Source organism: Pelodiscus sinensis, chromosome 3, assembly GCF_049634645.1.
Source record: "Pelodiscus sinensis isolate JC-2024 chromosome 3, ASM4963464v1, whole genome shotgun sequence".
NCBI lineage: Eukaryota > Metazoa > Chordata > Testudines > Trionychidae > Pelodiscus > Pelodiscus sinensis.
In genome coordinates this window covers 146,255,802-146,361,663 of record NC_134713.1, presented here as the reverse complement: position 1 = coordinate 146,361,663, position 105,862 = coordinate 146,255,802, and the positions used below count along the sequence as shown (strand labels likewise).

General features: G+C 49.7%; 1 protein-coding gene, 1 long non-coding RNA gene and 1 other non-coding gene across 7 annotated transcripts; 2 read left to right on the top strand and 1 right to left on the bottom strand.

Annotated features, from left to right (window-relative positions):
- Positions 1-700: 700 nt before the first annotated feature.
- On the top strand, positions 701-853 carry LOC142828110 (5.8S ribosomal RNA). The gene has a single exon (XR_012903102.1). It is a non-coding gene; the product is annotated as a 5.8S ribosomal RNA (ribosomal RNA).
- A 37,208-nt stretch (positions 854-38,061) lies between these two features.
- Positions 38,062-95,158, top strand: RD3 (RD3 regulator of GUCY2D). Of its 3 annotated transcripts, none has more exons than XM_075925136.1 (4): positions 38,062-38,285; positions 77,200-77,258; positions 78,681-78,995; positions 92,747-95,157. In XM_075925136.1, the coding sequence occupies exons 3-4, from the start codon at positions 78,700-78,702 to the stop codon at positions 93,042-93,044; spliced, it is 594 nt and encodes a 197-aa protein (XP_075781251.1). In that variant the 5' UTR covers positions 38,062-38,285; positions 77,200-77,258; positions 78,681-78,699; the 3' UTR covers positions 93,045-95,157. The 3 variants fall into 3 exon arrangements, with proteins under 3 accessions (XP_075781251.1, XP_075781250.1, XP_075781252.1); XM_075925135.1 differs by lacking the exon at positions 38,062-38,285 and adding an exon at positions 55,952-56,132; XM_075925137.1 differs by lacking the exons at positions 38,062-38,285; positions 77,200-77,258 and having other exon boundaries at positions 78,685-78,995; positions 92,747-95,158.
- Positions 67,889-100,744, bottom strand: LOC102458787 (uncharacterized). Of its 3 annotated transcripts, XR_012902904.1 has the most exons (4): positions 100,379-100,744; positions 97,483-97,566; positions 76,247-76,376; positions 67,889-68,644 (listed from the first exon to the last, which is right to left on the bottom strand). It is a non-coding gene; the product is annotated as an uncharacterized LOC102458787 (long non-coding RNA). The 3 variants fall into 3 exon arrangements; XR_012902902.1 differs by lacking the exon at positions 67,889-68,644 and having other exon boundaries at positions 75,927-76,376; positions 100,379-100,740; XR_012902903.1 differs by lacking the exon at positions 67,889-68,644 and having other exon boundaries at positions 75,927-76,376; positions 100,389-100,739.
- Between the last annotated feature and the right edge of the window lie 5,118 nt (positions 100,745-105,862).

The following is a 105,862-nucleotide window of genomic DNA, read 5'->3' as shown; positions in this document are numbered from 1 at the left end:
GGCGCTGGGGAGGGGGGCGGCCAGGGCAGTCTGAGGATGCCCATCCCCGCCCCCTCTCCCCGGCGCTGCCCACTGTACCGCACTCCGCTCCTCGGGAAGCCTGGGAGGGAGAGGGGCTACCCTGCCACCCTCTCTGCGGTGGGGGATAAAAGGCCGTTTCCCGTCTGCCCTCCCGACCTACGCTCTGCCCGGAACCCTTGCACCCCCCCGTGCGCTGGCGTCGGGGGGGGAGGAGGCGAAAGGGACGGGTTCGGTGTGCGGCGTGCGGGCTCAGCCGATTGGCCCCTTCCGAGCCAAGTGCCTGGCGTTTTGTGTGCGAGTGTGTTTTTTCCCCCAAGAAAAGCGCTCGCATGCCACCTTTTTCCGGTGACCGTAAAGTGAGGAAGGGCGGGCACCGTGGAGGGCTGTCCGGGCCGTGCAGGACGTCCTGGGGTGGGGGCAAGAACGGGCGGTTGGGCGCCCTAGGCCGCGAGAGAAGGAAGGGACCTGCGGAGGGCCCTCCTCTCGCGGTGAGACCCGCCACCGTCTGCGTTTCCCTCTCGGGGACAGCAGGCCGGCACCCGACCGGTGCGGACAAGGTCCCCCCCGCCTCCCCCTGCTGCCACCGCCACCGGTGCTGTGCGTGGAGGGGGGGGGGGGCGCGGCCACAGAAGGGCGTAACACGGAGGGCGGGAGAAAGAATCCCCGAAAACCTCGCAACAACTCTTAGCGGTGGATCACTCGGCTCGTGCGTCGATGAAGAACGCAGCTAGCTGTGAGAATTAATGTGAATTGCAGGACACATTGATCATCGACACTTCGAACGCATTTGCGGCCCCGGGTTCCTCCCGGGGCTACGCCTGTCTGAGCGTCGCTTGAAAGTCAATCATCTCCGCGGGTGCGGTGGCGGCGGGAGGCTGCCCTCCTCCTCCTCCTCTGGTGCTGGAGGGCAGTGAGGCAACCTGCCGCCGAAGCTCTGCCGGAGATGTGGCTGGGGTGTCGCAGGCACCGGGCCGGTCCTTCGTGGCTGTCCCCAACGCCTACGTCCCCCTAAATTCAGACCCGATGCCCCGGAGCGTCCGCTTCGGGGAGCTCGTCCCGTGTGCGGAGGAGCGGTGCCGCAGGGAGAGTCAGACATCCCTTTGTGCATCCCCCAGACATGGCCTCTGTGCAAGTATGTCGGCTCTGACGGTGCAGGGCACAGTCATCTGCACCTCGCAGGGGGTGCTGGGCATCATCCACTGCGTCCCTGGGGAGAAATGACCACTCCCCTTCTTTCTCCACAGCCACACCAGCTGCACGTGCAGGGTGCACCACCCTGCCTGGGACATGCTCTCACACCCGAGGGCTCCTCCAGACCACCAGCACATGGCAGGAGTACCGGGACCAGCACTTGGGGACCCTGTGAACCCTGCACTGCACCATCCAGGCCTGGGTGCAGGAGGACCTGCAGCTCCGCTGGGAGTAGCTTGCCCAGGACTGTGCCTTGTGCTCCCACCTGCAGGCCCTGCTGCAGAACATGCATATAAGGGCAGTAAGATATTCTTCGTCTTATTTTCTATCCCTTTTTTAATAATTCCTGTCATCCAATTTGCTTTTTTGACTTCTGCCACACACTGCATAGATGTTTTCAGAGAATTATCCACGATAACTCCAAGATCTCTTTCCTGATTAGTTGTAGCTAAATTAGCCCCCATCATATGGTATATATAGTTGGGGTTATTTTTTCCAATGTACATTACTTTACATTTATGCACATTAGATTTCATTTGCCTTTTTGTTGCCCAATCACTCAGTTTGGTGAGAGTTTTCTGAAGTTCTTGACAGTCTGCTTTTGTCTTGACTATCTTGAACAGTTTAGTATTGTCCGCAAACTTTGCCACCTCACTGCTTACCCCCTTCTCTAGATAAGTTGAATAGAATTTGTCCTAGGACTGACCCTTGGGGAACACCACTAATTACCCCCCTCCATTCTGAAAATTTACCATTTATTCCTACCCTTTGTTTCCTGTCTTTTAACCGGCTTTCAGTCCATGAAAGGCTCTTCCCTCTTATGCCATGACAACCTAATTTACACAAGAGCCTTTGGTGAGGGATCTTGTCAAAGGCTTTCTGGAAATCTAAGTATATTATATCTACTGGATCCCCCTTGTCCGCATTTTTGTATCTCAATTGTCCAGGGACCCCACTGGTTTTTTAGCAGGCTTCCTGCTTCTAATGTACTTTAAAAATGTTGCTATTACTTTGAGTTTTTGGCTAGCTGTTCCTCAAAAATCTTTTTTGTTTTTTCTTTGTTTTGTTTTTACATTTAGAGCATGGAATTACTATCCATAGTGATTCTATGGAACATTTTGATTGATTTAAGATTTTTACTTCATTTGATTCTACATTATCTTTCACATATAGTGCCATTCCGCCATCTGCACAACCTATTCTGTCCTTCCGTATATATTTTATATCCCGGTATGATTGTGTTCCACTGATTGTCTTCATTCTGTCTATTATGTCAATCTTCTCCTTTAATATGAGGCACTCTTGTTCACCCATCTTATTAGTTAGACTTCTAGCATTTTTGTACAAGCACTTTAAAAAATTGCCCCTGTTTATTTGTCTGCCCTTCCTTGATGTATTAGATTCTTTTATAGGTGATTGTTTCTTGTCTTTATAACTGTTGTTCTTTGAGATGTGTTGCTCATGTCCATTCCAAATCCCACTTGCCTCCCCTTCCTCGGAGTAGTCTGGTAAGAAGGAACTGAGGGCAAGGAGGACCAGCAGGGGCATATATTGGTCAATAAACCAGCGCCACTCCAGGGGGCTCCCCTGCTGGTCTTACAGATATTGCTAAGGGAAAAATTTCCGATGATGCGTGCACACTGCACACACACACTTATATGGAATGGACATGAGCAACACATCTCAAAGAACAATAGTTACAAGGTAAGTAACCATTCTTTCTATATATTCGGTGTTGAGGACAACTTTTCTGTGTGCTGTGACTGGCAGGTGGAAGCTGTGAGCTTCTAATCAAGGTTTGAAATCTAGAAGCCTCTGCTTATTGGTTGAGCCTTAATCAGGAGGAGGGGCTATCAGGCAATCCAGAACTTTATAAAGCAGTGAGTCAGAGACCAGGAAGCTTTATGAACAGGGGATGCTAACAGGGAGTTTTGAGAGGGAGTTGGGAAGGGGGCAAGATACACTCGCCATTCTTTAAAATCTTTTCACTAACCTATTATTAAAACTTCCTGAGCTCTGGTGGGCCTTCAGAGATTGATAGCATCAGAGACAAGGCTTTGAGACAGGCCTAGCCTCAGCCTTATAAAAAAAGCAGCCAGAGTGAATCCTAAGAGCAGTGAACAGGGCAGCAGATGACATGGGAGTTTGCCTGGGAGTTCACCCTGGGAGACCCCCATAGTTTTGGTGCTCTTTTCCTTAAAAAAATGTATTTTTTTTTATCCTGCTCTTCAAGGAGGCATTTAATAACATCTGAGGAATCTCTCAGAAGGAAAGCAGATATGGATAGTGATAGGTCTGCTGTTATTACCTGCTCTTCCTCCCAGAACAAAAAAGGGATTTCATCTGCAAGCTGGTCGCCATTTTGGAAGAAAAAATTGGCAGACTTGAGGCCCAAGTATCAACCTTACATTCCATCAGAGAGGATGAAGACTTCCTCAATAGAAAGCAGCATTTAATCCTGCAGGCACAGCAAGCTGAGCAGTCAGTGAGGGCAGTACAGGACAAGGAAGAAAATTGGCAGCATGTAACCTCTAAAAGAAGAAGAAAGCCAACCCAGGTATCCCCCATTCTTGTAGAGGTAAGTAACTGCTTTCAGGCTCTGTCCACAGGCACTGCCTTGGAGAATGCTTTGGCAGGGATCTCTCAGGGAAGAAATCAGATGGGAATACCATCTACCAGAAGGAATGGGATGTGTAGTCCTAGGGATGTGGGTTCCACAACCACCACCCCCAAAAGAAGACGACAGATGGTGGTGGTCGGGGACTCCCTCCTAAGAGGGACTGAATCATCCATCTGCCGTCCACACCTGGAATCTCAAGAAGTGTGCTGCTTAGCAGGAGCTTGCATTCAGGATGTGACTGAGAGTCTTCCAAAATGGATCAAACCTTCAGATCACTACCCCTTCCTGCTTCTCCATGTAGGAACTAAGAATATGGCAAAGAATGACCTTGATCAGGTCACAGCAGATTATGTAGCACTAGGAAGAAGGATCAAGGAATTTGAAGTGCAAGTGGTATTCTCATCCATTTTTCTAGTTGAAGGAAAAGGTACAGGAATTGTCGAATTGATGAAGTAAATGTGTGGTTATGCAGGTGGTGTCGGAGAGAGGGCTTTGGTTTCTTCAACCATGGGAAACAAGGTTTACAGGAGCGGTCGACAAAGGCTTCACCTGTCGACCAATCCATGTCTTGACTGCCATGCTGTGCCAATGATCAGTTGAGCCGGCACAGCATGGCAGCAATGTTTATTTTAATGAAGCCAGGGATATTTAAATCCCGGCTTCTTTGACTATGTCGGGTAGCCTAGTTTACATGCCTCTGTCGGTAGAGGCACGTAGTCTAGACATACCTCAAGAGAGGAAAGAGCACCTTCACGGGCAGGCTTGCAAACCTAGTAAGGAGGGCTTTAAATTAGGTTTGTTGGGGGACAGTGACCAAAGTCCTGAGGTAAGTAAGGAAGTCGGATACTAGGAAGAAACACAAGGAAGAACGAGCAACAAAGGAGGGCCGCTGATTCGATTGGAGAAGGTAGGGCAATCACATTGTTATCTAAGGTGTTTGTACATAAATGCAAGAAGCCTAGGAAACAAACAGGAAGAATTAGAAGCCCTGGCGCACAGTCAAAGAACTATGATTTGATTGGAATAATGGAGACTTGGTGGGATGACTTGCATGACTGGAGCACTGTCATGGAAGGGTATAAACTGTTCAGGAAGAACAGGCGGGGGAGAAAAGGAGGAGAAGTTGCATTATATGTAAGAGCAATATGATTGCTCAGAGCTCCGGTATCTAGAGGGAGAAAAGCCTGTTGAGACTCTATGGGTTAAGTTTAGAGGTGAAAGCAACAGCACTGATGTTTTGGTTGATGTCTGCTTTAGACCACCGGATCAGGTGGATGAGGTAGACGAGTCTTTCTTCAGACAACTGAGAAGGTTTCAGATCGCAGGCCCTGGTTCTCATGGGGGACTTTAATCACCATGACATCTATTGGAAGACCAATACACCAGTACACAGACAATCCAGGAAGTTTTTGGAGAATGTTGGGGATAACTTCTTGGTACACGTGCTGAAGGAACCAACCAGGGGCCATGCGCAGCTTGACCTGCTGATCACAAACAGGGATGAACTAGTAGGGGATGTAGAGGTGGGTGCCAACCTGGGAAGCAATGATCATGAGATGGTAGATTTCAGGATCCTGACCAAAGAAAGAAAGGAGAGTAGCAAAATACTCACCCTGGACTTCAGAAAAGCGGACTTTGACTCCCTCAGAGAACTGATGGGCAGGATTTCCTGGGATGCTTACATGAAGGGGAAATGAGTCCAGGAGAGCTGGCAGTATTTTAAAGAAGTCTTATTGAAGGCCCAGAAAGAAACCATCCCAATGTGCAGCAAGAAAAGCAAATATGGTAGGTGACCAGATTGGCTTACCGGGGAAATCCTTGGTAAGCTTAAACACAAAAAGGAAGCTTACAAGAAGTGGAAACTTGGACAGATGACTAGGGAGGAGTATAAATATATTACTTGAGAGTGCAGGGGAGCTATCAGGAAGGCGAAAGCACAACTGGAATTGCAGCTAGCAAGGGACATGAACGGTAACAGGAAAGGTTTCTACAGGCATTTTACCAATAAGAGGGTGATCAGAGAAGGTGTGGGGCCCTTACTGGATGAGGAAGGTAACCTAGGGTATGTCTACACTACCCCCCTAGTTCGAACTAGGGGGGTAATGTAGTCATTCGGAGTTGCAAATGAAGCCAGGGATTTGAATTTCCCGGGCTTCATTTGCATGATGCCGGCCAGCGCCATTTTTAAATGCCAGCTAGTTCGGACCCCGTGCCGCGCGGCTACACGCGGCACGGACTAGCTAGTTCGGATTAGGCTTCCTATTCCGAACTAGCTGTACGCCTTGTGACTAGCCGGCATTTAAAAATGGCGCCAGCCGGCATCATGCAAATGAAGCCCGGGAAATTCAAATCCCGGGCTTCATTTGCAACTCTGAATGACTACATTACCCCCCTAGTTCGAACTAGGGGGGGTAGTGTAGACATACCCCTAGTGACAGATGATGTGGGGAAAGCTGAAGTACTCAATGCTTTCTTTGCTTCTGTCTTCAAGGTCAAGATCAGCTCCCAGACTAATGCACTAGGCAACGCAATATGGGAAAGAGGTGCACAGACCTTGGTGGTGAAAGAACAAGTTAGGAACTATTTAGAAAAGCTGTACATACACAAATCCATGGGTCCAGATTTATTGCATCCAAGGGTATTGAGGGAGTTGGCAAATGTCATTGCAGAGCCTTTGGCCATTATCTTTGAAAACTTGTGGAGATCAGGAGAGATCCCTGATGATTGGAAAAAGGGAAATGTAGTGCCCATCTTTCAAAAAAACCAAAGAAGGACAATCCAGGGGACTACAGACTGGTCAGCCTTACCTCAGTCCCCGGAAAAATCATGGAGTGGAGCCTCAAGGAATCCATTTTGAAGCACTTCGAAGAGGGAAAAGTGATCAGGAATAGTCAACATGGATTCACGAAGGTCAAGTCATGCCTAGCCAATCTGATTAGCGTCTATAATGAGGTAGCTGGCTCTGCGCATATGGGAAAGTGAGTGGATGTGATATACCTTGACTTTAGCAAAGCTTTTTATACGGTCTCCCACAATATTCTTGCCAGCAAGTTAAGTGAGTATGGACTGGATAAATGGACTGTCAGGCCCAACAGGTAGTGATCAATGCCTCGATTTCAGATTGGCAGATGGTTTCTAGTGGCATACCCAAAGGATCTGTTCTAAGACTGGTTTTGTTCAACATCTTTATTAATGATCTGGATGAGGGGATGCATTGCACCCTCAGCAAGTTTGCAGATGACACTAAGCTAGGGGGAAAAGGTAGATATGCTGGAGAGCAGGGATAGGTTCCAGAGTGACCTAGACAAATTAGAGGATTGGGCCAAAAGAAATCTGATAAGGTTCAACAAGCATAAGTGTAGAGTCCTGCTCTTGGGACGGAAGAATCCCAAGCATTGTTAGAGGCTGGGGACCAACTGGCTAAGTAGCAGTTCTGCAGAAAAGGACCTGGGGATTACAGTAGATGAGAAGCTGGATATGATTCAACAGTGTGCCCTTGTAGCCAAGAAGGCTAATGTCATATTAGGTTGCATTAGGAGGAGCATTGCCAGCAGATCTAAAGAAGTGATTATTCCACTTTATTCAGCTCTGGAGTACTGTGTCCAGTTCTGGGCCCCCCACCATAGAAAGGATATGGACACATTGGAGAGGGTCTAGCGGAGGGTGACCAAAATGATTAGCTGGAGCACATGACCTATGAGGAGAGACTAAGGGTTTGGGGTTTGTTTAGTCTACAGAAGAGAAGAGTGAGGGGAGGGATTTGATAGCAGCTTTCAACTTCCTAAAGGGAGGTTCCAAAGAGGATGGAAAGAGGCTGTTCACAGTATTGATGGATGGCAGAACAAGGAGAATGGTCTCAAGTTACAGTGGGGGAGGTCTAGGTTGGAGATTAGGAAAAACTATTTCCCAACAAGGGTGCTGAAGTACTGGAATGGGTTACCTAGAGAGGTGGTGGAATCTCCATCCCTAGAGGTTTTTAAGTCTCGGCCTGAGAAAGCCATGGTTGGATGATTTAGTTGGGATTGGTCCTCCCTTGGGCAGGGGGCTGGACTTGCTGACCTCCAGAGGGGTCTCTTCCAGCCCTAGGATTCTATGATTTCCTCCTCAGTATCAAAAAGTGAGCCATCCATAATTATTAGTTATGGTTGAAAATCTTGGCATTACTTTAGCAGGAGATGAATGAAAGTTTATTTGCATTGAAACAACTCTACAGCTGCACTGCACTATAAGCAGAGTCACACTATGTCAGATTGTGTTATAAACAGGTCCCACGTTGAGATTACATTGCAGTAGCCAATCTTTGCCCATAATACCATACCAAAAAAGGGGGCCATGTGGGGTGTTGAATAGAAGCTCACTGTCTGCTAATCCTGTGTACGCTGTTCATGTGTTTGTATAATGTCTGTGTGTGCAATTATAAGCATGTACTTGTATGGATACTGAATATTTCCCTGCATGTGGTTGAGCATTGGGCAGGGCCTGGCCTATGGACATGCTAATTAGCGAGGCCCTGTGGGACAATGGCACTCAGTGGGCCAAGGACACACCTAAAGAATGAGGGCTGACACCTGAGAGCTAACAGCAGGGAACACAGAGATTGGCCGCTGGCCAGGTGACCTGCTGCAGCCAAGAAGAGACCAGGAAGGTATAAAGAGGTCCTGTGGTCGACGCCATCTTGGTCTTCAGCTCAACACTTCATCCCAGAGACAGCAATGCAGGGATCGAAGAGCCAGAAAGACCTGTGGACCCATCCTGATCCTAGGATGCGCAACAAGGACTTTTAAACCATCAGCTGTAACATCTCTGCTAGAGCCTGCATCGAAGACTGGGAGATTCGATGCATGTAATGTATGATTCTTTAGCAACCTCACTCTCATGCTTTTCTTTCTTGTGGTAATAAACCTTTAGTTGTTAGATGCTAAAGGATTGGCTCAGCGTGATTTGTGGGTAAGGTCCAGAGGGTAAATTGACCAGGGATTTGTGGCTGGTTTCTTGGAACCGGACAGAACTTGTTCGGGGTAGATGGGATTGGGTGCTAGGACCCCCCAATCTGTGTATGATGCCCGGGGCCATCTGGGGCACGGATTGCTGGGGTGTCGGAGGGGTTTTGCTCGTGAGGCTTCAGGCAGGCAGCTGAAGCACTCTGTGGGACTGGTTTGTGGCCAGTTTGGAGAGGTCACCAGTCTGAGGGCTGTAAGGAGCCCTGGATTTGAGCAATTCGCCCTAAGCGGACGCCCTCAGCTGTGCCCAGACATGGCCCGGTCAGTCACAGCAGCCTGTCTTGATTTGAAGATTTTAAGAGATGAAGAACCCAGCCGCTTCCCTTGGCAGTTTCTTCCATTGGTCAGTCCCTCTCATTTCTGTTCCTTGCTTCTAATATTAATTTGTGTGACCTTAGCTGAAATTAAGCCTACTTAAAAGGTTAATATGCAAACACAGCAAAATGCACGCTCACTATACCATATACTGTTTTAGCAGTACTTCCTTTTATTATCATGGTCACCAACAAGCAAGAAAAGTTTAAAAATCTAAATTAAAATATGAATATTGCCTATGATTAAAACATACATATGCATGTACGGACATGCGTAGACACACACAATGTAATTTTCTCTTTCTTCTACCTTTACTCCCACTACCTGAAATGAGAACAGAGCCAATCCGTTAACTAAGTATTATCCTACAATTCAGAATAAATGCTGCTAAAAATGAAACATAAAATTAGGCTGTCATTTTTCTGTCACTCACTCGAGATATTAAATGCCCTTCTGTAATGCTCTTAATTTCCATTAGAATACCTTGCTGACAAATGCATATCACTTCAGAAGTAACCAGAACTCCGCTGCAGTTTGGGTTCTGACTGCAGTATTCTCTCTTATGCACCACACAGATATATGGTAACTCTACTCACTGTTCCTTTGAAGGAAAACTCTGCTTCATCCACCACAGGTGCAGAAGCCCTTCTTGGAGCAGAACAAGTGTAGTTGTCCTGATGAGGCGCACAGGATTTCAGAAGGCTGTATATGAGTTGCTTATACCCAGTGAGAGGGGGTCACTCACCACCGTAGCGGGGGTCCGTCGTCTGTCCCCGGAATCAGTCCATTCCGCCCGCACAGGCCTCCGCTCACGTGGCGTTTCCCCTCTGGAATCTTCCGGTCGCGTTGCTCTCTTCGCCACACTGCCCTCCGGCAGTGCCCAAGTCACTTGCTCTGAGCCCCCCTTCCGGGGGTTTGGTGTCTCTCCAGCAGGCCTGTCCGCGGGCCTAGCAGGCTGGCCGGTTGGCTGTCCAAGCGTCCTGGCCCCGCCTGACTCTCTAGCCCTGCCCTAGCTCCAGAGAGCGTCCTGCTCCCTCGGCAGCCAGGCTCACACTGCCTTTTCTGAAGCAGCCCTTCCCTTTTATAGCTCCCAGCTGGGCCTTAATGGGCCAACGCCGCCCAGCTGGGCTGAACTCCCCGGGCCTGCTCCAGGCTGGGGTTTGGCTCTTAAAGGGCCAGTACAGGGCAGCTGCCCTGCTACACACCCTCCCCCTTAAATTTCTCCCGGGGGGGGGGGGGGGGAGTCCCCTGCTGCCTGCCCTGTTCCACAAGTCCCAGCCGCGTCCCGCTACGAGGCGGGGCCGCAGTTCCATGCATCCATATCAAGTCCTCCTCCCGGAGTGGACCCGGGACGGCCTGGCCGGGGGGGGGGGGGGCGCAGGCCCACCCGTCTCACTGCGCCCCGGCCCAGGGACCCTGAGTGCAGCCGCGTCACTGCGATTGACTCAGTCCGGACGTTGCTGGCCGTGGCGGCTCTCCCGCCTGAGCGATCCCTGGGCCCCTTCTTCCCCCCTTTCCCGGGTACCTGTAACTTCTGAGGGCTCGTCGGCTGTCGAGCTGTCCCCGTCGTTCTAGTAGGGTCTGGGCGGCCAGCTCCAGGGGTCAAGGGTTGGGTCCCGCGAGGTCCCGCCGGCGGTTCGGCCACGGCGTTCCAGCACCCACCGGGGATCTAGCTGGTCCAGCACGTCGGGCTCGTCCTCGGGGTCCTGGGGTGCTCCTGCCGCTGGTCTGCGCCCGGCCTCCGTACCCCATTCTGGGAAGTTTCGGCCGGCCTCCAGGAACTCAGCTGGGGGCAGCCCAGCCCAGGCCTCAGCCTCCCCAGGCAGGAGTTCAGGGTCTGCCTCCCACTCCTCCAGTGGCTGGGCCCTGACTGCCCTCTCCCGCCGTCTTCTTAACCTCCCTGCCCCGCCCTCTGGGTTCCGGTCAGGTGACGGAGTGGGGTCCGCCTCCGCCCACCCGGGCGTCCTGAGGGGTTCCTCCTCTTCTGGTTCTGTGGGCGGCCAGTCCGCCCTGCTACCTGCCTTCCCCCATAAGTCCCGGTCCCCCACCTCGGGGTTGGATTCTTGTTCCTCATCCAGGTGGGACAATGCGTCCGCATTGGTGTTGGCCTTGCCCGCCCTGTGGTGTATAGAAAACACATAGGGTTGAAGGGCTAAATACCACCTCATAAGGCGGCTATTGGTGTCCTGCATAGTTTGTAGCCACTTTAGCGGGGCATGGTCTGTCAATAGGGTAAACTCACCCCCTAACAGGTAGTACCTTAGGGCTTCAACCGCCCATTTGATCGCCAGGGCCTCTCTTTCTATTACGGAGTACTGGCGTTCTCGGGGAAACAGCTTATGGCTGATAAAGACCACCGGATGCTCTTCTCCACCGACCTCCTGGGAGAGTACGGCGCCCAGCCCAGTGGCGGAGGCATCTGTCTGTAGACAAAAAGGTTTATCGAAGTCTGGGCTAAGCAAAACGGGCTCGCTACACAGGGCTTCTTTAAGTTGTTGAAAGGCAGAGTCACACTCTGTGTCCCACCTCACTCTCTGAGGTTTGTCCTTCATGAGCAGAGAGGTGAGCGGCGCCGCTATGCTAGCAAATTGGGGGACAAATCGGCGGTAATACCCCGCCAGTCCCAGAAATTGTCGGACCTTCCTTTTCGTGGTCGGTGTGGGGTAATTTCATATGGCCTCTACCTTCCCCACCAGGGGCCGGACTAGCCCGCGCCCCAAACGATAACCCAGATAGGTGGTCTCTTGCGCGCCGATTTTACACTTTTTGGGGTTAGCCGTGAGACCCGCGTCACGGAGCGTCCGTAACACGGCCGCCACTTGGTTTATGTGGTCCTCCCAGTCGCGACCATAGATGACCCCATCATCCAGGTAAGCTGTGGCATATTCCAGATGAGGGGCGAGCAGGCGATCCATCATCCGCTGAAAGGTGGCGAGCGCCCCATGGAGGCCGAATGGCATGCGCACGAAGTGGAAGAGCCCGGACGGGGTGGTGAAAGCTGTCTTCTCCTGGGACTCCCGATCCAGCGGGATCTGCCAATAGCCCTTGGTCAGGTCGAGGGTTGTTATGAACTTGGCCTTTCCCAGGCGCTCCAGCAGTTCATCCGTCCGGGGCATCGGATAGGCGTCAAACTTCGATATCGCGTTCACCTTTCGAAAGTCGATGCAAAACCTAATGCTTCCATCTGGCTTAGGGACCAACACGACTGGGCTCCTCCACTCACTTCTGGATCGCTCGATCACTCCCAGCTCCAAAATGGTGCGAACCTCATTTTCCATGACGTCGCGCATCCGTCAGGGAAGAGGTCGGTTTCCCTCGCGAACGACCTGTCCGGGTAGGGTTCGGATGGTGTGCGTTATCACCGAGGTTCGGCCCGGACGCGAAGTAAAGGTCCTGGTGAACGTTTCGATGAGCACCTGGGCCACACGCCGTTGGTCCTTAGACAGGGTGTCCGCGAGCTGGGGTATCTCCTCCTCCTTGGCGTCAGGGACCCTAGGACTTAACATGGGCTCCGACGGGTAGGGCGCAATCAACATGCCTTCTCGCCCTCGCCAAGATTTGAGGAGGTTCACATGGTATATTTGTTTTTTTCTTCGCCGGTCCGGATGATGAATTTCATAGGTGACCGGGCCCACTCGTCGGGAGACCTCATACGGCCCCTGCCAGCGGGCCAGCAATTTTGACTCCTCTGAGGGGAGTAACAGCAACACCCGATCCCCGGGTTCAAACACTCTTTCCTGGGCCCCCCGGTTATACCCTCGCTCCTGCGCTCCCTGGGCCGCCTGTATGTTTTCTTGAGCCAAGGCCCTCACCTGCATGAGTCTCTCCTGAAGCCGGAGTACGTACTGCAGAAGCCTGACCGAGGAGGAGGGGGTCCGTTCCCAGGTCTCTCTGACCAGATCGAGGACGCCACGAGGTCGTCTGCCGTACAGGAGCTCGAAGGGGGAAAAAAATCGAGTGGAGGCCTGTGGCACCTCCCGCACCGCCATCAAGAGCAGAGGGATGAGCTGGTCCCAGTGCTTCATGTCTGGTGGAGGAAACCTTCTCAGCATCCCCTTCAGGGTGCGGTTGAACCGCTCTACCAGCCCGTCGGTTTGGGGGTGGTAGACAGAGGTCTGTAGCTTGTGAATACCCAGGAGGTCGCAGACCTGACGCAGCAACCGGGATGTAAAGTTCGTTCCTTGGTCCGTCAGTAGTTCCCGAGGTAGCCCGACCCAGGCAAAAATCCGCACCAACTCGTTCGCGATTGTGCGGTCACGGGTGTTTCGAAGGGGGATGGCCTCGGGGAACCGGGTTGCATAGTCCATGATCGTTAAGATATAACGAAACCCAGCCGCGCTCCGCGGAAAGGGCCCCACTATGTCCAAGGCAATCCTTTCGAAGGGGGTCCCTACCACGGGCAAAGGGACAAGGGAAGCCTTCGGCACCCCGGGGGCTGCGGCGAGCTGGCAGGCTGGACATGACTGGCAATAGTCTTTGACCTTTTTGTACACCCCGGGCCAGAAGAAGCGGGCCAGGACTCGGGCCAGGGTCTTCTCATGCCCGAGGTGCCTGGCGGCGGGAATGTCGTGCGCCAACCTCAGCACGGCTCGTCGATGGGCCCGGGGTACCAACAACTGGGCCTCTTCTTCCTGTGTCTGCGGGTTCCGCCCGACCCGGTAGAGCCGGTCAGCTTGTAGCTCAAACCGGGGCCAGTGTGCCGCCCTCTGAGGATCCACCACCGTCCCATCGACACAGGCGAGCTGGGCGTAGGCCTCCCGCAGGGTGGGAGCCTCCCGCTGGTCGCTGGGAAAATCCGCCGAGTCCAGCGCAATCAGCACATCCTCCGGGTCTGAGCGCACTGGGTCGGCTGGGACAGGGGCGTCGCGCTCGGCGGGGTCCTCCCTGTCGAGCGACCCCTGCGGCCGGACTGCCTGGAGTTCCTCCCCCAGGAGTTCCACGCGGGGCTCGGTCGGCGCAGGTAAGTCTTTAACGAGAGCAGTAAGACCTGGCCAGTCGCGTCCTAGCACCATAGGGTATGGCAGGTGCGGCACCACCCCCACTCGCATCATTCGGGTGACTCCACGCACCATCAAGGGGAGCCGGACCTGGGGATAGGTCTTCACGTCCCCATGGACGCACCGCAGCTGCAGCTCCCCCGCAGGCGCCGCGGTGTCAGGCAGTACATCGGGGCGGATAAGCGTCTGGCTGCATCCCGAGTCGAGGAGGGCAAACACTGCGGGGTCCCCTGCGGGTTCCCGCGTGGTCAGGGATAGGGAGCTAGCCAGTGGAGTCGGGGCGGCCCCCATACCGGCCTGGTCCTGCTCCGCCACCTCCTGTAGAGCCTGGCAGTACTGCGCATCCAGCTGCTGTACCAGCCTCTGCTGTTGTAGGAGCTGCGCCGCCAACCGTTGGGCTCGAAGCTTCAATGGCGGCTGTCGCCCCTTAGTCAGTCCGTCGGGCATTGCCTCTCCCTCCATGGCCCTCCCGCTTGAGCTCGCCGAGAGGGGAGGAGGGAACCCCGCAAACTTCTCTCTTTGCGTGGGGTGTTTTTTTTTTTTTTTTTTTTTTTTTTTGGGTCCACTGTGGCACACGCGGAGCCCTTACGTCAGGGCCGGGATCGCGTATCTTCAGGTACCCACATTCTCTACCATCTGTGAGGGGGTCACTCACCACCGTAGCGGGGGTCCGTCGTCTGTCCCCGGAATCAGTCCATTCCGCCCGCACAGGCCTCCGCTCACGTGGCGTTTCCCCTCTGGAATCTTCCGGTCGTGTTGCTCTCTTCGCCACACTGCCCTCCGGCAGTGCCCAAGTCACTCGCTCTGAGCCCCCCTTCCGGGGGTTTGGTGTCTCTCCAGCAGGCCTGTCCGCGGGCCTAGCAGGCTGGCCGGTTGGCTGTCTAAGCGTCCTGGCCCCGCCTGACTCTCTAGCCCTGCCCTAGCTCCAGAGAGCATCCTGCTCCCTCGGCAGCCAGGCTCACACTGCCTTTTCTGAAGCAGCCCTTCCCTTTTATAGCTCCCAGCTGGGCCTTAATGGGCCAACGCCGCCCAGCTGGGCTGAACTCCCCGGGCCTGCTCCAGGCTGGGGTTTGGCTCTTAAAGGGCCAGTACAGGGCAGCTGCCCTGCTACACCCAGTATGGCTAGAGTCTGGTTGTACAGAATTTCCCTGAGTGGCTACAGGCAGGAGATTTGGGTTCAGGCAGAGAGAGTTGCTTTGTGGATCATCCAGTCCATCTTGCCCATGGAAGGCAGTGTTAGGGTACCGAGGCTACCCAAACTATTCTATTATGTTGCAATAGACTCCAGTGTGGCAGGGGGCTGAGAGTGTCTTCCCCGTTGCACCCCTCAGAACTCTACAGTACTTGGGCTGCAGCGGGAGGAAGGTTCCCATGGAGGAAAGTGCTTTAGCAGTTTGCTTATTATGCTGCCAAAGTTTGTTCTCCAGCACTGAATTCAAGTGGGGTCCAATTTTAAAACTCTGGGAGCAGAGTCTCCACTGTGGGCAAGATCTTGGTCAAGGAAGGGGCTCATTACAGAGCTGGTTATTATCTCCCAGTTCTTAGCACTGTTTCTGCCCTGGGAAGGCAGTGGTGCGTCATCTACACTCCCTTCTCATTCTTGGCAAGATCTTGGTAGAGCAATGCAGTGGGTCCCAGTAACTAGGGGTGTGACGTAGTGGGGGTACCTGGCTGGTTTCTATGCTGCTGGCTCTGGGGTAACCCCCACTGGCTGTCGTGGGGGCCATGACCCAGCAAAACAGGATGAGTCACTATGCAAACCAGTGACCAGACACCCCCTATGGAGAGGAACAAAGGAAGGTGGAATGCTGCCCTGGCTGGGGGGCAGGGCTGGAAGTGAGAGAGTTGGTGGCTGGCTGGCTGGGAGGATGGAGGAGACAGCCTAGGGAGAGGAGCTGGAGGTTAGGGGCCCAGTCTACCCCCAACTCAAGGGGGCCTGAGGCATCCTAGCCCAGCTCTGTGACCAGATTACATCTGTGCTGTGCTGTATCCTGGAGAGGCAATAAACTTCCTCTATTCCACCGGCTGGTGCGGTCTGTTTGTGCCATTTCAGGGTGCAGGAGACAGGGGACCCCCAACGCGCCGTCACACTGGTGTCAGGAGTGGGATCCACTGCACCCCGTGGATGAAGCTCCCAGCGGCAAGCGACAAGGCGCCGTAGAAGCAAGAGCCCTGGAGGCAGAGTGAAGCGGTTCCGGGGAATCGTGGGGCGCTGCAGCACTAGACTGGTGAGTCTGCACCGAGGGACCCAGCAGGCAGATGGCCTACGCCCGACTCTTGAAGGCAGAGCTGGTGGGGCTGTGCAGAGAGAGGGGCTTGCCTGTGCGGAAAGCAACCAAGGCCCAGCTGATTGCCCAGCTGGAGGAGAATGATCAGCCACAGGGCCAGGATCTTGTCCCCAGGGGAAGCAGCCAGACCCCCCCCTGAGAGTGTGTCAGGCTCAGAGAGGGGGAGGAGCGCTGGAACCCACTGGAGATATGAGACAGCGTCTCCTGGGAGGCCTGCAAGTAATAGCCCATCTAGGGCAGGGGCCAGCCCAGCGGAGCTGCGGCGGCTGGAGATCCAGCTGCGGATCAAGGAATTGGAAGTAGAGGACCGAGAGAAGGAGCGCCAAGATCGAGAGAGGGACCGCCAGGACCGAGAGAGGCAGCGACAGCATGAGCTGGCCATGGCAGAGCGGAGAACCGGCGGGGCACCGGCTGCGCCAAGTGCGGATGGGCCCCAAGGTCCCAGAACTGCCAGACGCTTGGAGAGGCTCGTGGTGGCCCAATTGAAGGACGTGGGCGACATAGACGGGTTCCTCAGTGCCTTTGAGAGGGCCTGTGGACTGCAACGGGTTCCCCCAGCTGACTGGCTGCAGGAGCACATCCCCGCACTGAACCAGGAGGCGGCCGGAGTGCTCAGCCAGCTGGAGGACCTACAGCCAGGGGATTACAACCGAGTCAAGGAGGCCCTGCTGCATAAGTTCGGGCTGACCCCCGAGATGTACAGGAAGAAGTTCCGGGGGGTACAGAAAGAGCCACGGGAGACCTATGTGGACCTGGCCTTCCGCCTGGCGCAATACTGCCGCAAGTGGGTGTCTGGAGTCGGAGCCCAGACTGCAGAGGAGCTGCTCAAGCTGGTCATGATGGAGCAGTTCTATGAAGCGTGCCCACCCAAACTGAGGCTGTGGCTCAAGGACCGGAGACCAGAGAACCCCCAGGAGGCTGGGAGGCTGGCGGATGAGTTCACGGAGAGCCGGTCCGGGTGTGAACCGGAGTCCCGGAGAGAGAGGGAACTGCGCAGAGACCGGATCTTGGCTGAGCAACGGAGAGAGACACCTCCGAGGCGAGCCCCAGGGACCAGGACCAGTCATCGATACCCCAGAGAACCAGCCAGGCCCTGGACAGAGACAGCCCAAAGCCTAACTTGCCAGCGCTGTGGGCAAAAAGGCCACAAGAGGGCTCAGTGCACCAGGTCCCAGGACCGGGGACTTTCCAGGGTTAACTGGCTGGGGCGGGAGGAAGGGCAGGCTGCCCCAGAGGCAGGGGCTGGCAAGCAAACCTCAGCTCAGAGAGAGGGGAAGGATGCTCAGTGCACCTCCCCTGGGAGGTCTGATTCTCAGGAGGCGGATTTCTCTGTCTACCATGTGGGGGCAGGACGGCCCCTGCGGAGCGAGTGCCTCATACCCCTGGAGGTGGATGGTAGGAAGGTGACGGGCTTCTGGGATACGGGGGCGGAGGTGACTCTGGCCCGATCCGACATAGTGGCCCCAGAGCGGATACTACCCCACACCCAGCTGACCCTGAAGGGCATAGACGGGTCCCCGTTTAAGGTGCCTATAGCCAGGGTGCATCTGAAATGGGGGGCGAAGGAAGGCCTCAAGGAAGTGGGCGTGCACCCGCACTTGCCCACCGAGGTGCTGATGGGGAATGACCTAGAGGAGTGGCCCCATGAATCCCAGCGGGCTCTAGTCACCACCCAGAGCCAGCGGGGGGCTGACAACGTGGGTCCAGGGAAGGACTCCTGGCAGCAGCCTCAGGGTCCCATCCCAGTGGACACGGGGTCCAGCCAGGCTGGGACTCCGGATCTAGGCAGAGGTGGGGGACAGGTCCTGATCCCTGCCTCAGCAGCTGAATTCCAGGCTGAGGTACAGGCAGACCCCTCCTTGCAGAGGCTGAGGGACCAGGCTGGCCTCCGTGCAGCTCAGCCCCGGGGGAGAGGTGGCCAGGAGAGATTCCTGCGGGAGCATGTGCTCCTGTTCCGTGAATGGCTTCCCCCCAGGAAGGTGAGGGCATGGAGGGTCCAGCGGCAGCTGGTCGTCCCCCGAAAGTATCGCCTCAAGCTGCTGTATTTGGCCCACGATGTCCCCGTTGGGGGCCACCGGGGAATCCGGAGCACCCAGCTGAGGCTGCTCCAGCACTTCTATTGGCCGGGAATCTTTACAGCCGTGCAGCGGTCCTGCCGGTCCTGTGACTCCTGCCAGAGGGGTGGGAAGGCCCAAGACAGTAGGAAAGCGGCTTGGGGGTCTCTACCCCAGATAGAGGACCCTCTGGGCTTGCTGAGAGAGTTATGGGAGGGGAAGACCTCCCTGGATGGAGCATCGGGAATGGAAGCCGCCCTGGCTGTCCAGAGAAGGCTCGCTGGGCTCATGGCCCCGGCCCGAGAGACCCCAGCCAGAGATCAAGGCCAGCGGAAGGGTGGGTGTGACCCCCGAGGACAGGCCCGTGCCAGTCGCCCTGGAGCGGGGCGGCGAGTGGACAGAGGGAAGCCAGCTCATGTGGGGCCTCATCAGGCCCAAGTCAAGGGGAGCACCCATGTCCCCAGGGCGGGTTCCCACGCAGAGGACCCGAACTTCCCTAGGTCACGAGTGGAGTGACCCTGCTCAGTTCGCTCTCAGACGGGGGAGAACTGTGACGTAGTGGGGGTACCTGGCTGGTTTCTATGCTGCTGGCTCTGGGGTAACCCCCACTGGCTGTCGTGGGGGCCATGACCCAGCAAAACAGGATGAGTCACTATGCAAACCAGTGACCAGACACCCCCTATGGAGAGGAACAAAGGAAGGTGGAATGCTGCCCTGGCTGGGGGGCAGGGCTGGAAGTGAGAGAGTTGGTGGCTGGCTGTCTGGGAGGATGGAGGAGACAGCCTAGGGAGAGGAGCTGGAGTTTAGGGGCCCAGTCTCCCCCCAACTCAAGGGGGCCTGAGGCATCCTAGCCCAGCTCTGTGACCAGATTACATCTGTGCTGTGCTGTATCCTGGAGAGGCAATAAACTTCTTCTATTCCACCGGCTGGTGCGGTCTGTTTGTGCCATTTCGGGGTGCAGGAGACAGGGGACCCCCAACGCGCCGTCACAAGGGGTATGTCTACATGACAAACAAATGTTAGTTCGAATTAACTTTGATAGGCGCTACACATGCGAACCGCTAGTTCGAACTTAATTTGAACTAGCGGAGCGCTTAATTCGAACTAGGTAAACCTCATTCTACGAGGACTAATGTCTAGTTTGAATTAACTAGTTCGAATTAAGTTAGTTCGAATTAGTGCTGTAGTGTGGGCATACCCTTAATGGCTAAAGTATCAGCTTCTTGTGTCTGGGATTATGAGTTTGAGTCCCACCAAGACTAAAGCTGGTATCAGCTGAAGGTTAGAAAAATGAAGCATCACCTGGGGTCAGTCAAAGTTGCTTAATGGATAAGGCATCAGTTTCCAGAGCTTGGGATGGGTTGGTCCTGTAAGGAGTTGGACTCAATGATCCTCTGAGGGCTCTTCTAGCCTTATGATTCTCCTGAAAGCTGTCCCTTGATTTCAGTTTGTGCAATCTGGATGTATCTATCATTGTCAAAATCTTATGTACAATACAGCACCACCTGTGGTCAGGGGCACCATTTCAGATTGGGGAGGGGAAGGAAGGGGAGAGAAACTGTGTATGCCATGATGGGGAGGAGGGAGAAGACAGTTAGAACATGATGGGGCAGATGAAGACTGAAGACAGAGGCTTCAGCAATGTTACTGAGCATGCTCTATACAAGCCAATTCACCCTCTCCCCACACACATATCACCTCTTTCTAGGGCTACTAAGACACTGGAAATTATAGGGTGTTTTTGGCAGATAAATTGGTGATTAGCTGACAGGAGCCCTGTATCTTCTCTCTCTCTCTCTCTCTCTCTCTCTCTCTCTCTCTCTCTCTCTCTCTCTATATCTATATCTATATCTATATCTAACAACATTTCCTGTGGGACTACAGAGTGACGACATCAAATCACTCTGTGTCCTGCAGGAAACATCTTCATCCTGCCACCCCTCCATCTGCAGCTCTACGGCCTCCTACCTCTTGGGTGCCCCGGAGGGGTGGGTGTCATGCAGCCTCTCCCCTCCCACTTTCCCTGATGCTTGGGGGGAGCAGGGGCTGGCATGGCTTTGGCCCCAGCCCTCCCTGATGGCTGACAGGGCTGGCACGGCCTCAGTCCTAGCCCTCTCTGGAGGTTGGGGAGGAGGGTGTAGAGAGACTAGGGCTGGCGCAGCCTTGACCCCAGCCCTCCCTGGCAGTTAAAGGGGGGTGGAGAGCCAGGGCTTCCATGGCCTGTTACCCACCAGCTCTGTGATTCTTGGGAAACCAGAACATGGTCACCTGTCAGCCTTGTGCTCTTGGGGAGCCAGGGAGTGACACTCATGGAAAACCATTCCCCTCCATCAGGCCTCTGCTAGAATCAAAGACAAAGCAATGAAAAGGCCGGGGAAGACACACCCCAACTGCTTCAGACAAGGGTGATATAATTAAGGAAACACCCCAGCCTCATTTGCATTAAAGATGGAACAGAGGGACATCTCATTAGCATACAGAATGGAGAGCAGCTCTTCCAAGGCAGGAACCGCAGTGAACTATGGGACACTGAAAGCAGAGAAGCACTGCCTGATGGGAAATCCCTGCTCCAGATGCTAATGAACCTAGGCCTGCTCACACCCAAATTAGTCATTATCAGACCAATTCCGAACTACCGGTACACCTCGTGGAATAGGAAGCCTAGTCCGAACTACCTAGTTCGAGCCCCGTGTAGCCGCGCTGCACATGGTTCGAACCAGCGGGGTTTTAAAAATGGTGGCTCCCCGCTTATGCAAATGAAGCCCGGGAAATTCAAATCCCGGGCTTCATTTGCAAGTCGGTATGCCTACATTACCCCACTAGTTCGAACTAGCGGGGTAGTGTAGATATACCCTAAGTTAGTTCAAATTAGTGCTGTAGTGTAGACATACCCTTAGTTCCCCCAGCTCCCAGATTAAAATTCACACAAAGAAGAAAAAGCAAGCAGGATTTCTTGCATTTCAAAGATCATACTCTCTTCTTATTGGTTCCCCCAGCTTCCTGCCAACACTTTCTAGCTATCTAGGTTTAACCCTTTGGTTACTAAATGCTGGAATGTTCAGAAAAGGCCAGCACTCCTATCCATCCCATAGGCAAAGCAGGGTTTGGGGCATTTCTGCCATTGATTAATAACATTAACATGTTCCTAGGACACACAAAGTCATTTTGACATTGTCAGTAGTATTTTAAGGGAGAAACTTTCCAGTAATTTAGGCCCGATATTGACTAGCTTGTGATTTGTACTTTATGTACAATACAGCACAAAGTTGCAAAGAGGAAAAGGGAATTAAGAGCCAGCAATATACCCCTCTAGAGGGGCAGTTCTGTACTTGATGCAGGCTACAACATACCTGCAGGAGAGGAGGTTCTGGGCTATGGGTGATATCATTCAGAGGCTCAGGAAGTTTCCCAGCACCACAGCACAAAATTGCCTAAGTCCTTAGGGCCACATTGCCACGTGCAGCTAAGGAGGCAACGGAACCTCCCTTTCAGACAGCTGAACGCGCATTCCACCTGGATGCGAGCCTAGCCAAGATGCGTAATGAAAAGCTCCTTGCTCGCATCCAGATTGCCGGTGTAGGGCTTCATGAGCCATGGCATCAGGGGTAGGCCGCGTCAGCCACTATGCACACCGGCATCTGCACGTCCCCAAGTGTGAGGTGCCGCTGGGAGAAAAATGTTCCTGACTGCAGTACAGGTAAGAATTGCGGAATATGCGGGCATCATGTGCCCGCCCCAACCACCCGACACAAATGTCCATAAAATGTCCCCAGTGGTGGACCAGGACCTGCAGCACTTTATAGTAGCCCTTCTGGTATATAAATTGGATTGCTCGATGGGGCAGTGCGTGGATTGGGATGTGTGTCCCATCAAGGGCTCCTCCACAGTTCGAGAAGCCAAGGGCAGCAAACCCGGCAAGGATGTTGTCCAGATCCCCAAGACAGACGAGACTCTTCAGCAGCTCCACATTGATGGCCCTCACCACCTGCAGCAAGAGACAAATAGAAACCAGGGAGTTAGACAGGTTACCTAAGAGCTTGGGAGGAGAACCCCCCCCATCCACTCCTCCCCTTGTCAGGATACCCCCTCCCCCGCATCAGCGCAGGGTTGGCCAAGGAGCAGCCTCTCAGTGCCACTCCATCCCCCACTCCCTCTTGCCCTTGCCTGACAGTCCCCCTTTCTCAACCCCCACACTCAGCAGGTCCTCCCTAAAGTTACTTACCTCCATCTAAATGGCCCTGGCAGTAGACCTCCCCATGCCAAACTGGTGTCCCATGGAGCGGTAGCTTTCGTGGGTGGCCAGCTTCCACAGGGCGATTGCAACGTGCTTCTGCAGGGAGATGGTGGACCTCAGGTGGGTGTCCTGGTCTTCCAGAGCAGGGGTGAGCCAGGCACACTGCTCCAGGAATGTGGCCTTCCACATCTGGAAGTTGCGGAGCCACTGGTTGTTGTCCCAGAACTCCATGATGAGCCAGTCCCACCAGTCCGAACTCGTCTCATGCCTCCAAATCCGCCTGTCCCCCAAAAAGTTTGAGGGCAAGGCCAGAGCTCCTGCATTCTGGACAAAGGTCTCGAAGGTCTGGTCCGGGTCCACATGGGGCAGGAGATTCATGACAGAGTCATGAAGATGCAGCAGAAGCTGCACTATGGCAGCATGGGGCCATCGCCTGCCCAGGAGCAGCTCAGGCTCCATGGCCAAAAACACAGTGAAAAGCAGAAAAAAAAACCCCATCAAAGAAACTGCTGTGGTGTCAGCAGAGCAACCAGAGCAAGCACTGTAGCAGCTTTGCTTTCCCTCTAGGAGGTAGACAAGCCAGAAGCAGGAGTAGAGCAACAGCTGTCCAGGGGGATCCCTTTAAGCAAAGGGCATACAGCAGCACCGGGAAATAAAGGCTGCCCCCATGTTCTGCCAGAAGCAGTTCTGGGTGCCTTTATTGTCGAAAGCGCATCCAGCAGTCTGGACACTCTTTTTCAAAAAAGTGGATCAATTTTTCAATCCATGTAATGCAATCTAGAGGCTCTTTTTCAAAAGAGGCTTTTTTGAAAGTATCTTTTGAAAAAGGCGTATAGTCTAGACGTAGCCTCAGAGACCAGTGCACCATGGCAGGAAAATAAAATGCTATTCTGTGAGCTCAGTGAAATCTTCTGCTTAATGAAACTTCATGAATTCTTCAAATTGCCGCTGCTGCCCTTCATGTTTTAATTTTGAACCTTGGATTTTAAACCAGTGATTCTCATTTTTTTTCATGGACCACTTGAAAATTACTGAGGCTCTTGGTGGACCACTTCATGATCTTTCCAAATGTTGTTTGTACCATTAGCTAACTATGGAAAAGCACTTTGGATAAAAACGCTATATAAAAAGCCCCCTTATCTGGACAAGTGATTTCTATTGCATTTAGTAATAGTTTTGGGAGCACTGTTACTCCCCCTTCACAGCAGCTACAGACCTGGGACTGAAAAGGGCAGAGGGGCGATCTTCCCACCACAGCAGCCATGGAGCTGGGAAGGAGGGGAGTCTCTCTTTCTCTCACCTGCCACAGAAGTCCCTGGACTGGGGCTGGGAGGGAAGAGGTGTGCTGCTTACCGGGAGCTCGCATTCAGGATGTGACTGAGAGTCTTACAAAACTGTTCAAACCTTCGGATCGCTACCCCTTCCTGCTTCTCTGTGTGGAAACTAACAATACGGCCAAGAATGACTTTGAGTGGGTTACTGCAGATTATGTAGCACTGGAAAGAGCGATCAAAGAATTTGGAGCACAAGTGGTGTTCTCGTCCATCCTCCCTTTTGAAGGGAAAGGACTGGGTAGGGATCGTCGGATTGAGGAAGTAAATGCGTGGTTGCGCAGGTGGTGTCGCAGAGAGATCTTTGGTTTATTCGACCATGGGACTCTGTCCTGGGCACAAGGATTGTTAGGAAGAGATGGGATCCACCTAACAAAGAGAGGAAGGAGAATCTTTGCGGGCAGGCTTGCAAACCTAGTGAGAAGGGCTTTAAACTAGGTTCTTTGGGGGACGGTGACCAAAACCCTGAGGGGAGTGGAAAAAATGCAAAGAGGAACGAGCAAGAAAGGAGGTCCCCTGATTCGAATGGAGAAGATAGGGCGATCAACTGGTTATCTGAGGTGTTTGTACATCAATGCAAGAAGCCTGAGTAACGAACAGGAAGAATTGGAGGCCCTGGCCCAGTCCAGGAAATATGATTTAATTGGGATAACAGAGACTTGGTGGGATGACTCGCATGACTGGAGCGCTGTCATGGAAGGGTATAAACTGTTAAGGAAGAACAGGCAGGGGAGAAAAGGAGGAGGAGTTGCACTATACATAAGAGAGCACAACGACTGCTCAGAATTCCAGTATATAGAGGGAGAAAAAGCTGTTGAGAGTCTATGGGTTAAGTTTAGAGATGAAAACAACATCAGTGATGTTGTGGTTGGTGTCTACTACAGGCCAGCCACTGAATCAGGTGGATGAGGTAGATGAGGCTTTCTTCAGACAACTGAGAGAAGCTTCCAGATCACAGGCCCTGGTTCTCGTGAGGGACTTTAATCACCCTGACATCTGTTGGTAGACCAATACGGCAGTACATAGGCAATCCAGGAAGTTTTTGGAGAATGTTGGGGATAAATTCTTGACACAGGTGCTGAAGGATCTGACCAGGGGCCGTGCGCAGCTTGACCTGCTGCTCACAAACAGGGAAGAACTAATAGAGGAAGTAGAGGTGGGTGACAACCTGGGAAGCAGTGATCATGAGATGGTAGATTTCAGGATCCTGACCAAAGGAAGAAAAGAGTAGTAAAATACACACCTTGGACTTCAGAAAAGCAGACTTTGACTCCCTCAGAGACCTGATGGGCAGAATCCCCTGGGATGCTAACATGAAGGGGAAATGAGTCCAGGACAGCTGGCAGTATTTTAAAGAAGCCTTATTGAAGGCACAGAAAGAAACTATCCCGATGCGTAGCAAGAGAAGCAAACATGGTAGGAGACCGGATTGGCTCACCGGGGAAATCCTTGGTGAACTAAAGCACAAAAAGGGAGCTTACAAAAAGTGGAAAATTGGACAAATGACCAGGGAGAGCTATAAACGTATAGCTCAAGAATGTTGGGGGGTTATCAGGAAGGCAACAGCGCAATTGGAATTGCAACTGGCAAAGGATGTGAAGGATAACAAGAAAGGTTTCTACAGGCATGTTAGAAAGAAGAAGGTGATCAGAGAAGGTGTGGGGCCCCTAATAGATGAAGGAAGTAACCTAGTGACAGCATGGGCAGAGAGTTATATGGGCTCGTGGTGCCCATGCTCCAGCAATATTCAGAGCCGGGGGCCCTGCTCCAGCAATATTTGGAGCCGGGTCTCTCCCCCTGCTCTGCCTAGAGTGGTCCCTGGCCCCCACCTGCTGGCTCCCCCCCAAGCATCCTCTCACCCCAGCCTCAGAGCGTCTCCCCTGGCCCCAGATCCAGCCCCAGAGCGTCCCCCCAAGCCCCGTCCCATCCCTGCTGTTCGCAGCTTTCAGTCTGACTCCCCCTTGTCGGCTGCTGCTGCCATCATGGTGTTTACAGGCAAGAGGGGAGACGCCCCAGTGTGACATGATGTCACTGCCTAGGACTTTAAAACTGCTCAGTGTGGCGTTGCGCCGCACGGCCTAGCTCTGGGTTCGGAGTCCATGGACTTCTGAGGCCTGAGTGCAGACTCCGGCCCCACAAAGTGGAAGGCAGAAGGTAAGGTAAGCATAAGAAAGGCAATGGAGCAAGTAATGAGTGAGGGCACAGAGGGGCATGACGGGAATGGGGGCAGAGAGTGGTGAGGGGGTGGGCATAAGGGGAAAAGAGGGCAAAGGGGGTAGGGGCAGTAAGGGAAAGGGCAGGCACCAGGATGGTGCAGGTCTAAGGGAAGGTGCAGGTGCCAGGCGATTCTGGGGGTGAAGCAGAAGGGCAGACACCTGCAGGGGAGGGACCAGCACCAGAGAAAAGAGGCAGGGCAAGTGTGTAGAGGGAGGTGTTAGAAGAGGGGATGAGGAAGGGTAGCTCACATGATCAGAGTGGGGCTACTGGAGGAGTGGGCACAGGGGGCAGAGAAAGGCTGGTGGAGGGGCAAGTTGCAGAAGGGCTGAGGGCAGTGAGAAGGGCAGGAGTCAGGACAGCAGAGGAAGGTGAGGAGTTGGGGGGCAACAGGCATCAGGGGAGCTGATGAAGCAAGGGGAGGAGACAGGGCAGCAGAGAGAAAAGGTAAAGGTTTATAAAATATTTTTTAATAACTTGGGTGCTACAGTGGCACATCCAAACAAGCCACATGAACTCAGTACTGGTGCACAACATGAAATTCATTCTGCTCATGGGAGGAAACTCTAGGATATGTCTACACTGGCGGCTTCTTGCTCAAGAATATCTTGCACAAGGGTTCTTGTGCAAGAAGTCTTGCTCACGAACATGTCCACACTGACGTGTGTGAGCTGTGCTTTTGTGCAAGAGCATCCATGGCAGTGTGGACGTTTTCTTGCACAAGAAAGCTCCGATGGCCATTTTAGCCATAGGGGTTTCTTGTGCAAGAAATCCCTGCTGAGCTTCCACACTGCCCTCTTGTGCAAGAGAGCTTACACCTGTTAGAAAAGAGCGTAGCTCTTGTGCAAGATGCCCTCTCTTACTATGCCGTACTGTAAATTTCCTTGCACAAAAAAAGGCAGGCAGTGTGGATACTCTATGGGTTCTTGCTCAAGAATGGCTGTACTTCCACAAGTAGCCGCGAGTGTAGACTTAGAGGGAACACTTCCCCCAGCCTTTCTGCCCCCAAGTTAATGTCACACACATTGGCTTAATGCAATTGCAGGATAGTTGCATGAGGGGGCTTTGGTGGGGGCCAAACTAATCCCTGTTGGTAGAAGGACGGTGGGGAAAGTCCTTCGAGAGGGATGACATGCCATCCTTTACTTCTGGTCCTGTGTCCATCTTGCCCCGAGCGTGTTACCTCCAGAGGCCTGGTTAATGAGGGTCAGAGAGAGTGGCTAATGGGGTTGGGCATGGTTAACATGGTTAATAGGGCACCACCAAAATTTATACAAACCTGCCGCCCCTGAGTGACAGATGATGTGGGGAATGCTGAAGTACTCAATACTTTCTTTGCCTCTGTTTTCACAGACAAGGTCAGCTCCCAGACTAATGTGCTAAGTGACGCAAGATGGGATGAAGATGGACAGCCCATGGTGGGTAAAGAACAGGTTAGGAACCATTTAGAAAAGCTGAACATACACAAATCCATGGGTCCAAACTTAATGCATCTGAGGGTACTGAGGGAGTTGGCAAATGTCATTGAGGAGCCTTTGGCCATTAGCTTTGAAAAGTTGTGGAGATCGGGAGAGATCCCAGATGATTGGAAAAAGGCAAATGTAGTGCCCATCTCCAAAAAAAGGGAAGAAGGATGATCAAGGGAAATATAGGCCAGTCAGTCTTACCTCGGTCCCTGGAAAAATCATGGAAGGGATCCTTAAGGAATCCATTTTGAGGCACTTGAAGGAGGGGAAAGTGATCAAGAATAGTCAGCATTGATTCACAAAGGGGAAGTCATGCCTGACCAATATGATTAGCTTCTATGATGAGGTAACTGGCTTTGTAGACATGGGAAAGTCAGTGGATGTGATATACCTTGGCTACGTCTACACTGGCCCCTTTTCCGAAAGGGGCATGGTAATTTCAGAGATCGTAATAGGGAAATCCGCGGGGGATTTAAATATCCCCCGCGGCATTTAAATAAAAATGTCCGCCGCTTTTTTCCGGCTTTTAGAAAAGCCGGAAAAGAGCGTCTACACTGGCCCCGATCCTCCGGAAAAAGCGCCCTTTTCCGGAGGATCTTATTCCTACTTTCCCCTGGGAAAACAAGGCATTTCAGTAGAGATAATGAACTGTGGTCCTGCAAACCAGTGTAAGGGTTTGCCTTTTTTTTGAAAAAACTTCCCCTGCATCTAGACTACTGCTGCGTTCTTTTGAAAGTAAATCAAAAGAACGTGGCAGGTTTTTTGACTGCAGAAAACCCCATTTTACAAGGAAGAAAGCCTTTTTTTCAAAAGTGCTCTTTTGAAAAAAGGTGCTATGTAATGCAAACTGTGCTTTTTCGAAAGAGAGAATCCTTACTGCCTGGGTGCTCTCTTTTGAAAAAGCGGCTTGCTTTTTTGAAAGTACTGATTGTAGTCTCCACGCTCTTTTTCGAAAGAGGCTTTTTCGAAAGTATCTTTCAAAAAAGCCTCTTTTGAAAGAGGCATGCAGTCTAGACGTAGTCGTAGTAAGACTGGCATTACCACCCTCTACCGTTCACACTGCCTTCTTGCACAAGAGCACTTGCACAAGAAAGTTTATTCCTCATACAAAGAGTCAAAGGTCTTACGCAAGAAGCCTTCTCTTCTGACGCTATACTGTAAGGGTACGTCTAAACTACATGGCTCTATCAACGGAGCCATGTAGATTTGTTTGTTCGGCAAAGGGAAATGAAGCCGCAATTTAAATAATCATGGCTTCATTTAAATTTAAATGGCTGCCGCACTGAGCTGACAAACAGCTGATCAGCTGTTTGTCGGCTCAGCGTGCTAGTCTGGATGCTCCTGCACTGACCTGAAAGCCCTTTATCGACCTCCCCATTATGCCTCATAGGATGAGGTTTACCAGGGAGGTCGATAAAGGGCTTTCATGTCAGCAGGGGAGTGTCCAGACTAGCGTGCTGAGCCATTCCTCTTTGTACAAGGAATAAACTTTCTTGTGCAAGTGCTCTTGTGCAAGAAGGCAGTGTGAACGGGCAGCAGGGAGTTTTTGTGAAAGAACTGGCCTCTGGGAAAAACCGCAGGTGACCGCTTGGATGCTCTGTACTGGCAATCACAGCTCACTACTTTCTGCTTGCCAGAGCCCCCTTTAAAGCCGCAGGCACCCTGCTGAAGCTGTGTGGCAACAGTAGCACATCCAGCAGCTCCACCACACAGCTCTTAAAATAAGGGATAAGGGATCTTTTGGAAAAGTCTTCATTTTCTGAAAGATCTGCATCTAGACTGGCACTTTTTTCCGGCAAAGCTCCATGCCAAAAAAAAGCGGCAGCCATTTTTATGCTAATGAAGTGGGGGAGATTTAAGTCCCCACTTCATTAGCAATTGCAATACATCTAATTTGCATCCCTTTTACAAAAAAGGGATGCAATCTAGATGTAGCCCAGGATTTTTAACTAGTCCTTGAGCCCAAGCCACAGTTGGCACGTTACATCGTGACTGCCCCGGCGTTGGATCTACTGCCCCACCTTCCTCCCGTGCACTGCTCTGACCCCTCTCACCTCTCCTGCTTCTTCCCTGTTGACCAGTGGTGGATCCCTTTTGGAGACCGTGCTGCAACATCACCCCAGCTATATGGAGCGCAACACTGGCCCATCGCATGCTCTCCTTCCCCTTACATGAGGTAGGGGCCGTCTTGTGGCTGATTGCCTCGGTGGCTTATGTGCGGGCGTCTTGCAGTAGTGCCATCACCCCTGCCTCTTCCGGCATGATCTCAGGCCCCAGCATATGGAGCACGGTGGCTCTGCCACAAGCAGTGCCTGTGCTGGCTCCCAGTAGCCGTGCTGCCACGTGGGTCTCCTCCCATGCAGCCCCTGCCCCAGGAGTGAGGAGCCTGCCAGCTCTACCACAGATGGCACCCACTGTGGACCTGCCCACCCCGAACTGGTGTGCCACCCATGGTAGCTGTCCGGAGTGGCCAGCTTCCACAGGACGATGGTGACCCTCTTGTTCACAGGGATGGCAGGTCACAGCTGCGTGTCGAGTCTGAGAAGCACAGGGGCGAGCCAGGCACACAGCTTCAGGAACATCTGCTTCCACATCCTAAAGTTCTGAAGCCACACCTGGTCGTCCCATTGCTCCAGGACCAGCTGGTCCCACCAGTTGGAATTGGTGTTGAGTCTCCAGTAACGCCTCTCCACAGTGAAGCCACCACATCCAGGGAGAGGGACTCCACATTGAGCTCGGTGTCAAGCTACTGCAGGAGTAGCATGGCAGCATGAAGCAGCAGCTGCACGCACTCCAAAATGGCCGTCTGGGGCCAGAGCAGGCACAGGGCCATCTCTGGCACCATGGCACAACAGCAAAAACGCAAAAATACCCAAAGGCACTAGGGCAAAAGCTGTGTTGTCCAACCACAACAAGCACTGCTACAGCTTTCAGTCCCTACCAGAGGTCTCAAAGCATGCAGAAGCACATCACCATCATCTGTACTGAGACCTTTCGGTGTTGACTCAGAGATTAGAGCTAAGCTTCAAGCACATTGTCTCCTGGGATGACTGCCCTTCTCTCTGTTCTCCACACCTGCACCAGCTTCAAGCACAGTGTGTCCACCACCTCTCACACCATCCTTCCAACCTTATGAGAACTGTCACCACACACGACCCTGCAAGGACCTGGAGCAGGAACACATCACTTGCCTGCATGCTCTGCAGTGGTGTCTTGAGCAGCAGGAGCAGAGGTGGGATGCCAACTTGGAGAAGAGCCGTGCCAACAGGGAGCTGTACTGCACCATTTGGCAGAATTGGAGCATGTGTGTGGCATACATCACTGCTGTCGACTGCCTGGTTGCCACCATTGAGCAGTTCAGAACCTGCCCCCCCCCACACCCACTCCTTTCCAAGTCCTCTCCGCATCCACACCTGCCTCTGGCCCCACCCCTACCCCTGCTCCTCCAGCTTCTCTCTCTACTCCCCCCCCCCATGGTCACCAAGGGCCCTGCACATGAGGCAGTGGGACCACTCGAGGCAGGTGCCAGTCCCAGCCCCACCCCTGAGCCCCTCTTCCCTCTCTTCCTCCTTCAACTTTCCCCCTCCCCCTTCCAGGTTCTTTCCCCAGTCCCTCCCTGGTTATATTTACCCCCAAATAAAAAAGCAGTTGATTGTTTCAACCCAAAAAGTCTGGTTTATTTTTTCTGCATGGAGAAGGTGGGAAGGGAAGGCAGGGGAAGGCGGGGAGGAAAGGCGCAGAGGTCACTTGTGCGGAGGCCTAGGGTAGTATGTCACACCTGGCCTTGACTAAAACTCTCCCTCTGGGCCTCCCGGATGTGCAGACCCCTGATAAGCCTTTTGGATGGCAGTGGTGCACATCTGCTTGAAGACCCTAGCCAGCTGCTCGGCCTCTGTCCCCCACCCTGTCAGGAACATCTCCCCTTTGTTTTCACAAAGGTTGTGCAGGAAACAGCAGGCTGCTACCACTTGGGGGATGTTCCATTCTCTGAGGTCTAGATGGGTGAGGGGACACAAGAACCGCCCCTTCAAATGGCTTAAGGTGCCCTCCACGACAATACGGCACCTGCTCAGGCTGGCATTGAACTTCTACATGCAGAAGTTCTAGAGCCACTGCTAGTGGTCCCACTACTCCATGATGATCCGGTGGTGCATGGTGTGCAGGGGAAGGTGGGAGGGGCTGTCCTGCATGAGAAGCTGCATGAGAAGCGCTAGAAGTGGTGTGAGGATGTGCCCCAGGGTGAGCTGCTAGTCCTGGTCTTGCAGTGCCACGAGGACAGCCTTCATTAACTGCACCAGCAGCTGTAGCAGGAGGTCTAAGAGCCGGTGACTGCTATACAGCAGATCTGACTCCATGGCAGAAGTGCTGTGGTGTCTGCAAGGGCAAGACTTTCCTCTCCCTCAAGGAGGTAGACAATGGAGAGGAGTCAGACACACGGCTGTAGAGGGGAGCCCCTTTAAGCACCAGCCTCAGATAGCCTCAGGCAGCAACTACAGGAAGTGGCTGCTGTCCTGATGCCCTACCTGAAGTGCTTCCAGGTGGCTTTAAATGTGATTCAGGCTCCAGTCAGTGTGGACACACTATTTTGACATAATTCTGCACTATTTCAATGGACATTTGTAGTGTGGAAGCTCTATTTCAAAATAGTTATTTCAGGAGTTATTATTCGAAATAATGGCAAGCTGGAGGACCTCTCACTCCAATTCCTGTAACCCTCATTCAATGAGGAGTAAGGGAAGTCAAAGGAAGAGTGTTCTTCCTTTGACTTCCTACTGTGTAGACAGTGCAAAAAGCTGAATTAAACTATTTCAACTTAAGCTATGCACTTGACGTAGCTCAAGTTGCGTAGCTTAATTCGACTTTTGCCCTGCTGTGTAGACATGCCCTTAGTATCCAATCAGGAGTAAAGGTTCCAGGGATAGGTCCTTTACTCAGCACAGTTTGTCTTATAAAGTATATACATCTGCTGAATCTTTCCAAGAAAAGGGTGGTTTAAGAAGACACTTTGCCTACAATGGGATCTGCAGAGTAACTATGATGCTTTTCGCAGACAAGCAGGGAAGTGACATTCTTTTTGACATATGGCAATAAGAGACACTGGAACACTGAACAGAATTGAAGGAAATAATTTAAGAGGATTGTATTTGTACACTTTGAACAGCTACATCTCTGCTCAGAACAAGAGCATTTTAGAAAGTTGCCAAGCAACACAAAAGCCATACTTATAAGCATTGTATAACAGACGCTTGTGTCTTAAAAAAAAAAAAATCCTGGGCAAACCTGGAAAAAATAACTCTTTTGTGAGCCTTTGTTATAGGTTCCGCTCTCCCACTTTCCCCATTCCCACTTTCATTTCCTGAGTTAAATATACAGAAAATCATTATTCAAAGAAGAGCGGCAAAGAGAATGGGATGGACAATGTGCAAGCAATACTATTATATAGCAGCTTGATAATAAGGAAATTTCAACAACGTTAGCTGCTGGTAATCTAGTATGGCTACATCTACACTGGCAGCTACTTGTGCAAGAACTATTTTGCGGAAGAGTTCTTGAGCAAAAAGTCTTCCACAAGAGCACATCTACACTGGCATGTGCTTTTGCAAAAGAGATGTGCTTTTGTGCAAGAGCATCTATGACAGTGTGGACGCTCTCTTGTGCAAGAAAGCTCTGATGGCCATTTTAGCCATAGGGGTTTCTTGAGCAAGAAGTTCATGTGGCCTGCCTACACTGGCCTCTTGTGGAAGAGCTCTTATGCAAGAGGGCTTATTCCTCGTGGGGAGAGGAATAACTCTTCCAGAAGAAGCCCTGTTTTCCGATGCTGTTCTGTAAATTTACTTGTGCAAGAACGCACATGCAGTGTAGACACCCAGAAAGTTTTTGCGCAAGAACAGTGTAGATGAAGCCTGTGTTTCTAAATAAGTCTTAATATGTACCCAGTGAATGAATTTCTCCCCTTTTCAGAGGGACTACACAGGGCCCACATGCCATTTATGTCCCCCCGAGCCAAGGAGGAGCTAAGGAGAATTGTAGCTATCAGAGATGGGCATTACTGGAGTTGATGAGGGGAGCACCATACTATGGGGGCATGACAGGAGGATATTGTGGGATGCGGCAAGGAGTATACTGTAGTCTGAGCATGCATGTTACAACTGGATTGCCAGCTGAGGAAATACAGTTCAGGAGCATTTCCCAGAGGTATGGGAACATGACTAGAGGGGAATTAATGGGGAGGGAGGAGTCTAAGGAGGACATTGCTGAAAGTGGGTGTTTAGTGCTGCCTTTGCATCTCCTGCTGCTTCTGGTCCTACTTAGTTGGTTGAATGGGGGCACTATCAAAGATGACAGTTGCCAGAACCACACATTCAATTGAGGCTTTACTCCTACAAACTCTAACTTCAATAAGGGTATGTCGACATAATGGTATAGGATAATGTCCTTTATCCCAAAATAGCATTCTGCACTGTCTACACAAGAAGCCCGTTATTTCAAAATACATTTGAAATAATGAGCTTCTTATTACAGTTTACTGTAAACCTCATGCATGAGGATTAAGGAAGATGCCAGAATAGCAATTTATTTTGAAATTTAGCACTGTGTAGACAGCGCCAAATTTCTAAATAAGCTATTTCAAAATAAGCTATGCAATTTGCATAGCTCAAATTGTGTAGCTTATTTTGAGTTATGTGCTACTGTGTAGACATACCCTAAGTTATGTGGCCTACAAACAACTGAGGTACTTTTGCATGTGGACACAAGGTGAATTTCAATCTGTCAGAGGCCATTATAATTGATTGCTCTCTCTGAGGTAGCCAAGGCATACTTCAAATGAATAAACACAGTGTAAGTACATCCAAGAAGTGCTGGAAATGTGGAAGGGGGGGATTCAGGCTCATCCTCTGCCTCTAAAATCCTTTATGAAAGAAAGTGTCAGAGAACTCAAATAGAGGCTAGATACCAGTTCCTATATATTATGACACAGTGGTTCTCAATCTTTCCTGGATACTGTACCCCTTTCAGGAACCTGATTTGTCTTGTGTACCCCCAAGTTTCACCTCATTTAAAAACTATAGTACTTGCTTACAAAATCAGAAGTAAAAATACACTAGTGCCATAGAACACTGGTATGGAACAATTGCTGACTTTCTCATTTTTAACCACATAATTATAAAATCAATAAACTGGACTATAATTATTGTACTGACATTTCTGTGTGATACTTGAGCCTGTTTTTCACTTGTGAGTCTTGTCTGAAACCCACCTGGGGCTGAAGCATATAAATTAGCTTTTTGTGACCCCCCAAGGCACTGCCTTGCTTGCCACTTGCTAATGCCCACCCTGCACTTGCAGCCTCCCTAAATTTGTCCCATGGCACTCCTCCTCAGGGGCTATAACTCCCAGGTTGTGAAACAATGATCTAGATGAGTTGAGTTCTTCCTGGAAGATCTCTGAGTACCCTAAGGGCTGCACATACCTCTGGTTAAGAACAACGGGTATAACCTATCCAGAAGAGATTGCAGAGGGCAGTGGTGTAAAGTATGCTGGACAGTTCATTACTGGAGAGTACTTCAGCTTTTCTCACATCTTCTGTCACTAGGTTACCTCCCTCGTCCAGCAAGGGCCCCACATCCTCTATGATCACCCTCTTCTTGCTAACATGCCTGTAGAAACTTTTCTTGTTATCTTTCACATCCCTTGCTAGCTGCAATTCCAATTGTGCTTTCGCCTTCCTGATCACTCCCCTGCATTCTCGAGCAATAGATTTATACTCCTCCCTAGTCATCTGTCCAAGTTTCCACTTCTTATAACTTCCATTTTGTGTTTAAGCTCACCAAGGATGTCCCCGGTAAGCCAGTCTGGTCGCCTACCATATTGGCTTTTCTTGCTGTGCATCAGGATGGTTTCTTCCTGTGCCTTTAATAAGGCTTCTTTAGCTGTGAAGTGCCCACTTTAAAGCAAACATTTGGCCTTGCATGGAACACATATCCTTAGTCTTTACAGAGCCCTTCGGTGTAGGCTAAGAGATTAGGGTTGGGTTTAACACAATGTATCAGCTGTAAAGTCTGCCTTTGTAACTTTTCTTTGCACCGGTGACAGCAGGCAGGTTGGTGCATTCTCCTCCTCTTTCAGCATCTGTCCGTCTGAGTCAGATCTGCAGGCAAAAACACATGAAAGAGAACATGTGAGCAGATGGACTGCTTGCTCTCCCTTGCGGTGGAGCTCCAGGCAAAATGCCTGGACTGATTCACAAAGTGGCAGGAGAGGAGAGCAGCCAGGGAGCAGCTGGTGAGACAGCATGAGACCATGCTTGCCTCCCTGACTGATGTTATGGAGTATATGGCATCATGTTGCCAAAGGGCCTCCTCCCAGAACCCTGTCCTTCCTCCTGATGACACCTCTGGTCCCTTCTCCACCAACCCTGTGTCTTCCATTCCTCAGGGGCCACCAGGGCCCAGAACATGGCAGAGGTGGGGACTCAAGGGGAGCCATACCCTCCAGGAGCTCAGCAGGCAGAAGGCAGTCCCACTCACATGGCTGAGCCCCCCTTCCTCTTTGGTTTTCCCTCTTCTTTCTTTTCCCTGCTGTTTTCTCCTAATAAACACTAATGTTCTTTAGACAATGGCCTCTTTATTGCTTGAACTTCAGGGGTGAGGTGGGGGATTAAAGGGAAACATGGGAATGTAGGGGCAACTTTTGGAGAGCCACATGGCAGAGTCTCAAAACTGACCATGCATAAAACTGTCCTTCAAGGCCTCTCTAATGAGCACGACCCCTTGCTTTGCTCTCATGATCATGCTGGTGTCCAGCTGCTCATACTCTCTGGCTAGGTGCTCTGCCTCATCCCCTCACCCCACCCTAAGTTTCCCCTTTGTTCTTGCACTGACTTTGAAGTAACACACAACAGGCTGCTACTACAAAGAGAATGTTGTGTTCACTAAGGTCCTACCAGGTCCTCCTGAACCTCTTCTTTAAATGTCCAAAGGAACATTCCACAATCATTCTGCACTTTCTCAGCCTATGGTTGAACTCCTCCTTTCTGGGGTCCAGGCTGCCCATATAGGGTTTCATGAGCCATGGGAACAAGGAGTAGACTGGGTTGCCAAGGCTCACAATAGGCGTTTTCACTTCTCTGATTCTGATTTCCACTCTGTATCTTTCAGAAGAGGTGGGAGTTCTGAAAGATGCATGTGTCATTGTATCATGCACCTTTCCTGACCATCCCATGTTGATGTCGATGAAACGGCCCTTGTGATCTACCAGCACCTGCAGCACCATGCAGAAGTACCCCTTGTGGGTGATGTGCTCCATGGAAAGGTGGTCAGGGGCCAAGTTGGGGATGTGTGTTCCATCTATGGCACCATCACAGTTAGGGAACCCCATTGCAGCAAAGTGATCCACTATGGGCTCCACATTTCCTAGAGTCACAGACCTCCATAGCAGAATGTTATTGATGGCACTGGCTACTTGTATGACAATAGCCCTCACTGTAGATTTCCTCACTTTGAACTGATTCCCAACTGACTGGTATCTGTCTGGCATGGCAAGCTTCCATAAGGCTATTGCCACATGCTTCTCTAGCAGAAGCAGGTCTCAGTTGGGTATTCTGGTGCCTCAGGGCAAGGGAAAGCCATTTGCACAGTTCCAAGAACATGGCCTTGTGTATTCAGAAGTTTCGCAGCCACTGCTGATCATCCCATCTTTGCATCACAATGAGGCCTCACGAGTCTGAGGTTATCTCATAGTGCCAGATCTGACATTGCAGTGTGTCAAGAGGATTGACTGGTGGGTGCACTAGTATGAGTGCAAGACCTTTCCTGAACAGCACCTCCATGCCATGCTGAGCTTTGTACTCATCCTCTTCCTGGCAGAGCAACATGTTCACACTCGGTGGGTACATCTAGACTACACTGTATTTTCGAAAGATCTCACTTTCGAAAGTGGGTCTTTTGAAAATGAAAATAGTCTGGACACAGTTTTTTTTTAATCCCCCCTTTTTCGAAAAACAGCATAAACCTCATTTTTTAAGGAAGTGCAGTTTTTTGAAAAAGGGGGAGGGGGAGATTCCAAAATAAATGTGTCCAGACTACTTTCACTTTTGAAAGACCCACTTTCAAAAGTGAGATTGGAAGAAGAATTTGCCAATCCTCTTTCGAAACTATAGTGTAGTCTAGACATAGCCTCAAAGTACAGTGTCATCAGTACAACACACATGAGCATGACAATGCTTTCATGCCAACTGTGCTCCATGCTCACACTGCTATAGTGTTCACATGGGCAACTAGGGCACACACAAGCAGACTGCCTCTCGCTGATGTCACACAAGGAAGGAGGGACTTGACTAGAGCCTTCTGGGATGATGGTGACATGAGCTCCTAACCACCCACTACAAAGTTTTGGACCCACAGAGCACCATGAGTATAGCCCAGAATGCAAAGCTGCCCATGGTGCCTCACTCTCTGAGTTGATGGTAGGCTCCATAATGGAGATGTGTTACTTTGGACTTCATTTGATTCTTCTCTGCAGTGAGGACATGAACTTTTGACTTTGCAAAATCAGGTGGTAAGAAATTGACCATATTAGATTAGACCTTATCTCGTAGTGTAGACATGCCCTCATATATTACATTACACTGGATTTACAAGTCAGAGCAGAATTTGGACCATTGCAGGGTTTTTTGGGCTAAGTTACTAATGGGTGCACTGCTTAGTCCCTGCTAAGGGAAGAATTAGGACTGGGACAACATTACTCTTTTCAAAGTTCAAAGCTCTATGGCTGTGAAAGATGCAAGATCCAGAGCTGTGTTTTTGTTGCATTTATTTCATTCACATGCAAGCATTTCTTCCTGTTAAGAGGTTCAAATCAAGTCAGTCTGCCCAAACAAAAATACATGATCAGAAAAAAGAAAAAAATCCATTCATTTTAGATGATGCAGTAAAATATCAGCTTAGAAAGGAGTCACTGTTTCATATCAGTGAGTACCACAAAAGAAGTTTTCATGGGACTTCACAGTCTGGCAGAGTTGGATGAAGGACTGAAGAAAAACCTGTTAAACAGAAAGGTGGGGGACCTGTTAACAGAAGAGTTCTACCCACTATGGAATTTTTGTCTTTAAATAACCAAATTATTTTGTCCTTGAAAGAGGAGCTCTCTGAAATGGGTGAATTGCCATCTTTCTACTACCCTTTCAGTTGTCAGAGTAAGCTATAGACATGTTATTATGTCCTGGTATGCATAAGTTATGCCTTTCCTGTCTATTCTTCCATCATTTGCCTTCTCTTGGGAGAAAACAATAAATCTTTGGCTAACCAAACAAGGAAGCTCTTGAAAACCCAACTACTTTTTCTCCCATTTTCAGCAGCGTCTATATGACTTATTCTAGATCCAAGTTAGAATGAGTGGATTCTATGCTGGATCCACAGAAAACAAGAGCCTGAAATGCTGAAATATCAAGGCTGGAGAGGGACTATGTAGCATCATACAAAGCTATAATTCAGAGTAACACAATGAAATTAAAGAAAGGAAAATGTAGGCAGATATCAGGATAAGATTTTGGACAATAATGTTTTCATGATTGGGGAGAAGTTTCCTAGCATGAAAGTCCCATTCATGGAGGTCCTGACTAAACACTAGAAAAATGTCTGATGGAGAAGAGATTGGATGACTTAACTGGAGTTTTGGCTCTTTAATTTCTGTGTTTCTAGGAATGAAAAATGCATATGGCAGATTCTTATCTGTGTTCATTGTCTGCTGAGCACAGCTAGTGCCAGCTACACACTGACCTTGGCATACTTTAGAGCAGCATGAGCATAGCTGGTGTGTGGGGTAGAGGGTAGGCTATACATTGATCCTGCTATACTTTGGGGGCAGTCTGGGACTGCTCTAATGCATGCTCGTTATCCATAGCCTCAAAGAGCCAGTATGCCTGAGGAGAATAGCCAGAGCACAGGGCATGTCCTTCCTGCCCTGAATTATCATCTGTCCTGAGGGCTGTGTAGGAGTAAGTGAAATCTTCAGCTAGGAACTTCTGTGGCTTTCTGTGGCTTCTGTGGCATGTCTAAAGCTCCATAAAAGGGCTATATCTTCATCAGATAATCTGGTGTGCAATTTTAGAAGTATCAGTGTTTCTTTTCCACATTTCTGTTGACTGTTGTAAAGTCATTCAATGGGATTTTAATGTCTGTTGACTGCAGAAATAATTCTGTTTAGTTGATTGTTGGTACTTAATAATCATCTTAACCAAGCAACTGTTGGTTCCATGTTTTTTTGTCAGCATCAGTGAAAATGGTGAAATGTCATGAAATATTCAGCAACAACACAGATGTAGAAACACAAACAGAGTAGCAAGTATTGGTGCTTGATATTGATGGTGATTGATAAATTAATTAACAACACTAGGCTGCAGGGTGGGGAGAGGCAAAAAGTTGCAATGGAGGCTAAATGTACAAAGATGTCAAAAATAACCAAGATTATGTATTTCATTGTGTTCTCTATGATTGCATGAATCCAGATTTTCTAATATAAGCTCTTTTAAAAAATCTCTCAAGGACCTTCCAGATTCTTGATTTTGAAAGTAAACCAACCTCTCAACTCATAATGTCAGCTTAATGGGGAGGTAATAATTTCACTAGTACAACATGTTAGACATTCTCATTCTTTCCTTCAGCACACTTGCAAGCCTTTTTCTGCCTCTTACTCAGATATGCATTTCCCTACATAATTGAGTCTGCACTTACAGACCCTGATCAAAATATTAGTGACACCAATGCTCACACTCCCATTGATTTCAGTGGACTTTGGATGATTCTTACAGGGTTGATTCCCATTGACTTCCATAGAGCCAGGATTTTGCCCCATTAGATCCAAAGCCTGCTGAAATCAAACAGTAAACTCCCATAGACTTCAGTCAACTTTGGATCTGGCCCTTAAAGATGGTGGGGATAGGACATAAAACAAAATGAAAAGGCACTTTACAAGGAAAAGAATGTAATATGCTGTAGTTTCTGTTTATACAAATGCAAAAGTATATGGGGAATATAATTGCTGCTGCACTTGGAGAATGCAATCGAATCATATCTCTGAAACTGATAGAGAGACTGACAGGAAGCAAAGGTACTTACGAAAGCGATGAGATGGGATATGAGACTGGATATGAGACTGGTACTTATGAAAGCAGTGAGAGTGCTCAAAACCCTGGATACCCTCAGGAAGTATCACTTTCCCATTGACAGTCACTGCATATATATAAAGGGTTCTGAAACTCCAATGTCCGGATGCACAGAAAAGAGTCTACTTTGAGTCTGATTCTGAATGGTGCTCAGCAGCCCTTCAGATCAAGCCCTTTGGGATACCTTTTATACCACCAGTGGAAGAGCATGCTTTGGGCTTTTCAAGCTGCTCAAAGTTAAAAGTGGGGACCTTGCTGCACTGTAAGTTTCAAGGAACAAATTTTCCCCTCTGTTAAAACAATTACTTTGCAAAGGGAATGTAATGCTAGAACCCTATATTCTGGTACTTCTACCTACAAGAAGCTGTTGTATCATGCAAGCAAGGTACTAACAAACTTCAACAGGCCTTTATTTAACAAAGGTGAAACCTCTTTACAAAGCTGCTGCTGCTCCCCTCTGTAGCTCTCACTCAGGCCTGGCCTATCTCCTCCCCGCTCCTTCCTGTTTCCTGTGCTTCCAGATTCCCAACAGCCAGTGCTCCCAGTTCTAATAAATACAAGCAGCATCTAAAACACCACAGAAGCCTGTGTTAGGCAAACAGGAAAGATCCTTGTCTAAAAGCCATTTTCACTCTATTTTCTGTACCACCAGGATTTTGTATCTTGCCAGAGTCAGCAGGAACTAATCAAAAGACTAGATGAGGCCCAGATGCTTAAAAGTATTTAGGTGTCAAACGTCCATTAAAATCAATTGGAAGTTAGGCATTTTAATACCTTTGAGGATCTGGGCCTGAAACCTTAGTTACCAGTCTTAAGTTTAGACTTCAACTTGACTTCTCATCTTGCTATTTAGATGTCTATCCTAGTGGAAATTCCAGGTGGTGATTTGTGACTGATTCTGATTGTTCAGCTAGGTTTTGGTAACATAGCAACAGAGCTATTGATCTACTAGTTTCCAGAACTGCAGTTCCTTCAGTTGAAACACACACTGATGGAGTACAGTGGAATTTCTACTATGGTAAGTACTTGGTTTGCAGGCATAAATCAATTACTCATGCCATATTAATTACATGTACCAATTTATGCAGCCACAGAAAGGGAGGTCCTATTTAAAACTCTGATTCTCAAAATTCTGAGATTTATTCTAAAGATAGAACTTGTGATTTTAGCTGGTTTCTAAATTAGGTTAAACCATTTCTTCACCTTCTGAAACTTCTCCCATGCACTCCTGTGTACCCACACCCCAACAGTCCGGTGAAGAATCATTGACTGCCCCCAAAAGGGTTGCATTGGTGAAGTAGTTAAACACAATTCTTCAGAAGTGACATCCCCTTCTAGTTTCATAAGCAGACAATGATTTATGGAAGCAGATGCCTATGACTAACTGTGTTCCTTGCAGCAGGCTTTGGGTGCAATCATTCATTTATTCTGAAGCTTTACATGCAGGCATGGTTGGGGCATCAAATTGTATCATTACTCATTGCACTAGTGGAATGTAAAATTATACACATGCAGTGTGAAGGCTGAAAATGGAAGTAGAATATGTAACAGCTGTTGATCAGCAACTATCAAAGCTATATTTGGGATAATTCAGGATCTGCCTAGTCGAGATCTTCTAATGCATTAAATATTTTGTAGTTCATATGCCATATTACACTTTATTCTATATAACTAGCCAATTATCCCATCATAAGATGGGATTTTCAGGTCTCTCCTCCATGTTGGTCTTCTCTCCTGAGCCTCTTGGTCTCTTGCTCCATTTCTCTCTCTCTCTCCTACTCCTACTACCTCGCCCTCTCTCTCAGCTCTCCTCCACCTTCTGCCTCTCACTCTCTCTCTGTTCTCCTCTGTCTCCATCGGGGATGCATGCTCATCTAGGCCCCGCCCCCTGGCCGTGTACATCACCGCCCCGCCCCCCTTCGCCTCCCGCCGTGGCACTCGGCTGACTTCTGCGCCGCTCAGCCGGCTGCTTACTCTGCTTGCTCCGCTGACTCTCAGACACTGGGCTACTATATATATGATACTAGCAGATTTACCTGACACTGTTCAGGTCCTTAAATCAATTAAGCATTTTTAAATAAAAGGAAAATGTACATGCTTTATTTAAATGTATTTTTCAAAATTGCAGTGTTAATTGTAATAAGTTAATATTTATTTTGGATTTCTTTAAATAAGAAATTATTAATTCTTTTCCATTTAATTTTAGTATTTTTTTAAAAATGGGAATTCCATCAAGTGTGTTTTTTACTTCATCCCTATAAACTCTTATAATTTGTTATGTGTAACAAAAAAGAGCTATAGTCAATTTGTTTTCCAGTAATATTTTCTTCTAGTTTTGAACCCCTAAGCATTGATTTAGCTGTTCCAAAACAGAGCATTATTCCAAATTTCTCCATTTTATCTCTTTTCTGTATGGTTTATTGAGAAGCAATCCTATTCCAAGTTCATTCTATTTTTCTGTTTTATTTTGGTTCAGTCTCTTTCAACATTTGCTGAGTTATGTCAACTTTGAAGACTGTATTTCATTTGGTGATTCCATCTCTTTTCTGTTTTATCAGAAGCATTCTAGGCACAACCCATTTTCCTGACACATACAAACCCTTACCTTGATTTAAATTATGATAAGAGGAAGCTGTGTACCAAATTTGGATGGTCCCAGACAAACAGACAAACTTTCTCAAATATATGGTAGATAACCGTTCAATCTGATGAGGAAATATTTACATTGAACAATTTGACAGATAACTGCCCATTTTCTATTGGCACTGTATTGTAGTAATTTTCTGAAATGTGTTGCTCTTTTAAATGATTAAACAAGGTACATACCAGTAACAGTAATCGGCTGTTCTGTAATATGGTTAGGACTGAGGCATGCAGCTAAATTAGAGCATTGCTTAAGCTCTAATCTCAGGAGAAATCAGTGATTACCCGCAGAAGCCAACTGGCAAGCTGTTTACAGTATAATCAGAAGATGACTTGTGAGCTGTTCAAAGTGTATTTGTCCAAAGATTACCCATTTTTACCAATTTAATGACTCTTCAACTTTCTTCTTCTGGCACTTCATTTGATATACAGTAATCAAAATTTGCCAAAACCTGAGGGCTGTGTCTACACTGGCATGAATTTCCGGAAATGCTTAAAACAGAATACCGTATTTTCCGGCGTATAGGGCGACTGGGCGTATAAGACGACCCCCTATCTTTTTAATTAAAAGATAGGGTTTCATCTTATACCCCAGCGCCCCTCCGCCTCCTTTGCTCCCGGTGTCCCTGGTCTGCTGGAGATGGTCCCCAGCAGACCAGAGGCACCGGGAGCAAAGCCGCCAGGAGCGCCTGGGCTCCCCCCCCCCCCCCCGCCGGAGCCCCTCCGCGGCTTTAAAAGCCTCGGGGGAAGCCGGCGGGGGGGCATCCCAGGCGCGCATGGGCTGCCCCCCCGCCGGAGCCCCTCCGCGGCTTTGAAAGCCTCGGGGGAAGCCGGCGGGGGGGCATCCCAGGCGCGCATGGGCTGACCCCCCGCCGGAGCCCCTCCGCGGCTTTGAAAGCCTCGGGGGAAGCCGGCGGGGGGGCATCCCAGGCGCGCATGGGCTGCCCCCCCGCCGGAGCCCCTCCGCGGCTTTGAAAGCCTCGGGGGAAGCCGGCGGGGGGGCATCGCAGGCGCGTATGGGCTGCCCCCCCGCCGGAGCCCCTCCGCGGCTTTGAAAGCCTCGGGGGAAGCCGGCGGGGGGGCATCCCAGGCGCGCATGGGCTGCCCCCCCGCCGGAGCCCCTCCGCGGCTTTGAAAGCCTCGGGGGAAGCCGGCGGGGGGGCATCCCAGGCGCGCATGGGCTGCCCCCCCGCCGGAGCCCCTCCGCGGCTTTGAAAGCCTCGGGGGAAGCCGGCGGCGGGGCATCCCAGGCGCGCATGGGCTGCCCCCCCTCCGGAGCCCCTCTGCGGCGGCGCGGAGGGTCTTCGGCGGGGGGGCAGCCCATGCGCGCCTGGGATGCCCCGCCGCCGGCTTCCCCCGAGGCTTTCAAAGCCGCGGAGGGGCTCCGGCGGGGGGGCAGCCCATGCGCGCCTGGGATGCCCCCCCGCCGGCTTCCCCCGAGGCTTTCAAAGCCGCGGAGGGGCTCCGGCGGTGGGGCATCCGGCGTACAAGACGACCTCTGAAGTTAAAAAACATCCCCCAAAAATCGGGGGTCGTCTTGTACGCCGGAATATATGGTAGTTTTCCTTATAAGTATTTCCGGAAAAAGAGCGTCTACATTGGCAGGCTGCTTTTCCGGAAAAGCCCTTTTTCCGGAAAAGCATCTGTGGCCAATGTAGACGTGCGAAAATGACGATCGGGGCTCTTTTCCGGAAAAGACTACTGGGCTGTCTACACTGGCCCTTTTCCGGAACAGTGTTCCGGAATAAGGACTTATGCCCAAGCGGGAGCAGAATAGTTTTTCCAGAATAGTGGCTGATTTTGTACAGTAGAGCATCGTTGCTTTTCCGGAAATTCAAGGGCCAGTGTAGACAGCTCGCAGCTTATTCCGGAAAAGCGGCTGATTTTCCGGAATAAGTGGCCCAGTGTAGACGTGTGCGAGAGGAAAAGTGGCAGATGGTAGCTTGAAATCCTTCTACTAGTGTATGCAGTGTTGTTATAGGTGGGTGAAGTAACATCTTTTATTGGACTGACTTCTGTTGATGAGAGAGACAAGCTTTACACAGAGCTCAAAAGCTCAGTGGCTTGAAGAAGAGTTCTGTGTAGCTCAAAAGCTTGTCTTTCACCTACAGAAACTGAACTAGTAAAAGATATTGCCTCACCCCCCGCCACCTTGTCTGTCTAATAGAATAGTGAACAGTTGTTCTCATGGAGCTCAAGCAGCAGGGAGACTTTGTTTCAGTCTGTTCAATCCCTGCTGATCCCGTTAGCTTGGTTCAGCGTGGTTGAATCCTTTGTTTTACTGACTGAAATGGCAGCTTCAAGAATTATCATAGAATCATAGAATCCTGGGGCTGGAAGAGACTTCAGGAGTCATTGAGTCCTGTCTCTCTTCCTGATTCAAAGGTAACCATCAACAAAAAACTGGGTATTACACAGCCCCTCTAAAAATGAAGTGCAAGAGAAGAGTAACAGCTCCTCATCCCAAGAGCTCCCTTCCTTCCTTGCTCAGGAAATCCCTTCTGCTCTCACCTCCTTGCTTAACATGCTTTTTTGAAAGTAAAGTCATTCCATTATGGTGAACTGACAGGTAAGCAACTACATCTCCCTTACCTCATGTTCTCTTTTGCCATACCCAGTAGAATTACTACCACCGCTCTCGCTCTCACTCTCATTCCTCTTTTTCTGCCCCAGTTTTTTTTTTCATTCTCAACTTATCTTTCTTTTTTTCTGGTTGCCCCTTCTCTTGATAGCTGTCCTGACTATCTCACCTTCCCTATCACTGGTGGCTCTATCCCATTCACTAACACATCATCAGATGACTACATGTTGCTTTGGGGTGTGGTGGTCACAGGGCCAATGACAAGAAAAGAGATGTTTGAACCCACAGACCATTGCCTCTATAGTCCTGTAGTTGTGCTCAATTGATGGTTGTTATGCAAACATGGAGGAAAGGCTTGAAAGGAGCTATCTGGCACTTTTACCTAGGAGTACATATGGTATGTGTGTAGTAGGGGAGAGAAGGGTTGATCTACAGTCATTATCTAGCATGTCCCTCTCCTGCTGATCCTCCCTAGATGGATCTCCATAAAATAACTCTTTTCCCAAAGCAAACAAACACCATCTAAAGTTCTCTTACATCTCAACTGATAGTAACTGACAACTGAGAGCTTCCCATTCTTTTGCTGGAAGTTACAAGCTGTCACACACGCTGGCTGTGTCTACACTGGGCCACTTATTCCGGAAAAGCAGCCGCTTTTCCGGAATAAACTGCGAGCTGTCTACACTGGCCGCTTGCTTTTCCGGAAAAGCAATGACGATCTACTGTAAAATTGTCAGTGTTTTTCTGGAAAAACTATGCTGCTCCCGTTCGGGCAAAAGTCCTTTTCCGGAAAAACTGTTCCGGAATAGGGCCAGTGTAGACAGCACAGTAGTCTTTTCCACAAAAAAGCCCCGATCTTTTCCGGAAAAGCATCCTGCCAATGTAGATGTAGCCACTGTTTTCTTTGCCTCTGTCTTCACGGACAAGGTCAGTTCCCAGAAAAATGCACTAGGCAGTGCAGTTTGGGAATGAGGTGGACAACCCTTGGTGGGGAAAGAACAAGTTAGGAACTATTTAGAAAAGCTAAACATACACAAATCCATGGGCCCTGATTTAATGCATCCAAGGGTACTGAGGAAGTTGGCAAGTGTCATTGCGGAGTCTTTGGCCATTATCTTTGAAAACTCATGGAGATCAGGAGAGATCCCAAAAGATTGGAAAAAGGCAAATGTAGTGTCCATCTTTTAAAAAGGGAAGAAGGACAATCCAGGAAACTAAAGACCAGTCAGCCTTACTTCAGTCCCTGGAAAAATCATGGAGTGGATCCTCAAGGAATCCATTTTGAAGCACTTCGAAGAGGGAAAAGTGATCAGGAATAGTCAACATGGATTCACGAAGGGCAAGTCATGCCTGACCGATCTGATTAGCTTCTATGATGATTAGCTTCTCCGAGGATAAGGGAAAGTCAGTGGCTGTGATATACCTTGACTTTAGCAAAGCTTTTGATACGGTCTCCCACAATATTCTTGCCAGCAAGTGAGGGGAATATGGATTGGATAAATGGACAGAAAGCTGGCTAAACTGGCGGGTCCAACGGGTAGTGGTCAACGGCTCAATGTCAAGTTGGTGGTCAGTTTCTAGCGGAGTGCCCCAAGGATCTGTTCTTGGATCAGTTTTGTTCAACATCTTTCTTAATGACCTGGATGAGGGGATGGATTGCACCCTTAGCAAGTTCGCAGATGATACTAAGTTAGGGGGAGAGGTAAATATGCTGGAGGGTAGGGATAAGGTCCAGAATGACCTGGACAGATTAGAGGATTGGGCCAAAAGAAATCTGATGAGGTTCAACAAGGACAAGTGTAGAGTCCTGCACTTGGGACAGAAGAATCCCAAGCATTGTTGGTGAGGACTGAATGGCTAAGTAGCAGTTCTGCGGAAAAAGACCTGGGGATTACAGTGGATGAGAAGCTGGATATGAGTCAACAGTGTGTCCTTGTAGCCAAGAAGGCTAATGGCATATTGGGGTGCATTAGGAGGAGCATTGCCAGCAGGTCTAGAGATGTGATTATTCCCCTTTATTCGGCTATGGTGAGGCCACATCTAGAATACTGTGTCCAGTTCTGGGCCCCCCATTATAGAAAGGATGTGGACACATTGGAGAGGGTCCAGCAGAGGGTGACCAAAATGATTAGGGGGCTGGAGCGCATGACCTATGAGGAGAGACTGAGGGATTTGGGTTTGTTTAGTCTGCAGAAGAGAAGGGGGGGGGGGGATTTGATAGCAGCCTTCAACTTCCAGAAGGGAGGTTCCAAAGAAGATGGAGAAAGGCTGTTCTCAGTAGTGATGGATGGTAGAATAAGGAGCAATAGTCTCAAGTTACAGTGGGGGAGGTTTAGGTTGGATATTAGGAAAAACTATTTCCCAACGAGGGTGGTGAAGCACTGGGATGGGTAACCTAGAGAGGTGGTGGTGTCTCCATCCCTAGAGGTGTTTAAGTCTTGGCTTGACAAAGCCCTGGCTGGGATGATTTAGTTGGGATTGGTCCTGACTTGGGCAGGGGGCTGGACTTGATGACCTTCTGAGGTCTCTTCCAGCCCTATGATTCTATGATTCTCAGTCCAGAGGTAAGGAGCCATCCAGGACAGGAGCCTGTGGTGGGGAGGGGAGGAGAGGAGGGGAGAGAGGGTGGCTTCCTGCTGTGCTTGGCACATTCCAGGTCCAGCACACGTGGCTTCCCGAGTTAATGCTACCTTCCCAGCCACAGCAGCAGCCTGCAGGCAAGGGGGGGAAGGGGCCGTGGTGGCAGAATGTAGGTTCCTGCTGTGTCCAGCAAATGCTGGGTCTGGCACACGTGGCTTCCGAGGGAGAGTGCTAATAAGTTCCCCTCCTCCTTCCTGTAGGTTGCCATGCGAGATCAGTCTTCTCCAAATCACACAGAGTGATCTGCAGCAGATGCTGACTGAATGTGGCCAGAAACCTGGGCCTTATACTGAAATGCTTTGTGGTTCAGTGATGCCAGATGACTTACTGGTGGTTTGGTGTGGGGAGCTGTTCTGCCATGGAGGACAGAATAAGGCTGGCCTGCCCAAAAACCTTGTGAGGTGGATAAGAGAGTTTTTACATGAGAGCTTCATGGAGCTGTGCAGGGAGGACTTGTGCTCCATCTGCAGACATGTTAACAAGCTGCTCCAGGGCCCCCTGTACTCTATAAGCACAGAGTGCACTGCTCCTCACACCTCATTGCCTTAACCCACTTGTAGTTAGAAAAAGTTTGTGAACTCACGGAAAGTGCTCTCCCTCTAGTCAGTACCGGACAAGGAGACCTCTTGGGGGGGTGGGTGGAAAGGGATTAGCTCCATCATCATGACCAGCTCCTGACTCTTGGGGCTCACCAACTGGTTAGTCTCCTCTTCCTCCTCCCCCTGCACCACCATGCTCTCCTCCAGACTAATGCCAGGTGTGTCTTGGCCAAACTTCATGACCATGCTGGGGAAGCTGGCCGCTCCCTATACCCAAAATCACGTCCAACTGGTTGTAGAAACAGCACATGGAAGGTGCTGTACCAGATCATCTGCTCTCCTCCTTTGCCCTATGGTAGGACTGGCACAGCTCCTTGATTTTCACTCCACAAAGGTGTGGTTGTACAGAATTTGGTTCACTTCTAAACAAACCAATAAAAACAACTCTATGTGTATATTACTCTAATTAACATTATATTAACAACAGTACAGTGAAAATACTTGCTCAAGATGCTGCTTCTTGCCTCAACCTATTTTCAAAAAATGTACTGAATACAATTGTGCCTCATCTGTATTAAAACGAAGCACATTTCTATTAAGCAAATGATTGCTGTTTCTCTAGAATGATTGTTTAAGAGAGTTCAATGTAATCTGAAAATAGCTACTCTTAGATTTCACCTGCTGCAGTACGCAGTGATGAGCAACCTGTGGCCCATGGACCGTATATGGCCCACTGGGACACAACCTGTAACATGCAGCCCCCCTGTCTGCCTTCCTTCCCGACAAACGTCTCACTCACTGGGGAACCAGAACCCCACGATTCCTACTCCTCTCCCTCTCCCTTGCAGCACTTTTGGAGCACTGCAAATCTACTGATTTATGCTCCATTCTCCTTCCCCCCCCCCTTCCCTTCCAGAGCTGGAATGCTGCAAATCAGCTCTTTGTGGCTATTCAAGCTCTAGGAGGGAGGGGAGGAGTGGGAGCATGAATCAGATGATTTGCTCCAAAAATGCTGGGTAGGAAGTGGGGAGGAGTAGGAAGTGTGAGGCTCCAGTGCCCCAGCGTGCGAGAGATGTGTGTGGGAGAAGGACAGACCAAGGAGGCCACAGGTGGAACCCCAGTGAACTGCGGGGTTGCTGCAGCTCACTGAGGTAAAGGTGGGCCGCCTGTGCCCACTCTCTATTTTTGGTTTCTCATCACTGGTATAAGGTATTTGAGTGCTTTTTTCTATTATGATGCCCCGTATATTCTCAAAGTCATAAAAATGTTCTTCAAGTATAAATGATTTGTGCTTCATTGCAGAGCATTCCTGGGAATATAGCACATTCAAAGTATAGCAACTCATTCACTAGGCACTTAGAAATCCCTAGCTAGGGTTTGAACTGCAGTAGATATGCAGTGACTTTTGAAAGAGATTTTTGTGGATGTAAGCCTGAAGGACTTTTGTCATCTATGTGCAGGATGGAGCATATGCTGAATGTTGTTATAACATATGCATACCGGGGAGTTTGCTGAATTGGAGTTGAGGTTGAGGACAGATACATAATCCTCCCTGATTAATGAGAGCAGAAGATTCTGCTAATCTCTGTTAGTCTGGTTGTGGTATTCAATCTAATAATAAACAGCACTTAATTTTTAAAAAATCATGTTTTTTTTTATTTCTCTTGTAATATACATTGTTACATGTCTCAAATAAGGGACTGCCTAGCTTGTCTGCTCTGAACTTAGGCCATCCAATCTCTTTCTTATGCTTTGTTGATATCCCCAGAACCTGTTGTGATGTAAACATTGTGTCAAATCTTCACTGAGCACTTTGTCTGAGTAAGTACTTACCAAATAGGATTCAGGAAAGAACTTGAGCATGTGGTTAAATCCATCCCTGTTCAAGATAGCACGTAAGCACATGCTGAAAGTCAAGAATATGTTCGAGTCCTACCTATGCTTTCCTTGGTTCAAGGTCACTGTTCAACCTAGTTTGGCTTCCTCTGAAGTCAGTGGATGTTTGGCTACTGACTTCAGCGGGAGGAAGAATGGCTTCTTAATGAGTTTTCAGTCTGCTGTGTGATTCCATAAATAGTCTATGTGGCACAGAGAAGGTGAGAGCTAAGTTAGGGAATGTCTACACTACCACCCAAGTTCGAACTAGGGTGGTAATGTAGACAACCGGAGTTGCAAATGAAGCCCGAGATTTGAATTTCCTGGGCTTCATTTGCATCTCGCCGGGCGCCGCCATTTTTAAATGTCCGCTAGTGCGGACTCCGTGCCGCGCGGCTACACACGGCACGGACTAGGTAGTTTGGACTAGGCTTCCTATTCCGTTTCACGAGGAGTAACGGTAGTTCGGAATAGGAAGCCTAGTCCAAACTACCTAGTCCGTGCCGCGTGTAGCCACGCGGCACAGAGTCCGCACTAGCGGCCATTTAAAAATGGCGGCGCCCGGCAAGATGCAAATGAAGCCCGGGAAATTCAAATCCCGGGCTTCATTTGCAACTCCGGTTGCCTACATTGCCACTCTAGTTCGCACTAGGGTGGTAGTGTAGACATACCCTTACATGGGATGGTGACAAGCCATATTCTCCTCCCTTTGTTTTACATATACTTATGGCAGGGTTTCCCAAACTTTTTCAGCCATAGAACCCCTACAGGGACTTGAAAATTTGGTGGAGTCCTTAAAATATCATGATTTTTAATACAATAGATACCCAAATAATAATAGACAATGTTTTGGAATTCTATTTTATTCTTATATATTACTTATAATTCATTTTCAATAAAACTATTAGAAAACTAGCCAATAGCCCATCATAAGATGGGATTTTTGGGTCTCTCCTCCATGTCCGGCTCTCTCTCTCTCTCTCTCCTCCTCCTACTGCCTCCCCCTCTCTCTCTCAACTCTCCTCCACGTCCTGCCTCTCTCTCCATCTCTCTCTTTCTCTTCTCCTCCCCCTCCTGCCTCTCATTTGGGGGACCACGGAGCCCAAATGACCATTTGGGTTCTGTGCTCTCCGTGCAGGAGCAAGCGGCCGTTTGGGCACCGCGCTCCCCGTGCTGCGTGTGCCTCTTGTTCCTGCACGGCGACCCGGTTGAGCAGCACAGAAGTCAGCCGAGCACCATGGTGGGAAGCAAAGGGGGGTGAGGCGGTGACGTTCACAGCCAGGGGGCGGGGCCTGGAGCCACTGTCACGCTGCAGGTTACCGCCCCCCCCTTCATCTCCTGCCGTGGCACTCAGCTTACTTCTACGCTGCTCAGCCAGGACGCTGCTGGGGAGCAAGCACTGGAAGTGGCTGTTTGGGCTCCCCTGCGGTGGCCTGGCTGAATGGTGCAGCTGAGCACCATGGCGGGTGGCAACAGCGCCGCCCAGAGGGAACAGCCAGCATTTCAGCGTTACAAAGTCACAGACATTGGGCTACTATATTAGTAATAAAATGACAGGGTCATACAAGTGTCATTAATATTTTCTAGTGAAGCCCCTGGACTCATTACATGGAATTCCAGTGCTCCACAGAGCACACTTTGGAAAACCCTAACCTATGGTTTCAAGGTGTTTGAGGATGATTAATAGACCCCTGTTTTCATCTGATTTCTCTGAGAACACCACTCTTCTTCTTGTCTGCTAGGTAACCTTAGTGTCATCTTTGACATTTCCTTTAGGAGTTCCTTAATTCACACATCACTTACTCTCCTCCAGTGCTCTCCCTCCTTGTCTATACTTCCAGATCATCTCTCATCTTGATTACTGCCTCACTCTCATTCCCACCCAGGGCCATCTTTAGCCATAGGCAGAATAGGCAGTTGCCTCGGGCACCAGTATTTCTGGGGCACCACTCTGCCGGGATAGACGGAAAGCAGTGAAGCATGTGTAAGCAGGGGCAGAACTACTGCTAGCTATCAGCCAGCTAAAAGGAGGGAGCTGCTCTGGGGGTGGGTGTGCTCACTCCAATTGTTTAGCTCTGCAAGATAATTAACTGTTAACTGTGGATATGTAAATACAGCTCATGCCAGGAAGGGGAAGGAATCCGAGGTGTGGTTATGTAAATCCAATTCAGCCAGGGCTGATGGAGGTTCAATGTTGGAATGGAATGTGGTGTATTGTAACTAATTTGGGGCTGTTGTTGAGGTCACAAATCATGCTACCCCTAAATGTGGGAACTGTAAAATATGACACCAGTGCCTGCAGGAGAGACACCATCATTGTAAGAGGTCTCAGAGGAACAAGCATCCCCCCTGCCAGAGTTGAGTGAACTGAGTGGGGGTGGGAGGGTGGAGAGAAAGGGCTTGAGGGCTGAGTCAGCCCACTTTGTGCCTGCCAGGTGTGAGCTGTAAGACTGGTTCAACCTGCCCCTTTCCCCCTGGTTTTAAGGACAAACCTAAAGCAGATTCCATGAGGAGTCTTTTTGCTAGTCTAGTGGAAGCTGGAATCTTTTGCCAGCCTAGGTGGTGGCTAAAGAGTTGAAATCACTGAGGCTACATCTACACTGGCGCGTTCTCACATAAAAACTCTTTTGTGGAAGAGTTCTTCTGCAAAACTCTTCGGCTGTGTCTAGACTGGCCAGTTTTTCTGGAAAAACTTGCCAGCTGTCTACACTGACCGCTTGAATTTCCGCAAAAGCACTGACTTCCTACTGTAAGAAATCAGTGCTTCTTGCGGAAATACTATTCTGCTCTCGTTCAGGCAAAAGTCCCTTTTGAGCAAAGCTTTTGCGGAAAAGGGCCAGTGTAAACAGCTGAGATTTGTTTTGCGCAAAAAAGCCCCGATCGCGAAAATGGCAATTGGGGCTTTTTTGCGCAAAAGTCCCTTTTGCGGAAAAGCGTCCGTGACAATCTAGACTCTCTTTTCCGAAAATGCTTTTAACGGAAAACTTTTCCGTTAAAAGCATTTCCGGAAAATCATGCCAGTCTAGACGTAGCCTTCCAGTGTACGTCTACACTAGCCCCCTAGATTGATCTAGGGAGGCTAATAAGGGCGCCCAAAATTGCAAATCAAGCCCAGGATTTAAATATCCTGTGCTTGATTTACATCTTCCTGGCCAGTCGCCATTTTAGAAATTGACTAGCCCGAAGTAACTGCCCGCGTCTACATGCGGCAGTGAAACGGGATTCCAATTTAAAGCCCTAACTTGAATTAGCTGGTATTCCTCCTGCAATGAGGTTACACATGTAACAGCAGGGCTGGGTCCTAGAGAGGGCCACTGCCTGCAGCACAGTCTGAGGGAGGGGATTGGCTGCTGGGGTCTCTGGGAAGGAGAGGGTGTAGGAGTGGAAGAGCAAGTCAGGCATAGGGGCATGAGTTTAATAATCCCGCCTAGGGCACCATAAATCCTAAGGACAGCCCTGTCCCCACTACTGTCTAAATCACCTTTCCTCTCTTCCCATTCCGACCATATTTCCACTCCAAGAAACCCTCCCCTGGTTTCCCATCTCCAACCACATCAAATCCCAGCTAGTAGGTCCTGCTCAGCTAATAGATCATATGTAATCTTTCCCCCATTCTCATCACTGCTGTGTTTCCTCCACTTCCCTTCCCACTCCCTGCTTTCTTCCAACCTTCTTGCCTTCTTCCTCTCCATTTCCCACTCCCTCCTTCTGTATCATGCTGCCCCGCTGCCAGGAACAGCCTCACCACTTTCACCTGCCAGGCACCTTTAATCCCTCCTTGTACACTTCTCTCTTCAAGAAACGGCCTCCATTTCATCAGTTACCTGAAATCCTTCCTGTTCTGAACTGTTGCTCTATCTCTTGCCTGTGTTTTTCATAGACTGTATTTTTGGGATATGGAAATGTTTATTTCTATGGGCCAGATTCAACCAGGTTCTAGGGTGTGTGTAATTAAGCAGAAAGGACACAAAGATCGCTCCCCACCCTGAGTAAATGTGCAGTGATACAGAAATGTTTTATGCTAATCACAATTTAGATTTAATTGTCCGTTTCCCTTCTCCTTTTCATACACATTCATCATCCAAGTCCCTCTCAATCTCTGTGTCTCACTGCATCTCATTCAACCAGGCCAGCCCCTCTTCCTTCTCAGTCCCCAATAAAAGATCTGCCTAACCCCTGGCAGTGCTATATTTTTCACAGCGACAGCTATTTGCTATTAAACACCCTGGATTACAAATTCCCTCAATTGAATCTGAACAATTCCAGACTGCAGGTCCTATTGCTTATCACAGTGTATTGAAGCTACAGCTGCGGGGCCTGGACTCTTTAAGGCTGGCACTGGAGATGAAGAAGTCCTTAGAAATCACCTGGCTGAACATAAGAGCATCATCGCTTCCTCCCATTAGAGATGGGCTCAAACCTGTCCCGGGCTCTGAGCAGTTCCGAGCCTTTGCAGGGTTGAGATGCTGTCCCGAACCCAGGTACCAACTTCACAGATTGTCAGAACCCGCACCCCTGAACTTCGCCTCCAGCGCAGAGCTGCGGTATGAGGGGAAAAGCGCAGCAGGAGCCTTGCGAGGCGATTGACGCCGCTCTCCGGGTCACGCGGCACCTGGAACTCAGCTGCTGGAGGGTCCCACGTGGAGCAGCGCAGTCCCCACCTTGACACCCAATGGCGCAGGTGGCCCCGCTGCGACACCGGCCGCGAGCCCGCCCCGCCCCCAGCCCTCCTGCTGGCCAGGAGGCTTAGTTTGGTCTCTATAGCAACCACATCTTAAGCGTGGGTGAGGAGGGGCGCTGGGAGGAGGCTGCGCCTGTCTGCAGCGGCTCCGCGGGCAGGCGGGAGCTGGGGAGAGGCCGGCAGCGCCTCCCACCTGCTCCTGCAGCGCCTGCCACTTCGGAGCCTGCCACCGGGCGCCGCACACCGCCCGAGGCCACCGGGTTCCTGCCGAGCGCCTCGGGTAAGCAGGGCAGCGGGGCCCGTGTCCCTCCGGCAGAGCTGCGCGGCGGCCGGGCTGCCTGCTCAGCTCCGGGCGGGGGCTCTGGGGCAGTCCGCCAGGCCCGGGAGTTACAAGGACAGGCAGCTAGGGGCGGCGGGGCGGGGCGGTCAGCTCCCGGTGCCAACGCTGGAGAGGCGTGTCCCGCCCGCGGGCGCTTGGTCCCTGCATCTACACCCCAGCCGGCGAAACAGCGTCGGAGCAGATCACTTGCCAGGGCTGCCCCTCGCCTGCCCCCAGCTCGCCGCTAGGAGCTACCAAATGAGCGGTCGGTCTTTACCTCCGATTTGGCTTAGAAAGTACCCGGAGTAGTTGGGGGATATTGCTTTGCCCGCCTTCCAAAGGAATAACAAGCTCAGAACGGGGAATCATCGCTCCTGCAGGCTCTAAAGCAAGAGAAGTTACATTTAAGGGAGGCGATTCTACCAGGACAATGATTTAGGATGCCATGGACAGCCTCTGTTACACACCATTCACTGACTGTTGCGACAGTCATTACAAGCGGTCATGCATTCACTTTAAATTACACCTTGCAGCCACTGTGCTTGTTTTGGTCTTTTCCCTGGATGCTGTCCTTGTTTAAAACACAGTTTAAAAGTGAGGATCTGGTTCCCTTCCCAGTACCTCCAGTTTTACGTAGGCATAACTTCACTAGACTCAATGGCACCGACTGCACTTGTAAAACTGGAGAGACATGAAAAATCAGATCCTTAAAATATGTAGTGCTGTCGTTCCTGGGATGAGGATAGTAAAATGTCATATACTTTTATGCTTTTTTTAAAGTAACCCTCAGCTGTTTTTAAAACTATGATTTATATGAACTTCAACATAGAATCTGTCAGCCTTCTAATTTAATTTAAAAAACAGAGCTCTCAATCCATAAAAATGATAAATCAGATCTAACGCCCTTGGAATTAATGGGAGTCATTCCACTAATTTTAATTAGCATTGGATCGGCTCTGTGATCTGGTGTTTTCGAGAGAAAATCAATTAAAAACTCAGATGTTATAATTTAACTTAATTTAAATAGTGTTCACTGATACTGGTTTTAAGCATGGACTAACAAGTTACATATAAAGAAAAGGAACAAAAGAGAAAAGCAGTGTTAGTTTTTAATAAATATTGTTCAAGTCAAGATGTTTGCATAGAGCTATTAAGCAGCTGGTATTTTTTACACACTCCAGTCCAAATCTGCTCTCAATTACCCTGTATAAATCCAGAATAATTCTATTGAAATAAGTTGTGGTATTCTGGATTTATACCAGTATAATGGGGGGACATGTGCTCTCAGTTTTGCAGTGCTAAATTCCAATTCTATTTCAGCTCAAGTTGGAAATGATCAAGAGCAGTTACCCCCTGGAAGTCTGCTCAGTGAGCTGGATATTGATGTCCCAATGGGCATTAGGGATAGTCTGCTCTGCAGAGAAGCCCAAGGCTATGTCTAGACTGGCCACAAATTCCGGAAAAGGGATGCAAATCAGGTAAGTCAGCATAGGGAAATCCGCGGGGGATTTAAATATCCCCCGTGGATTTAAATAAACATGTCCGCCGCTTTTTTTCTGGCTTGGGGAAAAGCCGGAAAAAAAGCGTCTAGACTGATCTCTTATTTCAAGTAGGAATAAGAGATCCTCCGGAAAAGGGCTTTATTCCGGAGGATCACGCCAGTCTAGACGCTTTTTTCCGGCTTTTCCCCAAGCTGGAAAAAAAGCGGCAGACATGTTTATTTAAATCCTGCGGGGGATATTTAAATCCCCCGCGGATTTCCCTATTCTGAAGTTGGAAATTAACATGCCTCTTCCGGAGAAGGGTTTAAATATCCCCCACGGATTTCCCTATGCTGACTTACCTGATTTGCATCCCTTTTCCGGAATTTGTGGCCAGTCTAGTTGTAGCCCAGGAGTAAAGGGCTTTCTAAAGTAAGGGAAGCTTGCATGCTTTTTGTCTATGCTGTATTTGTTCTGTGAAGAGGGGAGTCCAGTTTTCACTACTGGAAAACTAGCATTGTTGTCATAAGCAGTAATTTTGTATCAATATATATTTTTAATGGCTACTGTGTTAAGTTTGAGACTTAGCCAGTATGCTGGAATACTTACATAGGCAAAATTCCCATTAAGGTTAATAGGAGTTTTTGCCTGAGTGGAAAAGAGTAAAATCTTCAGGATTTAGCCCATGGTAAATATTTTCAGTAGGAATTGTATTAGTTTCTTTATGGTAGCACTGTACCATTCACAGATACACATGCTCATGTGAATATGCATTCATTCTATGTGCTGTTATGGTATCTGTTGTGAATAAAATATCCCTTCAAAATTTTCTAGCTGATGGATCAGCAATAGAGAGCACACCATCCCATCTGCATATTCAGAGCATATAGTCTACTATGTGCTGGGAATCATATATATATAGTAGCCCAATGCCTGTGACTCTGTAACGCTGAAATGCTGGCTGTTCCCTCTGGGCGGCGCTGTTGCCTCCCACTGTGGTGCTCTGCTGACTTCTGTGCTGCTCAGCTGGGCCACCGCAGGGGAGCCCAAACAGCCACTTCCACTGCTTGCTCCCCAGCCAGGGGGCGGAGCCTGGACAAGCATGCGTCTCTGATGTCAGGAAAGGGCGCCGGATTCAAAAGGAGGAAAGCGGAGCAGACACAGAGGAGACAGAGAGGAGAACGGAGGAGGTGGAGGACAGTGAGAGAGAGTGAGAGAGATGCAGCAGGAGGAGAAGAGAAACAGAGTGAGAGGCGAGAGGGGGAGAAGAGCTGAAAGAGAGAGCAGGCGAGGCAGAAGGAGGAGAAGAGAGAGAGAGGCTGTTTGCCCCTGCGTGGTAGCCCGGCTGAGTGGTGCAAAAGTCAGCTGAGCACCACGGCAGGAGACGAAAGGGGGTGGGGTGGTGACCATAGGCGTGCGCATGAGGTGTGCTGGGTGTGCCCAGGCGCACCCTAATGTTTCAAAGGGGGCGTGAGTGAAGGAGTGCCACTTCAATGCTCTGGGGAACAGACACCGTGCCGGGTTTCCTGCATATGCACGGCCAAAACTGGCGGGTCTTAGGACCCCACGGAAAGAGGTGGCAGGGACACAACAACGTCACCCGGCCACCCCATTAAGCGAGGTGAGTTTAAACCCTGGGCAGGAAGGTGGGGGGGGTGCCCTGGGCAGGGGATCAGGTGCAGCACGGCTGGCCTCGGGGAGGGGAGAGGGCCAGGGTCGGGGTTGGGGGCAGCGCAGCTGGCCTCAGGGAGGGGAGGGGGGTGGAGGCAGCATGGCTGGTCTCGAGGAGGGGAGATGAGGGGGGAGGGGGCAGCGTGGCTGGCCTCAGGGACGGGAGGGGGTTGGGGGCAGAGCGGCTGGACTTGGGGAGGGATGGAGAGGGGGCTGGGGTTGGGGCAGCGCGGCTGGTCTCGGGGAGGGCTGGGGTTGGGGAGGGAGGGGCAGGAGTTGGAGGCAGCGCGGCTGGCCCTGGGGGGGCAGGGGTTGGGGACAGCATGGCTGGCCCCAGGGAAGGGGGGCAGGGGTCGGGGGCAGCGCAGCTGGCCCCTGGGAGGGAGCAGGGGGCCAGGGTTGGAGGCAGCACAGCTGGCCCCAGCTCCGCCCCCCAGAGCAACTTCCTATCCCCTCTTCTTCCTGGCCCCTCCCTTCCCCCCGGCCAGTCCCTCTTCCTCCCCCCCAACCCAAGATCAAAGTGTGTCTGGTTTTTTTGGGGAGGGTCTACCTGGCAACCCTACGAGTCAGACCCGGTGCAGGCACCAAGTGATGGGGACTGCTGGAACTTTTGGAACCAGAGACTGCAGAATGGGGGTTTGTGACCCAAAAGGCGGCTGAGAAACCTAAGAAAGACAGCGTAGGGGGAGCACCAGAAGGGTGACAGTCAAGGCCATCCTAGAACTCTGTTACAGACCAGTTGGCGGCTGCTGGAAGAGGAGGGAAAAATAGGGGGTAAGGGTCAGAGAGGAAGGGGCTTGTGTTGAGGAGAGGGGGGCAGGTCAGGAGAAGAAAGGGAAAGGCACCAAGGGAAAAAGTGGAGGAGAGAGACAAATGCCAGAGGGCCAAGTGCAGACAATGAGGAAAAGGGCAGGAGGGGCGGTATCGGGGGGGGGGGAGGATGATGCTAGGAGAGGAGAGAGGAAGGGCTTTGGGGGCCAGAGGAGAGAAGGGGAGGTGCTGGGAGAAGGCTTGAAAGGCGGGGTGGGCATGAGGAAGGTGGGGATGGAGCAAGGCACGTGTGAGGGCACAGAGGGGCATGAGGGGAACAGGGGCAGAGGGTGGTGAGGGGGTGGGCATCTGGGAAAAAGAAGGCAAAGGGGGCAGGGGCAGTGAGGGAAGGGGGAGGCACCAAGAGGGTGCAGGGGTAAGAGAAGGTGCAAGTGCCAGGTGATTCTGGGGGTGAAGCAGAAGGGCAGACACCTGCAGAGGAGGGACCAGCACCAGAAAAGAGAGGCAGGGTAGGTGTGTAGAGGGAGGTGTTAGGATAGGGGATGAGGAAGGGTAGCTCACATGATCAGAGTGGGGCTACTGGAGGAGTGGGCACAGGGGGCAGAGAAGGGCTGGTGGAGGGGGGCAGGTCTCAGGAAGGCTGAGGGCAGTGAGAAGGGCAGGAGTCAGGACATCAGAGGAGGGTGAGGAGTTGGGGGCAGCAGGCATCAAGGAAGCTGATGGAGCAAGCGGAGGAAACAGAGCAGCAGAGGGGAAAGGCAGAGGTTCATAAGATATTTATTAATAACTTGGGTGCCACAGTGACACATCCAAACAAGCCACAAACTCAGTACTGGAGCACAACACAAAATTTATTGTGCTCATGGGAGGAAACTCGTAGAGGGAACACTTCCCCAGCCTCTCCACCCCCCAAGTTAATGTCACACGCATTGGGTTAATGCAATTGCAGGATAGTTGCATGTGGGGGGTTTGGTGAGGGCCAAACTAATCCCTATTGGTAAGAGGATGGTGGGAAAAGTCTTTGGGAGGGGTCACATGACACCTTTTATTTCTGGTCATGTGTCCATATTGTCCCGAAAGTGTTACCTCCAGAGGCATGGCTAATGGGGGTCAAAGAGTACAATTAAAAAAAATTCTTTGAGTGCACACCCTAATGAAATGTGCTGGGCACGCCTATGGTGGTGATGTACATACCCAGAGGGCGGGCCCTGGATGAGCATGCATCCCCAACGGAGACAGAGGAGAGCGGAGAGAGAGTGAGAGGCAGGAGGGGGAGGAGAGACAGAGAGAGAGGCAGAAGGCGGAAGAGAGGTGAGAGAGAGGGGGGGAGGCAGTAGGAGGAGGAGCGAGAGAGAGAAAGAGACATGGAGCGAGAGACCGGAGGCTCAGGAGAGAAGACGGACATGGAGGAGAGACCTGAAAATCCTGCTAATTGGCTAGTATAGGAAGAATGCAGGAAATGGTTAACTTTAACAGGTTCATTGGTGTGGTAAGAATTTGGAGTTTTAGGCCACAGCACATGAGCAATAAATACCTCTTTCCATTTAACATGAAGATAGGTCAAAGCACAACGTATTATATTTAAATAAGCATGTGGTGTAAACCATAATGCAAAGGATTCCTGAGCTGAAGTTACATCCTTGACTCACCCTTTTGTGGTGAAGGAATACTGATACAATAACAGGATTATCAAAGGTGAGTCAGGGATGTATATTAGTTTTAGTTCTGAAATCCTTTTGTATTGTGGATTTATGCCAGAACCTTAACATCATTTGAACATAATTTTGCAGTTAGATAAGACACAAAATTATAGGAAAGACATGTTGATCATGCTATGTGTTCTGGTAGGAGTACTTCCTACCACTTATTTACCTAGTAGGGAAGAATAATTCTGTCCATTGCAGACATAACTGGGTGCAATATGATAGTCTGTGTTATGCAAGAAGACAGACTACATGACCTTTTCTGGACTTCAGATGCGTGAATCTAAGGATTACCTTCTCCATCAGAGACATGCAGCCACTTCTGGAGTAAAATTTGGCAGTCCTTAAACAGCAAACATCATTATTACCCAACCATTGGCCCAGTAGGCTGAATTAAGAAAACAGTGTGTGTCTTAATTCTGACCTTCATAGTTTACTAATTCTTTTTGTATTATTTTTTTGCTTAGAAGATGTTTAATGCTTGAAGCCTGTTAGGGAAATTGGCATGAAAATGGTTCTGAGTCTTGGCAAATGAACCTGATTTACCCTTGATAGATCAGGGCTCCCAGGCTTTGTCTACACTGCAGGGTTTTTGTGCAAGAAGCCTTTTGCGGAAGAGTTCTTGCGCAAAAGTGCATCCAGACCTCAAAGTGCATCGCAAAAGTGATGTGCTTTTGCACAAGAGAGCATCCACACTGCATGGACACTCTTGTGCAAAAAAGCTCTGATGGCCATTCACAGAATGGCCATCAGAGCACTTGTGTTTTTTCCAGTAGGGGTTTCTTGCGCAAACCCCCTAGAGTGTCCACACCTGCCTTTTTGCACAAGAGCTGTAGCGCTAAAAGGAGTTATTCCTCATGGGGAATATAACTACTATAACTACTACTCTCTAGGAATAAAACATTTAAAACCTATACAAATTGGAAAGATCATTTGCTTTCAGTTTTAAAGAAAGGTTCCTTATATAATATTGTGATTGCTATTAAATGTAGAAGATGTACAGTTGCAGTATGCTTAATACAAGAACATAAGAATTGCCATACCTGGTCAGACCAAAGATCTATCTAGCCCAGCATCCTGTCTGCCGACAGTGGTCAATGCCAGATGCCCTAGAGGGAGTGGACAGAACAGGTAATCATCAAGTGATTCCCTCCCCTGTCATCCATTTCTAGCCTCTGACAAACCATTCCCACCCATCCTGGCTAATAGCCATTGATGGCCCTAACCTCCATGAATTGAACTAGTTCTTTCTTGATCCCTGTTAAAGTCCTAGTCCTCACTGCATCCTCTGGCAAGGAATTCCACAGCTTGACTGTGAGCTGAGTGAAGAGAAACTTCCTTTTGTTTTAAACCTGCAACCTATTAATTTAATCTGATGACCCCTACTTCTTATGTAATGGGAACAAGTAAACAATTTTTCCTTATTCACTTTCTCCATACCTGTAATGATTTTATAGACCTCTGTCATATCCCCCTTTAGTCTCCCCTTTTCTAAGCTGAAAAGACCCAGTCTTTTTAATCCCTCTTCATATGGCACCTGTTTCAAACCCCTAATCATTTTAATTGCCCTTTTCTGAATCTTTTCCAATGCCAAGATATCTTTTTTGAGATGAGGTAACCAAATCTATTTGCAGTATTCAAGATGTGGGCATACCATGGATTTATACAGAAGCAATAGGATATTCTCTGTCTCATTCTCTATCCCCTTTTTAATGATCCTGATTACTTTTTTAATGCCACTGCACATTGACTGGATGTTTTCAGAGAACTATCCCACAATGACTCCAAGATCTCTCTCTTGAGTGGGTATAACTAAATTAGCCCCCATAATTTTGTATGCATAGTTGGGCTTATTTTTTCCAATGTGCATTACTTTGTATTTATCAACATTAAATTATTTTGCCATTTTGTTACCTAATTAGCTAGTTTTGAGTGGTCTTTTTGCAGCTCTTCACAGTCTGTTTTACTCTTAACTAACTTGACAGGTTAATTTTGTCTTCAAATTTGGCTGCCTCACTGTTTACCCCTTTCTCCACATAATTTATAAATATGTAGAATAGGATTGGTCCCAGTATGGACTCTTAGGTGACACCTCTCTCCATTCTGAAAATTGTCTATTTATTCCTACTCTTTGTTTCCCATTTTTTAACCAGTTATCAATCCATGAGAGGATTTGCCCTCTTATTCCATGACAACTTACTTTACTTATGCGCCTTTAGTGATGAACCTTGTCAAATGCTTCCTGGAAATCTAAGTACAATATGTCCACTGGATGCCTCTTGTCCGCATGCTTGTTGATCCCCTCAAAGAACTCTAGTAGATTAGTAAGGCGTGATTTCCCTTTACAGAATTAATGTTGCCTTTTCCCCAACAAATTATGTTCATGTTTGGGTCTGACAATTCTATTCTTTACTATCATTTCAACTAATTTGCATAGTACGGACATTAGACTTACCGGTCTATAATTGCCGGGATCACTTCTAGAGCCCCTTTTAAATATTGGCATCGCATTAGCTATCTTCCAGTCATTAGGTATGGAAGCTGATTTAAAGGATAGGTTACAAACCACAGTTAATAGTTTCGCAATTTCACATTTGAGTTCTTTCAGAACTCTTGGGTGAATGCCATCTAGTCCCGGTGACTTGTTACTGTTAAGTTTATCAATTTGTTCCAAAAACTCCTCTAATGGTACCTCAATCTGGAACAATTCCTCAGATTTGTCACCTAAAAAGAATGACGTGTGTTTGGGAATCTCCCTGACATTCTCAGTCATGAAGACCAAAACAAAGAATTCATTTAGTTTCTCCGCAATGACCTTATTGTCTGTGAGTGTTCCTTTAGTCCAGTGGCCCCACAGGTTGTTTAGCAGGCTTCCTGCTTCTGGGGTACTTTAAAAACATCTTATTACTTTTTGAGATTTTGGCTAGCTGTTCTTCAGACTCCTTTTCAGCTTTTCGTATTACATTTTTACACTTAATTTGTCAGAATTTATTCTTTCTATTTTCCTGACCAGGATTTAACTTCCATTTTTTAAACTATGCCTTTTTATCTCTTGCTGCTTCTTGTACTTGCTGAAGCCATGGTGGCATTTTTTTTGGTTCTCTTACTGTGTTTTTTAATTTGGGGTATACATTTAAGTTGGGCTTCTATTATGGTGTCTTTGAAAAGTTTCCATGCAGCTTGCAGGGCTTTTACTTTTGGCTCTGTACCTTTTAATTTCTGTTTAACTAACCTCATTTTTTGTAGTTCCCCTTTCTGGAATTAAATGCCACAGTGTTGGGCTGCTGAGATGTTTCTTCCCACCACACAGATGTTAAATTTTATTACATTATGGTCATGATTTCCAAGCAGTCCAATTATATTTTTCCTCTTGGACCAGATCCTGAACTTCACTTAGGAGTGAATCAAGAATTGCCTCTCCTCTTGTTGGTTCCAGAATCAACTGCTCCAAGAAACACTCATTTAAGGCAAGGGTGGGGAACTCAGCCCCAAGGGCTAGATGTGGCCCCCAGCTTGCCTGGATCCAGCCCCCAAGGCTCAGGGCCCTCCTCCCCGCTGTATTGGGGAGCCTGTGCTGGTACTCCAGCCCCCTGGTGCCCCGCCACGGGACTGGAGCACACAAAATCAACTATGTGGGGGTCCCCTAGGCTCTGGTGTGTGATGGGAATATGGGGAATGTCTTTCTCCTTCTCATTTGGGCACCACATCAGTGAGAGGTTTTTGTGTGTGGCCTTCGACTGATTTTTCTGTGGGTCAATGGCCCAGACCCAAAAAAGGTTCCCCACCCCTGATTTAGGGTGTCAAGAAACTTTATCCCTGTATCCCATCCTGAGGTGACATGTGCCCAGTCAATATGGGGGATAACTGAAATCCCCCACTATTACTGAGATTTTTATTTTTTATGCCTTCTCTAATATCCCTTAGCATTTCATAGTCACTATCACTATCATGGTCAGGTGATATGGAACATTTTGGTTCATTTAAGATTTTTACTTCATTTGATTTTATATTTTCTTTCATGTATAGTGCCACACCCCTGCCAGCATAACCTGTTCTGTCCTCCTGATATTTTTTGTACCCTGATATGACTGTGTCCCATTGATTGTCCACATTTCACCATGTTTCTGTGATACCTATTATGTCAATATTCTCCTTTAATACGAGGCACTCTAGTTCACACTTTTTATTATTTAGACTTCTAGTGTGTGTGTATAAGCACTTCAAAAATGTGTTACTTTTTAGCTGTTTGCCATTTCCTGATGTGTTTGAATGGCACACTTTTTTATTTGACTTTTTCTCATCTGTTACCCATATTTTATAATCTTCCATCCTCTCCTCCTTACTAGAACATAGAGAATCTCTATTAATAGACTCTCCACTAAGATATGTCTCTGTCTGATCCATGTGCTCCTCCACCCTTGTCAACTTTCCCCCATCCCTTTAAAAAGTATTCTACAACCTTTTTAATGTTAATGCCAGCAATCTGGTTCCATTTAGGTTTCTGTGGAGCTCGTCCTTCCTGTATAGGCTCTCACTTTCCCCAAAATTTCCCTAGTTCCTAATAAATCTAAGCCCCTCCTCCCTAAATCATCATCTCATCCACATATTGAGATCCTGAAGTTCTGCCTGCCTACCTGGCCCTGAACATGGAACTGAAAACACTTCAGAGAATGCTACCATGGAAATCCTGGATTTCAATCTCTTTTTTTTCCTCCAAACATTTCTTTCCCTTGGAAGAAATTATGGTGTGTTTATATTCCCTGTTTTGTGTTTAGCTTTTCATCTCACAGCACATTGTGTAACATTTTCTTGTTCTCCCTTAAATTACTTGTTAAGTGGGCCAACATACATTGGATCAGATCCTCTGTTCAATATATGCACATCTACTCCATAATATAACCGAAAAATTATATATTTTACTTGGAGCTAAAAATGTACTCATCACATGCCTTTGAATGCTACTGTCAGCCATGTGACATCTCTATCAAAAGCAACCTGTTACAATGTATGGGCCCAATCCTGATATTGACTTGCTCCATTGATGTTACTGACTACTCAAGTCAGTAAACACTACTCATTTAAGAAAAGGATAGGAAGATAGCATTCCAAACTGTAATCTTCTAATTAGCTTATCAATAGAAATCATGTCAGACTATTTACAGTCCTGCAAAGCCTGTATCCAGAAAGACTGACAATAAATACATTTCACTTAGACATGATCTGAACTTGTCCTAGCTACATCATATGTGAAAAATCCTCACATTTGAATGGCATACTAATGCAAGTATAGTGATAGAAATGTAGCCGTGTTAGTCTGGTGTAGCTGAAACAAAATACAGGACTATGTAGCACTTTAAAGACTAACAAGATGGTTTATTAGATGATGAGCTTTTGTGGGCCAGACCCACTTCCTCAGATCAAATAGTGGAAGAAAATAGTCACAGCCATATATACCAAAGGATACAATTTTAAAAAAATGAACACATATGAAAAGGACAAATCACATTTCAGAACAGAAGGGGGATGCGGGGGGGGGGAGGAGGAAGGTGAATGCCAGTGAGTTAATGATATTAGAGGTGGGGAAGGGTAGATGTCTGTGAGTTAATAGTATTAGAGGTGATAATTGGGGAAGCTATCTTTGTAATGGGTAAGATAGCTGGAGTCTTTGTTAAATCCCCTGCGGAGAGTGTCGAATTTTAGCATGAATGCCAGTTCAGAGGATTCCCTTTCAAGTGCAGATTTGAATGTCTTCTGAAGTAGGATGCAGGTTAGCAGGTCATTGAGACAGTGTCCTTTCTGGTTGAAATGACAAGCAACTGTTTTTTTCTTTGTGATCCTGTTTAATGTCTGTTTTGTGGGCATTGATTCTTTGGCAAAGTGTCTGAGACGTTTGTCCAATGTACATAGCAGACGGACACTTTCGGCACATGATAGCATAGATTATATTTCTGGAGGCGCAGGAATATGTATTCTTGATCTTATAACTCACTTGGTTAGGCCCAATAATGGTGTCAGCAGAGTGAATATGTGGACAAAGCTGGCAGCGGGGTTTGTTGCAAGGGAAAGTACCAGGATTGGTATTAGTGTGGTATGTCCTGTGGTTGTTGGTAAGAATCATCTTGAGGTTAGGTGGTTGTCTATAGGAGACTATGGGTCTGTCTCCCAGAGCTTCTTGGAGTTTAGTGTCCTGTTCCAGTATAGGTTGTAATCTATTGATAATGTGTTGGACAGGTTTAAGTTGGGAGCTGTAGGTGATGACAAGTGGTGTTCTATTGTTGGTTTTCTTGGATCTGTCTTGTAGTAGATGGTTTCGTTTGGCTCTTTCAATTTGCTTTTTTATTTCTCCGGGTGGGTAGTTGAGGTTTATAAATGCTTGGTATTGATCCTGAAGTTTCTGGTCTCTGTCTGTGGGATTAGAGCAGATGCGGTTGTATCGAAGGGCTTGGCTATAGATGATGGATCGTATGGTGTGTGCTGGATGGGAGCTGGAAGCATGTAGGTAACTGTATGAGTCAGTGGGTTTTCTGTAGAGGGTGGTGTCTAATTTTCCATTGTTGATTTGTACTGTGGTGTCCAGGAAATGGATCTCTCGTGTGGAATGGTCCAGGCTGAGGTTAATGGTGGGGTGTAGGTTGTTGAAATCTCTGTGGAATGTCTCCAGTGTTTCTTGGCCATGCGTCCAGATCATAAAGATGTCATCGATGTAGCGTAAGTAGAGAAGGGGCAAAAGGGGACGGGAGTTGAGGAAACATTGTTCTAGGTCAGCCATAAAGATCTTAGCATACTGTGGGGCCATGCGTGTACCTATGGCTGTGCCGCTGATCTGGAGGTATAAGTTGTTCTCAAACTGGAAATAATTGTGGGTGAGAACGAAGTTACATAGGTCTGCTACCAGGTTGCATTACCAGTTTCTAATGCAAGTATAGATACTGCTTAATCCCAGTATAGATACTGCTAGGTCAAAGGAAGAATTCTTGATGGAAAAAACACCCTTTCACCAATGAAGGAAACATATGCAGTACAGACCTACAGAGGCACAGCTCCAGCACTACAACTGTGTGATATCCTTAGTGTAGACATAGCCTAATTACAGTGTTAAACACTTACAAGCACCTCAGTTATCCAAACCTCCCTGGAAATTAAAACAAGGCCATGTCCTTTGACACCCGTTATTTACAGTGACAATTCTTTTTGTATCCTGTATCTTGTGTCCTCCAAAACATTTAGGCTGTGTCTGCACTGGCACGATCTTGCGCAAAAGCGGCCACTCTTGCACAAAAACTTGCTGCCTGTCTACACTGGCCGTGTGTTCTTGCTCAAGTAAACTGACGTTCTAATGTATAAAATCAGGGTTCTTGCATGAGAACTCTGATGCTCCTGCTCAGGAATAAGCCCTCTTGCACAAGAGCTCTTCCAGAAGAGGCCAGTGTAGACAGGCAACATGAATTTCTTGCACAAGAAAGCCCTATGGTTAAAATGGCCATCAGAGCTTTCTTGCGCAAGAGAGCATCTGCACTGGCATGGATGCTCTTGCACAAAAGCACATCTCTTACGCAAAAGCACATGCCAGTGTAGACGCTCTCTTCTGGAAGAGTTTTTGCAGAGTCTTCCGCAAAAGAGTTTTTGCGTGAGAATGCATCAGTGTAGACATAGCCTTAGGTAATCCAGCTTGCAAAGCAAAACAAAGAGTATTTTATCCACTGTGGTACAAAATAGACTAACTGAACTGTGCAAGAATTGTCTTTTAATTCCACTTGTCAGAAACCAGAAAGATGTTGCATAAATTGTTACATTTGTATTGCTATTAACTTTGTACATAAGAAGGTTAGTGTGCTTCATGGCACTAATGAATTAAGCTTCACAACATCCTTGTGGGATAGATATGTGATTATGCCCATTTTACCAAGGAGGAAAAAGAGAGGTTAAGCAGGTAGTCCAAAGTCACACACAGGAAATCTGTGGCACAAGCAGGAATATAACCCAGGTTTCCTGACGTCCACTCTTGCCTCTTGAGTACCCGACTTTCCTTCCATTTTTATTGTTTATTACATAGATTGGAGTTCTCAAAGTGGGGTCATTACCTCCAATGACGTTGCAATAGATATCAGAATATCACAATCACTCAGCCCTTCCCATATTGCTAAGTATAAAGATGAGACGGACTTAGCAAAATCCTGCCTAAATGGGAAGATGGCAGAGATCCTGGGGGTTGTGGTATGGAAAAAGGTCAACATATGAAAAAGGTGGTGAACTACTGATGTACTTCATTCTACTGAAAACTATGTCAGGAAGAAAGCAGATATTTTTATTGCAATGATATGGTGTGTTATATAATTAAAATTACAGAGGCGTCAGTAGCAACTTCATAGTTAGCTGAGCTTTTCACTTAAAGCAGAATTAAAACACTCATTTCAGATGTCAGTGATTGAATATAGTCTCCAGATTTAACACTGTTCAGCGGACGACTGGATTAATGATGGGTATTTGGATAAGGTAGTTATTAACTTTCCCTCTCCCAGTTTCACTTTATTGCCTCCCTGCGACCCATAATCCCTCCAAACTCCCTCCACACATTTGCTCACAGATAATAATTATATCTCTGATGCTAGGCTGGTCACATTTGTAAAATGTATCTCCACTATTTAACATTTTTTTTCGCATACTCTAAGCCCAAAGGTGTGCCATCACCCAGTTGTCTACTTTCTGACTGACCAGCTCCATTCCTCAGTTCCTCGCCTCTCCCAACATTCTTGAAGCTGGTGAACTAGAGAGCCAAGGTGGGCAGCAGGGAGCATCGTGGCTTCCCATACCATTAGTAAGCCGGGGCTGCATTTTTCTGGGCTAACAGGTTGATCATATAGGACCAGATCTGTAGCCAAATAGTCAGTGGGAGTCTTTCCTCTGGGTTTTGAATTAGCTTCAGAGGCAGTCATCCAAACTCTTACCAGTAGAGTTCTTCCTCCCCGCACCCTCTCCTTTACATTCCCCCAAGGCTCCAGCAGACCAATAGACTTTGCTGGTAGCATGGCTGTACTGATAGGCCTCTAAGATCCAGGACCAGCCTTTCAACCATATTTGTCTACCAGTCTCAGCCTCTTCCCTCCATTTTGTTTTTGGTGTCTTCCTCTTAGCATATGTGCAACGTGCCTCAGAGGGCAGGTGACCAGGATTTATCACCTAATGCAGGGGTGGCCAACCTGCGACTCCTGAGAGAACTGGGACGGAACCTGGAACCACTCAGGTCAGCTGCTCTCACGGCTGGGCCGCTGTGAGCCGCTTGCCTGCTCATGGCCCATGCCATTCCGCTTATGGCCCTCAGCACACTGCATTATATCCTGCACATGCAGGCCGGGTCACATATAGTGTCCCAGCCTCCACATGCTAGCAGCAAGCTGCTGAACGCAGGCAGCGGCAGCGGCGAGGGCTCTGGGTGTGGCGGTGGCAGTGTTAGCGGCGGCTCCGGGACTTGGGTATAAGATTAGTGGGTAGAGGGATTGGGTTAGAGCAGGGTGGTGTCTGGCTCTGGGGAGAGGAGGGGAATTGGGTTGGGGTGGGGTGTGCATGGCATGCCAGTCACTCAGCACGCTGGCCGCCCAGCAAATGTGCCCCAGTGCCTGGAGGGAGACATGCGGCTGTGGTTACTCCAGGGCCTGAGAATTGGGGGTGGAGGGGTGGGGTGCCTGGCTCTAGTATGGGGAAAGGGAGGGGAGGGAAAGAAAAGGGAGGGGGATTGGGTTTAGGGTGGGGAGGGGAGGGGGTGCACACGGCATCCCAGCCAGCATGTCTCAAGGCCAGCCACTCAGCACGCACACCCCAGCGCCTGGAGGGAGATGTGCATGGCTGTAATGGCAGCAGCTCTGCCTCCAAGACCTGAGAATTAGGTTAGAGCGGGGGAGGGAGGGAGATTGGTATGAGGGGGGCTGGTGCCTGGTTCTGGGAAGGGGGATTGGGTTAGGGGTGTGTGTGCCTGGCTCTGGAGAAGGGGAGGGGAAGAGCAGCCAGCACGCTTCCTGAGACCTAGGATCCCCAGGTACTGGCCCTAGCTTTCTGTCTCCTCCCCCTGGCCAGAACCCCCCACGAGTACCCTGCCCCAGCACCCACCAGCACCCTGCTCCAGCACCCTTGGGGCCACATTAGTGAGGCTTGGGGGGTTTTGGAGCGGTTGTTTTTTTGCATCTCATTTGTGTGGCCCCAACTGACTTTTCTGTGGGTCAGTGACTCCTGACTCAAAACTGGTTCCCCACCCCCCTCATAAACATTTTGTGTTTGACATAATATTTTATCTAAAAATGAAGCCTGGCCAACAAGCCCCCAATTGGGGCCAGGCCCCCATTTGGCTGCAGCATCATAACACTACCCCCTAGATCCCAAACCTGAGCCTATCATACACTGGAATCCCCTGTCCTGAGCCTCTCACATCCCCAAACTCCTGCACCCCCACATCTCCAGGCTTCTGCCACAACACTCCTGCACCATCCACACACTGCAAATCTGTGTCCTGAGCCCATCATACTCCCAGCCTCCCTGCCTGAGCCCCTCAAGCATCCCAGCCCAAACTCCTGCACCCTCACAGCCACAAGCCTGCGGCTTGCTCGGCACCCCAACCCTCCACCTGACCCCAGCACTCTCCAGCCTGGAGCCCCCTCCCTGAGCCAGCATCCTCTTCTCTACTTTCTCCTGCACCCAAATTCCCTCCCAGAGCTTGCACCTCTCACCCCTTCCCAGTGCTTTTTTTGTGATGGTATGCCCGAGGACGGTGTACCGGCACCTATTTTCCCTCCAGTATGTGCCTCTGTCCCTCCAGTATGTGGCTCTTCGCACTCTGTCCACCACTGTTTTGGATCTTTGTCTGTAATGGGTTGGCCACCCCTGACCTAATGAAATCCTCTAATTGGACCATTAGCTTCTCTGGATTGAGCCAAGTACTAACAGGAAGAGCCAGGTGAACGCTGACCCGTGCCCCCTTTTGTTGATATTATATGCTGGGAGAGTCAGTGGGTTAATGAGAAAGGGAGATACTTTGCTTGTTGAACTTCTCTTTCTGCCATGGAAGCATGTTCTTCATCTGATGTATCTCCTGTGATTCACTGCAGAGCAGACCACTTCTAACAAAACTTAGCAAGTCTGTCAGACGGAGACTCCCAGTAGCTGAGCCTAACTGATCTGCAGGAGCCTGAAGGGGATCAGGATCTGTCAGCATATATGAGCAGCCTGCAGTCATAATTATCCAGCAAACAAGCCAGAGAAATGTATACAGGCAGTCCCCGAGTTACGCGGCTCCGACTTATTTCGGATCCGCAGTTACGAACGGGGCCCTCTCCCTGGGCTCCAGCAGACCAGGGAGAGGAAGCAAAGCGGCGGAACACGCGGGCAGCGGACAGCCCAGATGCGTCTGGGCTGTCCGCTGCCCGCGTGCTCCGCGGCTTTGCTCTGCTTTGCTCCCCGTCCCCCTGGTCTACAGAGCAAAGCCGCGGAGCCCGAGGGCAGCAGAGCAAAGCCGAGCAGAGCAAAGCCGCGGAGCCCGAGGGCAGCAGGACAGCCACGGCGCGTCTGGGCTGTCCCGCTGCCCCCGTGCTCCACGGCTTTGCTCCGGATGCCTGTGGTACAGCAGCTGGGGCGCTGCCCATTGGTCCCGTAGCACCGCTCTGGGCGCTACTGGACCAACCCGGCAGCACCCCAGCTGCTCTGCCCCAGGCGTCCCCAAGTCAGCCGCTGCTGAAACTGACCAGTGGCTGACTACAGGAAGCCCCTGCTGCCCCAGGAGACTTTGCTCGGGTCTCCCTGATCTGCTGGGGGGGGAGGGGGCGCAGCTAATGCGCCCCCCCCCCCCCAGCAGATCAGGCTTTTGTTGTGGGACGCCTTGGGTAGAGAAGCTGGGGTGCTGCCGGGTTGGTCCTGTGGGAACCTACCGAGCAGCGCCCCAGCTGTTCTGTCCCAGGCTCCAGATTCAGCAGCTGTTGAAACTGATCAGGCTGATTCCAGGAAGCTGGGGGCAGAGCAACTCTGCCTCCGGCTTCCTGTAGTCAGCCCCTGGTCAGTTTCAGTGGCAGCAGCTCAATCTGGAGCCAGTTCCGACTTACATACAAATTCAACTTAAGAACAAACCTATAGTCCCTATCTTGTACGTAACCCGGGGACTGCCTGTATACTATCTCGTGTCAAATGGGAGTAAATCGGGGGGCCCAGATAATCTTCATCCAAGAATATTAAAGGAACTGGCACATGAAATTGCAAGTCCATTAGCAAAAATTTTTAATAAATCTCTAAACTCAGGGGTTGTATCATTTGACTGGAGAATTGCTAATATAGTTCCTATTTTTAAGAAAGGGAAAAAAAGCGGCCCAGGTAACTATAGGCCTGTTAGTTTGACATCTGTAGTATGCAAGATCTTGGAAAAAATTTTGAAGGAGAAGGTAGTTAGAGACATTGAGGCTAATGGCAATTGGGACAAATTACAACATGGTTTTACAAAAGGTAGATCGTGCCAAACCAACCTGATCTCCTTTTTTGAGAAAGTAACAGATTTTTTAGATAAAGGAAACGCAGTGGATCTAATCTACCTCGACTTTAGTAAGGCATTTGATACAGTATCACCTGGGGAATTATTGGTTAAATTGGAACAGATAGGGATTAATATGAAAGTTGAGAGGTGGATAAGCAACTGGTTAAAGGGGAGACTAGAGCGGGTAATATTGAAAGGTGAACTGTCAGGTTGGAGGAAGGTTACTAGCGGAGTTCCTCAGGGATCAGTTTTGGGGCCAATTTTATTTAATCTTTTTATCGCTGACCTTGGCACCAAAGTGGAAGTGTCCTGATAAAATTTGCGGATGACACAAAGTTGGGAGCTATTGCCAATTCAGAAAAGGATCAGGATATCATACAGGAAGATCTGGATGATCTTGTAAATTGGAGTGATAGCAATAGGATGAAATTTAATAGTGAGAAGTGTAAGGTTATGCATTTAGGGATTAATAACAAGAATTTTAGTTATAAGCTGGGGACACATCAGTTGGAAGTAACGGAGGAGGAGAAGGACCTTGGAGTCCTGGTTGATTACAGGATGACTATGAGCCGCCATTGTGACATGGCCGTGAAAAAGGCTAATAGGGGCTTGGGATGTATTAGGCGAGGTATTTCCAGTAGGGATAAGGAGGTGTTAGTGCCATTATACAAGGCATTGGTGAGACCCCATTTGGAATACTGTGTGCAGTTCTGGTCTCCCATGTTTAAGGATGAATTCAAACTGGAACAGGTACAAAGGAGGGCCACTAGGATGATCCGAGGAATGGAAAACCTGTCTTATGAAAGGAGACTCAAGGAGCTTGGCTTGTTTACCTTAACCAAAAGAAGGCTGAGGGGGGACATGATTGCACTCTTTAAATATATTAGAGGGATAAATACCAGGGAGGGAGAGGAATTATTTAAGCTTAATACCAATGTGGACACAAGAACAAATGGATATAAGATGGCTAGTAGGAAGTTTAGACTTGAGATTAGACGAAGATTTCTAACCATTAGAGGAGTGAAGTTCTGGAACTGCCTTCCAATGGAAGTAGTGGGGGCAAAAGATCTATCTGGTTTCAAGATTAAACTAGATGGGTTTATGAAGGGGATGGTTTGACGAGATAACATGATCTTGGTAACTAATTGACCATTCATTATCGGTGGGAAATAGGTCAATGGAGGGATGATAGGAGTTACTATCGAGAACTTTCTGGGTGTCTGGCTGGTGAGTCTTGCCCACATGCTCAGGGTTTAGCTGATTGCCATATTTGGGGTCAGGAAGGAATTTTCCTCCAGGGTAGATTGGCAGAGGCCCTGGAAGTTTTTTGCCTTCCTCTGTAGCATGGGGTACAGACCACAGCTGGAGGATTCTCTGCATCTTGGGGTCTTCAAAGTATTTGAAGGCTTCAATATCTGAGATATAGGTGAGGGGATTATTTTAGGAGGGGTGGGTGAGATTCTGTGGCCTGCACTGTGCAGGGGGTCAGACTAGATGATCATAATGGTCCCTTCTGACCTTGAAGTCTATGAGTCAAATATGGTCAACTCTGAGGAGGAGGTGATATTTCAAAGGGAAATAAAGAGTTGAGTAAGCAAAATTCCTGAAACTCGACAGTACTGGAGTGGAGATTTTTATAAATGGTTTAATATTTTTAATTTATTAATATTTTACCAATTTATAAAATGACCATGGTCAAAGCCAGGTCTCTGAAACATGAATGGACTACTCTGAATACCAGCAAATATGACTTATTGTCCAATACAAGGATTTGTAACCAGATGCAGAACTATTTCTATTTAACACAGATGGCTGAGGTGTCTGTTAATCCTTTTCCCCAGAAGGGAGCCACACTGAGCTCTCTTGGTTGCCCACATCCTACAATCTGACTGCAAGTCCAATTCCTTTGTGTCCTTCCTGATAGAAAAGATATTTCATGTTACTTACTGATTAGTCCCAGTGTGAGCTTTAAATTGAAAACAGCATCTGCAATTAATGGAGCACAGTGTTCCTTCCACATGTTGCAAAGGGTCTGGGTGGCTTTCATTTCCATCAAGTGCCTATGGCTATTTTCCCACTGTAGAGAGAAAGATTATAGAAAAACAGCTTCATGCAATAAGGAATCACCTAGAGACAACCAGCATTGGCTATAGCTGTACATGAGATGCTTGGACTGGATTTTCCCTTTGTTAGAAAAAAAGCAATGTAAATTACAAGTGATCTCCCTGCTCTACATCCCTCCTATTGGGGTGTGAAATTTTTCAAAAGAACATTGGGGTCTACAAGCCCTATTGAAAGCCTATGGAATGTGTGCTACAAAATTGGATAAATCATGCTGTAGTCCTTGCTCAAGCAAGCTCCCATTGATGCCAATATGTCTGAACCTTTGGCATAAAGGAGGTGGTGGTAGAGTACAAGGGATCCCTAAAATAGAGGAGAATGGGAGGGTAGCACATGAAGAGCTTTTGTGTGGGGAGTGGAGAGGTGCAGGGAGCCTCTGGTACCTCTATGAGCTCATTTGACAGAAGCAGTGGAGTCTATTACACTCCCCCCCCCCCATTTTTATCAGGTCTCACAAAACTCCTATGCACACAAAGTTTAAGTGAGTTGCCGAAGACCAGGCTGCAACTCAGTATCCAAGCCAAGAAAACTCTGACAAGAGTCCTGGGTGCCAGCTGTTCGCCAGTCATTGGCTCATACTGCATTGCCATTGACTAGGAGGAATTCATCATGGACAGGACACTAAGATATGTCATCAGATACAATAATGTGCTGTGTTCATTAGCAGGAAGTAGCTGAATCTGCACCTCTACTAAGGGCCACAATGCGCTGAGAAGGGGGTGTGGCCAGAATGAGTGCAGGATATGCTGGTTCAGCATGCTGTATTAATCTGCTTGCAGGACTCGGGACCCTGGCTGCAAATTGGAGCAACCTCTGTGAGCTGAAATTCTAAGGAAAGGTATTGCTAACTCAACTTGTCCTCCTTTTGGTGCAAATTTCCCTTGAGGTGGAGACTTTTGCTAGAACAGGAAGGTATGACTGGTAGGAAGGACTCATAATAATGATTATGGTGTTAAAAACATGAGCGAGAGACTACAGGAGAGTCCCAGCATTGCCACCGACTTACTCTATGACCTTGGACATTTTGCCTTTCTGTGCCCCAGTTTCTCCATCTGGGAAATGGAAATGATCATATTATGTACCCACTTTTGCAAAGCACTTTCCTATCCTCAGGTCCTCGGTTGGCCAGATGTCAGCTATCATTGCAATTGACATCTTTTTCCATTGTCACCAGTGACGCTGTGCATCACTCTGTAACATTTCCTGAGAGCTCCATTTCTACTGGAAGATACCTGCAGGAACTTTCAAGGTCCACCTGTGGATTGGGTGTGGTGTGGAGCCATTCTATCCCATAGGGAGTTAGGGAAGGATTGTTCGGTAGGGCACAGTCCCTTTCTCAGCTCTCAAATATGCAGGAGTTTGGCAGTGGAAGCTCAGGCTTTGGTTCTGCCTCTGCTCCCTTTTGTGCAATAATCTTTCCAATGTTAAATGAATAGAGCAGGCAGGGGTGAGATGGGACAGTGGGACCATGTGATCTCCCCAGCTCAGGAAAGAGCCGGGAAAGCCCAGGTGTTTGGTGGGGGCACATGCATACTTGTGCCCTCCTTCATGCATCACCCCTGAGATGAGAAGGTACTGTGTGTGCACTTCTAAGATCAGATACTGTCTATAGTAGGGTTTTTTTTTTTTTGTGGAAGAGGCAATGCGAATGAAGCACTCATTAGCATTTTCTCTTGCTTCATTTGCATAATCTCTGCCGATGCTTTTTGCTCGAGGTTTTTGTGCAAAAACTATCAGTGTAGATGGATCCATTTTGTGCAAAAAAATCCTTATGCACGAGATCTGTATACCTCCTTTATGAGGCATAAGGATCTTGCACAAAAGGGGTTTTTTTTGCACAAAACAGATCCACCTACACTGATAGTTTTTGCACAAAAACCTCGAGCAAAAAGCATTGGCAGAGATTATGCAAATGAAGCATGAGAAAATGCTAATGAATGTTTCATTTGTATTGCCTCTTCTGCAAAAAAAAAAAAAAAAAAACCACCCTAGTGTAGACATGAGTGTGACTGGCTGGCCTTCTAATGGGCATAGTGGAGGGGGCCATATGTCTCCTTGCACTTTCCTTCTCCTGCAAACCTTTATAGGCCAAGCACAGTCTGGCCCCTATTGGTGACATTTTCAAAAGTGCTCAGTACCACCCAGCAGCTCTTACAGGTCTGGGTGAGGAGCTGCTGGGTGCTGAGTTCTGGAAAATCCAAAGTGGAGAGGTGCAGCGTGTGCAGAGAAAGCAATAACAATAATGTATTTTTCTTTACAGGTAGAAAGATTGGGGAAACATGGCGCTGGCTTCCTGGTTCAGATGGAATGAGCCCCAGAACCAGATTTCCCGAAGGAATCCCTCAGAGATGGTGGTGGAAACGCTAATGATGGAACTAGGCTGGCAGATCAAGCAGGCAGACAAACAGCAACGAGAGAGAGAGAATGAGTATCGCAAAATAAAGACAGGTGTGGACTATGGCTGGCTGGTTAACTACCCAAAGCACAGCTATGACATCAGACCAGGAGAGCGGCTGCAGCTGGAGGACATGTGCACCAAAATACATCCCTCCTATTGTGGGCCTGTCATACTCAGGTACAATGGAGACAGTTATGTAGACACAGGGCTGCCGCATATCCCTCACAGGTAGATTTCCTAGTCGTTAGAGCACAGGACTGAGGGTTGGCATAACTGTGTTTGAATGCAGGCTATGACAGTCACTTGCTCTTATGACTACTGGCCAAATAAATATTGTGCCTCATTTTCTCCATAGGTAAAACAGATTTGCCTTGCAATGTTAGTATGAGAGTGGGTTAATATTTGGTGTTTTCAGATACTCAGTTGAAAGGTGCTACAGAAGCGTTAAGTATTATTTTGTATTATTATTAATTATCATGAGAACTTTGTTTTTTGAAAACTACATGCAGGATTGCCATGGTATTTGTCATTTATCACAACTGTTTATTTGAAATGGAAGCAGAATGGGACACTGTGGGAGATCAAAGAGTTGAGAGTAAAAGGTTATTATTACAGGAGTAAGACATGAAGGCATTTTCTGCTGCAAAGAAGAAGTGTAAAAAGCAACTTCCAGCTGAGACAGGCTTACTTGGTAGAGCTACTATGTGGGAGGCTACAAGGATCCCTGTTTGTGCCTGTGTGGGACAAACAGCTGGTCCAGACACTGACTGGGGGAAACAAGCTGACTCAACAGCATGGCAGTCACATTATGTGGATAATTTCAGATTGGCTTAAATAGATCTGAGTTTGTAATAGAGCATCCAGCTTAAGAAGAGATGGAATTATTTACCCTGGCTATTAAGCCTGGGGTCTGTTTCTTCATGCATTTACTGCAGTGCAGATCAGGAGTGACTCCACTGAAGTCCATGCAGTTGGCCTGAAGTAACTAGGGGTGACTCCATTGAGGGTAATGCATTTAATCTGAAGTAAAACTGATTCAAATGAGAGGAGAATAAGGCCTCTCTACTTTTGTTTTTTAAAAACTAGGCATGTAAAAGGTTAACTGGTAAGCATCAGGTGATGTTTACCAGTTCTGGTTAACCAGATGGGGGCAGCTACCTCAGGTGTCTGGACCAGTCCCTGTTTGTGGCGAGCTGGGGGGAGGAAAGGGCGCATGCAGGGGCTGGTCCAGCCAGGCTGAAGCAGCCTCTGCCTGTCGCAGGCGGTACCACCCCAGCTTGCCTGGAGTGGAGGGGTGCTCCAGCCCACTTGGGCTGGAGTGCCCCTATGATGTAATGTTGGTACCTTGCTGGTTGCTATGCTGGGTGGTGGGCTGTGGATGACCTCCGCTGACGGCTGTTTGTAGCACAGCCTAGCAGGATAGGGGATGAGTCATTATGCAAGGGGCTCCCAACCTGTCGGACCAGTTGCCTCCCAGGGAGAGAAACAAAGGAAGGAGGGGAGGCCAGCCCCTGGCTGGGGGGCAGGGCTGGAAGGGATGTTTTTTTTAAGTTCTGTCTGGTATCATGAAGGAAGCAGCCTAAGCACCATGGCCTAGTCTCCCCTATCTCAAGGGGAGCTGAGGCATCCTAGGCCTCCCCTGTAACCAGATTACATCTATGCTGTGCTGTATCCTGGAGAAGCAATAAATTCCCTCTATTCTACTGGCTGGCAGAGTCTGTTTGTGCCACTATAGGGGTGCAGGTGACAGGGGAACCCCAATGCGCAGCCACAGTGGTGTCAGTAGTGGGATGCACTGCGCCCTGTGGATGTAGCTTCCAGCAGCGAGTGTCAAGACACAGTAGAAGGAAGGGGCTTAGAGCCAGGCGTGCTGGAGACAGAGCGAAGCAGTTCCTGAGAATCGTGGGGTGCTGAAGCACTAGACTGGTGAGTCTGCACCAAGGGGACCAGCAAGGAGATGGCCTACACCCAACTCCTGAAGGCAAAGCTGGTGAAGTTGTGCAGAGAGAGGGGCTTGCCTGTGCAGAACCCAGCCAAGGCCCAGCTGATTGCCTGGCTGGAAGAGAATGACCAGTCACAGGGCTGGGATCCTGTCCCAGTGGGGAACAGCCAGACCTCCCCTGGGAGCGTGTCAGGCTCCGAGGGGGGCGGAGCTCTGGATCCCACCAGAGAGGCGGGACAGCCTCCCAGGGGAACCCTGCAAACCATATTCCGCCCAGGGGAGGGTCCAACCCAGCAGAGCTGTGGCGGCTGGAGATCCAGCTGCGGATGAAGGGATTGGAAGTAGAGGACCGAGAGAAGGAGCGCCAACATCAAGAGAGGGACCGCCAGGACCGAGAGAGGCAGCGACAGCTTCAGTTGGCCATGGCAGAGCAGAGAAGCGGTAGGGCCCTGGCTGCACTGAATGGGAAGGGGTCCCGGGGCTGCCAGACACTTGGAGAAGCTCGTGGTGGCCCAACTGAAGGACATGGGCATCATAGATGGGTTCCTCAGCTCCTTTGAGAGGGCCTGTGGACTGCAACAGGTCCCCCCAGCTGACAGGAGCTCATCCTCACCCTGAACCAGGAGGCTGCCGGAGTGCTCAATCAGCTGGAGGGCCTACAGCCACGGGATTACAATCGAGTCCAGGAGGCCCTGCTGCACAAGTTCGGGCTGACCCCTGAGATGTACAAGAAAAAGTTCCAGGGGGTGCAGAAGGGGCCACAGGAGACTTATGTGGATATAGCCTCCCGCCTGGCGCAATACTGCCGCAAGTGGGTATCTGGAATCGGAGCCCAGACTGCAGAGGAACTGCTCAAGCTGATCATGATGGAGCAGTTCTATGAAGCATGCACACCCAGCCTGAGGCTGTGGCTCAAAGACCGAAGTCTGGAGAACCCCTAGGAAGCGGGGAGGCTGGCGGACGAGTTCACAGAGAGCCGGTCTGGATGTGAACGGGAGTCCCGGAGAGAAAGGGAATTGGGCAGAGACTGGTTCTCGGCTGAGCGACAGAGAGAGGCACCTCCGAGGCGAGCCCCAGGGACCAGGACCAGTCATCGGTGCCCCAGAAAACCAGCCAGGGCCCGGGCAGAGCTGACCCAGAAGGGCCCGCAGAACCTAACTTGCCATCGCTGTGGGCAACGAGGCCACAAGAGGGCTCAATGCACCAGGCACAAGAACAGGTCCCATGACCTGGGACTTTCCAAGGTTAACTGGCTGGGGCTGGAGGAAGGGCAGGCTGCACCAGAGGCAGGGGCTGGCAGGCAAACCTCAGCTCAGAGTGCGGGGAAGGATGCTCAGTGCACCTCCCCTGGGAGATCTGACCCTCAGGAGGCAGATTTCTCTGTGTACTGGGTGGGGGCAGGGCAGCCCCTGTGGAGCGACTGCCTCATACCCCTGGAGGTGGATGGTAGGAAGGCGACAGGTTTCTGGGACACGGGGGTGGAGGTGACGCTGGCCCAACCCGACACAGTGGCCCCAGACCATATGCTACCCAACACACAGCTGACTCTGAGGGCCATAGACGGGACCCCATTTAAGGTACCCGTAGCCAGGGTGCATCTGAAATGGGAGTCCAGGGAGGGCCCCAAGGAAATGGGGGTGCACCCACACCCACACAGCATAGAGGTGCTGATGGGGGGTGACCGAGGAGTGGCCAGACGGACCCCACAGGACCCTAGTCACCACCCGTAGCCAGAGCCTGCGAGGGGCTGGCAGCCTAGAACTCGAGGAGATTCCCCAACAGGGGGCCCGGGGCCCTGTCACAGCAGACGGAGCCGGACCTAGGCAGTGGGGGGAAACATGCCCCTGTCCCAGCCCCAGCCGCTGAATTCCAGGCAGAGGTGTGGGCGGATCCCTCCTTGCAGGCCCTGAGGGACCGGGCCAACCTGGGCACAGCTCAGCCCCTAGGGGGAGATTGCCAGGAGAAGTTTTGGTGGGAGAGGGGATTTCTGTACTGGGAATGGCTTCCCCCCGGGATGGTAGGGGAGTGGGGGTTCCAGCGGTAGCTGGTGCTCCCCCAAAGGTATTGCCACAAGCTGCTTTACCTGGCCCATGACATCCCCTTCTCGGGACACCAGGGGATCCGGCGCACGCGGCTGAGGCTGCTCCAAAACTTCTACTGGCCGGGGATATTTGTGGCCATGCAGCGGTATTGCTGGTCCTGCGACTCCTGCTAACGGGTGGGGAAGGCCCAAGATAGGAAGAAAGCTGCGTTGAGACCTCTGCCCATCATAGAGGAGCCTTTCCAGAAGATGGCGATAGATATTGTGGGGCCTTTCAACAGAGCGACCTGGACGGGGAAGAAATACATTCTGGTGGTGGTGGACTTTGCCACCCGCTATCCCAAGGCCATGGCCCTACCCTCTATTGAGGCAGACACGGTAGCAGACGCACTGCTGACCATTTTCAGCAGGGTGGGGTTCCCCCAGGAGATTCTCATGGGCCAGGGATCCAACTTCATGTCGGCCCTGCTCCGATGCTTGTGGGAGAAATGTGGGGTCCAGCACACCTGGGCCTCAGCATATCACCCCCAGACCAACAGGTTGGTGGACAAGTTCAATGGGACTCTGAAGCAGATGCTAAGGACCTTTATGCACAAACACCTGCAGGACTGGAACAGGTACCTACATCACCTGCTGTTTGTGTACAGGGAGATACCCCAGGAGTCGACAGGGTTCTCACCGTTTGAGCTGTTATATGAGAGGTGAGTGAGGGGCCCCCTGGACTTACTGAGAGATGAGAGGGAGGGGAAGGCCCCCCCCCGGAGGGGGAGCCGGTCGTGGAATATGTCCTGAAGTTCCGGGAAAGAGTTGCTGAGCTCATGGGCCTGGCCAGAGAGAAACTGAGCAGGGCCCAGAGGAAGCAGGTGGTCTGGTACGACCGCAATGCATGGGCCTGTGCCTACACTGCCGGGGACCAGGTGATAGTCCTAATCCCCATGCGGAAGAACAAGCTGCAAGCCGCCTGGGACGGTCCCTTCAAGGTTGTTAGCAGCTGAGTGACGTGAATTATGTGGTGGAGTTGACGGGCTGGACACGTGGCCAGCGGGTGTACCACGTGAACATGATGAAGCCATACTGGGGCCAGGAGAACTTGGTGCTGGCTGTGTGTGAGCCCTGGGAGGAGCAGGGGTAGGATTCCCTGTAGACTTATTCCCTGTGACCAGAGAGGACTCTTCGCTGGAGTCAATTTCCCTCTCAGACCAGCTCGCCCAGGCCCAGCTGAGATCAGGGAGGTGCTGTGCTCCCGCCAGCAGCTGTTCTCCAATAAGCCTGGTCTCACCAACCTGGCTGTCCACCGGGTGGAGACGGGCACTCACCCCCCGGTGTGCTGCTCCCTGTTCAGGGTCATGGGGAAAACAGCCTAGGACCTGGAGAGAGAGGTCCAGGACATGTTGGCCCTGGAGGTGATCCAGCTGTCCTCCAGCCCCAGGGCCTCTCCTGTGGTGCTGGTTCCCAAGAAGGACGGGTCGATCTGGTTCTGCATGGACTACCGGAAGCTCAACGCCATCACGGTGTCCGACGCCTACCCGATGCCAAGGCCCGATGAGCTCCTGGACAAGCTGGTGGGAGCTCGCTACCTCACCACCCTGGACCTCACCAAGGGCTACTGGCAGGTGCTGCTAGACCAGGAGGCCAGACTAAAATCGGCTTTCATCACCCCGCTGGGGCTCCGAGTTCCTGGTTCTGCCCTTCGGCCTCAAAGGGGCGCCGGCCACCTTCCAGCATCTGGTGGACCAGCTGCTGCGGGGAATGGAGAACTGTACCCTAGCGTACATAGATGATATCTGTATTTTCAGCCAGTCCTGGGAGGACCACATGGCCCAGGTCAGCCAGGTACTGGATCGGCTGTGGGAGGCTGGGCTGACCGTAAAGGCTGGGAAGTGCAAGGTTGGAATGGCCGAAGTGTCCTACCTGGGCCATAAGGTGGGGAGTGGCTGCTTGAAGCCAGAGCCGGCCAAGGTGGAGGCCATCAGAGACTGGCCTGTGCCCCAGATCAAGCAGCAGGTCCAGGCTTTCATTGGGATGGCGGGGTACTACTGGAGGTTTGTGCCCAACTTCAGCTCCATCGCTGCCCCAATCACGGAACTGTGCAGGAAGGGGAGGCCAGACAGGGTGGTCTGGACAGAGCAGTGCCAGAGAGCTCTCTGTGCACTGAAGGAAGCCCTGATCAAGGCCCCAGTGTTGGTAAACCCGGACTTTCACAAGCCCTGTGTCGTGTTTACCAATGCCTCAGACACCAGGCTGGGGGAAGTGCTGATGCAGATGGACGAGAAGAGGGAACAACACCCCGTCATGTACCTGAGCAGGAAGCTGCTGCCCCGGGAGCGGAGCTACGCGGCCGTAGAGAGGGAATGCCTAGCAATGGTGTGGGCCCTGCAAAAGCTGCAGCCATACCTGTTTGACCGGCGTTTCACGGTGTACAGCGACCACTGCCCCCTGGCCTGGCTACAGATGAAGGGGACCAACGCCAAGCTACTGAGGTAGAGCCTGCTCTTGCAGGACTACGACATGGAAGTGATCCACACTAAGGGGAACGCCAACATCATCGCCGACGCGCTGTCCCGTAGCAAGGGGCCTGAACCTCCCCAGTGGCCCTGCTCAGTTCGCTCTTGGGGGCGGGGGGGACAGGTGCGATGTAGTGTTGGTACCTGGCTGGTTGCTATGCTGGGTGGTGGGCTATGGGTGACCTCCGCTGACGGCTGTTTGTAGCACGGTCCAGCAGGATAGGGGATGAGTCATTATGCAAGGGGCTCCCAACCTGTCAGACCAGTTGCCTCCCAGGGAGACAAAGGAAGGAAGGGAGGCCAGCCCCTGGCAGGGGGGCAGGGCTGGAAGGGATTTTTTTTAGTTCTGTCTGGAATCATGGAGGAAGCAGCCTAAGCAACAGCTGGGATTTAGGGACCCAGTCTCCCCCATCTCAAGGGGGACTGAGGCATTCTAGGCCTCTCCTGTAACCAGATTACATCTATGCTGTATCCTGGAGAAGCAATAAACTCCCTCTATTCTAGTGGCTGGTGGACTCTGTTTGTGCCACTACAGGGGTGCAGGAAGCGGGGGAACCCCGCCGCGCCACCACTGCCCCTCAATTGGTTGAGTGGTTGAACTTCACATTTAAATGGTTAACCAATTAAATGGGATTTTACATCCCTATTAAGGATACATTTTGCCATTGCTTTGATCAGGAAACAAAAGATTCTGGGGGGAGCATATATCCTTTTATAGCAGTGTAGTTAGGGCAGGAAAAGTCGGTGGGCCCAGCTTTCACATGAGCAGGCAGTGATGCGGGGTAGGCGATCGGGGTCAAAAAGGATCATATGTGCAGGAGGAAACTGGTGCCCTGTGGAGATGGGAGAGGGGCAGAAGGAATCCAGTGTCCTGGGGAAAGGGGCAGAAAGGGGAGGTGGTGGTGCAGGATGGATCTGGTGCCCTGGTAAGAGGGGTCAGAAGGGATGGGGGACATGCTTCCTCCTATCCCTCTTACTGCTCAGCAGGAACCCAGGGCAGACGGGCTCTGGGTTGCATGTGTGGGGAACAGACGGGCCCCACTGAAACTTAAGCTCCACCTACCCCTCCCAACCCAGCTTGGTGTCTGCCAGCCTGGCTGTAACACACTGGTTTGACCCCAACACTATCCCTGCCCAGACGAGGCCCTGGCCTTCCCCATTCGTGGTGCTGGGGCTGGAGACTGGGGATATGTCTACACTACCACCCTAGTTCAAACTAGGGTGGTAATGTAGGCAACCGGAGTTGCAAATGAAGCCCGGGATTTGAATTTCCCAGGCTTCATTTGCATAAAGCAAATGCATAATGCACTAGCGGACATTTAAAAATGGCAGCGCCCAGCTTTATGCAAATGAAGCCCGGGAAATTCAAATCCCGGGCTTCATTTACAACTCCGGTTGCCTATATTACCACCCTAGTTCGAACTAGGGTGGTAATGTAGACATACCCTGGGGTAGCAGTATGTGGTGATCACAGAGAGCCATGCAGCCAGGCTAACAGATACCCAGCTGGAGTCAGGGGTCCCAGCCTGTGGATTCAAAGGCTCTTGCCCCAATTTGAGTGGGCCTGGATGCTAAGAGGGTGGGCCATGGGTTCACTCAGACCCACCTGTAGCAATGCCCCAGCTTCACAGGCACTGAACATATGGCCAAAGGGGATCATTTCTCTCCTGTTTCCCTCTCTCCAGCCACCAGTGACAACAATGCAAGGAACTGAGCCACAGCTCACCCTGAGCCCTTCTTCTGCAGCCCAAAGGGGTCTCCTGCTCATGGATACTTTCTACAGTACAAGGAGACTGGAGAAAGCTCTTGCCTTCCCAGGGTGGAGAAGATGCTGGAGAGATTGTTAGACTTCTCTGTTCCCTTGCAGGGCTCCCAGGTGATGACAGAGTCAAGGATTTATGGATAGCTTAAACCAAAAATGGCCAGATTTGCCCGCTGCAGGGTTTTACAAGTAATACTCCTTTGAATGCAGAACTGTTCAGACCCAGAACCATGGGTGGTGGGGAGATTGCCCCTTCCACCTGAAGCCCTGTCCCTTCTGTGCCCACCAGCTCCAACATCCCCTATTGTAGCTGCTGGCTCCCAGTTCCTCATTTTGTGGCCGCTGCCCCCTGCTTCCTGGCCCCGAGTCTAGGGTTGCTGGGGAGCACACACACCCCCGACTCACCCCGAAGCATTGAACGAGCAGCATAGCCTAACCATCCCCATGGCCCAAAAGAGCTGAGTAAGCAGCTGCATCCTGTCCTAAAGAGCTACAATCTATATCAGGGATGGGCAATATTTTTTTTATGGGGAGGGCCACTCCATGATTTTGGAAAGTGGTCGAGGGCTGCACTCTTCCAAGATTTTAGAGAGGGGATGAAGGTTGGGTGCAGAACGGAGCTTGGGGTAAGAGATTAGGGTTCAGAAGGGAGTGTTGTGATCTGGGCACTGGACTGGGGTACAGGGGTTTGGGATGTGACCTAGAGCAGGAGGGGGTTGTGACATGGAGCAGGGGACTTGGGTGCAGGTTCTGGGAGGGTGTATGGGTGCAGTATAGGACAGAGGTTTGGGTTATAAGGGATAGGAGGTAGGAGTGGGGGGCAGAAGGATGGGGGAGGAAAGAGCTGGAGTGACTCCTGGCCAGCAGCTCAGCACATTTCTGAGGCAGCCTTCCTGTCGGCCCTGCCCTTGCACAGGCTGCAGGGGCCATGTGTGTCTATTAATAACTATGAGCTTGAGAGGAGGGGGAACGTGGTGCTCCCCAACCAATGGGATTGTGCTGAGTAGACTATGCAGGACTGAGCACGGAATTTGTAACTTTCTGTGCGGTCCCTCACATGACTGCCTTGTAATTAATAAATTGTGTGTATGGTAGTGGTTTCCCACATCAGGTACTGTTTCTCAGATGTCACTGTCTGGAATGGGTAGGGGTGTGTGTGTGTGTGTGTGTGTGTGTGTGTGTGTGTGTGTGTGTGTGTGTGTGTGTGTGTGTGTGTGTGTGTGTGTGTGTGTGTGTGTGTGTGTGTGTGTGTGTGTGTGTGTGTGCTCAACCTCAGACTGTCCCATGCCCTACCCTCACTCCATCCCTTTTCCCAAGTCCCCACAATGCTTCTTCCCATACCCTCATTATCCCTTCCCCAGGCACTCATACCCATCTCTTCCCACTCTGTTCTGCTTCTTAGCCAAGCATGCCCACCCTCTCTCCTCCTCTCCAGTGCCTGCTGCATGTGGCAGAATAGTTGACTGTACTGAGCAGGAGGCACTGGGAGGATAAGGAGGGCACTGATTGGTGGGATCATCAGCTGGCAGGAGGCACTGGTGGGAGGGGAAGGAATTGATCAGGGAGGAGTTGTTCCAGTCAAGTCCCCAGCACTTATGGCAAGACTAATTATAGAGACCAGAAGTTCAAGCTGTGGCCCATGAACTACCAGTGGTTCATTAGCTCCATTCAGGTTGTCCATGGATTGTCCCCTCCAAAGTGTGCACCTGGATGGCTATACATGAGAATATGAAGGGACACCCACCTAATTAGTGGAGCTGCGCAGGCATGGCTCAACTAATTTGGTGTTGGACCCTTGAGAAGACGCACATATAATGAGAAGTGGTGTCTTCAGGGTTGAATGTGGTGAGGAATATAAAAGGTTTGTGGGGGATAGTGGGGTGAGAATAGAGTGTGGGAGGAAATTGAAACATGCAGGGCTGTGGCTGCCAGAGAAAGAGGCAAACTTTTCCCAGCTTCAGGGCTGCAGCTGCTGGGGAGAAACTACTGCTAGAACTTAATGGAAATCGCTTGTCCAGACATGTTTTTTATATAACCCTTTTATCTAAAGGGCTTTACAGTAGTTAGCTAACTGTTCAAACAACATTTGGAAAGATTATGAAGTGGTCCTACACTCCTACAGAGTTTTGCCTGAGTTCCAAGTTACCTTAATGTAAAAAAGCATAGAAAATAATTAACTTGTCCTAGGGAGCCAAAAAGCAACACAATTAAATTGGAGGTGAGGTGGAAAGAATCTGAGACTTGGAGGAGAGGGTTCTGTTAATTGAAACATACTCCTATTCAAATGCTATAGCCATTGATCATGAAAAGTCAGAAGTGAAAAGACTGTCCAAAAGACTGCTAGGATGGTGAATAGTTAGCCTGAGTCAGAAAATTATTTCAGTTTTACTAAGCTGAGGTGTGAGTACTAACACAGGAATGTAGCACTGAACTCATTCTTGTAAGGTGAAAGATCCCTTGAGGGCATTTTTCATGCCTGCTGAGATTTCATTGGTGTGGAAAGAACCTCATTTTTGGATAGTCCCATCTTTAGAAGTTTCTAACTATAATAGAGTGAATGAAGTAAAACCATTTGCTAATTGCACCTTGCAAATAGACAAGAACTCAGCCTGAGTGATACTTTCTCAGTAATTGGCTCTATCAATTAACAGCATTACACATTAATCTGTAAACATGACTCCTACCCCATTTGTTCAGTCTCTATATCTGAGTCAGTTCAGCCTATTATTCTAATTGGTAAAAGAATGTGCAGCTTATGTACATCCTAAATATTCATGTCTTTACGATTGGTGGAGTCAGACCCTCTCAGTCCAACTAAGAGTATGAATGGGTTCTTAGACCCTCCAATGGTCAAAGTTCTAAGGCCTTTATTATGTTAAGGAACTGCTCACTGAGGTCAATGGGAGATTTTCCATCAACTTTAATGGGCTTTGGATCAGACACTGAAGGCTCACTCTTGAAAGATTCACAGCATCTTCAACTCCTACTAGCTTTCATTGAAGTTGAATGCACTTAGCACCAGGTAGCACTGGACAGTGCTCATAGAATTGTCAGGGTAAAATGATTATTAAAACATATTCAGTGTCATTCACCATTGTCATACATTACAATGATATTCTTGCACAATAAATATCAAATAGCTGTAATTTGCATGTGGATTTACTTTATCCCACATGAAAAAGTCCTTTGGCATACAAGGAAATGATAATCTTTCTATAAAATTTTAAAGTCAGCTTATACAATTATATAGAAAAGATATAATTCCCTGGTACATTTCATAGGATAGTTAAAAAAAACCTATAGAAAGCACTCCATTCTTTATGTATTCAGGACAATTTCTGCAAAATCACATGTTATTTCCATAGAAGTCTATTGCTTTCACCACTATTAAATTATATAGAAGGATCTACAAATGCTTTAAGTTTTGATTATGAAATACATGCAGCTCTCAGAATTAAACATTTTATCTTTGTTGTTTATGGTGTAATTCGTTTGCATATATATTCTAATTAAATGCTATCAGTATGAGCCTGGTGAATGGAACTGCATGCTTCCCAAGTGCAGGTGGGAGCAGAGCCTAATGGTAAGATTTTGTTTACAAGTTAGTTCTGCCAAGATACGTCTACACTACAACGTTAATTCGAACTAACTTAGTTCGAATTAGCTTAGTTCGAATTAACTAACGGATCCAGACTAAAAAACTAGTTCGAATTAGCGTTTTGCTAATTCGAACTAGCATGTCCACATTAAGTGGACCCTGAACCAGGCTTAAGGATGGCCAGAAGCAGTGCCAGCAGGGCATCAGAGGAGGACTTAGAGCGTGGAGATGCTGTCTCAGGCTAGCCGAGGGCTGCGCTTAAAGGATCCCGACCCCCACCCCGGACAGACAGTTCTCAGGGGTGCCCCGCTTGCAAAGCAGTCCTGGCTTGGAGTGCCCAGAGTACCCACACTGGGCACATCACAGCACTCGGCCATCAGCCAGACTGCACTTGCCGCAGGCTGCCATCTGGGGAGAGGGGGCAATCGGGGGGGCTGCAGGAGAGCTTCCACCCCAAAAGCCCGCAGAGCCAGCCCAGTCCTCCCCATCGAGGGCTCGTGCCCCATTCCTCCCTCACCTCCTTCCACTTACCCTTCCCTAGCCCCTCTTCTTGATGTACAAAATAAAGGACAATTGTGTTCAAAAACAGAATCTGTCTTTGTTGAACAAAACTGGGGGAGACTGGGAAAAGCAGGTGGGAGAGGGGAAGAGAGGGGCTGGGAGAGGGGAGGGCAACTAAAATGATCAGGGGTTGGGAACAGGTCCCATATGAAGAGAGGCTGGGACTTTTCAGCTTAGAAAAGAGGAGATGGAGGGGGGACAGGATAGAGGTCTCTAAAAGCAGGAGTTGGGTGGAGAGGGTGCATACAGAAAAGTTCTTCATTAGTTCCCATAAAGAAGGACTAGAGGACACCAGAGGAAAGGAATGGGTAGCAGGCTTCAAACTAGTAAGAGAAAGTTGTTCTTCACAAAGCAAAGAGTCAACCTGTGGAACTCCTTGCTGCAGGAGGCTGTGAAGGCTAGAACTAGAACAGAGTTTAAAGGGAAGTGAGATCAAGTCATGGAGGTTGGGTCCATGGAGTGGTATTAGCCAGGGGGTAGGAGTGGTGTCCCTGCCCAAGGTTTGTGGAACGCTGGAGACGGATGGCACAGGGGTCTCACTGGACCACTCTGATTTTCATGCACTCCTGCTCCTGGGTGTCCAGGCTGGCAGCTCTCCTGCCCTAGACGGCCACTTTCCTGTGCCTAGTGCAGAGATCGTGGACGAGGTCCACGATGTCCGCACTAGCCCAGGCAAGTGCCCGCCTCTTGTGGTCCCGGGCAAACTCCCAGGAGCCGCCAGCCTGGTCCCGGGAAGAGGGGGAGGGCTGGGGGGCATCGGGTGGATGGCTCGATCTGTGCCAGGTGCAGGGTCTGCTGGCTGGGTGCTGGCAGGCTTGCACCTGGCACGGGCACCGTAGCCAGCCCGTGCCCCTTTAAGGGGTCCGGTACCGGGATGGGGGCAATAGAGTTTCCCTGGTGTTGGCCAGAGTGGCCACCAGGGAAACCTGGGGAGGGCTAGCCTCCCACTAGTTCGAATAAGGGTCTACACAGCCCTTAATTCGAACTAGTAAATTCGAACTAGGCTTAATCCTCGTGGAATGAGGATTACCTAGTTCGAACTAAGCGCTCCGTTAGTTCGAATTTAATTCGAAGTAACAGAGCGCTCGTGTAGCGGCTATGAAAGTTAGTTCGAACTAACATCCGTTAGTTCGAACTAACTTTGTAGTGTAGACATGCCCCCACTGATTTACTGGTGGCCTTCAATAAATCACTCTGCTTCTCAGCATGCAAATGAAATAATACTTTTCATTCTCCAGTAATGTAATGAAGCTAAATTCATTAGTGTCTATAAACAACTTTGAGATCCTCCCTGAAAACATTTAGATACACCCTGATTTGCAGCACAGACCGGCATTGTACTAAATGTATCTGGACTAACAACTGTCTTATCATACATTGTGGGCTTATGAAATATCCCCAAGTTAAAGTGCCAAAAAGTGACCAAATCCATTCTCAATGGGAGTTGAATTTCTGTATCAAACAGTGGACTGATGCTCAGCTTTTTTAAAATTAAAGTTGTGCATTGATTGTACTTTCAGATTACGACAACTTATTGCTGAATATGAGCCAGAGGTACAAGAAGTTGCCCGTCTCTTCCGCTCTGTCCTGCAGGAAGCCACTGAGAAAATCAAAGAGGAAGAAGAGGCCAAGAAGCTTGCTAGGCAATGGAACACAAAGCACAAAACCAGCCTCTCTCTCATTACATTTAAATCCCGAGCCAGGATTTCCCCATTCAGCAGCAACATCAAGACCATTTCAGAGGATGTGGAGCGAGACAGTGAACCAACCAGGCGAGTCTGGAGTATGCCGGAGTTTAGGAGTGCCAAGGATTACTGATTCTATTAATAACCAGAATGAGATTTGAGAGAGAGCTAGATTGTTTTTTTAAAGAATGTTAGCCATCATCTAGCCATGTGTTATTTCACTTTCATCCCAGTATGCTCTGTGTGCCTCTGTCTCTCTTATATAGCTGTGGCTGTAGTGACAGATGCTGAGGCACTTAGTCTTGTTTCACTTACCATGTTAGCTTTGACCATAATTTAGTGATTTACAGTAAGTTGATGGTCAGTGGATAGTTCTTATTTCAGTTTTATTGTTTCTGCTTGTTGGAAAACAATTGTGCATAGTGCATTACCACCACCCTCCCATCTGGCGGTCTGCAAATGCAGTTCATCCAGTCCCATGATTGTTCACATGAGTAATCCCCATTTAACTCAGTGGGGCTACATCCATTAGTAGGACTTGGAGGATCTGACTCACCAAGTTAAGGTCTCTGTTTTAGATCTTTGAGACAGACATTAAACTCTTGTTCATCTCTGTGCTGTAGAACAGCCTCTTAAATCAACACTGATTCCAGCATATTTCCATCCATTTGATTGTAAAATAGTTTGTCCCAATGAAAAATAGATAACAAACCTCCTAGACATGGAGGCTATGTCTAGACTGGCATGATTTTCCACAAATGCTTTTAATGGAAAAGCACTTTTTGCGGAAAAGCGTCCGTGCCAATCTAGACACAGTTTTGTGCAAGAAAGCCCCGATTGCCATTTTCGCCATCGGGGCTCTTTCACACAAAACAATACTGTGTTGTCTACACTGGCCCTCTTGCGCAAAAGCATTTGTGCAAGAGGGCTTTTGCCCAAACAGGAGCAGCATAGCATTTCCACAAGAACACTGACAATCTTACATTAGATTGTCAGTGTTCTTGCAGAAATTCGAGCAGCCAGTGTAGACAGCTGGCAAGTTTCCGCAAAAGCAGAAAACTTGCCAGTCTAGACGTAGCCGGAGAGTCACATTTTCCATAGCAGTCAATTTTTACATAGAATTGGGGATGCTCTTTTTTTGCATTCACACTTTTTTTGCGCAAGCAGACCAGTCATATGTCTAACTACCAGCTTTTCAGACACATGCTGTCTGTGTGCATAAACATGGGCTCTGGCACATGTAGATACTGCATACCTATGAAGCTATGGCACGTATGAGGTGCCATTAAAAGACTGAGTCCCCTTTAATTTTCATTTTTGTTGAAAGAAGATACCTGTGTTTATAATCTTATATTAAAACTCAGCTGGATCAAAACTGTCTCATATTGAGACTCCCAGGCAATTCCAGTAAGTGCTGCAGCTCATATTCCATTTAATAAGTAAATGCATTGAAATGACTGGCAAGGCAAAATCTGAAAGCAGATTACTGGAGTGTATAACCAGGGAGGAAGGGTGAAGGGAAGAAGTGTTCACAGGTAAGGATACGTTAGAGGTCGTTCCAGCAAATTGCTGATGTGATTTATTTCTGCTGTGGGGAAAGAATGTAGATGCATTTCTAATCTTTTTGTTTGGGATATTAAGAAGAGAGCATTTCTGTGTGTCACGGGTTGATGTCCATTAAGGCACTAAATCTTTTCAAGGAGAAATAAAAATCTCACAAACTATAGCAAAACAGAGGTTCTGAAATAGGCTGATGGAAGATACAGGAAAATGCCAATGAAGATTTTTGGTGGACCCTAACCTGCCATCAATAGGGAGACCTCCTAATGGAATGACTTGCTCTGCTGTCTGAAAAGTCTCTGATGATGCATCATTCCAACTCTGACCACCTTGGGGGGGAGGGGGAGGGGGGAGTGTCTTCAGCCAGTGGGGAAACTCCTAGGGAAGGACATGAGAGACCCTGCAAGTTTTGCCTACAGCAGTTTGACCCATATCAGCATGCTGGAAGGAGGGTTTGTCCCATTCCCAGAACCTACTACGGTAAGACTCCATTAGTCCAGCATCAAATGCTCCGGGACTCCTGATGGTCCGGCACCATCAGGAACCCGGAAGTGCTGGGGCAGCCGGACAGGCTTCCCCCATTCAGCTGCTGCTGAAACTGACCAGCAGCTGAATCGGGGAAGCTGGGAGCAGAGCAGCTGGAGTGCTACCGGGTTGGTCCCGCAGCGCCGTCCTTTGGCACTGCGGGACCAACCCGGCAGCACTCCAGCTGCTCTGTCCCAAGCGTCCCCAAGAGCAGCTGGGGTGCTGCTGGGTCGGTGCCGTAGCACTGCCCCTTGGTGCTGCGGGACCAACCCGGCAGCACCCCAGCTGCTCTATTGCAGGCATCCCCGATTCAGCTGCTGCTGAAACTGACCAGCAGCGGCTGAATCAGGGACTCCTGGGGCAGAGCCTGACTATCGTAAGGGGGGGGCTATGAGGGGTCTAGGGTGGCATCCCCTCCCACCCCACTCCAGACCCCTCGTAGCCCCCCCTTCTGATAGTCCGGCATATCTGATAATCCAGCACCCCCTGGGTCCTAAAGGTGCCAGATTATCGGAAGTTTACTGTAATCTGCAAATATTATCTGGAGGTGAAGGTTATATTCACACAAGGGCCCCGACTCTTGGTTTGCCTTCCATCCCATGCCTTGGCAGTGGGGTTTCCTGTACTGGCACACAGCTGCAGAACTCCTTCTCTGGAGTAGGCAGCATCTTGTGGGTGTCCTGGAGAAGGTAATACAGTTAAATCAGGGAGCTTTACCATTACAACACTCATGCTCCTTGCTCAACTTCTTCCTGTACAAATATAGAACCCTGGACTAGCTCTGAAGGCCCCCTGCATTACAGGACGGGGGGGGGGGGGAACTGCTTCAGAAGCAGTGGATCCTACCACTTTGAAGGATGAGTGGAGTGGCCCTTACATAGAGGAATCCTGGGGAAATAATCTACCCATTAGAAGGTTTACACTGAGCTATAAAGCATTTTAGCCATAGGCACAAACAGGCACAGCTTAAGCCAGGTTAATAGGGTCATGTGTGCATACAGCAAGGGCACGTGCAGCTCTTTTCACTGGCTTTAGTCAATCGTTGACAGGAACAAATGAAGCAGAAACCTGAATTTTTCTTAAGGAATATTTTGTACTCTGCTAACGTTAGTACCAGAATAACTTGTTTTGTTCATGGGGGGTGGTTTAAAGTGCAGCTTTCCTGTTGAAGCTGCCCCCCACACTAGGAGACCTTTGCTGGCATAGTAGACTGGTATTTCTATACCAATAAAGTGCTTCTAGTGTGGACATAGCCTAAGATGTGGGTCGAGCAGTTAGCATGTGTGGATATTATTAAAAGTAGCTCTTACTAGCTGTAGAGTAAGTTTCACAGGCTGTTTTTTAGCTATTCAGGGGCTGGAATGGCCCAGGGTGGAGAACTGTGCTATGCTAGGTCTGACTGCTAGGGCATAGAATTAGGTTAATGCTGTGGCGCGCGCGCACACACACACACACACACACACACACCCACACACCCACACACCCACACACCCACACACCCACACACCCACACACCCACACACCCCCCCCCCCCTTCCCTCATGTCAGGAAACTCTTGTGCTCTGCCAAAGTTCTGGCTCTAACCTTGCCATGCTGTCTGTTGAGAAGGGGCAACTTATCTGAAACCTACACTGGTCACAGAGACTGTTTTCTCTCATGGGCCCAGATGGTGAGGAGGAAGTCGAGGAGGCAGAGGAGAAGCACCTCAGCCAACCAGCAACAGTCCAGGGCAGAATGGGCAGCCTTTGGACAATGGCTATCTTCCTGACTGCTCTGCACAAATAGGGTCTGGTCTGTCAAACCCATGCCCAGAGTCAGTCAAGTTGCTTGGTGCATGCAGCAGACAAATGGAGGCTCCAGGAGCCTCCATTTGTCTGCTCTGCCTACACCAGCAAGCTGCATGCCAAAGCTTTGCCCAAAGTGTAAATGTAACATTCCAAAGCATGGGCTAAAAGCAGAGGGCAACAGAAACCAAGGCCATGGACCAAATCTTCAGCAGCTGCCCAAATGCATATTGGAACAACACCAGCATCAGCTGTGCATGAACTGTCCTGGAATGAGTACTGTGGCTAGATGCCCACTTTTGCATAATGCTGGAAATTCTAGTATCCAGTTAGGCATGTGGCCGAGAGACAGAGAGAGAAACAGAGAGAGACAGAGAGAGAACACACTAAGGCTCTGGTTGTGTTAAACTCAGAGCTTCCAAACATGAGATCTAGCTTGAGCTGGGCTACTTCCACTCAGGGTCAGAGAGACAGAGCTGAAAATCTGACAATCAGAGCAACTTGGTACTCTGAGTAATCACATGTGATGGTGTGTGTTCTGTCATCAAAATGTAAAGCTTAAAAAAAAAAGCCAGAATTAGCTTGGTCTTAGCTCTCTTATATGTGTAGAATGTGAGCAAGAATACCCAGGAGAATAGCACTAATCCAAACACTTAAAAAAAAATATGATTAACTTTACTATGTATTAGCAAAACCACTTACTGTATTAAATACTCTTGGATCACATCCTCTGGCACTGTAGTCATTTTGTAGACACTTGCATATTCTGTACTGGCATCTTCAGTCCTGGGTGTATCAATGCAATATGTGATGGATTTGTGAGAAAGAAGGCAGAGGCGTAGCGAGGATGTTATGCGCCCGGAGGCAAAGGAAAAATTTGCGCCCCCTCGCCGCCATGTGGCACGGCCCCGAACCTGGTACACAGCTGAAGGGAACTTTACTGCATCTTCCCCCACCCCCTACAGTTTGGGGCCAGGCTCCTGCATGCACTAACCCTCCAATGGAGATGGAGGAGGGTCGGGCTCAGAGCAGGGAGGCAGGGAAGGGACTCCAGCTGCAGGTGGCAGGCGGAGTAGGAGCACAAGCTGAAGGGATAACGGGGGGAGCAGAATGGGATTAAGTTGGAGCCTCCCTAGTGTGGTGCCCAGGGGCAACTGACCCCTCTGGCCCCCTCGCTACGCCACTGCCCCCCCCCCCGATCTATCATCTTATGCATGTGCAAGATCTGAGAGAGCCGTCCCATGAATCTGCAGTTAGTGTCTGTGGCGCCTGCTTCTGGGTGGTGTCTCAATGCTGCCATATTCACCTCCAAAGAGGGGGCTTCCCAAAGCAGGCCCTTGCTGCTGACCTCCAAAGCATCCACAGGTCCATTTCTCCTTTCAATGGGCCCACTTCCCAGGTCTCATTGATCTTGGATCTGGCTTCCATCCCCTCTCCAACCTGGGCAGTTGCAAAGAGGTGCTCACCTTATCCATTCCCACCTCATTCACCCCACAGGGACAGTCTCTGCCTCACTTGTCCTAAGAACTATACTACTAAGACTGAATACAAAGTTTCCATGTAAAAGGACTCACTACAAAGCTAAAAACCTCAATGAGAGAATGATTAATACAGAGACATGTCTACATCTGCTGCAGGCAGACACCTCTCTGCCTCCACCCCTCTCCCCCCAGAGTCTACAGCCCCATTGCAAAGCAGGGGAGGGGAAGAAAAGAGGCTGAGGCCCATCCAATGGGACTGAAGCCGTCATGAGCAAGCCATGCCCAGGAGCCATTCTCCTGTCCATTGCTGGTGCTGTATTGCTTCAGGCACACTGAAATGCAGTCACCTCTAGGATGGGCTGGACAGCTGTTTAACACCTGCACAAGGTTTCAGGCAGGGGGCAGTGCGGGCTGCCTTCCTGCAGAGCCCCCATCCGAACTACTGTGCACTCCTGGCTTAGGAAAAGAATAAACAGGAGGATTGAAGTTAACCCGCCCAGTCTCACGTCCCAGCTAGAGTATCATGTTCAGTTCTGGGCGCCACATTTCAGGAAACATGGAGAAAGTCCAGAGAAGATCAACACAAATGATGAAAGTTCTAGAGAACATGAGATATGAGGCAAGGCTGAAGGAATTGGCCTTGTTTACCTTGGAAAAGAGAAGACCGAAAAGGAACATGAGAGCACCTTTCAAGTATCTAAAAGAGTATCATAAAGAGGAGGAAGAAAAATTGTTCTCCTTGTCCTCTGAGGTTAGGATGAGAAGCAATGGCCTTAAATTATAGCAAGGGAGTTTAGTTTGGACATTAGGAAAAACTTCCTGCCTGTCACGGTGGTTAAAGACTGGAATAAATTGCCTAGGGAGATAAATATCTCCAGTGATGGAGATTCTGCAAAGACCAGGTTAGATCGACACCTGTCAGGGATAAGCTAGGGCAACTCAACTTTGGAGGCCCCAGGGGCCACACTGATACTTACAGAACATGCTGAGGGCCTCAACTTAAGTGTGGTTGCATATGCAAGCAAATATATACAAATAGCTTCTCTCACACTGACAGGCATGAATACAAAGATTAAAGCAAGACTATGCAACACACAGGCCCCATTTAAGTCAGTTCTGCTGATATTAATAAAATGCAATATTTACCCGATTTCTACCCATGTGACAGCACTTTTCATGAGCAATGACAGTCCAAGAATTTAACTACTAAAATGCATATCAGAAGAAGATCATTACACTGACTACTTTTTTGTTTTAGCTCCCATTTGCCAGACACGTGTTGATCCCCATATAAACCCAAACCACACAGCAGGTCACAAACAAACTGGCTGTGGGCAACATGCCAAGTTACTAAATATTTTTAAACCTTTCCCTTTACTCTCTGCTGCCATGTCTCCTCTCCTTGTTCCATCATCTCCCCTGGTGCCTGCTGCCCCCCAAATTCCTCACCCTTCTCTGCTATTCTGACTTCTGCCCTTCTCACTGCCCTCAGCCTTCCTGACCTCACCCCCTCCAGCAGCCCTTCTCTCCCTCCTGTGCCCACTTCTCCAGTAGCCCCACTCTGATTAGGTGAGTTACCTCTCCTCATCCCCTATCCTAACACCTCCCTCTACACACCTGCCCTGCCTCTCTCCTCTGGTGCTAGTCCCTCCCCTGCAGGGGTCTGCCCTTCTGCTTCACCCCCAGAATCACCTAGCACCTTCACCTTCTCTTGGCCCTGCACCCTCTTGGTGACTCCCCCTTCCCTTGCTGCCCCTGCCCCCTTTCTCCCTGATAATGCCCATTCCCTCACCACTCTCTGCCCCATTCCCTCCTGCCCCTCTGTGCCCTCACACACAACTTGCTCCATCCCCACCTTTCTCACATTCACCTTCTTTCAAGCCTTCTCCCAGCACCTCCCCTTCTCCCTCCTCTAGCCCCCAAAGCCCTTCCCCTCTCCTCTCACAACCTCACCCTGTCCGCCTCCCACTGACACCTCCCCTTCTGCCCTTTCCCTCATTGACTGCACTTGGGCCCCTGGCATTTGTCTCTTCCCTCTCCCTTCCACCTCACACAAGCGCCTCCCCTCCCCCCAAGCTCCTTCCTCTCCCACCCCTTCCACCTGGTTTCCTCCGTACCCTGACGTACGTTCTGCTTTCCGCTTGCGGGGCCGGAATCTGTGCTCAGTCCCCAAACTCCGAACCACAGCTAGGCCGGCACCGCACTTTTAAATTCCCGGGCCGTGACGTCACGTCACGCCCGGGCGTCTCCCCGGTCACCTGCAAACCCTGCGCAGCGTGCGCAGGCAAGGGGGAGCTGACCGAACGCTAGCATGGGCGGCGAGTTCCATGGCCGTCCCCAGCCCGGTCCTTCCCTGGCGTGTGCAGGCAAGGGGGAGCCGACTGAGCGCTGCACACGGCAGGGACGGGCCGGGGCCGGGAAGGGGACGGCCATAGAACTCGCTGCCCATGCCAGATGAGCCTGCTCAGCGTGCGCTCGCTCTCACCCCGGCCGAGCACCCCCCTAGCGTGGTGTTTGGGAGCGGTTGCCTCCCCACCACTCCTCTGCAAGAAGGAACAAAAAACAGGACTTTGTAGCACTTTAAAGACTAACAAGATGGTTTATTAGATGATGAGCTTTCGTGGGCCAGACCCACTTCCTCAGATCAAACAGTGGAAGAAAATTGTCACAACCATATATACCAAAGGATACAATTAAAAAAAAGTATATCCTTTGGTATATATCAGTGGTCCCCAACCTTTCAAGGTTGTCGGGCGCCAGGGGGCGTGGCCGTTCGCCCGCCGGGCGCCAGGGGGCGGGGACACTTGCGCCCTGGGGGTAGCCCCCCCATAGCTGCATGCCCGGGGGCGGCCCCCCCCATAGCTGCATGCCCGGGGGCGGCACTCCCCCCGCCCAGCGCCGGCTCTCCCCCCGCCCAGCGCCGCGGGCGCGGGGCCGGCGCTCCCCCTGCCAAGCGACACGCGCCCGGGGCTAGCGCTCCCCCTGCCCTGCGCCCGGTGCCAGGCCAGCCCCAAGCACCTGGCGGGTGCATGGAAATGCCCCCGCGGGCGCCATGGCGCCCGCGGGCACCGTGTTGGGGACCACGGGTATATATGGTTGTGACAATTTTCTTCCACTATTTGATCTGAGGAAGTGGGTCTGGCCCAAGCTCATCACCTATTAAACCATCTTGTTAGTCTTTAAAGTGCTACACAATCCTGTTTTTTGTTTCAGCTGCACCAGGCTAACACAGCTACATTTCTACCACTATTCTGCAAGAAGGGACATTAGATAAAATGATACACAGCTGTTATTACAACACAGGTTCTTCTTCGAGTGGTCCTCGTGGGTGCTCCACTCCAGGTGTCGGGTCCCGTCCCGGCGCCGCTGGTCGGAAAGTTTTCAGAGCCATAGCCGGGCTGGACCGCACATGCGCGAGCGCAGCGCGCGGCGTTCGTGCCTTTGCAACGGTCCGGCCCCCCGTCGTCAGTTCCTCTCAGCCGCCCGTCGTTGCTGGCGGAACGCCACTTGTCTCCTCAGACAGGAACCGTCCTTAAAAAAAAAAAAAAAAAAAAAAAAGAAGAGAGATAGCTAGTCGAATTGGATAATAATAGTTAGTTTAAAAAAAAAAAAAGAAGAAGAAGAAAGAAAAATTATGTCTGGGTCACCAGGTTTTAAGCGGTGTGTTCACTGCAAGGAAGCCATGCCGGCATCTGATGGGCATGAAGCCTGTGTAAGATGTTTGGGAGAAGCGCATGTGCCACAAAAATGCACTCATTGCGCAAAATTAACTCCCAGGGCGCGCAGAGAAAGGGATATGCGTTTAAAGCTGCTTCTCTGCGATAAGGCATTACAGCCTTCTGAGCAGCAGGTCTCAGAATCTCCCGGAGAGCGAGGGAAAAGATCAAGCTCTCCAGCGGCAATGGGAACAAAAAAGAAAAGAGCTTCCCCTACGCGCTCCCTCCCGCCTCCTTCACTGTCCCGTGTTCCTCAGGGACATAAACAGGGTGCCTCCGGGGCCGCAAGACAGCCAGAGAGGTCGCATAAGCCGCAGGCGGCAACATCAAGCCGCACGTCATCGGCACCGGCTCTGCGCCCCGCTGAGAGCGCGACTGACTCACAGCAGTCGGCACCGCTACAAGGGCTGGAGCCGCGGCAGTCTGCCCAGCCGCAAACTCGAGCGGCACCGCAAACGGCTGCTCTAAGCCAGGACAAGCCGGCACCGGGTCCGGCACCGGATACAGCTTTGACAGACGGCACCGGAGAGCATAGCAAATGGGGCTGGCAGAGCGCCCCCCACCGTGCCGAGTCGGCACCGGCGGATCATATTACTATCGCAGCCGTACCGGAGGAGCAGCTGCCTACGGTGCCGGGCAGGGCAGCAAGACAACATGATGATGCTGTCCTAATTATTCCCTCCCCCCCCCCCGCCAATTCTTCTTTATCAGTGCAAGGGAGGGAAGCTCCTCCTGCCTCTGCAGTCCCCACTAAGGCTGCTAGGAAGTCAGTACCGAGACATTCAATTTCACCATCACTGGAGCCTTCAATTTCTCCCTCTCATTCACCGAGGGTCAGTCATCTCGCGTCTTCTCAGAACCAAACAATGTCCCCTCGATGGAGATCAAGGTCTCGTTATTCTGACCATCGCGAACGGTATCATTATTATCATCGGGAATCGTCATACAGATCCCGCTCACCAAGCTACTCCCCCCCGAGATCCTATCACAGGGGGTATGCCAGTAGATACTCCTCGCGAAGGTCGTCTCCTGACCACCCTGAATATAGGGGAAATCGATCATCTTCCGAATATGGAAGACCTCACTCTCGTTCTCGGCACTGCTGTTGCCATACTCCTCATGAAGCGCGACAATTGTCTCCAATTCAAGACTGGAAGGGGGCATCATCTCGGCAGCAGAACCACTCGCCTTCAGTTCACCTATCTGAGCCTGAGGAAGGACAGATATCGGATACGGACGATCAACTGCAGACTGCATCCCAAAAAGATATGTCGTCATCTTATCCAGACGATGCAGTTTTTGAAGGGGATCCATCTCCCCCAGACGACACAAAGGACTTTCAAGAGCTTTTTAGGAGAGTGGCCCAGTCTCAAGATGTTCAGATATCAGACACTCCAACGAAACAATTTAAGCTCTGGAGAAACTTAAACCCTAAGCAACAATCTAAAGTTGCCCTTCCTATGGACGAGGCTATCCTCCAGTCAGCAACAGAAATTTGGCATACCCCGGCTTCGACTCCACCAACTTCGAAACCGGCAGAGAAGCGCTACTTTATAGCATCTAAAGACTCAGAATTTCTTTTTACTCACCCGCAGCCAAACTCCTTGGTCGTTGACGCAACTCTCCAAAGGGCTAAGAACCCACAGCTGAAAAATGTGGGGGCTGATAAGGAGGCAAAGAAATTGGACGCGTTTGGCTGAAAGGTTTATACATCGGCCACACTGCTCCTTCGCATAGCGAATTATACAGCTCTCTTGGCGAATCATAGCTTCGATAGTATAGCGAAGCTTACTGAGCTGTCCCAAAGATCATCAGAGGCGGACAGGGAGCTGCTACGATCTATCCTCAAGGAGGGCTATGCATGTTCAAAGGCCAATCTTCAGATAGCTATGGATATAGCTGATACAGCAGCTCGGGGAGTAGCAACAGCAGTGTCCATGAGGCGCTCTTCCTGGCTCGCCACGGTGGCAGTACCCAAGGAGTTGCACTCCAAAGTAGAAGACCTCCCGTTTGATAAGGTGAAATTATTTGCAGAAAAGACAGATGAGGTGCTTCATACTGGGAAAGACTCGAGAACAACACTTCGTACGCTCGGCATGTACGCACCACCACTCCGCCGCCGGCGTTATTTTCCATACCAAAGGCGGTATGATTATCAGTCTCGGAGACAGCAAAATCGCCCTTTCGACCAATCGCGATCAAGACAGCGCCCTCAACGAAGGCGTCCACCACCTAGAGTGACGGGCACGCCTGCCTCAAAACAGCAAGTTTGACTCTCTGGTCGGGGGCAAGCGCATACTACCAATCACTCTTGCAAAACCCATTTTCCACCACCGCTTACGACCTTACTATCCCCAATGGGTCGAAATAACATCGGACAAATGGGTCCTGGAAGTCATAAACAGCGGCTTCACCATTCCCTTCGCTTCCATCCCCCCCACCACCCCACCCTCCCCGTCCCTTTTCAGGGACCCATCTCACGAAAATCTCTTGCGACAGGAAGCTCATCACCTCCTGGATATCGGAGCAATAGAGAGGGTCCCCGATCAGTTCAGGGGAAGAGGGTTCTATTCCAGATACTTTCTAACGGAAAAGAAAACGGGGGGTTGGAGACCCATTCTCGATTTAAGAGGTTTGAATCGTTATCTTCGCAGACAGCGCTTCAAAATGGTGACCCTGAATTCCATAATACCATCCCTCGATCTCAACGATTGGTTCGCTGCCCTCGATTTACAAGATGCGTATTTTCACATCACAATACATCCCGCTCACAGACGTTTTCTGCGATTTGTGATAGGCCACGATCATTTTCAGTATCGGGTTCTACCATTCGGTCTTGCGTCAGCTCCCAGGGCGTTTTCAAAAACCCTGGCTGTTGTAGCGGCTCATCTCCGTCGGTTACAGGTGATAATATATCCCTATCTGGACGACTGCTTAATAAAAGCTGCCACGCAGCGAGAGGCGTCACAGATGGTGGCGACGGTCGAGCAAACGTTCGAATCACTCGGCCTCCTCCTCAACAAGCAGAAATCGACACTTGTCCCAACTCAATTCATAAAGTTTATAGGGATAAACCTAGATTCGCTCATGGCAAGAGCTTACCTACCTCAAGAAAGATTTCAAGCAATCAAGGATCTCGTTACTATACTCACCAGCAACATGACGGTATCGGTACACAATTGCCTTCGTCTCCTGGGACATATGGCAGCGGCCACCGCAGTAGTTCCTCATGCGCGCCTCCACTTGAGGGGCCTCCAACATTGGCTGTCCACGGTTTATGTCCCCGTGAGACACGACATTCAAAAGCTAGTGTGACTACCCCCGCATGTTCAGAGATCGCTGCAGTGGTGGACAAAGGCGCAAAACCTTCTGCCAGGAGTTCCATTCCATCGGCAACAACCATCGGTGCAGATAACATCGGATGCCTCGCTCATAGGCTGGGGAGCCCACATGGACAGCGAACGAATCCAGGGCAAATGGTCGCTCAGCGAGAGGCGTCTGCACATAAATCTGTTGGAACTTCGGGCAATTTTTTACGCATGCAAACATTTTCTTCCCCAGATCAAAGGTCTCACAGTAAGGATACTGACGGACAATGTAGCGGAGATGTATTATGTCAACAGACAAGGAGGAGCGCGATCATGCTCCCTATGCGCCGAAGCAGTGCGGTGTTGGAACTGGTGCATACAGAACAGCGTAACCATAACAGCATCATACTTACCTGGCACCGCCAATGTAATTGCAGACTCCCTCAGCAGACAATTCCCCACGGATCACGAGTGGGAAATAAGGACAGACGTACTATCTGTGATATTTCGAAGATGGGGTATTCCACTGGTAGACCTATTCGCAACATACAGCAACAGGAAGTGTCGCCTATATTGC

Bases quoted from the DNA above. Each gene is read 5' to 3' on its own strand.
- RD3 (XM_075925137.1), top strand. From the start codon at position 78,700: ATGGCGCTGGCTTCCTGGTTCAGATGGAATGAGCCCCAGAACCAGATT. The intron at 78,996-92,746 runs GTACAATGGAGA...TTGTACTTTCAG, and splicing joins TGTGGGCCTGTCATACTCAG to ATTACGACAACTTATTGCTG.